The sequence below is a fragment of the Carassius gibelio genome, chromosome A6 (assembly GCF_023724105.1).
Source record: "Carassius gibelio isolate Cgi1373 ecotype wild population from Czech Republic chromosome A6, carGib1.2-hapl.c, whole genome shotgun sequence".
NCBI classification, from domain to species: Eukaryota; Metazoa; Chordata; class Actinopteri; order Cypriniformes; family Cyprinidae; genus Carassius; species Carassius gibelio.
The window spans coordinates 19,223,462-19,367,640 of record NC_068376.1 but is presented as its reverse complement, the minus strand read 5'-3'; the positions used below and the strand labels follow the sequence as shown (position 1 = coordinate 19,367,640).

Below are 144,179 nucleotides of genomic sequence, written 5' to 3'. Positions count from 1 at the left end.
TTTTCCACTTTGCCACAGTCCATTTTAAAAGAGCCTTGGCCCAGAGAAAATGCCTGTACTTCTGGATCATGTTTAGATATGGCTTCTTCTTTTTTTACCTATAGAGTTGTAGCCGGCAACGGCGAATGGCATGGTGGATTGTGTTCACCGACAGTGTTTTCTGGAAGTATTCCTGAGTCCATGTTGTGATTTCCATTACAGTAGCATTCCTGCATGTGATGCAGTGCCGTCCTGAAGGACCCAAAGATCACGGGCATCCAGTATGGTCTTCCGGCCTTGACCCTTACTCACTGATTGTTCCAGATTCTCTGGATCTTTGGATGATATTATGCACTGTAGATGATGATAACTTCAAACTCATTGCAATTTTTCTCTGAGAAACTCCTGATATTGTTTCTCTATTTTTCGCCGCAGCATTGGGGGAATTGGTGATCCTCTGCCCATCTTGACTTCTAAGAGACACTGCCACTCTGAGAGGCTCTTTTTATACCCAGTCATGTTGCCAATTGACCTAATAAGTTGCAAAATGGTCCTGCAGCTGTTCCTTATATGTACATTTAACTTTTCCGGCCTCTTATTGCTACCTGTCCCAACTTTTTTGGAATGTGTAGCTCTCATGAAATCCAAAATGAACCAATATTTGGCATGACATTTCAACATTTGATGTTATCTATATTCTATTATGAATAAAATATATGTTTATGAGATCTGTAAATTATTCCATTCCTTTTTTTACTCACAACTTTTTTGGAATTGGGTTTGTACTTCGTTAGTGCACTTGAACTCACCTAAGTTGATCTCGTCAGTGCAAGTTACAGAAAATGTTTTATGAGCAATAGTGGAGACCTCCCAGAAATCAGCATCACTGTAATAAACACTTTAAAAAAAAAATACTGTTAATGAAAATGTTAAGAAACAACACCACTGTATCACAATATTTGTTATTACTTATTGTACTTAAGTAGATTTCATGTAATAATGTTATTGTTTCTGGAGATCTGTTTTTCACAGAAATGTTTTACAATTTTTCTAAAGTGTGAACATGTTAAATATATTAAATATTTGGTTACATTTAAAACAAATTACATCTAAAATTATAAACCATTTTAGACTGTAAAACTGACTGAAAAGATTAAATATGACATATATTAAATCTAAAGGAATTTTTTTACACAGAGAGGGTCCCCTCATGGAGGCCACCATTTTGAAATGACAGGGCCAGTAGAATACTGCACACTTTATCTTGATCACCCTATTATTAGACACTTTCATTTGCAGAATAAATTAATCTTGGCTGACTACTGCATAATGCATTTCTACTAAGTGCAAACGTGTGATTCTACATCCACATCACTAGGTGTCATTTTGAAATGGCAAGACCTGTTGAATACTAAGAACTTTATCTTGGTCGTCCGTTATTATTGCACTTTCAATAGCGAAGTACAGTTATCCTGGCTGGCTGGCTGGCTGAATACGAATAATGCTTTCCCTTCTAGGGAACTTGCACTGTGTCCTCTACTAGACACTATGGGGACTGCCACCAGCAGGACCAGTGTCTGAAGCACGTGGGAAACAACTCCAAACCCATTGACCCCGTAGCCCAGTATGTCACAGGCACGAAGCCTGGAAGTATAAGAGGGCGCCTTCCGAACATCACCAACTTCTGTTGTCTTCAAGAGTCGTTTGTTTTCCTGACAGCCGTTTTTTTATTTTATTTTATTTATGTTTATTTGTTATGCATGTTATGTATGTTTACTAAAAACAAGTTTGGTAATAACCAATTGTTCCGGTCTGGACCTTTGACACAGATGAAAATTCATATTTGGACCTTTGAATGTAGACTTTGAGAACCCCTGATCTATACGATGTAACAAGTATATTAGGATTGCTACATTGGTCTGAACCCCATGCTGTTTCCAAAAATTACAGAGGGATTAACAGTCAGTTATTTTACACATCTAGGATTCTGTTTGTTTTTAAGACTGTATGTTTTTTTTGTTTTTTTTTTCACAGCATGCTCCCCCTACTGGTGAAGGACAGCCGGCTGTTGCCTTATGTGGTTATGTCATTGGTGTTCCTCTTTCTGAGTTTGTATCTGCTCTCTGCTTTAGAGAGAAGTACAGAAGAAGAGCTCAGACTTGGCCTCTATCGCAAACTCACTCCACACTGGCTGTCTAAACCTCAGCCGGATCATTAAATGGAAAGTAAGTTAACACTGACATCACAGCCTGTTACTCCACACCACTGATGTTAATGACATTGATGCTTAAGAATAAGTCTGTTAAGTACACTGGCCCACCTGAGCGGCCCATAACTTTCACATTAGCTTGACCCCATACTCTTCCTAGTGATTTTGAGTACTGAGTATTTCAACAGCTCCTTGCGTAAATGTTCGTGACCAGGAGGTGTGTTATTTGTGTAGTGCGTGTCATTAGCACAGGTTTGCCTAGATATATTTATTTACACAAGAGACATAAATAAGGGGGCCCTACGATGAAGGTTGTTCCTTTTGGGGGTCTCGTTGCTCACACCAGTATTCCACTGATCCTCCACTCCATCTGTCATAAATAGACAACGTTAATGTTTATACCTCGACTCACCTTCCTGAAACCAGGTGGAAAATAAACTTCAAGGATCTGTGTCTGGCCGAGCACTTGACTAGGACTAATGAACCTTTGTCTTGGTACTCTTTCTCTCTTGTAATAAGTTATGCTACTTTGTCTTTTACAGTTCTGGTTTTCACTGGTGGCCATGGCAGCGTTGAGCTTTACGAGTGTGTGGTTGGAGCCTCTGGCCAAGTTGCCCGATCTGTTTCCAGTGCTGGTCTCAGTTCTCTCCTTTCTCCACTTTCTGGGTTTCATCATATATTTCAACCTGGTCCAGTTGATGGAGCCGCAGAGGAAAAAGAGTCAGAACTGAAACAAACTGAAATGTGACTTCAAAGACTGAAGACTACTGGTTGAAGACTACAGCCAGTATGGTGTATACAACATTAAATGGTTTTGTACCAAATGATAGTGTCTCCAGTGTTTTCAAATGACCCAGTAACGATTTATTGATAGTTTATTGATAGTCAAAAAAAATGGAAAGCTCCAGGTTTGCTGTCTTTGTTGATAGGTCAGATTAATTGTAATTGTTATAATTATTATTTTAAAATAAATTAATAAACAAAATTAAAAAATATTACTATATTAAATAATTAACAGTTTTTGTAGCTTGAAAAATCGCCCACTAAGCCATACCACTTTTTTTTATCATGCAGTTTACACCAAATAAACAAAATAATAATAATAATAATAATAATAATAATTAACGACTAATTTAATTTTTCTTTCAAGTAGTAAATGAAGAAAAATATTCATTAATACAGTGGAATAATCTTGGCAGTGACTGGATACACGAGTCTAGTACTAAAGCTACGCATTAAAAAAAACTTCAACAAGCTGTAAAACAAAAATGATTGAAGGAGACATATCAGAACATAATGCTGTAAAGCTAAAATATCAAGGGGGAAAAGTACAAGCAATCTTTTTCACCTCTCTTTGTGCGATTTAATGACGGCCATTAAAAAAAATCCATTACAACTATAAATGTTATCAGGTCACAAAGGGGCTACTGCACACACAGACACAGAATGAGAGGAGAATGGCCAGGTTTTGGTATACTCTACAACAAACAGCAAGTCACAATACTGGAGTGCATGATACAATTTTAATGGATGGTGCTAATATTAACCATATCTTGCTGTCAGGTCATGACGTATTAGTTACATATCTTGAAACTCTTCTGAAGCTTAAACCATAGCGAACAAACCAAATTGCTGAATTCTGAAATGTTGGTCTTGTTCTGCTCAACTGTAGCAATGCAAAATGTGTGTTTTGTTTGGTCAGCTTAAGCTTTTGTCCTTCAGACAGCTTCTAGAAGTGATAAAGAGAGTTACGTGATCCACTTTGAGCAGGCACCAGCTGCCGCCCATGTCATACATCCAGAAATGATCCCTCAGCGGCTGCCAAAATAAAGACAGATCCACCATGAATACTCTTATGTTCTATATATATGTGACCCTGGACAACAAAACCAGTCATAAAATGCAATTTTTGAAATTGAAATTTACAAAATATCATGATCTTTACTTAATATCCTAATGATTTTTGGCACAAAAGATAAATTGATAATTGCTACAAATATACCCAAATGACTTAACCCTCTGGTTTTGTGGTGCAGGGTCACATGTTTGTGCATGTGTAGTTTTCCAGCATCTATTGTTGCTTTCTCAAATATGTGTGTCTGTGTATGCACACATTTCTCCCCTAAAGGGACTGTGTGCCAGCAGTAAGAACACTATTTTCGCAGCGACGCAGCACACTGTGTATTGTAGAATTAACATTTTGTCAGATTCCCCATGAAAGGTGGGGGGAAACCTTTCAGAGAATTGATTCAATGTAAATGTGTATGGGATGGGATGGCAAGGTGTCAGCAGCACTGTCTCATTTTGACTACGCTGGAAAGACTGACAGCCTCTTCAGACATCTCGCTGCTTTCAGACTGACAGGATGTTCAGTATACATCAAACATGCTGACAGAGAGCTGCGGCTCTGCCAAAATGAGAACCATTCCATTTGCGGCGGTGTTCTGTACAGAATTACAGGGGGTATAGAAATCACATTTTGTTTCTTTACAGCCTGAAATGAAGACATGCACAGTTTTTGTTTTATCCAGCTGTATTTACTCAATGCAACTTATAACATCCAAATGAAAGATATAATATCAATATGTCAGGAAATAAAAATGATAATAAAAATAATAAAACGAATCACTGAGTTGGAAAAAGGATCAGCCCCTGCTAAAGCTAATTGTCTTCTCAATGGCACACAAAGGTATCTGACTTTCAGCTGTGGTCATTTTGATTAGCTCAGCATGAAAAGAGCTTTCCTGGACCATTTCAGTCTTTGGTAGTTCAACTGAAGCAAACAATCAACTATAGGTGGCAAGACACGGTCAAAAGATCTCTGGGATAAATTTGTAGACAGGCAGTCAGGAGATGGATACAAAAAAAATCAGGAGGAAACTGGTCAGAGAGGCTACCAAGAGACCAACAGCAACTCTGAAGAAGCTGCAGGCAATTATGACAAAGAGTGGTCATTGTGTGGATGTGACAATATCACAGAGTCTCCACAAATGTGGCTTGCAAGAAAAAGGCCACTCGTTCGAAAAAATCCACATGCAGTCATGACTGAGCTTTGCCAAAATGCACCTTGAAGATTCAGAGGCAGAAGAGACTAAAATTGAATTTACTTGGCCAAAACACCAAATGATATGTCTGGCAGAAATCCAATATAGCTCACCATCTAGATAGCAGTATTCCTCCAGTAAATCACAGAGGTGGTAATATCTTGTTATGAAGGTATTTCTCTGCAGCAAGGACTGAAGCACTTCTCAGGATAGAAGGAAAATACAGTCAAATTCTTGAGGACAATCTGCTGCCCTCTGCCAGAAAGTTATCAGTGGGAAGATTTACCTTCCAACAAGACAATTTCCCAAAGCACACAGCAAAACTGACCACACAGGTTAAAGGAGAAAGAGGTGAATGTCTTTGCATGTCCTAGTCAGAGCCCAGACTTAAACTCCATTTAAAAACTGTGGAATGACTTGAAAACTGCAGTCCAAAAACACTTACCATCAAATTTAACTGAACTTAATTAGTTATGCAAAGAGTGGGCAAATATTTTAAAGTCTAGATGTGCAAAGTTAGTAGATACAAATCTCAACAGACTAAATGATGTAATTAAAGCAAAAGGTGGTTCATCAAAATACTGAAAGAAAGGGGTGATCCTTTTTCCAACTCAGTGATTGTTGTTGATTGATTTTTTTTTTTTTTTTTTTTCAAAACAAAATGTTGGTGTTATATTTTTCACTTGGATGTTTTAAGTTGCACTGAGTAAACACAACTGGATAAAACAAAAACCATGTACACCTTCATTTTAGGCAAAAGAAACAAAATGTGATTATTTTAAAGGAGGTGATTATTTTCTATACCCACTGTTTATGCAAACAAAAAAAGCATATTTTATGTAATAGTCTGTGCAAATCTCTGGCATGTTACAATATAAAATGTCTAGTCAATTAACATTTATAATAGATTTAATATTATATTATTAATATTATAAGATTTAATAGATTGTTAAAATTATATCACAGTTTAAAAGATCACTTATGGTCACCAAGACTCCGTTTATTAAATAAAAAAATACAGTAAAAACATGCTAATATTTGTAAATATTCTTACAATTTAATTTTCTTTTCTCATATATTTTAAAATGTAATTTATTCCTGTGATGCAAAACTGAAATATTTTGGTCAATAAAAACTTAAATGCATAAAATAAAATTATCCTATTTAGCAGTTCTGTCAAATTATATTAATACTATCAAATTTGTCAAATTAAGTTACTGTTAAATTGATCATAATTCAATTAGAAATAACTTTCGGGTGTCATGATAATGTATTACGAAGAAGATTCAAGAGCTGAAATGTCTGCCGCAGTGGTTGCGTGTATGTTGCTATGTGGTTGTTAAGGCGTCCTAGCATGTTACTAGAGGGTTTTGGGTAGTTGCTAGACTGTTGCTAAGACGTGCAGGGTCAAAACATCCCACCCTGCTGTAAAAAAAACATTACTTATTACTATAGATTTATAGAATTACATGAATCTCTGTGATGTGACAAGCTTTTAAATTGACAAGGAGTACAATATCAACCCAGGTAGAGGGGGAAAAAAAACACACACCTTAAGATTGCCTTCAGAAATTCATAAGAGCTCCCAGTCTGTTTCAACCCTGTGAAAGCAACATAGATAGATTACCACACACTTGATTTATCTTGAGACTAGATTATTTTGTGAATACATGAATGAGACATGTGCTCATGTAACTTATCAGGTAAATCCATGCATCAGTCATGGATTCTGTAGACTGCTGCTAGATGATCTAAATGCAAATGATCTGAAATGCCTCTGAATGCATTGACTAAATGCATTTCATACTCCTGCAGGACATGTGGACATAAAAGGCATTCAGAGACCAGAGACCAAAACACATCCTGAGAGTTGCTCAACTCTACCCTCCCCACCCAAAGCCCTCTAATATACAGCAGCCCTTTAATTGTAATGGTGTATTCCATCTAAAAGACTAAAATGTTCCCCAAACAGACCCCATTTATCCTTCAGCATCCCAGGATTGATGTGGTATTAGCAGGGTCTGTGACCCCATCCCGGCCAAGAACCAAAATCCTATTTGTTTTATTACATTTTAAGGAATTTTTAATACAGTCTATTAAGGCTGTCTTACAAATCTCCCACGGCTCGACCCCATCTGCAGCCTGATCAATTTTTATACTGCTGATCCGTCCCCTTCCTTCTCATTTTGTCATTTCAAAATTCATATTATATAGGATTTTCTTATGGAAACCTGGCCATAAAAATACGTTACTACGTCTGCTGATGTGCGCGGGACGTCGCGGCGTGAAGACGAAGAGGACATTGGTGAAGATAAAATTTGTTTCAGCGGTAAGCAGAACTGTTTAAATGTTATTTATTTTCATGCTCCAACGAAAATATATTGTGAAGTGCAACATTGATTTAGAACAGAACAATGTCTCCGTATGGGTGTAGAAGAGGTGGAGGCAGGGGCCGATTTATGAATCCTTTGCTCAGCTCCTTTAATTGAATTTTCCTAATCTCTCGCCACACAGAAATAATCAATACCCTCGGTTCAGGCGACAAAACTGCCTCAGAATTATTGCACGCTCTCTTTTTCCATTTTGCGCTCATCAGCAACATGTAGTGTGAGACTCAGGACTTGCTAATGCCTAAATGAGCCAGCTAATTTACAGCGGGTCTGATTGTTTAGGAGGGAAGGCCTCTATAGAATGCCATACACATCTTGGTTGTGAGTTGCCCTTTCACCCACGGTTTAGTTTTGGAAAGCTATTGGATAAATACCCAGGATAGAAAAGACTTCCGTTAGGGACATGGATTCAGCGGTATGCCTGTCAAAGTTAAAATATCTTTGTGGATTTTTTGTGAAATTCAGGGTATTAGTGATCTGTGCCAGGACCTAATAGTGTTCCAGGAGCACTTCAACTACATCATCTTCCAACTACTTACATATATTCATTAACTGTGGTTGTAATTTGTCTTTAAGTATCTTTATTCATTTAATAATGCTGCTGCGAAAAGTTGTGGCCTAGTTGTGAATGCAGAAAAATATTCAATTATCTTATGGATACACATTAGGGAGCTTGAGGTAATTTCAAGCTTTGACATTAAGCCCTTCTAAAATATAATGAGAAAAACCTCACTGGAACGAAACGCATCATTTGTGCAGGACATACTCTGATGCTTAGTTTGATAACTGAAGTCTGTTAACTGAAATGGTCCATATTTAGCTGTGTTTCTGTGAAAATGTTTGTTTTTATGGACAATCACAATCTTTTCCTGGAGAAAAGATTTCCTGAAGTAATTTTAATTTGGTCACACCATTCTAATTCTAGATTCCAACCCAGAAAAAGCCAGAAAATGCCTTTCATAACACAAAAGACAGAAAAATAGTTTCTAAATTAAAATGTTATAATAATAATATATCTATTTTAATATATTTTTGCAACATATAAATGCAGTTTATTCTTATGATGGTTACTTAGAATTTTCAGCAGCCATTACTCCAGTCTTCAGCGTCGCATAATCCTTTATAAATCATTTTAATATTAATTAAAATCATTATATTATATTGATTGTTTTTTAACGAATTTATTGTTGAAAATAAATGCACAAAGAACAGTATTTTTAAGATCTTTATACCCCAAACTTTTTGAAAATTATATGTAGCAACATAATATACAGTAACATATAATAAAATATAATATAATAGATAAAGCATCAGTCATAATTTTACATAATAGCATAATTTGTACTTATTTTTTATTATTCTACACAATGGCATAATTTTTCACATAATTTGCTTATTGTCAATGTATGTTATAATGTCTTAAAACATCAAAGGGTTGATTCTCTTTCTAGGGACGTAAATGTGAAAACACTCTTGTACTGTTGTTGTTGTTCATTATATTGATAATTTTCATGCTCCACCATGTGATCAAGATTGTGACATTCCTTTGGTGTCGAGCTACAAGCAACATATACGCAAGGTCCTCGAGTGTGACTAATTAAAACAATTTCAGACGACCTTATCTTAAAAACATGCTGAACTTCATCACAATCCAACCATTGAGTTGCAACAAATCACCATTGTGTGACTGAATCACAAGTGCAGCTTTGCTGGGGGCTGAATGTGTGCTTGAAATAATCTAATTAATTCTGTCCCATGAAGAGGAGTTCTGGCTTGTTTGTGTTAGAAAAATGAAATATTTTTCTTAGAAAAAGAGAACCTTTTATGTGTGCAGACATTGAGAAAAATGTCTATGAACATGCCGCATTGACAAATCAAATCTCATAAATGGCTATTCAAGGGTCCCATGTGACCAAGATCCAGAACTTGTGCTGGTGCTTGAAATCAATCATGACTCACATATAAGTGGAACACAAAATGTTTTCTTTCTCTTGCTCTTCTAAGCAAAGCAATGGGGTCACAATCATCATACTGTAATTGGAATCAATTCAGTGTGGCTTATAACTTATCCTTGTGTCAGAGTCTAACAAAGACTGTTGTTGTGATAGGGAAACTTTCAAGATTTGAAACATAACTAATTGTGTAGTGGTTGCTATCTGATCTAGATTATCTGTCATTGGATATCCACTTAAGATAAGTTTTATTGTTCATGCTTTTAAATAGTAAATCAACTTTTAAATTCAATTCTGAACATTCATTTGATTTCCAAATTCACCCACCTTGGAAATGGCCCTTGTTTGTGTCTTCTCTATGTGCACAAGAGGCAATTTTAGCAGCTGGAAAGCAAAGAATTCCGTTTTATGTTTCACACACAACAAGAATTGATAGCCAATACTCTTAAAGGGATACTCAACCCCAAAATGATTTTGTCATTAATCACTTACCCCCATGTTGTTCCAAACCCGTAAAAGCTTAATTTGTCTTTGGAACACAATTTAAGATATTTTAGATGAAAACCGGGAGTTTAGAGAACGACATGGGGGTAAGTGAGTAATGATTTTTTTTTTTTTAATTTAGGGGGAGTATCCCTTTAATAGCTAATAAATTGTTTAACCAATGTCTATAAATTGACCTTGAGAAAGTGAACCACTTTATTTCCATGCATTATGAAGTTTATGAATTACAGCTGAAAAGAAAAAGGACTCACACAGATTCTCATGTCTCTTGAGTTCAGTTTGTAGATCAGCAGGACTCATCAGCAGAAGACTCCTCAGCTCACCACTGCCCTCTACTGGCTACAAACAAACACAATTTTGCATTTCATATGGCATTTCTGTTTAAAAAAACACATAAATACATAAAAACAACATTGTGTGCAACCTCAATAAGATGCCTTAAATATAGCTTGCATCGATAAGCTTATCCTAGTTTATTTCTGTACCACATATTCAGGATTGAGGCACCAAATATAATAATTTAGATGAAGCGTATTAGTCAACCACTAAATATCTTACTATACTGGTTCCACTTACCACTAATGCTTCCAGCTGTTGCCTGTATTGCATAAGGTCCTTGAATGATTTTTTTACTTTAGAACCTAGGAACAGAATTCTGAAGGGGAAAATGTATTAAAAACAAAATAAAACAAACGGAAGACCAAATCTGAAACCACTTTCATTTGTTTTAATAAGGTTTCACTTGTTAACATTAGTTAACTACATTAACATGTTTAATGACATTTAATTTCAACATTTAACACTTGTATTTTTTTTTCCGTTAACAAAGATTAATAAATACTGTAACAAATGTATTGCTCACTGTTAGTTAATGCATTAATTTACATTAACTAATGGGACCTTACTACAAAGTGTTACCAATAATTAATACAATCTTTCTTAATTTAAAGATTTTTTCTTAAATCACAAATCAGGTTAGTGCCATGACAAAATATATTACACATATCACATTACATTCTTGCGGAAAATTAGCTTGATAAGGATTCTGAATTCATATTCAATATCCTTACTAAGTCTGCGAGAAGACCAGCTGACTAAGAATATAAAGATATTAATTAATTTTTAATACACATTTAAAAATATTGGAAGACATATTAAAAGGTTGCCAAAATCTCACACAAGGACTGTCGTCCAATTACAATCAAGATCTCTTCTACATTTTGCAGGAGAAGTTATCTTGGGTTTGACTCCCCAAATGAATACTTTCTTAAATGAATCATAAGCCCGCTCTCTTTATTGATGTTTTTATATATATTTAACTAGCTTCCTCTTAAATGACTGCAGTATAAAATTCAAAACTAATGCTTGTCTTGATAGATCACACGGAGCTCTGCGTTAGTATGCGTTGGAAAGGAAATTGGTCTTTTCTTAAACTCTCCTTATCCAACTATTTTTAGTGCTATGTAAATCAACGAGGCTTTTGGCTGGTGATAAAACTTCTTCCATGTCCTGTCATTAAATTCTGATCAGTCATAATGGCTATCAGCCAAGTGGGACAAAGGGAATATCCAGTAATGAGGAGAAATTTCTGTCTGTTCCACTGCTCCAGTTATACCAATGTTAGTAGCTTCATTAAAACAGACTTTAATGACACTCAATCAAAAGTTTTATATATATATATATATATATATATATATATATATATATATATATATATATATATACTGAACAATCTCAAATATTATGACTGAAAATAACAGGAATCATCAACATGTTAAAAAGGACATTTCTGCATCCTTACCTCTCAGCATCTGTCATGGGCTCTTTTGTTTGAGGGGTATTCATATTCTTCCCACCTGCTCTGGAATTACCTGCTGATGAAGCACTAGATGTCAGCAATTTATCAAATCAGCACGAGCAAATATATTATTAATGGCTACACAGACAGCTAATCTAAAAATGCAATATCAATGGATTACAAGAGACCCCTACTGTACATGATTTAGGCAATGAGCAGGGGATTGTTTTATGGCGATTACCGAAAGCGAAAAGAATACACACACATCGTAGTCTGCTCACGATGAAAATTAAACATTAAAAACTCCTGGAGGGCAAAATATGAGTTTTATATGACTAAGAGGACACAGTAGCTGGTCTGTGGATTTTATACCTGCAGGTTTTGTCGTGGGACTCATCAACTGGGTTCCAGTCATAGGGGAATAGTCCCTGTTTGGCGCTTGCCTCTTAGCTGGGATCTAAAATAGATTCATTTGAAGCATTAGTATAGATTTCTTTATGTTGTTGTGCTTTTAATAAATAAGGTAAACATCATTCTTTTACTTTCATAACATATGATTAATGACATGGTTCTGATGTCACATTAAAATTATCTTAAATAATAAACATTAAAAGCCATTTCTGATCTATAGAGAGAAAAGAGAAGCCTGGCGAAGTGCTCATGGTTTACTTAACTCACATTTTCTTTGTCTTGCAACTGAAGGGCTCTTTTAACACTGTGTATGGAAATTTACAGTTTATTAGGGCAGTCAAAAGGGTAACATCATTATCAGCAGTTTATTTGACTTCTGTAATTAAGGCTTAAACAGTTTTGGGTTTGCTTATTTATGTGGGTGATATCCATCCCAGAATATACCTCTTTAAGCTAAACAGTACTTTACGTATGTATTTACATTCTCACATTATTACATTGCAACGTTACATTATGCGTTTTATTCCAATTATACCTCTACACATTCAAGTTTAATAGTTTTATTAGAATATAGATGATATTAAGTGTGACAATTCTTGTACTAGGCTAGCTATATTAAGTTTATCCGTGAATTATTAAACTAGATTTGTAAAACCTCAAATCTAAAACTTAAATTCGGTGTGGCATATTTTGTCATCCCACTCATTAAAAAACACTTAAGTATTAAATATCCCACGTGGAAGACTTTGGACAGTTAAAATGATAGTTACATGGTATTCAATGACATATTATTCAGTATTATGCCGTATTTTGCAGAGAAACTTACTTACTCTAATAACATCTTTTTCGTAAGTATAACATGAACACAAACATATATCGTTTAAATTATAGTACGTTGAAACAGTGTTAATAATTCTGAGAAAAAAGTGAAGCACGTGAATCGATAAACTTACGGCATTCTAAATATTTATCTCTCTCTCGTGTTGAGTGGACAGGCGTTTTTATTTGCAGTTTGGCGCGGTGCGGCAGTAATTTAGTCCCCCGGAAACACTTATCTGTGATTCTACATGCTTGTATCTGACAGTATTTAACTCTATTTTACCTGAGAATTTCCACACCGCATGAGTTGAAATATTGTTAGAGTATCAATAGTGCTGGTTGCCAAGATTATATCACACACATATCTAACTGATAAATATTGTGTGAATAGCCTTGAGAGCAGTTGTTTCCCGCTATCGCATTTTAACTGCGCACCGGGTTTGTTTACACATGGCAGCCATGGTAATCCGACTCGTTATTGAACAACACCGCCAACAATAAACTAGTCCAGACTCACCTCTCTAGCTGACTGCTGTGATCACAACATGCTTTGATATTTCGCATGCACATTGAATATATTTTCATAATGCAGCGCTCAGAGGAAGAGAGGTTTTATATGACGTGCAGGGCTGCTTATCTGTCTGTGTTCAGATCCAGTCTGGTTAATATGACTTCAAAAGATCAGCTGTGTTCCGGTGAGCATAATTCAACTCAACATCTCAATACCTGCATTTCGATCATAATATAGAAGGCTAAATATTATTGAATAATAATTCATAAATAAGCAGCATTCATAGTTCAGGAACAACGTGTATATAATGTAAATATAACACGTTATATTAGTGAAAGTGATATTTTGTTTTATATTTCAATAGACCCTCATATTTTAATATTTTCTAATGATTTATATAGCCAGAGCTAAATAATATCAGTAGTTAGTGTATGTGATTGTCCATCTTTGCTGTTTTATCTTTCAGTTCTCCAGCATGCAGGTAGAAATCCATCACAGAAAGCTTTAGACAAATATTGGCCACCTGGAACCAAGAAGCTGAATTTTGATGACTTTTGTGAGATACTTAAGAAGGAAAAAACAGCAGAACCAGACCAGCTTATGAGAATTTTCAAGAAATTCGATGCAAATTGTGATGGATATATCTCACACGATGAGCTCAGCAGAATCCTTACTTCCGTATGTGTTCCATTTGTTCCATTCTCTCTTTATAACCATGTTTGCCTGCTGTTATAATCATTTCAGGTTTGTATATTGATATATTTGTTTTAGTCTGGTGAAAAAATGTCACCTAAGGAAGTGGATGAAATCTTTTCCTTAGCAGATGTCAACAAAGATGGGAAGTTAGACTATGCAGAGGTACAACCTCCAAGAATTTAACAGCAATACACGTTTTGGTTGAAAAATGTAAACAGACAGATTATAATATGAAATAGGTGAGCTGAATTAGGCTTCTGTTTAGTTCTGCAGGCTTCTTGAGTCTACAGTCGAACAGTGTCAGAACACAGCACTGGAAAACCTTGAGGCTGATGCCAAACTGAAGAGGCAGAACTTTGGCAACCAGTTGGACATCTCTCCACAGAGCCTAGGGTCCCAACCTGAGCTTCCAGCTTCAGAGATACAGCCCAGAACAGAGCCGGAAACCACACAGAGGAAAGGTATGAGACAGGGTCTGTACTAGTTTTGCCAACTTAAGAAAATAGAAATACGCGACAATTGTGGTTTATAAGGGACATGCATGCGTAGTACGTATATATATGTATATGAAAATTTATATTTACAATTAAAATCAACTTATAGATTTAATATGGACTACACTTTTTTTTTATTAGTCATTTTGTGTCTTAAGAATAAGGTCAGAGGTTAAGAATACGTTGGAAGTTACTTAAATGTTAAATATTTTTCTCTTTTTAACAATATTACAAGTGAAACACAACTTCCCTTATTGGTCACAGCTCAGGTGTATTGCAGTGCATTGTATTGCATTTTCTTGCGCGGCTGGATGTTGGTTTCATGAAAAATAATGACGTTGTTTGCATTCGCTAAAACTGATGTGAACTGCTTGAGGCAGTGTCTGTGATTGGATGAGGGCAGGTGACGGTGATCAATCTCAGTCTTAAGTGTCGTGCTGCTGTTGCATCAGTCAGTGGTTAGATCAGGATAACAGTCAATAAATGGGACAAGGGAGGTCACATACGGGACACATCAATTAAGCCCATAAACGGAACAATTGGCAACCCTAGGCTGCACAGAAGCAAAAAACATAATGTTAGTAACTTATTGCCTTCACTCTCTTTAGGGGGAAGTCGTGACCTAATGGTTAGAGATTCAAACTCGTAATCCTAAAGTTGCGAGTTTGAGTCTCTGGCCGGCAGGAATTGTAGGTGGGGGGAGTGAATGTACAGCGCTCTCTTGACCCTCAATACCACAACTGAGGTGCCCTTGAGCAAGGCACCGAACCCCCAACTGCTCCAAGAGTGCTGCAGCATAAATGGCTGCCCACTGCTCTGTGTGTGTTCACTGCTGTGGCGTGTGCACTCTGGATGGGTTAAATGCAGAGCACAAAATCTAAGTATGGGTCACCATACTTGGCTCTTTGATGATAAACAACTAAAAATTAGTCACTTTAATTTAGAGTGAGTCAAGTTTGGGTTTTGTCTTAAAGGAGTAGTTCACCCAAAATTGAAAATTTGCTGAAAATTTACTCCAGCCATTCAGGATATAGATGAGTTTGTTCCTTCATCAGAACAAATTTGGAAAAATTTTGCATTACATCACTTTCTCACAAATGGATCATCTGCAGTGAATGGTTGCCACGAGAATAAGAGTCCAAACAGGTGACAAAAGCATCACAATTATCCACATGACTCCAGTCTATGAAGTGAAATTTAGGTGAAAAGCTGCATGTTTGTAATAAACAAATCCCTCAATGAGTCATTTTAACTTTAATCCATAATAAATTGAGCAAGTGATGTAATGCTAAATTTCTACAAATCATTTCCAATAAAGAAATAAACTTATCTATGTCTTGGATGGCCTGAGACTGGGTAAACTATTGGTTTAAAATGTGACAGTATTGGTTGGGTTGGGTTCAGCCAGCTCTGCTTTACAGACCGGATTGCAAATGATGCACACAAAAGCAAACAGACACACAATTACATTTCCATTCCTCACACATCTTTCTTTTATATAGTAACTAATGTTCAAGCTATTGATCTCCACTCGTGTGATGAAAAATCATTTAGAACTCAATAGTGGGTTTGAATAGGGAGGAGCTTTTAAACCGTTTGATTAAGGAAACCGTTTGTCATTGTTATGAGTAAGCACAGGACTAGTGGAGATTTGCTTTTGCTTTGTTCAACAAAGATTGTTTTAAAATGTGCAGGTTTTTCTTTATCTGCATTGTTCATTTTCATTTTTGGATCGCTGAGTGATGCAGCTGTTGTAATGAAGACCCACATTAAAATTGTTTTAGCTTATAGTTTCTATTTTTGCGTATGACAGACAGTCGCTCATCATCCAGACCATCATCAGCTCGCAGTCGTCGCTCATCTTCATCCACGGCCATCACCATGGGCGCTGGCAGCACTAAGAGTGGCAGACTGGCAGAGCCCATATCTCTACAGGTACCAACTGCATTGGGGGAGCACCGGTGTCTTTTGGAAACTATCTCTCTGATTTAGCTCTTAAGAATAGAGATTAAGGTTTGGATAAGATTGCGCAATAAAAATATCATTAAAACGTGTTTAATATTAAACAACTATAAATGAGTCGAAGTTCGCATTATAGGCTAATTTCAATCTGTTCTTCCTGGCCCATTACTAAAAAGTCACACACACACACACACACACACACACACACACACACACACACACACACACACACACACACACACACACACACACATATATATATATATATATATATATATATATATATATATATATATATATATATACACACATACATGCATACATAAATAAAGGCTGAGTAATTATGGAAAGAGCAATTCAGGAATAAATTGTTACAAACAAGTAACAACTCCAAGCTTCTTGTCTTGGAACTTCTATTTTGCCAACATCCTAAACTTTATCTAAACTGAAGTGCATTAAGGGCAGCTATATATTTGCTGTGCTTTTGTAATATCGAAGCCTTTTAGTAGCAAATTTTCACCTGGTCGATATGAGTGCAGCTCTGCTACCGATCTCCTTCCCTTTGTTTGCACTCTTTTTGACTTTAACCTCAGCTTGGTTTGCTTAGGCACAGAAAAATAATGACCAAACTCGTCAAAGCAAAGAGATTGGAAAAAATCTAGACGCTCCTGGGTGAAGAAAGTTCTATCGCCTCAGTTCCAGCATGTTGTATTACCCCAGGAGCCAAGCCAGGAGCTTGATAATTGGGTGTAGGGATTGGAAAGGGTCAGGTCGTGTGTTTTTATGGTGGCTCGTGGTCGGTGTGCGAGACTTTAAATTACGAAAGGTTTCTGGGAGGTGACAGGGCAGTGTATTAGTCCAGCCGAGTGACCCATCTCCTTGGGACACTACATCAGGGCCTTTTAAAGTAGACACTTGCCTCGGGCGCTTTTCTTCATTTTGATTCGGGGTGGACAAACCACCCAAGTGTTATGATTTGATCCTTAACACATTTCACAACCCAGCATAAATTCTGGGAGGAAATTGCTTTTGTTGAAGAAGTGGCATTTCAGGAACATGTTTTTAGCACTCGGAAAAGAAGCATAAACCAATTCCAAACATTAAAAGGCCTCTGTGGCACCTGAGGACAAGGTTTATTTGCCAAAACTACTCTCTGATGGGTCAGAAAGGAGGCTGTTTGACTCAGATTCTTTGATTACTTGATGATTTAGAGTATATTTTCTATAACATTTTAGCTGGACCTAAACAACAGCAGTTAAAAGAGGACAAAGGCTTTGTTTAGACAAGAATTTATGGGTTTCCTCAGGCCTTTTTACGTTTAATTACATTATTAGTGCGTATAATATGAATTTCAACTGTCTGTATTGAGATTTAGGCTTATTGATTTATTATTTACATACTAAAACAAATATTTGACGGTTTTGTTTCATCCAGGCCTTTGATTGCCTTTGTTTTTAGCAAAGATGTTGCAATAGCGCCACCCTGTGGTAGCATCATTCTTGCTGTAATAATGATACTACAGTTGTTTGCTGTTTTCAATATTTTTTATGCAGCATGGTTTGTGATGTTCCTACTGTGTCGTACCTTTAACACTTATTTCCCCAGGATTGGCATCACACTCTTATGAGAGGTTGTTTTTATCTGGAGGAAGATGGAACGATTGTTTCTCTTCAGTATCGTCTGATTATACCAGAGACAACCAGCGTCTACTTGACCATACGTCCCCTCAACCTTAGCCCGATTCCTGGTAAATTTATTGTGGTAATTATGTTGTGGTGTTATAGACCAATGGTGTTAAAGACTGAAAGTTACTAAAGTTACAGATTTTGAGTTATTCAAAGCATCCGGTTAAGCAGATTGGTGAATTGTGTAGTAGTATTTATGACTATATGTGTATGCCACAGATAAGCCTTCTCCGTGGATGTGTGTGGACACAGCTCTCTATGTGGTGACAGGGAATGTGACCAAAGAAGATTCCAATTTGGTTTGCTTTACTGAGTTAAGAGATAAGGAGGTTGGTAAATACATCACTTTCCTATCTAAATATAGTATATATTATTGAATTATAATGTCTTTTTGAATATAAAGTATGTTGATATATTCTCTTCAGCAATGATACGAGTCATAATCTGACACAAGTGCCTTTTCCGTTTTGATATTGAAATATACTAATTTTATCTTTTTTTATATTTTAATTATTCTATCAAACAAATAATTTGTATAAGTGTTAATAAACTATACCATCTTAAGCTAAATTAATACATTTTAATGGATGTGTAGATATAATTATGCCTACATAAAGGTACCAGGGTTTATTTTAATGCTGATGCTAAAGTGATTTAAAAAAAAAAAAATAGAGAAGACTTGTTATTCCTGAATGTGTGGCGACGTCATTATGACAACATTTACTTGGGTACACAACTGATAACTATAACTTTTTAATAATACATCATGTCAGCAAACATCGAAAAGTAAATGTAGAGAGAATAAAGACAAAGGGCTCTCTCTCTCTCTCTCTCTCTCTCTCTCTCTCTCTCTATGACATGTTTATATTAACATATAGTAAATTATTCTGTCAGTTATTCACCGTTGAAGCCTTTTTTTTTTTACATGAATTCAATATGAGGGACACAAATGTCATTTTAGATGGAAGATAGATATAAATAATATAAATAAACACACACACACACACGTGTGTGTGTGTGTGTGTGTGTGTGTGTGTGTGTGTGAAATATAAATATATATGTACCCACTTTATATTATGTGGCCTTAACTAATATGTACTTACATTTTAATTAATAATTTAGTACAATGTACATCTGTATTTAATTTCTGTAATTACATTTATAATTACACTGTTGACCCATACTTTACACCTTAACCCACCCTTAAACTTATCCATACCTTTAACCCTCTCCCTAACCTTACCCCTATCCCACCTCAATAGAAGCAAAAGTGTTTTACAATACAATATGAACACAATAAATACATTGTACTTATTTGTTATGTAAGTACATAGTAGTTAAGGCCACCTAATATAAAGTGGAACCGTTTATATTACTATATGCAATGTATATATACTGAAAAAATCTAAATACTAAACATAACTGCATTTTACAACCGTTAGTGAGCTGTTTGTCCTGTGTGATTGATGAACAGAGGTTTCTGTGGAGAGGAGAGCTCAATGCCGGCTCATATCTGCTCTTGCCCTTTACCACCGGCTGCAGATTGATGAGGAGGACAAGGAAGACCGCCACTAAAACTGCTCAACTAGTCAGCCGCACCCAGTCGGGAGAGCTGGAGCTAACCAAAGAGTTCAAGTAAGTCAATTCTAATCTTAAAAAGCTAACATATTTATACCGAGTTAAGGTAGAGGACTGAATAAATGTTTGATTACTTATTTTAGGTATGTATAAGAACGTAATAATGAATTTGTGCAAAGATGCTGTACTGTTTTGTTCCACAGGGCGGCATTGTCTGACATCTTTGAAATGATTGATTTGGATGGCAGTGGTCTGCTGAGCCTAGAGGAGTACAACTTCTTTGAACAGAGAACCAGTGGAGAGAAATGTGATGAGGATGCCTGGGCCATCTGCAAAGGTCCCTTATACAAAAACACACTGTAAATTGAACAGACACAAAACACCTCCCTCCCTTATGGGGTGCTAATTCCAAAAATAGTCCCTGTTTTGCTAACAAAGTATGATGTGCATTTTCTAGCATTTTGACAGCCTTTTGTAAGGTAAAGAAGTCTTGCATTATCCCTTGATCACCAGAAAAACTGCCATAAAGACATGATAGCTATTTATCCTCTTGCCGGGTTTCAACTATTTGTTCAGTTCTCAAACGCTTTTCCCATGTATGACATTATTTTAAGCTTAATCCTGACCTTAAGGTTAGAATTATGGCTAGTTACAGAAGAAAATACAAACATGACCCAAATGTTTTCTTCTACATCTGTGTAGCTACCTCCAAACAGCTACAGGAAAAAAAGCTGATTTATTTATAACCTTGTGCTTGTGTAAAGTTGTTTGACATTAAATGGTTTATTTGAACATATTTTTTCCACTTCTGCAAAATGTAAGTTAAATGACACATTTGGAAAAATTATTCTCGTCATTAATTCTGAAACTTTTGACATTTGACTATTTTTGTTGTTTTGATTAATGCATTCAAAGTGACAGTTTCCTTTTTCATTCCTATTTTGTGAGAAAAAAAAAAAAAGATATGCATTTCTATAACAGTATTTGGTCTCCTGTAGAGAACTTTGACACAAGGAAAAATGAGTTAACTAGACAAGGCTTCATGGAGCTCAACCTGATGGAAGCGAATGATCGGGAAGGTGACCCCAGAGATTTGTGGCTCACCCTGGAGGCCATGGGCTACAACCGCAGTTTAGAGATGGTGGAGGTACATTTACATTTAATAATTTAGCAGATGCTTTTATCCAAAGCAACTTACAAATGAGAACAATAGAAGCAGTCAGGTCAACAAGAGAACAACAACAGTATACAAGTGCCATGACAAGTCTCAATTAATCTAGTATAGAATGCATAGCCATTTTTTCTTCTTTTTTTTTTTTTTTTTATAAATGAAAAGACAAGAAAAGGAAAAGTGCTAGTATTAGTTGGTTAAGTGCTGTCGAAAAAGATGAGTCTTTATATGTTTCTTGAAAATGAGTAAAGACTCAGCTGTACAAATTGAGATTGGGAGGTCATTCCACCAGCTCGGCACAGTCCAGGAAAAGGTCCTTGAGAGTGATTTTGAACTTCTTTGGGATGGCACCACAAGACGTCGGTCACTTGCAGAGCGCAAACCTCTGGAGGGCACATAAGATTTAACCAGTGAGTTTAGGTATGTTGGTGCCGTGCCAGTGGTCGTCTTGAAAGCAAGCATCAGTACCTTGAATTTGATGCGAGTGGCTACTGGTAGACAGTTTAACCTGATGAGGAGAGGAGTAACGTGAGCTTTTCTGGATCAATTGCAGAGGCTTGATAGTACATGCAGGAAGGCACACCAGGAGAGCATTACAATAGACCAGTCTGGAGAGAACAAGAGCTTGGACAAGAAGTTGGGTGGCTTGCTCTGACAGGAAGGGTCTAATCTTCTTAATGTTGTATAAGGCAAACCTGCAGGACTGGGTCGTTGTAGCAATGTGGTCTGTGAAGCTTAACTGATGATCCATAACAACTCCTAGGTTTCTGGCTGTCCTAGAAGGAGTAATGATTGACAAACCCAGCTTTATAGAGAAGTTGTGATGAAGCAATGGGTTAAGCTGGAATCACCAGGAGTTCTGTCTTCGTAAGGTTAAGCTGAAGGTGATGGTCATTCATCCAGCTAGAAATGTCACTCAGACAGGTTGAAATATGACCAGCTACCGTCGGGTCATCAGGTTGGAATGAGAAGTAGAGTCGTGTGTCATCAGCATAGCAGTGGTAAGAAAAGCCATGCTTCTGAATGACAGATCCTTATGACGTCATGTAGATGGAGAAGAGAAGTGGTCCAAGTACTGAGCCTTGAGGAACCCCAGTAGCAAGGTGTTGTGATATAGAAACATCACCCCTCCAAGACACACTGAAGGATCTGTCAGAGAGGTAGGACTTAACCCACAGAAGTGTGGTTCCAGAGATGCCCATCTTTCTGAGGGTGGACAGGAGAATCTGGTGATTAACGGTGTCAAAAGCAGCAGACAGGTCCAGTAAGATGAGTACTGAGGATTTTGAAGCTGCTCTTGTCAGTCGCAGGGCTTCAGTTACCGAGAGCAGAGCAGTCTCAGCTGAGTGGCCACTTTTGAAGCCAGATAGGTTGCTGTCCAGGAGGTTGTTCTGTACAAGGAACACAGAAAGCTGTTTGAATACAGCTCGCTCAAGTGTCTTTGCAATAAATTGAAAAAGGGATACCGGTCTGTAGTTTTCAAGAAGCGCTGGATTTAGAGATGGTTTCTTGAGCAGTGGGCTAAACCGAGCCTGCTTGAATGCTGAGTGAAATGTTCCAGAGTGAAGAGAGGAGTCGATAATGTGAGTAAGCGAAGTTATGACTGAAGAAGAGATCGCTTGAAGGAGGTGAGTGGGGATCGGATCAAGTAGACAAGTAGTAGGATGATTGGACAGGAGAAGTTTGGAAACGTCCATCTCTGAGAGTGGTGAGAAGGAGGAGAAAAAGTGTGAGTCGGTCATTGTGAAGTTGTCCTCAGTCTGCGGTGTGGAGAATTGGTCACTGATGGTTTTTGTCTTATTTGTGAAGAAAACTGCAAAGTCGTCCGCTGTAAGAGTTGATGGAGGAGGTGGTGGCGGCGGTTTCTTAAGAATAGAAGAGAAAATCTTCAAGAGTGTCTGAGTGTCACAACAGCTGTTAATTTTGTTGTGGTAGTAGGATGTTTTAGCCATGAAGACATTTGTAGAGAAGGAACAAACTTCTTTGAGATTTACTCATTAGAATATCTTGTAGCCAGTGTGATCAGAACATGCCGAGCCAATGTGTATGTTTTCCTTCTTTCTCCCAGGCCTGTCCGTTTGTTATTGCAGTCTACTGTGAAGATGTAAAGGCAACTCTTCAGGCAGTTCATTTGGATTCTGGTATCAAGATGTTGAATTCTGCTGTACAGAGGTCTATCACGTCAAAAGCAGAGGCCAGATCGCTCAAGGGTCACGAAAATGTATTGGTTTATACATACAAAGGAGAGAGCAGGATTTCATCAGTCATTGCCAATAAGGTAGGTTGGTTATTGTTTTATGTCAATCAGCTGGAGTTTTTCCTTCTTTTTTTTCTCTTTTTTTTTTATCCAAATAAGTCTGAAAATCAATACATGACATTCATTTCCAAGCAAAAAAAGCCAGCTCTTTTAAAATGTTCTTGTGTAGGCCTCACTTTTGTTCTTCTAATACTTAACATTCACTCGGAAATAGAACAAAGTAACTGGAATGCTTTATAGAAAGGAACACTAGTCATGAGTAGATGTCTATGCCCTGAATTGCCATCATTTAGGCAAAGTTAGCTGAAAGACCATTTCAACTTACAGAAGACAATTAGATCTTCTAAGAGAGTTTAGGATTTTGCCATAGTTAGTGGAACTAATTATCTGAAATACACGCTAATGTTCAGGGTTGGGAAGATTTTTTTGTTTAATGTTTTTAAAGAAGTCTCTCATGATCACTAAGGCTACATTTATTCGATCAAAAATACAGTAAAAACAGGAATGTTGTGAAATATTGTAAAGATTTTCAATAACTAATCTCAAATTTTATGTATATTTTGATATATATTATGTATTTTTATGTTGTTTATTCATGTGATGGCATAGCTGATTTTTTTAGCAGCCATAACTCCAGTCTTCAGTGTCACATGATCCTTCAAAAATCATTCTAATATTAGGATTTACTGCTCAAGAAACATTTATTATTAATATCAATGTTGAAAATGGGTGTGCTGCTTAATATTTATGTGAAAACCATGATACATTTTTTACAGTATTCTTTGCTGAATAGACCATTCAAAAGAACAGCACGTATTTTAAATATTTTGATAAATTTGATGTATACTTGCTAAATAAAAGTACGTTTTATTTTTTTACTCATCCAAAAAATGTTTATGTTAGTGTTCACATTTCCTTGTGGCACTGTTGTTAATGAATGATTTATAAGAAATTTTATATCTTCTTTTTACTGATTTTCCCTGTTGTTTTCTTGGTAACCATCTCTTTCGATGCTGTAGTCCAATCAGAAGGTGACGGTGCACATCAACAATGAACAAAGCAAGAACTGTGTGAGCAGCAGGGGCATGAGTGTGTTTGCTGTGGAGGTTCCTGCTAGGACTAAAATGGTGAGATACACTATTTTCATTCACAAATAGGGGTTAGTTTCTTTTGTAGATGCTGGATGAGGTGCATTCAGTGCTCTGTTTCCCATTAGAATTATAAAGAACTAGAGTGAAACTAGTTCTACATGACAGACACTCATATTTACACTTACAGTGAATATCTTTAACAGTTGTGCTCTGTTTTGGTCTCTGTTCAGGTATGTCAGCATGTCATGGCTTTAAATGAACAACTGGAGTGGACTTACAACAGTGTTGAGACCATCATACCAAGTTTGTAACTGTCTCAGTAATGTTTAGATAATGTCGTGCTTATAAAATGAATAACACAAATTTGTTTGCTACAATGACAATTGTAAACATGTTTTATAATAGCTTTCAAAAGTTATCATGTTTGTTTGTTTTTACTGTTTCTGTATTATTATAACACTATTAATGTTATTACAGTTATATTCATTTCATTTTTTGTAAATAAAGCAATTGTTTTCGGTTGTTTTTTTGTAATAAATGTCAGTAAATCTTTTTTTTATTTGTTTGTTTATTATTTAAATTGGAACAATGATTTTAAAGTACACACAAATATTTAATAATCTTTTCTGTGAACAGTTTTTTTGAGTGAATTTATTTTATTTTAATAATTTTTTTATCTTTATTTTTCACATTTACCCCAGTCCATGATGGGAGGTAACCAATCACATTACATTTCACACCAGTTTGTGTTTCCTATGAAACTTTGGCAGTTTAACATAAGCAATATAAATACACTAATTTAGTTTTAAGCACTAGTATGGCATTAAGCTAGTGGGCTCTGTTATACACACAGACCTAAATTTTATTCACCCTTGACCTTTAGCACCACATGTAGGTTTAAGTTTCTATTTATAACTTTCAGTCATTTTTTTTGCCCTTTGACTTTCACGACTGTAACTGTAGAACAAGGCACTAAAGGTCACATGACATGTGAGGAGTATTTAAACTGCAATTATTTTGATCTCCATCTCTCTCACCAAAAAAGTAAACCTCTACAAATGTTGTATTCAGTATGTAGCCTCTGTTTTATTTAGTCTTGTTAGAGCTCAGAGATTTTTGTACAACAATCTTTTATCCAAAATGTGACACCCATGTCTGTTTCTCTTGCATTCGAGACACTGTTCCAGCTTGACTTTTAACCTGTATTTTTTTTTTTTTTTAAGAAACTTGCAATATCATGACAACATCTGAACCTAGCATCGTTGTAAACTTTGTTCTGCTTTGAATGAATTATGGGTGAAACTTGATGCAATAGATAAACAAAACTCTGATCGAGAGCTCCAGCTTTCCCAGCATGTTCTTTCAAGGGCCCCTAAATCTTCTCCCACAAGACCATGAGCTGCTTAAGTGTACAACTAAAAGCCTTAAATCTTAATGCTGAGATAAATATTGAGATTCAGTGCAGAGTCAGACATATCTAAAGATGAATTATTTGATCTACAACCACTGAGATGTTCAAATATTGTTTGTTTGTTTAGGTTTTCATATTATACAATATTAATTTAGAGCAAAAAACATAGTTTTATGTTTCACTTGCTTTAGCCTTTTTGTACACTAGTATTTTATTTATTTATTATATTAACAAGAACAGAGTATAATTTACAAACAAGAGTACAAATAACCATACATGGCAGGGGTAATACAAAAGAAATATAATAATACAAAAAAGAGAAAACAGAAAACAACAACAACAACAACAAAACTAACAAAAAAGGGCATTTTACATGAAATTTTATCTATTAAACTTCTTTATAGTTTTTATTGCTTTCAAGTTTTTGCTTTTGGATATCGCCTCTAAATATATTTTAATATCTATTTTACATTCTTCAAAATTTGGCTTTTTTTTTTTTCATTCCATTTGAGTTTATGTATATATTAACGGGCAATTATTATAATTAAATCAAATATAAACAGAACACTTCTATCACCATCAAATGAAGAACCTTTTACTATAACATCAATTTCTTGAAGGTTGTACACAAGTATTGCAGACGTCATAAATGGTTTAACTGTCTCTTTAAATGTGGGCGTGACCGTTTAAGTGGCAAAAGGCCAATGTGTGAATAGAGAAGCTACGTGATGAACGCACATCCCTCTGCCTGGGCACCCGGATACGAGTAGTGACAGACACTGACTGCTGCTGCAACATGGTGAAAATTACGGTTATTAAGACCAAACCATACACCGATCAAAAACCCGGAACAAGCGGTTTGAGAAAGAGGGTGACTGTGTTCCAGCAGAACCAGCATTATGCGGAGAATTTTATCCAGAGTATCATTTCCACCACTGACCCTGCTCAGAGACAGGAGGGCACCCTGGTAGTTGGAGGAGATGGACGCTTCTTCATGAAAGACGCTATTCAGCTGATCGTCCAGATTGCCGCAGCTAATGGGGTTAGTATTGGCCGAATTCGAAGCGTAATTTTATGCAAAAGTGGCATGTAACAAATGTTATTTACTTGAATAGGAAAGGGTGGCTCTGTATAGTCATTAACACTAGTTACAAGTTCATTGTAAAACCGATAACGTTACTTCAATCAATTGCAGTCGTGCTCTGCCATGCATGCTTTCAAAACTCCATGGAAAAAAAAACAGCAAGGTCAAATTTCTTATGCATTTTTTTATCGTAGTGTTCCAAATACATTGCATACATATTTATAAACGTTACATAATAATTCTCGCTGGGGAATAATCTTGTCCACACTGCGATAAATTCGTGAACGACCCGTTCATTTAAGTCGGATCTTTTCAATGAATCAGTTTGCAACATTGACAACTGAACGATTCGTACTCGAGTCGGACTGAATCAGTTATCATTAAACCAGACCTTGTCGGTTCATGTCCGAGTCAAAATGCAGGAATGAGGGATTTGGTTTAATAACACCCGTGTTAATGAAACAACCAACAAAAACTAAATAATAATCACGATCAGTTTATTTGTTTGATACCAGGGATGAATTGATGATGCAACTGCTGCAGCATAACGTAAATGAATCGCAGAATCTTATGTTCTGATTCAATAAATCAAGCTGTTCAAAAGAACCGACTCGCGGAAATGATTCTGACTTGAAGCAAACGAGCTCCGTGATCTTTTAAGCTGAACTGTTTTGGGACACCTTTGACATTTCACGCACTGCCAAAAGCAGGAGCCGCTGCGTGTTGACGTCACAACATCCGTCTCATCATGTTGCAGATCGCAATTAATTTAGAAAGAAAAAACTTGCAGCAGCGTCTTGTAAGGGCGTGAGCATTTCTTTAACAGAAGCAGTCTTGTAGCAGAGACCATGATGTGGAGGAGGCGTGCCTGCTGTCACGTCCCTAGTCTGCACGGCATGAGTGCTGTATTAAAGATATATCGGTACAGAACACCGTTTTTGCATCACTTTTTAAGTAGTACATTTTCATTCTTTATGAATATGCACTAGCCATTGATTGCAATGCAGTTGCAGTGTTGTGTAACAGTCCATAGTATATGTGTGTTCTGTAAATCACAAGGACACATCAATAGGGTCGATGTGGTGTAAACATTGTACTAGATAGCAAAGTCAGTGTTGTTATCTCTTATGGTTCAGGGTTTACGAAACCGTGTGTTTCTGAATATAACCTTCAAGAGATTTTTTATTATTATTATTATTATTATTATTTATCATCTTTTTTTTTCACGAGTTGATCATCACTTGTCTCGTCCATGATCTCTTAGATTGGCAGGCTGGTCATTGGTCAGAATGGGATTATGTCAACACCTGCTGTTTCCTGTGTGATCCGAAAAATCAAAGCCATCGGGGGGATCATCCTGACAGCCAGTCACAACCCTGGCGGCCCCAGCGGAGACTTCGGCATAAAGTTCAACATATCTAGTGGAGGTTAGAGATGCATGCATAAGTTAGCAGATGTTAGTGATGAAGTATTAAAGACGGTATAGAACTGAAATTCAGTTTGTCTTGTTTGTCTTTCCCAGGTCCTGCACCAGAGGGCATCACAGACAAAATCTTTCAGATCAGCAAGAGCCTGCAGGAATATCACATCTGCCCTGAGCTCAAGGTGGACCTCTCAACCATTGGCAAGCAGACCTTTGAAGTTGACACGTTCAAGCCCTTTACTGGTACCATTTTGTTGTTTTACTATTTGCCAGTTATATAAAATCATTTTTAGTTCATATTTGATTAATGAGTCTACAGTGTGGTTCACAGTCTTGTATCTTTTGCAGTTGAAATTGTGGACTCAGTGGAATCCTATGCAGAGATGCTAAGAGATATCTTTGATTTTGCTGCTCTGAAAGAATTGCTTTCAGGGCCCAATCATATCAATGTACGGCTTGATGCAATGCATGGAGGTATGGATTTTATTCCTCCAAAAACATAAATATGACCTCAAACTACTTACATAAACCGTATATATATGAACCAACTGAAGACGACCTCTTTCTGTGTTCTTCACACTAGTGGTGGGTCCTTATATAAAGAAGATTGTATGTGAAGAACTCGGTTCACCTGCTAACTCTGCTGTTAACTGTGTCCCCTCTGAGGACTTTGGGGGACACCATCCTGACCCTAACTTAACATATGCTGCTGAACTGGTCAACGCTATGAAGGGAGGTGAATATGACTTTGGAGCAGCGTTTGATGGTGATGGTGTAAGTTTAAAAGTTTATATCTGAAGTTTACAACCCCATACGCTGCTATTCAAAAGTTTGGGGTTACTCCGATTAGTTTTTTATATTTTTAAAAGAATTCTCTTCTGCTTACCCTGACTTCATTTATTTGATCAATAGAGAAACATGCAATTAAAACTCTGTAGTATTGTGAAATATTATATATCAATTTGAAATAACCATTTTCTATCATAATATCTTTTAAAATGTTATTCTTTCCTGTGATGGCAAAGCTGAATATTCATTAGCCATTACTTCAGTCTTACTTCACATGATCTTTCAGAAATTATTCAGATATGCTGATTTGATAATCAATAAATAGTTAAGACATTTAATACATGAGAATTATCAAAAACAGTTGTTCTGCTTAATAGGTGTATAAAAACTAATATATATATATAATTTTTTTTAATTTTTTTTATTATTATTATTATTATATATATATATATATATATATTTTTTTTTTTTTGTTTCATGATACTTTGATGAATTGCAAATTCAGTATTTATAGCAGTATTCATTTTTAATGTAAATCTAACATTATACCATTAACATTATTTAACATTATAAATGTCTTTAATCTCAGTTTTGATCAATTTAGTTGATCCTTGCTGAATAAAATCATTGAAAAACTGCTCCCAAACATTTTGGTAACAGTTGTGCTTTTAATTATGCAATTAATATCAACCAGAAATTATTCTCAAGTTAAACCTCATCATTTTTCCCTTCTTGCTGTTTTCTTTGCAGGATCGTAACATGGTTCTGGGTAAGCATGGGTTCTTTGTAAACCCCTCAGACTCTGTGGCAGTCATCGGTGCGAACATTACATCCATCCCTTATTTCCAGAAGACCGGCGTGAAGGGTCTGGCTCGCAGTATGCCCACCAGTGGTGCTCTGGACAAGTATGATCATCTAAGCTTACTTATATTTTGTGATTAAGCCCTATATTTAAATACCTAAATAAGTGTAATAAGTGTGTACTACACACACCATAGTATGTCATAAATATTGTTTTTTTTTCGCCACACAGCGTTGCCAAAGCTTTGAAGATGCCGCTTTATGAGACTCCCACAGGCTGGAAATTCTTTGGAAACTTGATGGATGCTGGCAAGTTATCCCTCTGTGGTGAAGAAAGCTTTGGTACTGGTGAGTAGCTATGACTCCCTTTAACTCATTGTTAATCTGCTTAGAAGTTTTATGGTGAAAAGCTTTTATTTTGAAGTATTTAAATTGGTGGGTAAATACTTAAAAAAAAAAAATAATAATAATATATATATATATATATATATATATATATATATACATACACACACACACACACACATGCCTAGTGACTAAGACGTTTGATGAAGATGCTGATTATTTTGAGGAAGTACACTGTAAAAAAAAAAAAAAAGGTTTAGCAGGGATAGTCTTTTGAAAGGGACCCTGCTTTTGCTATTTTTCACCATAAATTGTATGCTAATTCAGAATTTTTGTTGCAAAACCGTACATTTGACAGTACTTTAACGTAAAATGACAAATAATGTGCTGTTAAAGCATTTACATTTTCTCACAATGTATGGTAAGCTTACTCATAGTTATTAATGTTTCACTGTAGCATTTGTACTTTTTATCTGTAAGACAAATGTAATTATATGTTATTTGCTAGAATATGTCCAAAAACAATATCAAATTTTATCATAGCATTCTACTGAGGTCCATTTATATAAAAACAAAATTCACCAAATAAGCAGTTATACATTAAGTTCATAAAGTTATCAAATAGTTTTTTATGACCACTTACATTTCATTTTCAAAGTATCTGAAGCTCTTTCATCGCAAAATATGAAAGGAAGCTTGTTTTCTCTTGATAGAACCTTTTAAAGTCGGGTTTTTTTTTTTTTTTTTTGTAGGTTCTGATCACATCCGGGAGAAAGATGGTCTGTGGGCAGTTCTGGCATGGCTCTCAATCCTGGCCTCTCGCAAGCAGAGCGTAGAGGATATCATGAAAGACCACTGGCAGAAGTTTGGACGGAACTTCTTCACAAGGTAACTGCAATCGAGAGCTTTCTATAGCTTGGCTGCCCTCTGCTGGTAGACTTGTGGAAGACACCAAACTTTGTCCTGAATCTCTATTTCAGGTATGACTATGAAGAGGTGGACTCTGATGCTGCGAATAAGATGATTGATCACTTACAGACAGCTATGTCTGATAAAGCCTTTCTAGGGCAGAAGTTCTCCTCAGGTGATAAAACGTATCAAGTGGAGAAGGCTGATAACTTTGAGTACACAGACCCTGTCGATGGCAGTGTTTCGAAAGGACAGGTGAGTCTGATAATAATATGAAGATGAGATTAATGAGATCAGGAAACATAAATGATTAGTGGTTATATGGTTAGTCCTTTGCATAATTAGTTTTTTATAAGCTCTCCTGTAGATTTCAGGTCACTTTAATGTTCTGATGTGCATTTAGTCATATATTTGATTAGAACTAGAAACAGTTAGTCATGAAGCCCACTTTTATTATATAGAAATCAGCTGATTCTTCACATATAATAAAAGCTTTTTATTCCCGTGATGATTCCACATGATCATTCTAATCATTCTAATATGTGATTCTTATTATAATAAAAAAAAATTAATTCTGAATATTAAGTTTTTTTAATATTCAGTCATAAATTTCACTAGCATTATTTACAAAACCGCTCTTTCTATTCGTATAATGAAATATTTCATATATTATTTACATTTATTTTATCCTTTTTTATGACCACTGATTCTCTGTTCTTTTACACATCAAATACCGAAATGACATTTAAATGTAGATACATATTGCTTAATATGATTTCTCTGATAAAATTACTGATGATCTGCATTGCTGTTGAAAGAATAACTTCATCATGGCCTTTAATGTGTTTGAAATATCTCATGAAAATGCCATCCAAATGAACAGTCTAGGAAACGTTTGGTTGCACTTTATTTTACAGTACGTGTACTAACATGTACTTATAGTGTACTTACAGTATATTTATATAAGAAAGTTCTGATAATACAAGTTAAGTACATGGGGTAGGGTTAGGTTTAGGGGTAGGTTCAGGGTTAGTACCTAGTTATTACATAGTTATTGTAATTACTATAATAGGTACATAGTATGTACATGAGGAATAGGACTGTAAAATAAAGTGCTACCAAACGTTTCATCTAAACACCTTTCTCAATTTCATAGAAATTTGTGCATGCTTTCCAAAACACAGTATGTTGGCCCTCATCCCTGTTTCCTGTCTTCATGCTTTTTTTAGGGTTTGAGGATCATCTTCTCTGATGGCTCACGTATTATCTTCCGTCTCAGCGGGACAGGCAGTGCTGGGGCAACCATCAGGCTTTACATTGACAGCTATGAGAAAGACCCCCAGAAAATTTATCAGGACCCACAGGTAACCTGGTCAAAAGTTTAAATATTTGTTCTTCCACTACATATACTTTTATCAACAAAAAAAAATAAAATAAATAAATAAATAAATATATATATATATATATATATATATATATATATATATATATATATATATATATATATATATATATATATTCGCTCATTCTTTCTTTTAAAATGTATGCATTTATTATAATAATTATTATTATTATTATTATTATTATTATTATATTTTAAAGAAAAAATCTGTTGTAGCTGTCGCAGTAATCAGTTTTGACATGCTCATCCCTGCACATGTGGTAAAAGATCAAATGCACTTAATTTTATCTGCTCAAACTGGATCACAAGAGTCTTAAAGAATCAACCTCAGACACGCTTAGAATTGAGCTGAGATGACTTTTAGTTCCAGCAGTTCTTTTCATCCTGAGTTGTGCGGCTTGAGTTCCTGTAAAAGAAAAAAAAATCTAATTTTTATACAAAACAGTCAGTTTGGACCATCCGTTTTCATTTATTCTAAATCAAAGTCCCTATTGTATTTCTCTCATTATGCGGTTCCCTAATAGTTCATTTGTAGCATTTCTAACCTCTTAAACATTATTAACTTTGTCTCTTGACCACTGTGAACAGGTCATGCTGGCTCCTCTGGTGGACATTGCCTTGAGGATCTCTCAGCTTCAGGAAAAGACAGGTCGCACCGTTCCAACAGTGATCACATAATTACCCAAGAGCCCATATTCACCTGATCCAGCCCAGACTAGCCCTTACTGTACGCAGCAATGCCTTACTGCAGCATTAATGCCATCAGTTTCATACCCCAATTCACTGTGTCTTCAAGAAAGTGTTACATTTTTTGTGTTCCACATGCACAATCAAAGATCTATATCCATTATAAATAGAGAGAGTATGAAATAAAGTCTATAAAATGAATGACTTCCTGTGATTTGTTCTTGAGGAACCTTGAATTTTCTCATTAATGTGCTTTTGTCATGAAGACTATATATCTGTATATAATTTATTATCGATATTATTGTTGACCACAAGTTCTCTAAGGGATTGAGATCCAGGGAGTTGCCTGGCCACGGATCCAAAATTTCTATTTAATGATCTTCGAGCCACTTCTTAATCACTCTTGCTTTGTGACATGGTGCTCCATCATGCCGGAAAATGCAGGAATCATCACCAAATTGCTCATGGGTCGTTGGAAGAATTGCTCTTGCAAGGACGTTCTGATACCATTCTTTATTCACGGATCTTTATTTTGGCAGAATTATGATCGAGCCCGCTCCCTTGGTTGAAAAGCAACCTCACACATGGATGGTCTCGGGATGCTTCACTGTTGACACAACACAGGACTGGAAGCGTTCACCTTTTCTTCTCCAGACAATCGATTTTCCAGATGTCCCAAACAGTCAGGAGGGAACTTCAACAGAGATAATAACTTTGCAGCAGTCTTCTGCTGTCCAATCCTTGTACTTCCAGTAGAATTTCAGTCTGTCCTTGTTGTTTTTCTTGGAGAGAATTGGCTTCTTTACCACCATTCTTGACACCAGGCCGTTGTCCAAAAGTCTTGGCCTCACTGAGCGTGCAGATGCTCTTACACCAACCTGCTGCCATTCTGGAGCAAGCTCTGCTCTGGAGACACGATTCCTTAGCTGACTCCACGAGAGGAGACTGTCCTGGCGCTTGCTGGACACGCTGGGACATCCAGAAGACTTCTCCACTGCAGTCAAACCTCTCTCCTTGAAGTTCTTGATGATCTGCTAAATGGTTCTTTCAGGTGTAATGTTCTTTCTAAAAATTTCTTTGCATGTAAGGGCATTTTGACTCAAAGCAAAGATGGCTACACGTGTGTCTTTGTAGGGAACCATTGCTAACAAGAACCCAATGACTGGAAGCACTTCTTCCCTCCATTTATAACAATCAGTCTGCTCTTATGATTTAATTACTATGATAGTGATTTTACCTGCTAGTTCACATGTGCTGCTGATATGATTAGTCAATTAATGTTTGTGGCAGGATCAAATAAAGTTAAATTCATTTTTTTGGGGGGAAAGTTCTTTTTTTGGCCAATGAAACTTTCAGCAATTATTCAAATGCATCCAATCACTGTAAACAATAATCTAGATACAATGTGAATAAACACCACAACAGCTTAAGCAGCAAAATTTGTCACTATTTCTAATAATAGCATAAATATTTTGTCACATTTGACTGTATATATATTGCCTTCTTGAACTGATGTGTTGTCATCATAAACTCCCAGTCAGTCTATTTGGTTTGAAATTTCCTTCAATTTGGTTAATATGGGATAGGCATATGGAAAATCAGGTGCACATACTTGAGAACAGAAACCTCTTTATTATGAAAAATATATATAGGCCTATTTTTTTTTGTATTTTTTTTTTTTGTAGCAGTCTATTTGAAACCTGCATACACGCATACCCATATGATCAAAACGTTTCTTCAGTCTTTGTCAGAAATGACCTCAACTTTATTACAACCCATTTATTTCTACCTGTCAGGTCACCCATCAAACACCTGCTTTCAAATAGTTTCCCACTTCTGCTCTGGATGAATTAATGGGTGGGACATTTGTTTCAGAACAGGTTTGCACATTGTATAAACCCTCTTTGTTGACATAGCAAGAAACAAAGAATGTCCTGAAAGTAATGGTTTGCAGGTTTTATTTTCATTGGATGTCATTACATGAGGTAATGGCAGCAACAGTGTGTATTTAGCTGTCAGGTTATTACCTATATTTTGAAGTTCTCTTTTAATCTCTTTATATTTCTACCACAGCATCTTTATTTAATCTAGAGGTCCAAAGAGATCTAAAAAGGTCACTCACGCAAATAATTTTAGACATAAAGACTACTAAAGAGATCTTGTAAAAGAAAAAAAATTGCAATCAGTGCAAATACCTTTTATACTCCATGTATGTTATTATTATGTAGAGTTGTTTTAAGTATTCTGGAAATCTTAAAAGTTATTTTACCCCTTTCAACATCTGCTTTGCTTTAATCTTTCCACATTATCTTCACATTATCATTCAGAAATCATAATTTCTTCATACCTATATTTATGCATTATTTATGTGTGCGCGTCTTGTGTACACAGCATTTACCTCATGTAACATTTGAGCTTGCATCAAGTATTGAGTATATTTCCTTATTTTGTTTTCCAACAACTGCAGAGAAAGAATATATTTGTTTTTCTATGTTTACACAGTTCCCCATGCACAGTTTACTCCATGAAAATAAACCTACATCAAGCTTTCATTCCAGTTATTTACTGGACGATGCAAGACAGACTAACCCAAGGAGCCCTTAATATCCCCAAATATTAGCTCACACAGGGTGGCATGTTGGTCTTTTCTGCATTCTTTTCCCCTCTGTTATCCGGAGGGTGCTATGCTATGATACCAATTACCATAGGAATCTAATAACTCAGAAGACCGAGAGAGATTGACCTAACAACAAGAGTGTACTGATCCATTTTGTTTATGTTATTGGGCCCAGCTTAAAGCCTTATGGAATGTGCTGAGATGCAATCATTTTCAGCAGTTCATGTGGGCAAAGATCAGCATGATCAAGTCTGAGCAATAATTCTAAAAGCCAGGCAAAATAAATGCAGCAACAGGATCATGCTGGCACTCTTTGCATCTTTCATTTTCCTTTTTGTACCCTCCACTCCACCTCTTCCTAAAACACACACACACATACACACACGTTTGAATAATATCTACTGTATGTCACTCGTTGTCTAATTCTTGCCGACCCTACTTCCATTTGATCAAACATGACGCCTTGTACCAAATAGAACTGCTATCAGAGGCTGAAAGACTGGAAAACTTTAATGAGAGACCACCCAGCCACCCAACGACTTCAAATAAGTCCTCTCTATGTGGACTCTCTCACTATCATACTTTATGGGTTTTGTAAATATCACCTTTCCATGCTGCTCACTTTGCCTTAGCCTGTTAAAAGCGGAAAAGTAAATGCCACTAGATTTTAGTATGCACGTTGCTTCTTTGTCATTCTTGGACTCTGATCAAGGATTCGTTTCAAATGGCTTTTTTTTATCTAAATATAAATGATCCAACAGACGTCATTTACAGATCTTCAAGATCACAGTCACAGCACATCTTGAACTCCACTCAAAAATGTCTCGCTAGGCACACATCATCAGTTCCCAGAAATGATGTCACCAACAATGCCCTTATTTGGGTAGAACAAATGCATGACAATACATGCATCATCTCTGAAAGTCTAAGTCTTTATTATTAGAGTAAAGATGCCTGATGTTTAAGAGTGTTAGAAATAATCAACAATAATGAAAAAGAAAAGAAGTGCTATTCACGTGCTATTCAATGAATTTGAAAAAAAAAAAAAAAAAAAACTTTGATACCATTTTCAAGAAAGGTTTCAAACAGAGGATTTTACAAAATGTCATTTGGCACAACCAAGTCAATATAGGCCATATTTTTCCTTGTATGTCCTTCATACTATGAATTTAATTTGACGAGTCAAGTTTTTTATAGTATTTTTGCACAAATAATAATAAAATATTATTACCCCAAAATCATAGCAATTGTGTGAAACTACCAATTATTTGTAAGATTTTTTTTTTATGTTTTTTTTTTCTCATCACCCTGATACTGTTGGATTTTAGAATACATAAAATTTATTTTAGTTTAGAAATTAATGTTCATCATCATAGATGGTATATTTAAGCCACCGTATGTATGAATTGATATTTTATTATTATTATTATTTAAATAGATAATAGGACAAAAATATGGGTATCATGTAACCCTATAAGAAAAAAAGAATATTACATAAAAAGGAAGAACACAAGTAATTTCAATTCTGTTTTTGGATAGTAGGAAGTTCAGTATCGCTTCTCATTCATAATTAAAGAGATCTTATTCCTATTACCTACAAACCCTAGTAACTCCAGAGATTACTAAATTTGAGGTTCAGAACACAAGGTCCATTCTGAACAGATCTAGAATAGGTCAAAGTGGACCGCATAACTCTCAATCCCCCAGCTCATTACAATTAGATGAATTTTGTTGTGCATGGTTGCAATTTTAATAATCGTATTTTACTTTGGGAAAATAAAACATAGATATCGGAAAGAAAAACAGCCCCATGTTACAAATATTTCAACCGCTTTGCCGCTCAGCCGATAATGGTTTCCAAATGTTTAATATTAGATGCAATCACACTGAAGAAAAGGTACAGCTTTTCTTTGAAACCTGAGACACTTGACAGAAGAGAGGGGGAAAAAGTTATAAATCTTAGCTTGGACAAAATAATCCTGTTGCTTTATGAATCTTCACAGCTTTTCTACACAACTGTATGCTCACAGTATAATGTGTTTGATTTCTTAAAATTCGTTTCCATTTCTTCACAATTCATTCCATCATAAAGCTCTTATGAAAGCAGCAGGGTCATCCTGACCCGTCAGCATCTCCTCCCAGCATGTGAGCACATATTAGAGGCTGCAGGAGTGCGTCTTTAACTGGGCTTTGATCGCAGCCTGCCTTTTGTGTGTGTCAGAGAGCTGAAGTCACTGGAGGAAATGAGGGATGAACTCTGGGTCTGGAGAGTCAACCCAGCACATCACTTCAAAAGAGGAATGGCATACTCTTCTTGTCCTCCACTGATATAACATAAATGAACAGAAACAGGTCAGGATGCAAAACCCCTGGCTTGTAAAATTGCTACCATTCTCTTGGTCTGGTCTTCATAAACCTGAAACAGCAGCATTTTGGGTCTGGATAGAAAGTAAAGACCCTGACAGTTATGGACATTAAAAAGTAAAAGGTAATTATAATATAATAATAAAAAAAACATTAATTGCACAATTACATGTTTTTGTCTATTTCCAACATTATAAAGAATTGCAGCATGTCGAAATCTGTATTTTTTTAATTACTGTATCCTGTGGCCTTATTTATTTATTATTATTATCATTATTCTTCTTTTTATGGATTGTTTTTAAATACAATAACTGTCTTTAAATGTTGTTGTCTGTTGCGGCACGAAATAGCTAATGCAACAAAATTCCTAAACATTGTGCAGTGGAGGGCAATTAATTTGTGTTGGGACTACAAACATACTTTTCAAGAATTTTGAAATGAATTGCTGAACAAGGCAGTATAGTTATTGTCCAGTGTTATAAAAGACTGTGATTCAGAGGGATTTCTTGCTATAGTTTTGGGGGTTCTGGCTGTGACAAAAGAATAGAGATAGTGTTTAGGCTGAATAGGCATTTTGGGACTAACAATATGATGTGGGAGCTGGGGAACTGAGTTACTCCAAAATAGTTAGCAAATAATGCACTAGTGATTGATTTTCTTACGTGTTTTCTGTAAAATAAATAAATAAAATAAAATAAGGCAATTTCCACACATTTATGTCCTGTCTTGAAACAGCAGGTGGCGCCAAACACACCGTTCAGCGCTAAGCAGCACATGTCCTGAGACTTTGTGGAAACTTCTTCTTGAGAGGACTGAAGAAAGTCGAACTCCAAACAGGAGCAAGAGAAGGAGAGAGCAGAGCAGAGGACCTTCCGCCTACAACATTACACCTCTGCGGACACCCGAGGATTAGTAAAGCCCCAAAAAGCTCTGCATTCTTCAGCTATAACACTGACCTGCGAGAAGAACTTGCGCTGGATGTAAGAGCGCTCAGAGGCAGAAGAAATGCGCAGAGGAACAGTGAAAGAGCCGCACGGGTGCCAGCGCAACTTCACACTGATCATCGTGCTGCTCGTAGTCAACTGCGGTAGGCGATCCAAGTCATGCAATTACAACACTGTGTTCATTATCGACTTACGGAATTATATTTATTTAAATTGAGCCTCATCTGTCTACTGAGCAGTCGAAAATATTTATGTTATTATTAGAAATAATTTGTGGAAACATTGTCTCAAATTACAGTGCAATGCCCACATTACATCCCACTTGTAAATACTATAGTGTTTTTGAACCGTACTATAATAAAGTGTATTAGGCTACTCTGTAGGATACTTTGTTAATGAATCCTGCATACTGTAGTAGTAACTGTAGTGAACTGATAAACTGTAATACATACTGTAGTATACTCAAGGTATTGCTACAGTAAACTGTACTTTATTGTAGTATAATATACTCTATAGTTGTAGAAAGCTTAGTACAGTATAGGGTAAAGGGATTTGTTTATATTACTATAGCTGTTATATTACCACAGCAACTAGGCTATAGAATTACCACAGATCAGTTCAAGCACTTATTTACTATAAATTACTATAGTATTTTTTCATGTGGGATCATAAATGTACAATATTCAGAATAAGTAAATTAAAACTTGTTTTTGTATAGTGGCTGTAATATGTACACTGTTATGTAAAGTGACATTTTGTTGATATTTAAGATACGATATATGTACTTTACTCAAACTTCATGTTGAACAACTAGTTAGAGGTGTCATTTCATTCAGTAGTCCCCAGGATTTTTTTTTTTTAGCTATTGAATTATGTTGCCAAAGGGCTGTCTAAACAGTTTTTGTGTCATTGGAATGACAGTATAGCTCTTTCACTGATTGAGAGAGAAATAGTCTTAAGTTCTCAGCTGGAGTCTCTTTGTATGGTCTGAGCTGCTTCATTTGCCTTAGAATAGCACTTTGACATAAGATAGCATCCAATTATACTGAGCAAAGGCTTTAAAAGGTACATTATCTTCTATGAGCTTTTCATTATTCCTAGTTTACAAGGATGAGACATGAGTGTAAACAAAGACTGTAGAATACCCTATTAAAGGGACATTGGTATAAATACTAAAGACTGACTTATGTATGTATGTAGCTGTACACTTTTGAGCAACATATATTTTTGAGTGTACTGTATATGTTACATGAGTAAATGTTACTATTATGGATTGCTGGTAACAGTTTGTAAGTACAGGCAGCTTTGCAAAATAATTATAGAGGACATGAAATTTATAATTATCAGTGTATCCATACATGAACACTTTAAAATAAACGGGTTTAATTACAGGTCATATTACAATTCTAACAAATATACATCTAAAAAAAAAAAAACTATATATATATATATATATATATATATATATATATATATATATATATATATATATATATATATATTTTTTTTTTTTTTTTTTTTTTTTTACAGATATCCAGATAGATGTACAAAGGCAGTATTTCATATTTAAATTTAAGGCTCAGTGTTGTGCATTATCTGATCAGTTTACTATCATTGCATTGATAATACAGATCTACTGTATTTGAGATATTCTGGTCAGGATTATTCCAAGAAAAAAAAAAATTATATATATATACAGTATATATATATATATATATATATATATATATATATATATATATATATATATATATATATATATAATGTTAATATTACATATTACATTATTTTATTACATTCATATTTATGTCAACTTCATATATTCTTATAACTTTTGAAGACATTTTTTTAAATAAGCAAACTAACCATTTTACTTTAAATATTTCAGTTGAATTGTGAGCTTCAGTTACATTATACTACAGTATTATACTACATCGACATGTTTGACAAATTTTACTGACAAAGCAACAACCTGCTAGCAAATCAAGTAATCTATCTCTGATACTATGACTTTAATGTTATAGAGTGTCTGTAGTCCATGACATGCAAAGTGTTCTGAATTGATTTGTCAGAGGGGAATGTTAACAATTGCTCCTCATTTATAACTGACTAAAACCATTGGAGCTGTGGTTTGGATAGATTTCTTTCCTGATTCCCCACTTTTCCGGCATTGTGCTGGGATGTCTGTACTTTAAGATGGAAGACATGAACACCATTTGTAACATTGGACTACAAAACCAGTCTTAAATCTCTGGGGTATATTTGTAGCAATAGCCAAAAAAAAACAAAAAAACATTGTATGGGTCAAAATTGGAGATTTTTTTATGCCAAATATCATTAGGATATTGAGTAACGATCATGTTCAATGAAGATATTTTGTACATTTTCTGCCGTAAATATATCAAAACTTAATTCTTGATTAGTAATATGCATTGCTAAGAATTCATTTGGACAAATTCAAAGGCAATTTTCTCAGTATTTAGATTTTTTTGCACCCTCAGATTCCAGATTTTCAAATAGTTGTATCTCGGCCAAATATTGTCCGATCCTAATAAACCATACATCAATGGAAAGAGTGTATAGTAAACAGTATGTATAACATTTATACAACATAACAGTATGTTTAAATCTCAATTTGGGGAAAATCGACTCTTAATACTGGTTTTGTGGCCCAGGGTCACATTTTATGTTTTGGTTTAGAGTCAGTTTGCCCTTTTAGCTGATGGATGAGTTTTTTGTCAATATGTGGCTTACTTCACCTTGTCGATATAAATGCAGTAGAGTTTTCCCATCTGTTTTAGATAGTATCCGTGGATATTTTGCACCAAAATTTAAACCTTTTCAGATGGAGTTTTATAGACACTACAACTACACTACACATATCTGGCTGTGTCATATTTTTGAGAGTGGTGGGCAAAATGGAAACAGAAGGCTTTCGCGATCCAGTCTTTGGTTTTAATAATAGTTGGTAGATTATAAATCACTGGGGTGGAACTCTATCAGTGCATTATACTGCCAGACTGGATGTTGCCACTAAAGCAACTTTCTCTTCAACAAGAAGCCTACGAGGGAGGATTTGACTCGTCGTAGTAAAACTCATTGGTTTAATCTGGTCTTCAAGTGTACAGTAGTACTCAAACATCAAGTCTCAAAAACAAAACATTCATCGATGTTCATGGAATGCTCATCCAACCACAAGTTCCAGTTGTGAAACTCACGCAACTCTTGTGAACTGTTCGCGTTTTGTTGGTATGACTTTATAAATCTCAGTTTAATGTGAGATTCTTGTGTGTATTATATCACAAGTTGTAGTTTTTTTCTCTGCTGTTTCTGCAGAGTTATAAATCTTTAAATCGGAGGTGTCAAACACAAGAAGTTGCATTTTATCCTTTATGACTTAATTCGGAATGTTGGCTGGATTAAAAACTTGGCTTGTCTTGTTTATTAAACAGAATGGGGGCAGAAGTATATAGCCTTCCAGCAGTTTTAACACTTTGAGTAATTGTTCTCTCTTACCCTATCTTTTGCTTAGTCTCCTGTCAGAGCTGGATGTTTAGGTCTTAAATATGAGCTCAGAGAATGATCTGTGTATTTTCACTTGTCTTTAGTGATGGTTTGATTCAAGATCTTAGTCTGTGTCTCTCTGTTTTGGTTTGTGATGGAGTAACTGGTTAATAGACTGAGTTTATAGCCATTCAGTTTCATTATTCAGCTTCAGTGACATCAGAACGATTTAACATCGTTGTTCTTGTTTTTGCAACCTGCTTTTTGAAACATTGTTGCATTGTTTTTTTTATGTTATAAACATTTATTTCATGTTACATGCCTTTATTTATTATTTTATTTTCACCCCAAATGGATGGGGAAATCAGGATCTTGTTATCTTGATAAAAAATTATGGAGGGACATAAGAATATTGTAATATTGTGAATAGAATATTGTAATAGACTAGGTGGAAGTTTGCTTAGTTAACTCAGTTATATTTATTCATACAATTGGACAGATCCAATCACCTTTTTTCATATTTATTTATTGTTTTCATTTTTCATCATCCAAATACTGGATACCAGCATCTGGCAACAATATCACATTTGTTTAATTTTGTCATTATTTAGTAATCTCGGTTTGTGGATATATTTGGATAAGTTTTCACCATTCTCAACCTTCGTCTCTCTGGTCTTTGGCCTGAAAAATGCTAATGGAAATATACATCACAGGCCAAAAGGTCTGCAGTGAATAAAATAGGAAATGAGCTGCCATGATTATCTAAGTGATCAGACGTCTGCCATCTCTTATCAAATAATTATTTTCCCTTGCCTGCCCTATGTAATGTGCCAGGATACGCTACATTTCTCTTCTTAGAGGACATGATGAAACATGGCTTTTTAATTTTAGCTGTAAATGTGTCAGAAAGTAAAGCTCTGAAGCCTGTTTACGCTGTATTAACTAACACTCAATGCATAAAGACTGGTCAATTTCTTGCCGCCCACAGTTGGGCCTTTGTACCTGCCACATTCCCAGTGAGCTCATAAATACCTAACCTTTACTGACTGTTCAGTCGGAGATTGATATTTGCTTTAAAAATGAAAATATATGTGCAAAGTATCAGTCCTCTGGGAGATTTCTCTCTTTTCCTCCACACAGTGCTGGTCTTGACAATATCTGGTTTCTATCTCTGAGGAGCGCTTTGTACATTCATGACTTGGTCTCGATGTCAGTCTTGGATTTAGTTTTTTGTTTTTGACTAAATAATGTGGCCTAGTAGTCAAAATCTGTCTCTGAAATTGCAGTAGTACATTGAGTGATGGAAGTGGATGTTACTAAGCTTGGCTTTCTTTGAAAAACATCTTTTGGGTGTTGAAAATACTGCTATACTCATGCACCCACATACAGTACTCATAGCTGATTAAATCATTTGTAAAGGATTCTTTGGCAGTGGTTTCCCTATGAGATTTCAGTCTAATTGAGTCTTTTTAAATGCTGTTTTTTGCTACACTGTACCTAGCACTTCTTTGACTTGAACACTGAGGACTAGTTGACCGTTTTCAGGCTGATTGACAGCTCAGCCCTGGCATGAGTTCTGATGTCTGCAAAAGCTGTTCTAAATGGAACGAGGAATTACAATTTGTCACTTTCTCAAAATTGTTCTTTTAAATGTTTTTATTGGAGCGTTACATTTTAAATCTGACTATGGGTCCCTTTGAATCAGTGGAATAGTATTTGAACTTATTTTTTTCATCGTTGATACTCTTTGGACATTAAAATCAACCATTTGTGTCCTGAAAAATTTAAATCAACTGACACCAGCTAGCTATTGGGTTTTCTTTGAGCCGAGGTGATCTTTTTTTTTTTTTTTTTTAATGAGATGATTGAATGCTCCTTGCACTGTTAGTGGCCCAAGTGGGAGAAGTATCATACTAACTGCATTTTCAGTTCATGCAATGTGTACATGTGTGTTTATGTGTTTATGTACACACCGGGAGTGTTAAAACTGTGCAAGTCAGATCTCAGGAGATAAAATATTATGTTTTTTTTTAGACACTGCACAATGTTAGCATAACATGTCCCTATTGCAGCATTCAGTTCATAACCGGATTATTAATTTTGGATTAATTTGCAATATTCAAACATGCCTAAATCTTTTGCCATTCTTCCTCTGATCTAATTAAATACATTGTTTAGCTCTTTAGGAGATCCAATAAGCTTTTTAAGTATGTTTTAAGTACTTTTGATTCTTTGTTGTTTGGTAATTACTGTAAGTAGCTAGAAATGTAGATCCTGTAGGTTAAAATGCTCAAGACTGTGATGATTAGCTCTGTTAAAAGTGATTTAAGTTTAAAAAGCTGACTCCAGCCACAATAATGCTTCACATGCTAAATAAAATGAATCAGAAAGGTCCTTGCTGTCTTGTTTTAAGAGTTCCACTCTTTTTGTAAGCATCTTTTTTAGTGAAGCTTGTGTTAAAATAATATTATCTGCTGACAGCAGCTCTTAAGCATTGTAAATTGTTGTGTTGTAGTTGGGGATTACAATACCCAGCTCACTACGGTCATTTACCCACAGGCTGCAGTCAAACAAAGAGCTTTTAAATAAATGTTGGTTTGTTTAGGCTCTGTTTTTTGTATGCTTGTCAATGCCAGTGGTTCACAATTAAACACAAGTTACTGTTTGCCCGTTTACTTCAGGACAAAATCCAAAGGACTATTATATGTTGGTAAGCTTTGTTAGAGGCCAGTAGAGAAAATCTGAGTTGTTGAAGTGAAGGAATGTAGCTCCATGATGTTCATTTACTAAAAACAGAATAATATTCAAATTCTTAAGACAAAACAAAAGTTGGTTGCGTTTTGAAATACCTGAAGTCTCAAATTTAATAGAATTTTCTTTATTTATTTAAATAACAAATGGAGTAATTATTTGGATTAAGCATTTACTTAAATATTATATATATATATATATATATATATATATATATCATAATTCTATTTCATAACACACACACACAAAACATAAAATGGCGCTACAGGAAAACTAAACTCCTAGTTGTTTTTAAAATTTCCATCAATATTCAATAAAAATCCTATTTTTTCAGTCGGACACATTAAAAAAATTACCTTTTCTTAAGAGGAGCTGTTAGTTCAGTTGTTGGCTATGTGTATTCCTCCATTAACTCCAGATCTCTTTTTCCTTCGGTTCACTTGTTGTCTCTTCCATTTTAACTCTTTTATGCAGACAGCTCTCTTACTCTGTGGCAAAGCAGAAATGACTTACCCGGCCACACCAACCATGGAATCCTGAAATAAAAAGCTTAATTTCCATACAATGCTTTGTGATTGGACGCCAAACAGGCCACAGAGGCCTATGAGACCTCTGCCCAGCTATGTGTACACAGTGGAAAACTTAGGAAGCCTTTGCTGTCTTAACTGCTCTAAAAGTCTGACCCCATAGGATCTGTGAATCACCCAGAAGCAGATATCTTCAGAAACACAAAAGTCTTATAATAGTAAGGCTGGCACAAGCACTGACCGTAGTCTCTGACAAACTACAGTGTACTGTAGCCTACATGTATCATTCATGTTTATGAAATACATCACCACTCATGTGGCTTCGCTGTGTGTTTGCCTGTGGCAGAGAGGAATCTCATCAAGGCTCACTTAGATGGAAATTGTATTCAACAGGAATGTCTTCTCCAGTCCCAGTGGAATATCCCAGAAGCAGATCAAAATCTTAAATGGCACTGAGGGAAAATTTAGTTAACCTGTTTTAACTAGCTCTTTCATATTTCCACGTTAACAGTTATTTCATTTCCTTTTGGATGTTTTTCAAAACCAGCACTACTTTATATTGTTTTCTGCATTTTGAGGCAAAGCCATGTTTCTCTGTGACATAGACATTATTCAGGTTTAAATTTAATTTAAGTTTATGATTAAAATTTTATTTATTTCAATTCATGCAAATGAAAAATGTATAGCTGAATTATATTATATTATATTATCTTATTTTATGTCATATCATTTTATTTCTTGATGATAATGCGTAGAGTGCAGGGTGGCTTAAAAAACGTAAAAACAAATTGACAAACAAAAATTAAATTAAATGAACATATTATATTTACATATGTGTTTACATATTCTATTTACAGAGTATTTATATATTCGCTTTCTTAATTGTGCATTATACATGGACATTTTTTTTTCACTGTTCATTGTTTACCTCAAAAATGGCCAAATATTTTCTGATTAACTGGCTTGATTGATCAGTCTTTTATTTCTGCAAACTTTGACTTCAACAAGTGGAAAACGCAAAGTCCACTGGCTCAAAGAAATGAAGAGAGAGGAAGCAGGAGTGAGTCTGACTGGTTTTAGATAAACCGCCCACTTCACAACAAAAGAGATTTACTGGACTAGGAAACTGGCAGATGAGTTATTTAACCAAACAGAAGAATGAGGTCAAGTGAATGGGGCAGAAGTAAAGCAGAAGCTAGGAAAGTATAAGCTTTCATTATTCTGCTAATTTTACATCAGTACAGGTCAGTTTGTGTCATTTGAATCAATCAAACATGTTTACTAAACGTTCTTTGTGCCTTTCCTTCCATCTCATTGCTACGTTTATTTTTATTATACTGTATAGATAGTTGGACACAAAATTAAAAGGTAACAAATAAAAGTGTGTGGATTATTCCGAGGTGTGTGATCATTCCACCCAGACTCAACATTTTGAGAAACACCTATTCAAACATTCACAGCTATTTTGCACAATATTTCCATATTAAATGGGCCTGAAGCTATTTATTGAAACTGATACGGACATGCATTTACATGTATGTTGCTCTGTTGTATAATTAAATTAGTAAAACTTCAGCAGGATCTGTGGCCTGGCATGACATTTGGCTCCACTTAATGGGATGAACAAGCCTATTACCGACATTTTGAGTTATTATTTCTGACATGCATCGCTGGACTGCTGATTTCAAATGGGAGGCACATTTTTCTGATTCATTTCTGTTTTATAGCACGTCCAAACACTGAGACTGCTAAGACAAGTCTATTGTTAGTATTTTCCTTCAACAATCCAGTGGGAAAAAATATTAGAAATGAAAGTGCTCGATAGCTATAGATCTTTTAAAGCTGCAGTAGGTAACTTTTGTAAAAATGTATTTTTTACATATTTGTTAAACCTGTCATTATGTCTTGACAGTAGAATATGAGACAGATAATCTGTGAAAAAATCAAGCTCCTCTGGCTCCTCCCAGTGGTCCTATTGCCATTTGCAGAAATACACTGCTCCCAGTAAGAAACAACCAATCAGAGCTGTGGTCCGTAACTTTTTTTGTGTTCAAAATTTACAAAATGTATATAATAAGCGAGTACACCATGAATCCATTTTTAGCCTGTCCTGAATCACTAGGGTACACCTATAATAAGTGTTTATATTCAGACTATTTTAGATTGCTTCAGGGGTAGAGGTAGCCTACCGCGGCGGAGTAACGCAGTAGCTTTGTGATTCTTCATAGACATAAACAGAGAAAAGTAGTTCAGGCTACAATGTTCTTCCGCAAGACGCAAGCAGGTCTGTTTATTTACCGCTATAGCGTCAAAAATTACAGACTGCAGCTTTAATTTCCAGTTTCTTCAACTGCAGTTACTTCTTGTAGTGAAATGTGCTTCATTTGAAATTTTGTAGCTTTCTTATGTGTGGATCTGCTGGATCCTCTCCTCTGCTATCAACGAGAAGAACGTCTGTACTCAACAGACAAGGAAACAGCCATTTTTTGGATGTTAAAAAAGGTTAAGAACAGTTGCGTTCAATCCTTTGCTGGCTGTGCTGATTTAAATCTAGCAGTTCTATTGTGTTTGTATCGCAAGTTCAGTGATGCAGGTAGTGACAGTTCTCTCTAGCCAATCAGAGATCAGCAGAGTTTACACGTCATGTTCTGGTAATGGTATGGTTTGCTTGGAAACTCATACACTCTAAGAGCCGACATCCGGCATAGTAGACTGGGATACTGCTCACCTTCTACTTGGGGAGTGCTAGAAGGGTGAAAACTTGTAATCTAACAAAGTGGAGAGCACTTTTTCAGCACATAGCCGTGTGTCAGTTTGAGGACACCTCTACAGTGGTTAGGCTCAACCTCAAGTCAGGAAGCACTGACTGTCAGTACTTGCAGGTCACCCACTTGCTTGACCGATGCCAGAGCTTAAAAGAGGGTGGTTTTAAGTCAGCCAATTGGAATGGCTCAGAGGAAGGGCCCCATATATATATATATATATTATGTGAGCCATTTTAGGGGGGCGCGGAAGAGTCTTAACTTTGATAAAGAATATCTATTTGGATTAGAGACTTTAGTCTTTGCAACTTTACATATCTTCTTTATGCACCAAGAGCTTGTAACACTCCAAAGAGAAAAGAATATTTTAAATCACATCATATGACCCCTTTAACGACTAAGTCGTTTCTACTGACTGATTGGCCAGCTACATGAGAGTGATTCGCCTCGATGGCGAATACACTTCGAGCATGGAAGGTGTGCACCTCTTGTAGAATGGTTAGCACGTGGGACACATCAACAGAGGATGGGTCCATGCTCCGTGCTGCACACCAGTCAGAGTAGACTGACCATTTAAGACTGGCCAAGCCAGGCCGAGATCCTCCACAGCCTTAGATAGAACGCGGATGAGCTCGCTGTCCATGCTGGTCCGTTTTGACTGCATCAGAGATGGGGTTTCGGGCTCTTCGCTGGAACACACCCACTCTTTAGCATTGGAAACCATGCATGGAGTCATCTACGGCGGGTTCCTTCTCAGATGTGCCAAAGGAAATCAAGCTAGAGGAGAGAGAAAACAAGAGAGCAGAGTGAGGAGGACTGCCTTCATTAAAAACGGTGATCCACGAGTGAAGAAGTGTGAGACTCATGCTCTGGCAGTGAAAGCATGCTTGTCTTAGTGAGCGCAGCCTTTGACAAAAGGTTCTCTTTTTGTATTCCAATAGAAACGGTTAAACTGTTCTTTTAATTTCCTTGAAAACAAATCCTTTAATTTTTTATGGTAATGGAATATGATTGGTTGCTAATGACCTTATGTTTAGGTCACAGACTAAATTGAGTCAAGGCACTACAAGTGTTGGAATAAATAATTTTCTGTTGAAGTTTTTGGATTGCTACTCTATGCTGAGTAAACATACACTTGTAAGACTAAGATCATAAGAAGGGAAGTTAGAAATCTTTTTTCTCTTCTTCCTATTGACTAAAAATATCTAGACAGGAGCTCCCTAAGGTTTGTGAAGAAATGAAAACACTCTGCTCCGGTAGTGTATATTACACTTGAAGCAGGTCACTGAATCTTTCACCAAGATTATGACATTAATCCATCCTCAGAAGGCAATAAAATACCCTCTCAATTTTTACTGCTGTCAACGCTTTGAATCTGAGTCTATTATCCCCCCCCCCCACACACACACACATGCACGCATAAAAAAAAGCACTAACCATGAATATGCTTGTAGTTTCTCGTTCTCTCCTCAAAGTGGAAGTTGCATGCATGACTCACAGTATTTCTCATCTTGAAGGTGGTCTTGGACGGACACCAAGATTGCCTGGATACTTCGTAATATGAAAGCAATTAGCAACAGTTTCATGGTGTGCTGAGATGCATACAATAACAGACTGACTGTGAGTCACTGGTGCCCATGTCAGTGCTTGTAGTCCAGTTTTACCATAATAAGTGTAGGTAAACACCTGTAACCAGGGCCTAAAATTCACATTCACCAAATGCCAAATATAAGTAAAAGTCAAAGTGTTACTCGCCAGTTGGCTGGCAACTTTTTATTAATTCTAACAATGCCTTAGAACATGAAATGGTTTAGTGTGATTATCAAATTCTAATGTGATCTGATGTGCTGTGTTTTTCAAAATAAAGTGCAGTCCATTTGTTTAAAATAATTTCATTGTTTGTAGTAAATGCTGTTGTAGTAAACTCAATCTTTGCAAGCGCTATGAGTTCGAGTCACATATAACGTGCATTTGAAAATGTAACATGCACCAAACATCTTCCCAAGTTTGGAATGAAAAAGCTTTATAATAACTGTTGTCAACAAAAGAGAAGTATTTCAGAAGAAAAGTTTCCCTGTGTATTTCTGCCGAAATAAAGTCCTATTGTTTAACATTTAAAAGCAATTATTCGTATTGTAATTGCACTGTTGTATAATATTAATATTAATAATTTTATTATTATTAGGCACTGCCTGCACCTACCACTGAGGATTACATTTGACGCTTGGGGTCAGTATAATCAGCTAGAATGCATTAAATTAATGAAGAGGGACAGTTAAGTCTTGTGCCTTATATTCTTATATTACAAAATAAGCCCCAATTCTCTCTTAATTGATTGTCCATTTTCCTTATCAGAGACCATGCCAAAGGGGTTCTGTAAGCAAGTAAGAGTGTGTGGCTCTCTGCCAGAGTTTGTCCACTCAGCTTTAACATCTGTGTTTGGAAGTGTGTCCATGGGTTTGAATACTGTTTTCTGTATCAGTCAGCTTGAAGTCATTGAGTGATACAGACATTAAACCTGATGCCGACACTGCTCGGCATTTCTCAGTGTGTGTGATGTTGTTTTTCAGTTTAGATTTACACCTAGGCCTATATTGAAGCATTTTCCAAAACTAACAGGATGCAATAACACAGAAACAGAGACTAAGATAACAAGGGTGAGATTTCTGGCCAGCGCAGCTTGAGATGAGATATTTCTCAGAAGGTAAAGCCATTTTCACCTCTTCTTGAAGAAGCTAGGCCAAAAATAATCTATGCAAAGCATAATTCACAGTTCTTTTGAGCCTTGAGGACAGCATAGAACAAGTTTTGTTCGTTTTAAGCTCTCCGCTATCAGTTTGACTGAACTTGTTGCACACATCTGAAGAAGACAAATGAAGTTGAAGGGGGAAATGCATCATGCATCAAGTCTTTTTAATATTTTAAGCATTTGTTAAGATCAAAACTTTGATGTTTTAAGCAAAACATAACTAATAGAGCATGACAGACGTGCTCTCATCAGCATACTTCATCTACATCATTTTTTTAAAGAGATGAAATACGACAAAATACAGATGAAGACATCAATTGCAAACTTGGAATGGAAACAAAAGGAACTGTTTTAGTCCTGCAATAGCAGTAATCTTGATTCATCAGTGTCTATTACATAAGTGGCTGGAAATTAGTGACTGTACAGTATTTTACAAATTGGTGCTCAGAAAAATGCTGTTATCTTATTGGCTGTTCAGAGTGCTTCTGTTCCTTTCTGTCTGTGTTACTTTTTTATTTTAGTGTTTTTGTATCTCACAGTTTCAGACAGCTTTTCTATGTGTGTCTTTGCCTTCCTCTGAACTGGAAATATGCCCCTTATTTGAGTAGTTTTGGGGCTATTCTTCTATCAAGCAGAGATTTTAGAGACTTTGTGTTTTGCCCCCAGCCTACAGTTGGAAAGATTGTACTTTTTCACACCAGCAGCGGCATTTTACTTCAAGTAATGAAATGGCCAGATGTCAGTACTACTCTGTTTGACTCCTGGTACTTAGATCAAAAGGTTGGAAACTACTTACTTACTTACTTTAACCACTGCAAAAAACATTTTCAATCACTTAAGGGCCATTGACACAGAATGCAGTTGTGCACTTAAACATGCAAGATGTAGGGCAGTGGAACAGGAACCTAATGTTTTTTAAAAGTTGAAAAATGCATGACCCCTTACTCATTTTCATTATGTGCAGTCCCATATTATTTTCTTCTGTGAAACACAAAAAATGAGAAGTTTAGCAGAATGACTGAACTGCTTTTTTTCCATGAAAGGAAAGTAGATGGCAGTTTAAACAGCTTGTGTTATTCAAAGTCTTTCGAAACTGTACAAAAGTTTTGCATGATAAATAGTCCAAATTTATAATTTTTTTACATTTATTTATTTATTTTGTTCTTTTGACACGCTGAAGTATCATCGTCTACTTTAAAGTTATTTAGAGTTTTTGAGTGTTCAGTTTGAGTTTCATGAAAATAATTGTAAGTTATGCTTTTTTTTTTTTTATTGAAATGTATATTTTAGTGGGATTAAAACAACAGTCAATGGTAATAGGTTGAAACAACTACTCATTAACATTAAAATTTCACATTTCATTAAAATGAAAATATAAAAATTGTCCATAAAAAGCTACAGTGAGGCCATGCTTCATTAGAGAAGGTCTGACTGCATGTTTCCTCTCAGTCAGAGGTTAGCTTCACACCTCACTGTTCAAGTATTTGAAAGGAAGCCTTTTAGTACCAGATCGACATATTAAACAGCACGCTGTACTAACTGTGGTGCTCTGAATCCTCTGGCTTCATCCGTGGGATTCAATTATTCCACCGCTGCCGTGTTTTCAAGAAAAGAAAACATGGAGATTCGCAGAACATCGAAGGCAGCTGCAACTCTCGAGGGGAAACAGGCACAAAAAACTAGAGGGGAAAAAACATGGTGACGGGGAACAAAACTACAGGAGAAGGAGGAAGGGGAGGGGGGAAGATGTTTTATTAATGGCCAGGCATTAGAAAGGTAATACAAATTATAAATTGCAACAGTCCGTTGAAACCAAACCCTTTTTCTTTGCACATTGTTAAAACCACTTGGTGCACTGCCACAAAGGAGTATTGTACTTAAAAAAAAAAAAATCTGTGTAGACAGGAAGTTATAAAATGGATAAAGGCAAGACATGAATGTAGATTCTTTATATAAAGCAAGAAAAATCAATAAAGAAGAGGAGTGAGGCTGCTCTTCCCCCTCTCGATCATCCAGTGGCAAGGTATTGAAAAGAGGCACCCTGCTTTTCCTTTGCTAACTTGATAATAACTCTGATCCTTGCCGTGCTGCTTGATTGGCATGACATGAATCTGTAGACCGATGAGGGGAAGGGTTTAATGAGAGGGTGCTGGTGGGACTTGAAGCCCAAGATTCCCAGAGCCAGTAGGGAGTCTGAAACCTCAAGAGAAGAAAGGGAAATACGATAGGCCTTTCTCTGACACCTGTCTATAACTTTGTTTATCAACTGTCATAAACAGCTGATTTACATGTTTTTTAGGCTTATATGTTCTCTGTGGGTAGGCTTCATGCTTTCTGCATTGCGGAAACACCATCTGTGTTTCTTCTTTAGTCCATGTAGAACCTTAAGTGTCATTTTAATCATAGGTGGGATTTTTTTTCTCCTTTTTTCTTTGTCATTTTCCCATCCCTGAAATTAAGAGAAATCACTCGCAAACAGAGCGTCAGTTAATAATTCAGGTAACAAGATGATAGTTAGATACAACTGCTTGCAAGTAAACTGAGTATGAATCAAAGTTTGTCAAGACAATATATGAATGTTGGCTCGACAACTGCTTGTTTGAAAGTTTCTTACTGTCATTACTGTCAAATTCTAGTTCAGCTTCGTGTGGGACATTGCCGATTCATTTCAAATCCACATTTATGAACTGAAAGGGTACCAGTTTTTAAATTATGAACTCTGGGTCATAAAGGTATTTTGCATATACATTTTTGTTTGCATATACATATACATTTCCATATACACTATACTGCTTAAATTTTGGGGACAGTATTATTATTATTATTTTTTTTTATTTATTTTTTTTAAACAAGGACACATTAAATCAATCAATTGTGACATTTAAATAGAATACTTTTATTTTAAATTCTAATAATATTTCACATTATATGACATTATACTTACTGCATTTTAAAGAATTAGAGAAATAGAGACTTCTGTCAAAAATATTTTAAAACATTACTGACCCCAAACTAGCTTGTCTTAATATAAGTAGTGGGTTTTCTGTTAGAATGTAACCTCAAGAAATGTTTCATGGAGGAATGGACATACTGATACGATCTCACGCCAGCCCTTGTCTCGTGTCTCGATTAGTGGAAATAACCTGTCCCTGTAGAGGTGTGAGAGATAGGGGAGACTGCACCTACACTTAGAACACTTGACAAATAGTAGTCCACATCATGCCTTACAAGTGCTCACACAATCCTCAGCTCATCTGGCAGACAAGAGAAGATAGAAACAGCTCTTCCAAAATAGAAGCTAGAGTTATTTTAACTTTCTGGATAAGAAGAGCTATGTAGAGAGAGAGAATTATGACTTTTCTTGCAGTATTTGGAAGTAAGGCAAGAAAAAATAACATTATTTTGTGCACTATTATTATTATTATTATTATTATTATTTTACTAAATAAACATACATTTTATACTAGTTGTCAAAAAGGTATCTTATATCAGCTGACTAAATATTATATTGACTATATATAATGACAAATAATCGATCACTAAAACTGGCTGATAACCAATACTTTCATCATATATTGTGAATCCCGATATGATAGTATGGTTGAACTTGGTGGGTTTTTTGAGGGAATAAGAGAGTGAGTGAGAAATAATCATTACTCATAGTCCTGGCATGTTGACCATGTCATCAGAGCATAGGTAACATTGGACTAAAAAAACAGAATGTGAAGGCTAACCAGATCCTAGCAAACACAACCCAGACTCTAACCTCTACAGCACTATCTCTGTGTGTGTGTGTCAGTGTGTGTGTATGTGTGGTCACGTTTAAGTGTTTGTATGTGCTTGAGTGAGAGACAACAGTGGTTTGCTGTCATTCATCTGTCATTACGACACCAACATGTTTTCACTCGAAAACAGCAGCCGTAAACTTACTTTTACTTTCTTGAAACTGGAGAGATTTTACTGCATGTGTATTTTTGTTAAGGCTTATTTGTTTCCATTAATATGTGCACATATACAACAGCACACTTCTGCTGATAGCCTTGATAGTGTACCAGTAGAAATATATAAAATATAAATAAAATAAAGTTTTTTTATTTTTATAAAATAATTATTTGTTCAGCAATTTTGTGGACTTCCTAAAAATAAATTATATTATACATATGATCATTTTAAAGGGGTTATAAACTGAGAAATTATAGTTTTAAAATCAAAATAGATCTGACATATAAGACGTCATTATACTATAAATACTCAAAACTTCGTTGTTAGTCTAAAAACAGTCTTCCATAACGACAGGTTGTGGAATGTGCCATTTTATGACGTAATAGTGTGGCTAAACCCCGCCTCCACAGAATCAACGCCTGCTTCTACATCGCTGCCTGTTTAGCCCCACCCACCGATTTGCACATTTAGTTTAATTAACGAGAGAGACGAATGCAGGTCTACAAAAAAAATATATATATATATATATATATATATATATACAAAAACATCAAGATGGCTCTTAAGACCACAAGTCACTGTACATAAACACAGACTTTGCAACATTAGGAACACCTTTTCAAACAGAGCGTTCTGATGAGGGGTGAAAAATGGACAAAAAATACAAAATAGCCTGTTACTTCAAAAAAATTTGATGTAAAAATAATTATAACATTATAAGTGGACATCAGAGAACAGTACCAAAAAAAAGGCAGTGCATGACCTGTTAAATGGTACAGTAATCTTTCATTAGCCTCAACATAATGTGGATATGTGGTTGGATTTTTGTCAGCAAATTTATTGTCTATGATTAAATTATATGGTATTTTAAGCAATTGGCAACTAATTATATACATATAAAATGTATTTTATTTTGAATGAATTAACTATTATATATTATTTAGTTATCTATGTAGTTATATGATTATATAAACAATTTATCTGCCTCAAAATGATTGAGTGAAATATATATTTTTTTATTTCATGATTATAAACTCTTCATTATTATTATTTTTTAAACCCCTTTTAAAACTCTAAACTCTAGCAAAAAGTGTGTTTATATCTTGAGCAGACATCAGCACACTCAAATTCTTAAATGTTGGTAAAGTGCCACATGTGTCACGTGGATGGCTTATAAAGGTATTATGTGTGAACCTGGATTAGGAGGATTTAGAGCAACCTATCTCGAGTTGGTTAGGCGTTTGTTCTGTTTAAATGACTTTCCCATTGCTAAGCCAAGAATATCCTCTGTTTATGCTCCTTGGGAGGCTGAGTTTAAAAATTAAGGTGGCTGGCATTTGCCTGATGAAAATGACCTCCCTTTGTAAACTATGAACTCATAAGACTGAACAAAGACTTGTGCTTAAGCCACGTACTCACAGCGTCCAATTTATTAAGCAGCAAACATGGCCAAATGCTACAATACAATCAATCTCCAAAACCCTCATTCTCAGACTCGGTTTAAATGATTTTGTGGTCAAAAAGCCCACTTTTCTCCACCAAGGGCAGTAATATTGATATATTGTTGTTCCTTCTCTGGTAAATTGGAGTTAAAATGTATCTTCTGTCTCGTGTAACACAGGCTTTTCATGCAGTCACAGTCTGTATCCCGCCACACTAAATCACTTCTGACGTGTGGCGTTCGGGTTCTGCTGGCTCACCCCGCCAAAGTCTGTACCCGCACATCCTGCGGGTCAACCTTCAGCTCACATTGTAAATTCAGCTCTCCTCCTTCAAGAATAAAGCTCTGTGAGGCCTGGAGACATTTAGCTTGGCCATGAATACCAGCGTGCTGAGCGCTGGAGAAGAAAGTCTGTGTTGAAACAGGGGCTATATGCAACTGTAGACATGTGCTGAGGCCAAGACACTCGAGACAAGAGGTGAGAAAAAGTGCATGACTCATGACTGAGTAACATATATATATATATATATATATATATATATATATATATATATATATATATATATATTTGTTTTTGTTTGACACAAATATCTCTGTGTCATCTGTACACTGTATTCAGGCATTATTTGATTTTATTGGATCAGGTTCTGCATACAAAGTGCGTGCCTCTCGTGTTTGGACTATCTTGGACTAGTGCTTCAGTTGGAACTCTACGGACCATTTTACTATAATAGGCTTGAGCACAGAGAACAGAAACACTGCTTACAGTTGTTTGTATATGTGTGTGTGTCCTGGGTTGCAGTGGTGTGTTGTATCATTAGTCACCAAAAGCAGTTATTGTGTTTGAGTTGTATAGTTTGTTTAGTTGTAGTTTTATCCTCCATCACTCCATCACAAAGAAATGTCTCATTAGAGATATTTATTTTTTATATCCCAGTCATTTCTTTTAAATACCAATGAGAGATATATCATATGTCGAGCATCTACAAATATATTAACACAGACTTGTCAAAATTATTGAGCTTTGTTACCCATATTAAGTTTTATAGCTCTGTTATATTGTATATATTTACAGTACTCTGTTATATTGTATATATTTACAGTAGTTCTCCAAAGGAGCTTTAGGAGAAAATTCTGAAACAAACTTTATATGTAATATACCTGATTAAGTCTCCAGAGACATAAAAGCGCAACATCTGAGCATGAACATTTTCCGGAGATGTCATACACTGATTCTCCATACAGTTTTCCTCCTCTGCACCTCTATCTGTCACTGTATGTGTGCACTTTTAAACAGGTTTTCAAATTATCAGCTCATTTTCCATAAGTCTTAGGTTCCTCTGAAAAATATTTAGCTTTCCTGTCAACAATTAAGTTTTGAAGGAGTCTGAGAAAAGGCCCTGCTGGAGCGGTAGTTGTTGTCAGCAATGGGGCAGATTTAGGGAGAATTTCTGTTAGCGCTGTGTGGCTTGTCTGCATACCCCTAACCCAGATTCCTCTGAGGACGGCCCAAACGCCATTGTCTCCCGATGCCTTTGGGACCCAATGATTTGAAACAAATGGAGCATATGAATGGAGGTTCTTGTTGTGGGTACGAGTGTGTAATGAGGAAAATAAAACAGACAGAGTTGACAGAGAAAGTTTAGTAGTTGTCAGAATGTTATTTGTATGCTGTACAAATGTGTGAAGCCACAGTCTTTTTAATTTGTGCAAATTCATCTGTACAGTCTCCATGGCTGCATTGTCTTCACTCTGCCTTGCTTCGTGGCACCCTACTTGGGCTTGTCTTGCTACATGAACCCCTTCTCCCCACCCACTCCTGTGGATGTCGATCTTGGAGCCGAAAGAGGGACAAAAGCAATCTTTGGTTGGGTGACTGGTGAGCAGGCTGGAGGCGGTGTCAGCTGTCTGTCTGATGAATGCAGGTGCTGATGATTCATAGATCAGACGTTGGAGGAGGGTTGAAAGAGGACAGGAATAGTGATTCTTATCACTGGCCTTCATCGTCAACTCTCCAACTTGTGTGTGATCTTCTCATGGCTGGTTATGTTTACTGAGAACAATTGCAGAGGGTGAACAAAGCTTAAAATATTTTGTCAAATCTTGCTCCTTGCTTACGCCACTCTTTCTTTTTCTTTGATTTTCTTTGATCTCTTTGATTTTTTTTTTTTTCTTAAAGTACTATTAAAGCAGGAGTTCCCAAACTTTTTTGTTTGCTTGCAGAACCCCAATGGATTGGGATCGAGGCTTTTAACCTTGAAAAAAGGACACAAATACATTGTAAATGTATCATAAAAATAGTCCATAGTGTTTCTTCTGTGTTTTTGAGACAGACAGAAATGTAAGAAATTTGTCATACACCGAAAATCTCTCCTAACTTTCCTTGGCTCAATCATGAAAGCAGTACATTTGTGACTGAATCATTCCTTTGAGTCAAATATTTTCATAATATCAGTCTGAATGATTCGTTCATAAACTGGACTGTTGACTCACTGATTCCAACAAAGAGGAAGACAGTCAGTGATCAATGGCTTTTTTCTCACAAAGCTCTGAGATGACTTCTGAAGAAGTTATATGGACTACTTTTATGATACCTTTTTATGCATTTTGAAGCTTTAGTCCCCATTAATTGTAACTGCTTGGAAAAGATTGACCAGCACAATCATCAGAATTTCATATTTCTTCAACTGAAGAAAGAAAGTTTCACAGGTTTGGAACAATATGACAGTGAGTACATGATTATTGAATTTTCTTTTTTTTGGGGTGAACTATCCCTTTATACTCTTCCTCATCCACTTGCAATGGAATATTATATCACAAGCTCCAACATTTCTTAACAAGTCTTGGCCAGGCTAAACAGAGCCGCTGTGAATGGTTCTTCTCAGTAGGCGATCTCTACAGGTTTGGATTGTTAATATGAGCTTGAATTCACTGTAGTTCACCAGATCCCAGCGTTTTCTGAACATTTCCCCTACTCAGATGTACAAATGAAAAGAGGCCACAAGGTCATTTTAGTTTTTTCAGAATCTCATAAGTTTCTTGTCATTCAAAAGAAAAGCTACAAGGAAATAGCAGTTGAGTAAATTTTCTTCCACTGGGTTCAGTGATACAACCAGTGTTATTCATCACTGACTTCCAATCATACACAAGCGCATGAGCCTGCTGGCAGCTGTTGAGAGGAGATGGATGCGGTATGTTATTGATGGTGACGTTGGAGTTTTCTTACAGACGGAACCCCCTGCTCGTGTCCATGTGTTTACCCACTTCAGAGACACACCTTTGAGACCCAGACATGTGCCTGGATCTTTTAGGGTAACACCCAAAGCTTTGCTTTTACTACACAAGCCACCGTGGCTAATGTTAACCTTCACCATGGCTAATAATATCATGCAGTGTGCCGTAAGGCTTTTAAGAGACCCAGAAGCAGAAAGGGGTGATTTGGATTTCTAGAGAGTGGAGCATTGAGAACTGAATCCAGGTTAACTTTAGCTTTCTAGAAAATTATTATTCATTCATTAGTGAAACCCAGTTATTCATTTGTTTAGTCATGGGGCAAGCTGCGAAACATAGCGCTGAAAAGGAAAGGTTTAAGAATGCCTGTTATCTGAATGCAATCAAAAATATATTGATGTTTCATTTTATAAATATTTATAATTGTAATATTTAAATTGTATTGTTATTATTTTATACAGATCGTATTATCATATTAGTATATGTCATCTCAGAGTTAGATAACCATACAGTCTTAAGAATAAATACGAATTATAATGCACATACTACTTTGAATATTTGTAGCTTGTTGAAGAAAATAATTGTAATATTTGCCATGTGCTTCAAAAGTTGAAAAGCATGATTTATGGTGTAATATTGGATAATATTAGTGTGTATTTCAAAGTGATATTACGAAAGTTTGCATTAAAAAAAATTAAGTAAGGAAGTGCATTTCATGCATGAATTCACACTAAAGTAGTAACATGCACACAACAGCTCAATCTAACACACAACGGCTCATTCTATGCTCTTGAATTAAAAATGTAAGAAAAATTTGCTTTGAAAGTAAATTAAAATAGGTTGTAAACTGTATCATATTAACGTGTATGTTGACGTAAAGAGTTGAATCTGTGCCATAATGTATTTTTATCCCTTTAAATTAGCAGTATGGCAAAGTTTTAACTTCTCTTGAAAGAGTGAAAACAATATCCTACAGTTAAATATCCAAAATGGACTGCTAAATATCCATTATTGAACAGAAAGCATCAAAATATATCCCATTCCTGGTAAAAATGACTTCAGCTTGGGAAATATTCCTTTACGTTTGTAAAGTGTCATTTGGGAAATGTTAATTCCTATTCCCATCGGATGGATTTGGAATGGTATTTATTCTTAAGTGACTAAATAAATGAAAAGATCATGTTAGGAGTATTAGAATAAATTCAAGTCAAGCTAGCACAGCTCGGTTTTCACTCTCTCACAAACACAAAGCTGCTGAGCGATTGTGTGCCATGTGAGAGACATTTCAGATGTTTATGTAAGCACTGAACAGGCCCAGCTGCTCACATCTGGATCTGCATTGATGCTCACTTTGGGAGAAGAGAAGAAACGGCGCTGTTCCTCAGCACGTCTTAAGCAGTATTCCGACAATAAACAAATCAATTGAAGAGAATAGCTCTTACACCTACAGAGAATTCACCCGTGTCCGAAGTTCTTCCTTAAGGACTGTGGTGCTCTGGCACTGCTTGGGCAGGCAAACAAGAGAAATTCCCAAACAAAAAAAAAAAGAACTACACCTATGGACCCAGGCAGTTTCTCTTTTTTATTCTATATTCTAGTGTGTGGCCTTGAAACGGCTGACCCTTCTTACTTTGCAACTTTTTTGCAAATCCATCTTCTGCTTCACTGAAAGTGGATCTATTAATCCAGTGCCCTTCTTCTTCCTACAATGTTGCCACATATTTTCCAGCTAGTAACATTCTGCCAAGACAACCGCAGAAAGCTATGCACAGACTAATGTTTTTCAGGCTTAGTAACATGATGCATAATCTACAACAAAACAAAACAGTCGTTCAGAAACAAAGGGGGTCACCTCCAGCTCTGGCTGTTTTGTTTTGGATGGATGAGAATAGGGCCAAAGGCAAACATTGATCCTTACTGTCCTACTAAGAGCCTTTCTGAGTTTCCCAGACACTTCATGGTGCAAGTTCTAAAAGCCTTCGCAAACTGTATGAATTTAACCCTAGTATGGGTAAAAGTCACATCTTTATTTTCAGCAATCGCTGGGATCCAATCATATTTACACAATGCCAAATAGGACACTCCAGTATCAGACACGTTCTTAATATCAAATGAACATCCATTGCTATGCACCTCATTTCTAAACATACTTTTTAAAATGTTGCTGGTTTTAAAGGGATAGTTCACCTGAAGATGAAAATGACCCCATGATTTACTCACCCTCAAGCCGTCCTAGATGTATATGACTTTCTTCTTTCAGACGAATAGGAAGATTAAATAATTTTAAATGAATGGTGACGTCAGTCAATGGTGGTTCAGATTTTACAGCAAAACTTCAGTGGTGCGAAGTTTGGAACTACTTTGATCAGAATTATCTGACAAAATAGAATAACATTGAACAAATGAATCAGTGAATCTGAGTTGTCATAATATCACCACCACGATGAGAAATCACGCAAAATCCTAACACCGGTAAACAACTGCAGGTAAGCAACTGCAGTTACGTACCCAGAGCGAGCCGAGAAGAGAGCTTATCTGATAACAAAATGATCTTGATACATATGCTTCCTTTGAGTTTCCTCAAGGGAGAGTGGTTTTAGAACAGAAAACACAAAGCGCTGTAAGAAACTTTGCTTAGCACACTGTTATCTCTGTTTCTCTGGAACGTCTGTGTCAGCGCACGTTCTAATTGTTATCAGACTTAAAAGCCAACTTTCAACTGAGCATGTGGATATAATTTTCCTTTTCTCAACATTAACATGTGAAATGATATAAACACTATGGACACAGGCCGACTCGAGTGTATGTACGCTCTGTACTATAAGTGACATGGCCTGCTTTAATTTTTCCATTTGCTCTGCTTGAGCTTGAATGCTTTTGTTCTTTATACATATGCTGTTTTTTTTTCTTCACATTTTCAATTATTAGAGCAAAGCTTGAGATATAACTCAATCATAATCAAATATTTGTTTTTTTATGATCCCAAAGATTCAAATAACATATTTTTTTTAAAATTCCCATCCCTACTTCAAAATCTAAACCCCCATTCACTGCTATTATAAAGCTTGGAAGAGCCAGGACATCTTATACTCTAACTGTATTCTTTTGAAAGAAGAAAATCATATACACCTAGGATGGCTTGAGAGTAAGTAAATCATGGGGTAATTTCCATTTTTGGGTGAACTATATCTTTAAGTCAACCTTGGATCCATTTTTCATAATTTCACAATATGTTCTGGCTCTGCAACTGGCATATAGTATGGTTTGCCAGTGAGGGAATGGCATTTTCCATTTGGTCCTCTTAAATTGTATGTATTTTGAATAAGTATGCTTTCTATTATTGAGGACAGTGTGTTATGTAAGCAATGATTTTAATTCGCATGCCTTCCAGTTACCTCTGGGTCTTCCTTTGTTCTTTTAAATATTGTGGCATGGTTTCAAAAGTCAGAGTGGCACACTTTCAAATAGTCCTTACAGTCTGATTGTCTGGACATGTGAAGAGCCACAGGATACATGTGGGCAGCACATGAGGAAATGATGCGATGGTTCTGTGAATTCAGGTCATATTAAATGACCGGGCTGCTTCGATCTTCTGTGAAACTTTTACGGCTTTATATTAACTGTTCTAGCTGCTTGAGATTGTTTTTCAAAACAAGTATAATTGCCATCACAGCTTAATCGAATGCAGACCAGATCTGAGGCTAAAACTGTAGGAGTGTACTCTGAGTGTGTGTGCGGCACAAAGAGTAAAGCACAACCAGAACACTCTGAAACACTAAGACACTATGAACCATTTCCCTCCAGCATTACAATTAATAGCAGAGCTCATCAATGGAAGCATCATGATGAACTTCTTTGCTGACTGAACAAATGGGTTTTTTGTTTTTTGCATCTGTGCTGGCTGTCAGGGCACAGTGTTTTGCCATGTTTAACATGCTGTTGATTAAATGGTTTGTAAATAAAAATGACCAGTCTTCAAAAATAATATTGCAAATCAATAATTGTTAGATGTTTTACAGTGAAATGTAGGGTGTGAAATGTAGGAAGTGAAAAATACAAAACTTCTGGTATTGCAGTGGATATTTAAAATATTGATTTGCTCATATGTTTTTTCTCTCTTTTTTCTTTCTTTTTTTTCTTTTTCTTTTTCCTTTTGCTTTCTCACTTTCTGATTTATTCATTAATATTGCACAAGGTAAAAAAGTATTTTAGTGTGGATATGATCTGAAAGACTGTCTGCATTATCCATGGGAAAAAAAAAGTTAGTTCAACCTGCTTTTAATGAAGAATAACAATTTTCTGTCAATTTCAAGGCTTTTCCTACATGTTATTTTAGGGAAAAAACGAATGTCTGGACCAGATACGCAGCAAACTGTGCTAAACAGCTTGACACGGGAGTGTTGAGAGGAAACAGATGCCTAACTTCAGCATGAAACAGAAAAGAAAAGGCATATTATTGTCAGTGAATAAGTCCTTCGGTCTCATTTGTAAGTAAGTGGTGTGTGTAAGTTGTGTAATATTTCATTTTGTGGTTGACTGTGGGGAACTAGTCAATTTCCTCAAGTTAAAATTCTCCAGAATCCTAGATAACCTAATGGATTAAGTTATTCATGACTAAACTCAACTCCTCTTAATAGGGTTTGCAGAAATACTCATTTTCACTAGTCAATTAGTCATCCATAAAAATAGTCGATTAGTTGTTAGACGATTAGTATTGACGTAATTCCAAATATGTTTTGCCATTACAGGATACCAAACAGAAATAATCTGTTCAATAATCTGCATATCTTTGGCGAACTGTTCTATTTTTTTCTTTTTTATACCGATGAATTAAGACAAAGGTAATACAATACATTTATTCTTAAAACAAGTCTTAATATGCTATTTTAAATGTATCTTGTTATTGTTTTTAGATGTTTTAACTTTACTTGTTTGCTGACATGACATGTCAGATAGAAACAGTAATTGCTACTTTTTACTATGGCACGTCAATTCTTATTAGACATTGCAAATGTCTTTTAGTAGCTGATGGCAATTTCTTGTCAGATTTTACTCAACGAAAAACAAAAATTACAAGAAAGCCATTCTTTTCTGACCTACTTCTCGAAAGAGGGGGCGGGGCCTCACGCTCTTAAATGACGGCCTGAGCAAACAAATGAGAAACCAGAATGTTTGTGTGGTCATTTGTGGGTTTCGCCCTCTATTTGCATGTCATTACTGTCAACCCACAAAGTGTTCATTCATACTTATGCTGTACGTATGCTTCACATGGGTGAAGAACACACACATGCTGATAAACACATGCGCAAGCTTAGCATTGAGTTTGGAACCCAAACACACATTCAAAAACATAAATAATCACTCACCATGACCTGTCTCAACATAAATAGAAAGACATCTGTCATGGCCGGTTAGAATTACATCTGGAAATGACAGTTGTCAGGACGGGACTCTTGTTAGCAAGTGTCGCAGTGTGCTGAAAGGAAGTTTTGGGTTGATAAGTTGCTCTTGACACATGGATGTTTGAGAGTAGGAAGTGTTGTAGATTGACAGTTTGGCACAGAGGAAAGGTTAATGGACACTAATAATTCTATATTTGGGTTTTATGAATCACTTGCATCTGCCGAGTAGTAATATCAGTGCTTAGCCAAGTATGGATGGTCCCATTGCTAATTGGTTAACGTCAATGTGTTACATGACCGCTAAAGAGGGTGTGCAGTTCTTCCAACAAATGTATTTCTTGTGATAATGAATCCCTCTCCTGCACCCTTTCAACGGTCCATCCATCAAACAAACTCTGAAATGGTATTTTGTTTTGGAGCAGTTAAGCAAGACCGGGCAGAGTGAAGGAACATTATAATGTAGTATTGTGCTTGTGTGTTGAGTGAGTAGAGGAAGCCTTGTAGATGATGAAAGAAAGGAGGATTTTCAGAGTGAGGATTTAAACAATTCAGTGCTACAGAGGATGAACTGCATGCCACTGATAGTGTTGTTTACTTGCACATGTTGTCTGTGGCATTTTAGCACCTGATTGACTAAAGCAGATGTTACCAATTAACAGGGGGTGATCCGGATCCTTACCGCCCGATTGGTTTCTTCTGAACCACAAATCATTTCTCAAAAATTAACGTAAACCATTCACATTATATAGAACAAACTTTTTTTTTTTTTTTTTAAATGGTCGCAGTGTATATTCTTCTTCAAATGTATTTCCTACTTGGACAGTATGCCATTTCTCATTGTTACAGTGCAGATGTTCACACATTGTCATGGCAACAAAGAATGATGATGTGCGATTTTGTTTTCCGTAGTCATCGACTTACAATTTTATACAAATAATGAGTTACTTAAAAAAGAAACACAACATTACCTGAAATGAAATAAAATATAAAAAATCAAAAAAATCATAAAAAATCTAATTTTTCGAAAATCAATATCTAAAACTCATAAAATTTGCAACAATATGAACATAGGTCTCATTCATGAAAGATTCGTAAATATACGAGTAAATATGTGATTGATTTGCGCGTAAAGAGTCCTTCCCGAAAAATCTTCTCCTGATTCACAAATACTTCATAAACGTCAGATGTGATAACGAAATGTGTGTTAATGAATTCCAATCAGTCGTAAAAAGGATGCACGTGCATGCTCATTCTCAATTACTACAAATCCCCCCCCATTATATTCGACTGACAACTATATATGGGCATCATATTATTACACCAAACGAAGGATTTCAACATTTTCAAAAGCGAATGAAAAAAGAAAAATTTCTCAGATGCAGAAATTGAAGTTTTATTATCAGAAGTTCATTCAAAACAACACATTTTATTTTCAAGTGTACATAGTGGCGTATCTGGTTTCATGTGTTAATCGAACAGTCCCAGAAGTGAAAAGAAAATGGTTCGACATAAAGCTTGACTGCAAAAATAGAATTTCCGTAACAATTAAGGGGCTATTAGTTTGCCCAGCCCTATTGAAAGCAATTAATTATTTGATTAAAGTGTTCCGTTTGCAAATTCTATTACTGGCTCTCATAATAAAAGTAAAAAGAAAAACTGTATGTAATTACTATATATATTTTTTTTCAAAATGCTGTGTAAATATGTACCTGATTAAGGTGAATTAAAATGCAGCCTTATTAATGAACAAAACGGATGTTAAGATGTTCAGATGTTAAACGCACTATTTACGCACAGCTGGGAGCAGGTGTAGATTTATTTCGTACCAACTAACATTTGGAAAATACGAACATTTTAATTAATTCAAAAATTTATGCCAGAACCACTTTACACATAATTTACACAAAAATTCATTCTGCTTGTGTTTCATGAATGAGACCCATTGTGTGTAAAATTGCCCTCATAGTAAAACTGATATATTTGGAATCAAGTTAAAACTGCAAATTTTTTGCTTCCAGGGTAGAATATTGAGGATTTATGTTTTTCTAAAAAGACATTTGAAAATGAATGGCGCCACACTATTTCATTGCATTTAGCACCTGGTTAACATGGATTCTGTGGGTAAAACAGAGCTTTCTGTGCTAAAATATATCATACACCAGTTACAAAACTGTTTAGTGGATTTACCCCTTTAAAGTTCTTTCTGACCTTGTCTTGCTTACAAGATGCAGATCCTTATGGAAGGATGAGCTAATGGGACACAAGGAGGAAATGAGCAACAGATTATTTTTGGTTTTTGCTGTTTCATGTGAGAATCCGAAAGGCAGTTAAACCCAAATTACTTAAGGCAGGCTCTCAAGTTACCATGAAGTAATTCAAAAAACATAGAGAGTGTTCAGTTTCACCAGCATCTCTGAGTTGCATTATACAAAAGACAAAAAGAGATGAGGCAGAGATTAGGGAGAAATGTGAAAGGAAGACAGAGAAAGCAGATGGTTCGTCTGATCCAAATCATTATGTGTGTGTGAGTGCTGGCAGTGCTGGGATGTTTGACAGTGGCTTTTTGTGGTCAATCTGAAGCTCTCTGTGACCCGCTGGTGACCTGTGCTCCCCCTCTGTGCCACAGGCCACTTGAGGTGCAGGTTAATGAGTTGCTTCACAGTTCCCACAGTCTGACACCAGCATACCTTCTTCATTTCTTTGAACTGCTCCTATCTCAGAAAGAGACATTAACATCCATCTCTGGTGATCCGATCACAATTGGTCAGCTGAGATAGATTGCTATTTACACCTGGTCGTAGTAAGCATCTCAATTCTATCTTCTTTGACAACTAGAGATCAAATTTTGATAAATGGAAGGGCCTTATTTCAGGTCTCAAATTTTATCTTTCAAAAGTTTAGGGTTCTTAACAATAGTTTTTTTATATATATAAATTACTATTGCGTTCAAAAAGGAAGCATTACATTGATCAAAAGTGACAGTAAAGACTTTTCTACGAAAAAAATCTAGATTACTTTTGCCATATCTATTCATCAAAGAATCCTGAAAAAATGGTTTCCTCCAAATGTTGCATTTCATGAAGCCCGTAAAAAATAAAGAAAAAAATAGGAATGTTTCCACACTGTTTGTCCCCAAAGCAGTAGAATTTTATTTCTTCACAAATGGGATGTTTCAAAAACCTGAACTCAGCATATGATGTGAACATTTTGGTCCCTGTTTACAGCTGCATTCACTTAGTATCTTAATGATTGAAAATGGATGTAAACTTGGTGTAAACAGAGCCTTGGATTGGCAGCAACAACCACACTCTCCTTAAATGTATTTTGCTTGCAAGACCAGGAGTGTAAACTTGTATTTATTTGTAAAATGTTCTTTTCATTTAATCTGTCAGTCACTCTGCTAAATTTTGTGGTAGCAAAATCATTAGGAGAGAAATGCATTTGCACGATGTGTTGGTAAACTAATGCTCTGAGCTCTGCTTGTTTTTGCTGCGCTCACTCTGGCATTCATGTCAGGGACTAAAACTGCCCCTTATTGCCCCTCCAGTTTAGTGTCATTTGCTTGATAATGTCACTTCTACAGACTCTACTTATACTGTACATGCACGATTCAAATTTTATTTTTAGATGCAACATTTTTGTGCTTTTTGAACATACAGAAATATAATAACTGATCTACAGTACATAGTCATGAAATCAGAGACCTTTTCCTTGATGAAATCCAATCACAAGTGGCCACAGGAGACCCATCTGTTTTGGCTGACCACTTCAGCATCTCTTCAGCCAAGAACCCATTACAACTGAATTGTCTGTCCAGATGCTAAACCATCACCAAAGAGAGTTGAGTTTTATTTTACAGCATATTTAAAGTGTTAACAGTGTATAGTCTTCAGATTTTAATGATGCTGTACTGCTGCATGCATCCTGTGCAGTACACTCACATACTGTAGCATTGATTAGTTCTTCAGCCAAGCTAGAGTTAAGATATGAGATGAAGCGCAAATAAAACTGTCTTGTGTGAACAAGGAGAAGATGAATCTCACTTGTCTTGATCAAACAGTTCAGATCTTCCTCTTCTGTTAATGGTCTGTGGATGAGTTATTTTTATATGCTTTCATGGAAGCCGGAGATATCTCTGAGAAGTCCTTCGTTTTTGTACTTCTCCATAACAAATCTCTGTCTCTCTCACACGCTCTTTCTTAACGCCATCCCAGACTTATGAACACACTCGTCTTCAACTCCCACACTCTCGCTCTCCCTTGCTTCACTAGAATCTTAAGCTTCTTTACCTTCTGTCTTTAAAATGAGGGGGTTTATTATTTCATTTAGGGTGTAATGAAGTATACTATGGTATCTGGTAGGGGCATAAAACTGTACCAGGGTTTGGATGCACTGTAAGGGAATATAAAGGAGGGAAGAAAGGAGGGAGTGAGGGAAGGTGAGAAGTTGTGTAATGGAAGACCAGCATTTATCAGTCACTGAATCCCTGTTTAGGAGGGCATGGTGGTTGATGGTTGGATAAACAGAGCAAGGCGAAGACCAAAGTTCACCAAGTCAATACAACACTGGAATAAAATAGAAAAGAGTGGGATGCTGTGGTAATTAATTTCCTTCTTTTCACCCCTCTGTCATTGTTTTCTCGGTCTGTCACTCCTCACTGTTCCTCCCAATTTCAGTGACTTCGACCTTGGACTCCTCGTTCCGCCATCAGTCCAGTTTACCTTTGGGACGCACCCCATGCTCTATATTTTACTGCTCTTTTCTTCTTTCTTAGTCTTTTTTAGTCTCAATGTATGGCCCTACCATACACCCGGGACAAGGTGCGGCGCAAGTGTTTTTGCTAGTTCTCATTTTCCAATCCTGTGCCGTGCTAGTAAAATAACAAATGCATTTTCGCCCATTTGTTGGTGCATCACTTTGCTTATTACACAGGGATGCACAGCAGCACACAAACATTTTTAAATACGAAACAATAAAAGATTAAAATGTAAATTATTATTATTGTGTAGGCTACGTGAATATAAAAATGGCTACATGTCATAATGGATAGCCATTGCAGGTAACAGAATTAAACCTGAATTTGATTGCACATGAGCAGCTATGTTTCATCGCTGGAGGCGCTTTCAAATTCTGCTGTGTAAATGGCAAATCCACAATGGGATGAGCGCTATTGCCTCTTAAAGGGAATGGGAGATGGCACTCTGATTTGTTTATTGCATGTTACACCCAGAAAAACACACATTACTCATTAAGAAAATAGGAACAACCCTTTTAGACCACGCACCAGGGCACCAACCGTTTTCCTGTGGAAAAAGTAAATTCGGACATGCCCCGAGTACACCTGCACAGTGCACTTTAGACCATGCTGTTAGATTGTTAAAACAAGCCCCCAAGACTATAAGAGAGTATTTAAATCTGTAGGTTACCCATAAATAAAGATTATCTGATTATTTATTTACCCTCATCTCAGTTTAAACCTAAGTTGTTTCTATGGAGGCCTTTTGACGAATTGTGCTGGTTGCTCTTTGCCATCAAACATACTTCAGTTTTTGAGGCTTAGTATCATGGAAAATAGCCACCTATTTTCGAAATCCTCCTTTTGTGTCCCTCAAGTCATAAAGGTTTGGAATGACAAGTGGATGAGTAAATATTGAAAAATTTTATTTTTACCTGAAATATTTTTTAAATGGTTGTTTTAAATGTCTCCCAATGCCAAAACGTTATTTATTTAAAGATAATTTTCTTGTCCCAGTTGTGCATCGCATAATAAAGGCTAAAAACTGACAATCCAAATCCACTTTAAATCATGTAGGAGTGAAGTAATCAGGCCATGCTCAGAGTATTGCGCTTTGGTCTTTTTCTGGTTCAGTTGGCCTTATTTAATACAGCTTGTCTGTCCGCCCAAAGTAACATTGGAAAGTCGTCCTCGAGTCACAGCAAAGCATGTGATTCTGTCATTTCTGGGATAATTGAGAAAGCTAAATGTTTGATAACTATGCCAAATGGTAACAAAAACCTCTACAGAGAACTTTCATCATAAAGGAGGCTGTATCAAGCACAATTGCTCAAATGCTGTACTTTTAGATAGTCATCAGCTTTTTAAAAAAGTCAATTATTTTTGTGACACAGTCCATTTTAAGGTAATACAGTCCAGACTGAGTCAAGGCCACATGGCTGTGTCTTTGTGTGTTTGGAGAGAACTGCTCATTTATCACGACCATTTATCAGAGTGTGCTGAGAATTTTCCCTCGGAACCTTTTTACGCCGTGGCCCCAATTTAAAGCCGCTTGGCTCTGTCTATCAGAGTATGTGTTTGTGCATGTGTACGTGTGTAAAAGTATTCAGGAGTGAAAGGTCTCCATGCTCTTTAGAGTTCATCACATTAGCCAGATTTCACTCACACTTGATTTTGTGGCAGGGGACTTGCACAATAATGTCAGTATATATGTGCTGGTTATGTACACAAATTACTTATTTGTTAAAATTAACTGGAAATTCCAAACAGTGTCTTCAGCATTTACGTGGTGGTGGATTTATTTATGCTTCCAGAGTTGAATGTTTCGAGATGTGAGCTTTACGTATAACAGAATGGGAGATTTTGTGAGAAAAATTAGTTTTTCAGACTTTTAGAGGTAGGCTAGTTTGTGTTGACCTGGTTGACCAGTCCAGAAGGGCACATCTGGATAATCTTATCATATTCTATATGTTTTGTACTTGTATTATAGTTAATAATGTTTAACTCATTCAGTATGAGTAAAGCCCAAAGCAAACCCGGTCCTTTGAGAAAATGTTGATGGGAAAATGGTACAATCTAAGACATCATGTACCTAACCATGATTGTAAAAAAGTTAAGTCCTTTTTTGTATAATGCAAGTTGCGCTGTGTTATACTACGATTTCTCCATTTTGTAGGAATTATCCAACAACCAACTATCTTCATAGCGAGTTTGTAGTTCTTTAGTTCTTTATATATATATATATATAAAGAACTAAAGAACTGGCAACTTCATTAGGTACACCTTGCTAGTACTGTGTTGGACCCCCTTTTGCCTTCAGAACTGCCTAAATTCTTCGTGGCATAGATTCAACAAAGTGGTGGAAACATTCCTCAGAGATTTTGTGAATATGATGTGAATCTCCCATTCCACCACATCCCAAAGGTGCTCTATCGGACTGAAATCTGGTGACTGTGGAGGCCATTTAAGTACAGTGAACTCATTGTCACGTTCAAGAAACCATTTTGATATTGTTTGAGCTTTGTGACATGATGCATTATCCTGCTGGAAGTAGCCATCAGAATATGGGTACACTGTAGTCATAAAGGGATGTACATGGTCGGGAACAATACTCAGGTCGGTTGTGGTGTTTAAACAATGCTCAGTTGGTACTGAGGGGCCCAAAGTGTGCCAAGAAAATATCCCCCACACCATTACACCACCGTCGCCAGCCTGAACTGTTAAGACCAGGCAGGATGGATCCACAGAGCACAGAGTGAGATCTCTTTTAAAGAGAACCATTGTGAGATTGTTCCAAAAAAATCTCCATTTGATCTTAAAGTAACCTCATTTCTGTCTAAGATTAATATTTGAGATGTTAAAGAGATCTCACTTTTGATTGTTCTTTCCTATGGGAGCAAAACCTTCCCATAGGGTTTAAATATTCTTTCGACTGATTACATCCTTTACCAGTATTCACAATGTAGACTCTCAAAGCCAATTTTTTAGAGTGCATCATTTTCAATGAAATGAGAGTGAAAGTGAAGAGAACTTGCAGATCTGTCCTTTACACTTTCTCAAGCTCACTTCCGGCAGAATGTCTCAAGAAAGGATTTGGTTTTATGTGGAACCTTCCCTTCGCTATTTGTCCCACCTGGGTCATGGTATGGGGTGGATTGGGGCAGGATTTTGGGTAAAGCCCCATTTGACAGCACTTGAGCAGCACAGCCTCCCTCTGTGGAAACTGCATCTTGGAGTTTCTTCTTCCAGTCACTCGCTTTTTGCACTGATCCATGAACTGCTCCTGACCTCCTTGTGCTTGTGATTAATGTTCTCGGCACAACGTTTCATCCCCCCGCTTCGAAAGAAAACATGCAAGTAAGTTAGAGAGCCAAGTGATGTTGGGACTTTTTGCGAGTTATAATGAGGAGAGAAAGTAATATAGAAAGAGAAAAATTAAGCAATAGAGGAAAGTCTTCTTTTTAATCACTCTGTGGGGCCTCAGACATTCACTGGTGGCCATATTAATGTGGCAAAACATGATAATGATGATGGGTCAGTGTCTCTCATCCGTGCATGTCCTCCAACCATTGCTCAGACTACGTGGTCTTTGGTTGAGAAGAGCGAGACGGTTGCTCCAGTCACTATTGTGGTTCACCTCAGTAGCTTCCTATGAATCAAAGAAAGTCCTGTGACAAAGCGCTTGTCAATCCGCAGTTTTACTCTGAAAATTAGCATGGATGTCAAGTAGCTTTGTTTACCCTCCTGAGTTAGGGTAAGGTTGAAGTTTCTTGTAAACCTCGCTGTTCATAGTGTTCGTAGTGTGTCACAATCATTTTTTATTTTTTTTATTTTTTTGAAGCAATAAATCATACAATTCTGTTATGGCATTTGCCGTAAAATGTTACAGCAATTTAACTTGCATGCACAGAAGTACATATGGAGACTCATGGAAACATGTTAAACAGCTTTTCTTACCTTTTTTTATGCTCTTCTTACTACAGCCAAGTTTCTTAACAGTTGAATGCCTGTTTGATGCAATTTATTTCAAAGAAGGAATTATGTGGAATTATGCAGAGTGGATATGCACAAAGGTTTTCAAACTAGGGTTAAAGAGGGGTGCTTGGGGCTCTGAGAAAAATTTGAGAGATAAAAAAAGAGTTTTTTTTCTTGGTGACCAGCAACTTAAAAAAAATATATATATATTTTCCAGTTTATACGTTATAATTCAATTTACGTCAATTTATTTTAGAAAACAAGCATTTAATTTAGTCACACTTTTACATTCTGTAGAATAAATGTATTTTTTTATACATTAACGTATATAGCTGCCTTTATATTATAGGAAGAGTGTCCCTTGAGGGTTCATATCATATTTTGGGGACATCAAAAACCCATTGATTTAAGTGTGGTGACATGTATTTAATATAGCAGATAGCTAGTATTAACCTTTTATTGGTAGTTATTTATTGGAGTATTTAATAAACAAATATTACCGGACTTTCTAATTAGGTTAATCTTCACATTATTTGTTGCTGCAGAGTCCATGTACACCTGCTCTATAGTATAGTAGTAGAGTATAGTATAGTATAGAATCATGGCTTGTGGCATATGTTTTCACATATGCTGTTTCATAATGGAAGCTATATGTTGTGTGTCATCAACAATAAAACCATTGGTGAGACAGACTAGACATTGTTTGATGAGGCTTGTGGGTGACCCGCTTCTTGACCTCTTCTGACCTCTTGACCTGCATGACCACAGTGTCGGACTTCATAGGGACAGAACTTAGCAACCTGCTGAGGTGCCATAGTAACTGGCTATGAGCCTTTGCTTTCCCGCCACTGTTTGCCATTTGATCTTTGTGATTTGCAGGGATAATGATGAGAGATTGTCTTACACGAGCATATGGGTGCACGTGCGCACACACACACACACAAACACACACACACATACACACACACAGAACCACATGAGAAATCTAAAGAAGGATCCACAGTGACACAGAATGAAAGTTACAGACTTCAAAGTCTGACCGTTCACACACATTACAGGGTTCCCACGGCCCTGAAAGACCTGGAAATAACAGGGAATGTTAAAATTGTGATGTCCAGGCCTGGAAAAGTCATGGAATTGAATGTAATCTTTAAAGTCTTGGGAAAGTCTAGGATATTAATGCAATGTCAAAAGTTTTGGAAAACCCATGAATCTTTCTATTGTAAATGTACTTTTATTATCGCTTTAATTTATTTTATCGGTGAACATGAGCAATTACTGAGCATCATTCATAATTCCAGGACTTTTCTTCTAGACTAAAAAGCATAGTTTTTTTTTTTTTAATTCATTAACTTTAAAAGATTAAGTTCCACTGACTATAGCTGAGAAAGTCCATCTGTGTGTCTTGTCCAAGTCTTGTTACTGCATGAACTAAATGCACATTGCCCTGTGACTTTGTTTAACAGTACAACAATATGCACCTCTGCATCATTCATTTATTTATAGACAAAGTTCACCTTAAAAGGCATTTTTCATCATTTATTCCAGTCCTATATTATTATTATTATTATTAATTCATAAAACACAACAGGTGATGTTAAGAAGAATGTCAAACCTGTTTTTTTTTTTCTTAAACTTGTCATAAAAATATTTTATAGGACTCATTTTCTGTGTTCCAAGTCCATATTATAACTATATTATATTATAACTGCCACCATTACACTACTATTCAAAAGTTTGTCATCTATAATATTTTGTTTATGTTATATAATAAACATTTTATGCTCATCAAGAAAGCATTTGTTTGATCAAAAATTTAGCAAAACAGTAATTTTATTATAATTTATAGTAACTGGTGTCTTTTTTATCATATTTAAATTGCAATTTATATGGCAAAGATTTAATTACAATAATTAAAAAAAATTAATTAATAATATTTGTCTAGCTTACAATTCCCCATACAAAATAAATACAGTGTTTCAATAAAAATTTTAGGTAACACTTTGGAATAGGTAACACGTATTAGTTGCTTATTAGCATGCATATTACTAGAATATTAACCATGTATAAGTGCTAATTAAGAACATATTAATGCCTAATTCTACTTGACCTTATTTTACATCTCTAATCTTACCAACAACTACCTTACTAACTATTAATAAGCAGCAAATTAAGATTTTTTTTAAGTGTTACCTATTCTAAAGTGTTACCACATTTTATTAATCAAAATTAATAATTATTATTTGAAGGAAAATAATCCATAATATTTTTTCCTGTACTAAGTGTGTGTTTTGTTGTGCACCTTTCTAATGTCTCCTGCAAAGACAAAAACACACACTCAGCATTCACCTGTCCCCATTGGCAGGAGGTGTTGCTGGGTGTTTATGATGTCTGCTTGATTAGAGGATAGGTTTACATTACCCGCACTGACATCTTGCTCAGGCCTGATAATGGAGCCAGTGTGCTGGAATCCCTGGCATGTTTTCAGTGCTGCGCAGAGAAAGAGCATCCTTTTATATACAACCCCCCTCTCTGATCCTTTCTTCTCTGTCCTGATGAGGTGATAAGAGCCAGAAGGCATATAATGAACCTCCTTCAGAGCAGACAAGGGAGTGAGGAGGGTCTCTGTTGAGCTAGACAAGCTTACATGACAGCAACTGTCCTGGGGCAAGGCTACGCACACATGTAGACGGATACACACGTGCATTCCTGTCTGACACGCTGTACTTATTGTTAGACCTTTTGACCTGCTTGTCAGGCAAAATGGTGTCTTCCTCTGGAAAGCCAGTCATAATTTATGCAATTAATCTCCTCTAAGGGCCGCAGTCTGACTCGCCGTAGCTCTCCGAAATCATGGAGTCCTCTGGAGAAGCTCCTCTGGTTCTTATCTGTGGCAGGAAAGTGGAGCCTTTTTTCCTGCAATGATCTCAACTGTCCCTGATCTGCCCTCAATTTCACATTTTCGCTTCCTAAAGAGGAGCTCAATGGTAAACAAAGCAAATGTTTTGAGTAAATTAGATAAAGCCTGCTTTCCAGGCTTTGGATGTGATCTATCGAGGGGCCAAAGTTGTTGTTTTTTGTTAACTGAATTTACAGCTGACTCGTAACAGCTTTCCTCAAACCACCGTAACTCCAGTCACTGTTTTCTCTTTTAATGAATCTGTATAGAACATTCCCAGGCTGTTAAAGTTAGTTAGCGTGAAATTTGCAATTAACTTCCCTACTGATACAGACAGGTCTAGTCATTGTTTGCTTATTTTAATGCTTGACGTGTGCTGAAGGTATGTCTATCCTGTATCTGAACCTCACGTATTGGTTTGCAAGCCTCCATCTGCGCTACTGGGTCATGTCCGACCTTCAGCACAATCATGCTGCTCTTAGATTTTGTCTACGTTTACGTTTACGTTAAAAGAGCATTATATGTATTCACACTTGCATTTTTAAATGCGTCAACTCTTAGTTATTATTTCACACAGCTGTGCAGTTTGACTGGGCGTTCACACTGAAGTCATTTGTTTTTAATTAGAGTTGGTGAGTTTTGGCAACCTTAAAAAAAGCTTTGTGAGCTTTTGCAGCAGTGCATTTACTTTATCCAAATGAACTATGCATCAGCAATGTGTTTAACTTTATGTAAATGCAGTGTGCGGATGTTGTTTATTATATAATGCATTATGCCCTGATAATATAATTAATCAATTTCTCTTTTTTTTTGCTTTTTTTTTTTGCTTTTTTTATTATTCTGTTCATTCAGTAGATTTGTGTAAAGAACAGGCAAAAATGTAAGTTTTTATTTTACATATTTTTAATGACTGGCTTAAATCATTTTAGCTGTACAAAATGTTGCATTGTACATGATATTTCTGTGGATTTCCTTGTATGGTTGTATGAGTGACAGTGTGATATTCGATGAACCACATCCGTCCAGTGATGTTAAATGCACAATGATTTGGACTGCTGCAGTGTTGGTCTTTTTAGGCAGTCTTAGTGTAAATAGAAGTGAGTGGTAACACTCTGTTTGGGTAAATGAAGTGCCTCCTAGAAACAACCAAATCATGTCAGTAAATAAAATCCAATGGCCTAAAGCTACGGCTGCCTTAAAACAACAGGAGTTGTAATTGCAGCATGCTGCAAGCTCCACTGGTGCTTTCTGGTCTGACTCTGAGAGGAAGGCGGGCTTTCATACGGAAATTATAGGGCTTAGCTGTGGCTGTTTGGTTTGTTTGAGTAAACCATTGCTTTTATTTCCAATGTGCAGTGGAGAGTGATTTTTATGTGGCCTACATGTAGAGCATCAAAAGAAGCAGCAGTCAAACTTATGCCCTCTGTGGGAGGAAACAGGACTACGCAAGGTATGGTTTGGGATGCATTTCAGAAGAACAGGAGAGAAGCAACTAGCCTACATGTTTCTGAAAGCACTGCTGAAATTTCTTGCAAAAATAGTGCTTTGTCTGAGCTTGTCTTTATTCGGGAAGATTGGTTCAGATAACACACAAACCACACATAAACACTTGATATACTGAATTTACTGTATTAACACAATTTACTGTAAAAACCTGACAGTAAATAAAAAAATAAAAATATTTTGGTATGGCATTTTAGTGCAAATTTATCAGGCTCCTAAATGTAGAGTCAAACCAAAAATTATTCATACACCAAATATAATTTTTTTAATTATTTTTACTAGTGGGTGCAGGACAGTATAGTTAATTTATGTAAGTGTAAGAATAGCAAAATAAAGTAAACTGTGACATATTTAACCCCAAAATTATTCCTATAGTAGACAAAAAGTAAAAGTGATTAAAAAAAACTTTGATCTGACCATGTTTTGCATAATTGTTATCTGATATTATCAAGATGAATTTGTTCTGACACAGTTTAACTCTAAGGTCTTGTCATATTTTATTACCATTTTCTTAACTATAGCGAATAAACAGCGATAATGTGTAAAATGTTAAAGGTGTCTGAATACATTTCATGGTTTGACTGTATATTAATTAATGTTTAAATAAAAATATAAAACTTGGGGGCCGATTCTCAATATTAACTATTAAATTTTGCCCCAATAAACTCCTAATTTCCTACTTTTTATTATTAGTAAGGTAGTTACTAAGTTTATGTATGGACCAGTTTGATAAAAATATGCATGCTAATTAGCAAGAGAGAGAACTGGTCCCTAAACAATTTTTTTATATATTGTTTTCTCTTTAGTATTTTAAAATAAAATAGTTTGTCCTGTTAAATCTACTGTAATTTACTAAATATTATTTTCACTCTATACAGTAATGTATACATTTTATTTTTAGCATTGTAAATTTAACAGAGATATTAATAGCAAGATTTAGCATTGCAAATAACTTTTTCTATATTTTGAAAGGTACTTTTTAAGCCAGCAGAAACTCAGCGATTGGTCGGCTGCTCTCTGTAGCTCATCTCTGAGTCTGACAGCATAGTATCTGTCCTCTGTCCCTGGCTGGTGAACTCATAGGTCTCTTTTCTATTAAATTAAATGAAGCGCTTTAGTTGTTTTTCTTTCGTCAAGACTTGGCGAGTGCAGAGGCAGCAGAACAAAGCCTCCGCTTTCCTATAGCGAACGTGGAGCAGGATTTTCGCCATCCGAACTTGGCATAGAAACTTGGAGTCAATCTGTAAGCAATTTAGTGTAGCTCTGTGGAAGCAGTTTGCGAGAGACAGCACACGAGAGCGGGAGATTTCTTATAAATAGTAATAGTGTGCGGCAGTCAGTAAGCACCGAATGGGTGTGCTTCAAATTAAAATGTGCTGAAAAAATCCTTAAAGGCAATCAAAAGCGAATACCCACAAAAGATTGAAGTCGATATTACAGTAATCATTTCCGCCAAGGTCTTTCTTTTCCAAAAAAAGGGGACTTCATAAGAGCATTTGAATTGCCTGCAAGCATGCACAAGTCTATGTGCGGCTGAATGTGTTTTGTTAGTGTGGGTAAAAGATTGCTCGCGTGACTGTTATGATTATGTCACCCGTATGCGCTCCAAATCTGTCAGTTCACCGCTGAGTCAAAAGTATTGACCTGCATGGACCAGTCGGTGGGATCATATAACTGATATTATGTGACTGATTTTACAAGGCAGGTGGTGCAGGGTCATGCTCTCTGCCTTTATTAGAGCAAAGCAAACTCAAAGACCCTTTTGTGCTGTGCCATCTCCTGACTGCACTGGACCATAAGAAAAATTAGAGATTCTTCTTATGGATCTGTAATATTTTTTGAAAAGCACGAGTGATATTTCAGTCAAGGTGTGGTTGATATGTAATGGTGCTGATATTTTTTAGAGTATATCTGTCTTTATATTTGTATATGTTAATTAATAAATACTATGATATGCGTTACCCACTATTATGATATGCTACTACACATAAGGATTTCTTTTTTTTTTTTTTTTTTTTGTAAGTTCTGTAATTTTGTGTAAGCTGTAATTGGATTGCAAGAGGTACCCAAGAATATCATTTTATTTTTTTTACATTTGGCGATAAATGCTTTACCTTGATGATTTATAGGTTTGCTAGAGCAGGGAATTTTTTTTTTTTTTTTTATGAAATTGAGTTAATTTTATTCAGTTAGTTCGTGAACTTCTAGCATGTGTAACAATTTAACACCTTCAAAACAAGTGAAACAGGAGACCCGATAAAACAGAAAATATATATATATATATATATATATATAAAAACAGAAATATTGGAAAAAAAAAACTAAACAAAAAAAAATTGTGGACAGGTAAGTTCTTCTAATAATAACAATAATAAATACCTATATACCTGTAGTTGAGTGTATATCTGCATTGCCTTCACAGTTATTATATACCAGATGTGTCTTCTGGTCATTGCACAAGTTACCTATTTTATAGACACTTAATTATAAGCATTTTGTAATAAGAATATTTCTTATGAAAACAGCATTTGGGATGCACCCCACCTCTTTAAACCTTTGAACTGTTGTACTGGGACTGAAGTACACATACATCAAACATAATAGTCTATCAGTACCAAGTGTGCTATTTTTAAATCAGATCATTATTCATAGACTGTAATATTTTTGTATTGATGTACAATGGAAGTTACATTGCGGCTACATTGTGTTCCCAGTGGCATGCTGAGAGCTTTAGACCATTGAGATTGCAAGATATGCTTGGCTCTTTCTCATGTATTATACAAAATCAGTCCTGAACTGACTTTAATAAGTTTGTGTTTCCTTGTTTGGGACATGAATAAGTAGTAAGTAATGTTGTTTCCCCCACCCTAACTGTGAAAAGTGTCAATATTAATGGTGGAACTGTAGGATGAGACTGGACAGAGAATGCTTCAGACTTGCAGAGAAAACCACTGATTTGCTTAAGTCTACTGTTCAGGAAGCTGGGCTAATTTCCAAAGGATGTGGTTATATGGATGCCCTGATTTTAAGCTCAACTAAGCATGCCAGATATTTCTCTGATGATGACTTTTGATGAAGAAGTGGGTGCGCTGAGGTCCAGAGTGAAAATGTCTCGGCTGAGTAACATTGGAGTATAAAACAGACATTAACTTTTATATTTTCTCAAGACACTAATTGATCATAAAAATACAGATTATTGCACTAAATATCACTGTATAAGCAGAGTTCCGCATGAAATTGGTCTGAAGATCCCAACATGACATGACATGGCTCTTTTAAATCTTCTGCTGAGAGTTCACCACTGGCTCACGGCTCAGTGCAGAACCACTTCACCTCTGATGTGAGATACAGTGTGCCACATTTTCCATAAAGACATCCCCAAAGGGCAAAATCAAAAGCTTCTATTGCTTAGAGATCCCTGCTGTTCACATTTAAGGCCAACTCTGAAACTTGAGAGGAGAAACGACTGTCTGAATTTGCTTTGTGTTGGAAATCTGCGCATTAAGAGCAGATAGTTTTCTTAAGGTTATTCATCCCTCATGTTTGAATCGTCCTCCTTATTTTTAATCACTTCTTCAGATGTAATCAAAGATTTTCCATCTGCTTTGCCTCTAGGAAGTGATTCCGTCCTCATTAGCAAAGGCACTCAAATGATAATGTTTCTTACTGGGAGCCTTACTGAGTGTGTGAATGCCTTTAGGTTTGATTTATGTAAATGTTTGACGTTGTGCAGTGTTGTGGTTATAGTTTTGGGGCTAGCAAGCATCTCTTTGTTCAAAGATGAAATTGCACATGAACAGGGAATGTGAGGAACTGGCAGGAGGCATCTCTCTCTCTCTTTCTCATACCGTGTCACTATAGCCCTATTCGGACGGGACTAGTTTTACAGGGGGTCGTTAGAGAAATCTGCGTTTCACAGACGTACTTGGTGATTTTAATCCCGTCCGAATCTGCCACCTCTGTGTTTTTCTCACACAACCTCTGTGATAATTCCAGAGCAAATTACCTACCGTTTTTCATCAAACTCAGTGATCCTCTGAGAAAACTAATCCCGTCCGAATGCGAATGTCTGTGATTGCCGGTGATATTTTATTTCACAACGCGTTTCCATGTGTGTTTTGGCCAACGTGAATTACCGTAGATAGTCTTACCGCGCAGATGTTTGATATATTTGCTTAGCGGCAAATAAATAATAATAATAAAAAATACAAATAATAAAATCAAGAGCAAGATCGCGTAAACTGTTAATACCGACTATTGTAATATCAGCATCAGGTAAGATTACTCACGTTCATTTATGTACTCAGTTACATAATGTTTTAATTAGCCTACATTTAATAAAAAAAAAGAAAAAAAAAAGAAAACAAGTTCAACTAAAGGAACCACACATTAACATGGTTTTGCTATGCTAGCCATTTAGTATTTATTGTGTAATAATACTAATGGCAATCATTTTTAATGAATGCAATGCACGCATACACAGCGCGTGATCTCTGTGACGCCCAGATGCACAAATCAGACCCTCCCACCTCTGTAATAAACACGGAGATGTTAGTCCCGTCCAAATTGGTACATGAAAATCACAGACATCAGGTGGTAAGAATCGAAATTCAAACGTAGTTTAGAAAACTAGTCCCGTCCGAATAGTGCTTAAGACTCTCTCATTTTTCTCACTTTCAAAACTAATACATTGAAGCTGTGTGTTTAGCTCAATCCTCTGTCATGTCACCTCATGTTTGACTAATTGCGCTGCTACTTACATTACAAGACTCCATATCATCTCATCTTAGCTGATACTGTTATTACGTCCCCCTTATTTGGGATTTGAACAAATCCTAAAATTGATATAGTTTACCAAAAAAAAATGTAATCATTTACTAATCATATATCAAACTTCTTTGACTTACTTTCTTCTGTATAACAAAAAATAATATATTTTGGAGAACTTTAACCCCCCCCCCCCCCCTCCAATTTTTAAAATAAAAAAAACAGGCATTACAATTTTTTTTAGTTTTTGTTTCAACATTCCACACTTAGTCTTTTTCCCTGTTAATTAAGTGCATTATCTGCATATTTTAATTTTTTTTTTTTTTTTTTTTTTTTTTTTTTGGAATTTTAAGTGTGAACACACTAATAGCGCTATTTATACTGTAGAACAGCATGGAATGGTGCATAAGTACGCAAATTGTGCAGAACATAAATGATGACAGAATTTCATTTTGTTTTAGTCAAAATTACATTTTAGTGTACTATCTTTTAATAATGAACTTGAACTACTTCTGCATTGTTTGTACTAGAAATATGAATGATAGCATAAATCAGGCAGTTTGTTGTAGAGGGGTATGCTGTTAAATTTTTAAGAATTTTTTATTGTAATTTATTGTTATTTTCTTTTTTCTTCAAAAAATGTAAAGTTCTGTTTTTTAGGTGTAATTGTGTCATAGTGCCATGGGACGTGCTGTCAGACTCGATGATTACTTGTGTACAGATGGATGTGAGGTAATATTGTTATCGTGCTGGGCTCAAGGATCCGATCCAGTCACAATGATTGGAGAGTTTTGTCTTCCGGGAACAAACTTATTGTGTTCGTCCATAATAAATAGTCTTTCCCTCCACATATGCTTGAAAAACTGCAGCCGCCTGTTGATTTCAAGGGCCATCATTTATGCCATTGACGTTTTTAATGTGTGCAAGCTGCAAACAACATCTATGAGCAATTCATACTTGTAACATTTTCAAGAAAAGTTTGACAGGGCTGTAATGATGTTTTGCATTGTATTTTGAGATTAAGTGGTACAGGTTTATTTTTGTTGCAGCATAGCCATGTAATTACACGTTAGGGGAATCAGTTGTAAAACAAGTAAAAATTTGTTGAGTCTTGTGAAGTCGACTTGTGAGGGATCAAGGTAATGTGAGAGAAAAAGAGCTGCCCCCGGGACCCAGGACAAGGAGGTGTGTGTGTGTGCAGAAGAGAAAAAGAAGCATAAGTAATAGGAAGAAAACGTTGGATGATAACACTCATACACTAGGGACTGAAGAAAGATAAAATAGCTGAACCATCCAGTTGAGAGGAAAAACAAATGAAAGATAGAGAAGATAAAACAGGAATTCCACAAATCCCCAGTGATGAGTCAGGGAATGATACGTCTCAGCGGACGCCCTAATAAATTCCTCCCTTGATTGGGAGCACGATGTGAGGCCTAGGTTGCTATGGCCGCCTGCAGGAATCTTGTCTTGTCTCACCCAGCTTTCTCAGGACATTACAGTTGATTAGGGAGTCTGGCTAATTCAGTCGTCACTCAGTCAGGTCTCTACAGCAATCACTGTAGAGTTTGATTGAAATAATTGGGCTGAATGGGCCTTGATTGGAAACGTCTTGGGTGTCCTCAATTGAACAGGCAAGTGTCCTTTTTTGAAATCATGATTCATTTTTGGGTCAGAAACCCACACCTGAGGTGAAGCTTATAGCATTAAATGATGAAACAAATGACATATTCAGTGTCATAATACATGTTGTTTTGTTTTTTGTTTAGGCAGAAATAAGTCTTGTAGAATTTTAGCTGTACAAGATTTCTATTTCAAATGCTGCTCTTTTAAACTTTCTATTCATCACAGAATCCTGAAAAAAAAAACTAAGTGTCACAACTGCTTTCAACGTTGATAATAATAATAACAATAATCAAATCAGTATATTAGAATGATTTCTGAAGGATAATGTGACACTGAAGACTAGAGCAATGGCTGTTGAAAATTCAGCTTTGTCATCACAGCAATACAATTATGTTTAAATATACTGAAATAGTTTTATTGGAATTTTAAATAGTAATATTTGACATGTTCTTTTGAGTTAATCGTTCTAAATGATTCATTAGCAAATCAGTCTGAGCAAGTCCTTTTCCAGTAATCACAGTCGACTGGAAAGATCACGGAAAAGTCAAAAGGTATAGAAACCCCTGGTGAACAAACTTAATTACGATTGGTCATGTCTTCCTTTTATATATTACCACAGCATTAAAACTAAGCTTATTTAAAAATATAATGCTATTTTTTTGCAGCCTTGCAAGCACTGGTTTTTCTATTAAAGCACTTGGTTATTTTAGCAAGATGTTTGAAATTTGGTGTAGGTCTCACCTACGTAACTTCTAGTAAGGAAGAGCTGTCAAAATAGACTCTGCATGTACTGGAGGCAAATACATATATGTGCACAAAACAAATTAGTCAGATGCCAATCAGTGCAACTGGCCCCAAGGGTGGCACTATCTACAGATGCTAACATATCATGTTTGACATTCAGCCACTACTCCCCGCCTCTGGCCACCACACCCTCATGAGCAGGCTGAGATTTATGGGAGCTTTGGGGCCCATGGGCCGCAGTTCAGCTCTGATTCTGCACTCGTCATGCAGGAGGTTGTGATTACTGGCCAAGCTGGAACCGGTAGGCCTGAGTCAGCGCCATCTCACGAGGAATCTATGCAAACCCACATGAACGTACATCTACAGATGCATACTCTGATGTGAAAACCATCTTTCCAAGCACTACACATAGATAAAGAAAGCCACTGTGACCTTAACCCTCTCTGTAAACATCCTTTACATTGTCAGATATACATGTGAAGCCATATGGTGAGGATCGTAACCACATACTCATAATTCATTCCTCAAAATTACACACAGAAACACACACTCACTCACACCTATATCCTCACAGCCTGCTGCTGGCATGATCACTCTTTCCTTTCATGGATGCCAGCTAATCACAAAAGCGTGCCTTAGATGTGATCAAAGTGTGTGTGTGTGAAGGAAAAGTAAAAGTGTTTGCTTCACTATAAAAAGAAATTTACTACTTTTGCAAACAAAGTTGCATAAGACAAGACTTGTTTTCAGAGAATCGTAATTGAATTATGTTTATTTTTCTTATGTTACTAGCAAATTGTTTATGTAGTTATTGTGTGAGGGAGAAATTTTTTCGCTATAAAAAATTAAAGTTTAATTTTCTACTTATTTTTATTTTCAGAGAATCCTAAATTATGTTTATTATTCTTACACAACTGGCATATTAATTTTATTTAGTTAGTTTGTTTTGCTTGTTTTAAGCATAAATCTCATGAAATTTAGTTTCGCTTATGTTTAAAACGAGAAAAAAGTAAAATAATTAATAATTCAAGATATATCAGAATAGTAAGTTTAGTTCTTTTAAGAATTGCCTTTTGCCCCTTTATATAATTTCACAGATTTAACACTGATAAATTTAGTTTTTATCAAATCATAAAATTAATATTCATTTTTTTATATTGTATATTATAACATTTTAGGATTTTACAGTGTTCCTATTATTTTCGGGAGAACAGATAAGAAATGCAACACCTAGTCCACCTCAAGTGTCTGATTCTGTGTAATATGTCAATTTAAGACAAAGAAGTTCTCATCTACATAATCTGATCCTAGAATTAGAGCCTAGATCCTTTGATAATAGATGCATCTCAAAGGCATGTTTTTTTCAGGTGGTGCAGCTCTTTGTGTGTGGCCTTGTGTTGCATGTTCAAGACCCACATAGCTTGTGTTTGGTTGACTTCCTGTTTCATCAAGCCGTTTACTGAGAAAAGCCAGGCCTGGTTAGAATCAAAACGTACATGCGCACACCCTTGCCTCCTAACTGGCCCTCGAGCTCTCGCGTTACACTGAGGCTAATGTCAGTTTTCTTTATCCAACACCTTTCTCAGCATCCACATGATTAATGAAGCCTCAACCTGCATTCATCACTCAAACACTTTGGGTTTGTCTGTGAGTAACAGCAGTGGACCTGAGGCAACACAGAGCCATGATGTTTTTGTTGTTTTGAGAAAATTACAATTATTTACACACACCGAGTTGAAAGATTTCAAGGTCCATGCTAATTTCTTACATAATAAAGCTAATTTCTTACCACATAAAATCAAACATATGTTAGAGTCGAGATGTTGATATTGTTAAATATATATAGATGTTGTGTACAAAATGATGCACTATACACTATGCACGCACTCACTATGTATTCTGTCACAGTGTGTGAATTTTGAAATGTAGTCTTGTCTAAAATGAAACAGTTAAGGGATTAATTCAACCAGATTTTTAATCTGATGGCAGATGGACTATTCTAATTAAAATGTCATAAAAAATACCTGAACTCAAATCAAACAATTTTTATTTTGTACAAAACACAACATAAGTTCCTGAGATTGTTGCAGAAATAGAAACCGTCGCTTGTTTGTATCGCCAAAGTGCAGAAGTTTTTGAAATGTGGACACACCTTCAGTCTTTCTCTTCTTGGTAAACAGACCTAAAATATTGATAAAAAGAAGGCAGGTATATAAAAAAGAAATAATCAGCCTTTGTAAAATCAGCCGTTGTTTTTGCAGTTTACTTTGGTTTAGTTGGCATTATATATAGATATTAGCACTGTAATTTAAAGAGGAAGTTGCATGCTGGGTGAAAGGGTTTAAGTAGCTTCTGTCTCATGCCAGTCTGCTCGTACATACACACACAAACCCCACACACGGTGTGTCACCACAGGCTTTGCTTGTAAAGTCAGAGCAAGTGTGAAACTAAAGAGGTGGTTTAAGGTTTTATGAGGCACTATTGTATTATGGCACTGGTGGATTGTGGCACTTGGCTGTTCGCACCATTTACTGGAAGCCAAAAAAAGTCTCAATCAGTTGTGCTACATTTGCAGAGCACAGAGCATTTTGCCTCAGTGTTGTGATGTCATTCTGAATGTGAGGGCCTGGAGGGTGGATGGATTAAATAATGTATGGTGGAAAAAAGGATTGGTGGATTAGAATAAAAGAGTTTATACTTCATTGAGTTTGAAGGGAAGTGCGGGTGATTTGGGATCCATGATTCTCTAACACACATCAAGCATCACTGCAATGGCATCAGCTTAACATAAATCACAGCAGACAGACTAGACATAAAACACAGGTGCCTTGTGATGTATTTTAGGTTGAAATGTAAAGAGTTACATTTATTATAATAAATAATTTCTGTTTACATTTTTTGAAAGCAGTGCACACATGTCTTGTCTGTATGATATTTTTCTTTGAAACTGTCTTTAACTGAGGCCATCCTTAAAAATATTCTTGTTTGCCGAAACCCGACCTACCCTGTCAATTTAGCACCGACTCAATTTTTTTTTTTTTTTTTTGCTTTTAGTCCGACCAACTTGCCGATTGTAAATTTGCGTTAAGACCGACCATATTTTTTTACTCTTCAAACAACTAATACAAACGCAATAAAATATTATTAATTATATTTAAGTAAGTATTCTAAATATATAAATTGCCTTGGCCTACATACAAATGAAGGCTATCTTCTTTAATTAAAAAAAAACCCTTGACGTCACAATGTGGTCTGTGTATTCTGCGTTCGCTTTGTCTACTCTCATTCACTGTCAGAGTCAATGGTTCACGCTTGGTAATGATGGCTGTGGCTGTAGTAAACTAAATGTTCGCGGTCACTGTTCAAAGTCATACGGGTTCGGGCACCATAGTACATGTAAAAAAATTCATTAAAACAGCTCGACACCGCTTTAACTTGGGATGAAGTTCTGGAGAAACTGTGCCCAGGTCTTTTCCCATCCCTTCTCCTCTCTAGTCTAAAACCGTGACCGTGTCGACTGTCACTTTATGTTCGAAATTCTATTGCACGAATCAACCAACACAAGTTTCGAAAACGAAAATAAGAAAATGATTTTAACGACCTTCTCTCGGAGCACGTAAAGGTTTTTTTTTTTTTGAACAGGCGTCACACAGCAACTGCAGCTTCGGACAAACACGCATAACAGCAAATAATACTTCTGCACAATGTTTCTCTTTTTACAACAGAAATGTGAATTCAGCCGGTATTCAGTCTAATATGTTTCGGGCTTGAATCGCCTAGGGCTGTCAAAATAGCTGAAAAACTAAATTCTAATTTTTTACTTAAATATGATCAAAATTCGAATTGTATTCAAATTTTAAATGCATAACTTCAGTTAGGGTGAAGAAAAGCTTTTTGCTTCTCTTCTGAGGCCTCAAAATAGCACATCGAGCAAAATATTACTGCATGATAATTCAAAGCATTAGAATACATGACTGTGAAAAAAACATAATATTTAAAATAATGTTTATGAACCAATTATTATTAAGTTGCTTAAAGAACTATAAACAAAACAGCATCATGTAAGCATGCATTTTTAAATAAATAAAAAGGGGGGAAACACAGGATACACACAGGATACATTTTTTCATTTAAAAACATGAGATGCAGTGGGATGGGGAACAAAAACCCAACATAAAGTCTTGAGATATTTTTTAGAAAATTAAATTAATACATTAATTTCACACACTGATGTTCTTTTATTTTCAAGTGGCTTCAACTGGATAGGCTAACATACCCTTATAATGCAATGCCACATACAGCGTCATCGCATCTCGTGCGCATGCACGAGGTGAAAGAGGAGAAAGCAGATACTGCGTGTCGAGCTCGTCCTCCTTTGAAAGTTGTGTAGACACAGCTGTGCGCGCGAGATGGAATTGAACACGTACCGGGGCTCATAAGGCAGCTTCCTTAATGCACACCTAAAATTCGAATGCGCATTCAAATGTGGATTTCTATTTTAAATTCGACGAATATTCGAAAAAATATTTTTTTTTTTGACAGCCTTAGAAAATCGCCTATGCAATTTTTTTGTTGTTGTTGAAATTTAATCGTAAACACAGCCATGTTGAAGCCTGCAGTAAATGTTTTGCATTATGGCAGTCCACTCTGCTTATTGTTTTTCGAAAATGTTGCATTCCTGTTTGTCATTGTGCACGTAACTTCACACCAATAAATCGTCAGAAATATTGGTCTTTACCAATATACTGAATCTTTACATTCCTCCTCCCTGTTGTCCGTGGATTTACCTAGCCTATATTTGGTGTTATTTGCCGTATAAAACTTTCCCAGCTAGAATTTTTTTTTTTGTTCTAACAATGTTCTAAGAACATTACCATTGTTCTAACAATGTTTTTAGCGGGTAGTTTTATTTTTGTTCCCAGAATGTTCTCTCAAAAGATAGGATAACGTTCTCTAAAAACATTCTAAAAATATTTATTAATAACATTATTAGAACATTATCCCCTAACGGTCTAATTAAGATTTAAGCAGAGGTTTAGATGTTGATGTCTGTTTCAAAGTAATAGTTTGATTTGATGTCACCATAATGGTGGTAAGTGTTGGCTTTAGTTTTGCAATTTGACACTTGACTTGTCAGTGTTGTTCTTTAGCTGCTTTAATCTTTATTATGGCAAAAACAGCAAGAGGACATGTGCGTGATGCTGGTTGCTTGCTGATGAATAAAACATCACCGCATATGTAGACTGATTAGGTGGTTTCACCAAACCTAATGTACGGTGTTCATTGCATATTATTTATTAAAGTGACTCAATGGGTCAACAGCCTGAGACCCAGCTGAATATAAATCATATAATTTCAAGAATTCAGAAAAAAATGACTTTTCTTTGTTACACAAAGATCAAAGATCAAGATTCAGTATATGACTCTAAACAATGGTGACATGCTTCATGCAGCAATGTATTTTTGGTACGTAATACAAAGCTTATCCATGGCACCCAGAATGCATTGTGGCATGGAACATGTCACCATTGTTGAGATTCATTAATCCTTGATCTCTTTGTGTAGCTAAGCATTCTGGGGTACAAAGAGGTTCATGAAAAAAGTAATTTAAAAAGAATAGACAAAAATAGTTTCACAATTTTAGTTGAATTACTGAAATATATGAACTTTTCCTCGACATTCTAATTTATTGAGAAGCAACTGTAGAAGCTGGTTTTGATCTTCTTCTGCGAAGGAGGTGCTTAGCCACACTATTACGTCATAAAGTGGTGCATTCCAAAACAAGTCATTTTCTGAACTTGGTTTCAAGAAAAGCTGTTTTTAAACTAAAAAGAAAGTTTTGAGTTTTGAAACTTACAGGATGTTTTTGTACATTTACCTGTTTCATGTCAAAAGATCAATGGAAATTTGATTTTTCAGTTCATGACCCCTTTCAATTTGGTGGTTAAAATGCACATTGATGGTATCAGTAATAACATCATAATTTATTTATACCATGGCACTAAATGATTACCATAATCATATATCATGGTATTAAGATAGCACCTAAGACATGACAGTGTTGATACCATAGTACTTTTACTGAGACATATTAATATGTGACAAAATCCAATGAAGTAAAATGCTTAGAAGCTTATATTTCTATATACATTGTTACTTCACACACACACACACACACACACACATCCTTTCTTTCTTTGTCTCTTGCATCTTTTCTTTTTGCATGTCTAGTGGTTTGGCACTAAAAAGTATCATTGAAGACGGAATATATAGTGCACCTAACATAGTTCCACAGAAATGCTAAATTAAATAAAAATTTGTCTTTTGTTTGTGTGCTTTAGTAGTTGGATGGGCTTTCTGCGCTCCAGTTCTCTCCACCAATTTACTGTAAATCTTCCATTCATTAATCCATCTGTTCTGTGTAATTGTACCATAGGTTATGCAGGAATGTTGGCACCCATTTTGACTTATTTTGTCATATTGCTGCTCTTGCTAAATGCATAGCCTTACTTCTGATAGTCCGGGAAACACAATAAACTTTCTCACTCAGCCATACTAAATTGAATTAGGGTTTTAGCAATTCATTTGGCCAACATTTCTAAGGCAGGTCAACCGTCCTGTGGAAACATGGTGCTCGGATGTTGTTGGCAGGACTTCAGGAAGGTTCATTGCTCTGTGGACTTGTAATTGCACTCTGTGAAGGCAATCTCTTGATGAGCTCTAATGGACCCAGTGCTGCTCTGCGGTGCTGTTCAGTGTCCTACAGGAAGACATTGAGCTTTCGGAGTGCACAAACACACACACTCACACACTCTCAAAGACTTTGTTCTCTAGGGTATTTGCTCAACACAGGGCACAGAGGTGGTACTTCCCGAAACATTTACCCCCAGATTCCACCAGCAGACTTCTTTTGGCCACAACTGAACTTTCCCTAAACAAAAACTTTTTGTGTTCATTCACAAACAGTTTATACCAACGGTGGGTAGATAAATAAGCCTATTAGTTAAGAACTTCAATTATTCAAGGCTATTTTCTGTCTGGATACGCGGGCTTCGATTCTGCCACATGATTACATGAAAGACGCTATGGCCTCTGTTTTACACAATAATAAACAAAACCTTAATTAAGCTTGTGGAGGGAAACCTCAGGTCATACGCAGCTGAGGACAGACATATTTTGATGAAAAATGAGACCGTATGCTGTGGAAAACAGGAAACTCACTAGCCACGCTCATTCGATATGGCTGATTGTTGTGTTTAGATGCAGATCCAGAAATAGAAAATTTAGTACTGCATCATAGCGAAAATTCAGATGTACAACAGGTGGGCCGTATGCCTTTGTTTCATTTTTAGCTAATTAATTCGGTCTTTTTCAGGCCCAAACTGATTTTGAACATCTTAAAACAGTTATTCCTAAACAGAAGTATGTGTTATTTGAAATTTGAGCAGGTTCAAAGGGGCTACTACATGGGGAATCTATAAAACAAAACAAAAACTTGAATAATATTTATACCGGTAAGATTTTTAAGATTTTTTTCTCACTGAAGCTGCATTTATTTAATCGAAAATACAGTAGAAATATTGATTTACTGCTCAAAAAACATCTCATTTTATTATCAGTGTTGATCTTACTGGACCAAAACCTTTGCGTGGTAGTGTGTATTACTGTAAGTAATATTTTAAAAAAATATATATTTTTTTTTTAAATTAAAGAACGTTTTATACAGTGAATTTGCATAGACTATGCTCAGAGTACAATTATACAGTGTTTTTTTTCCCTGTGTTTGTTTTTGTTTTTTACAAAAGGTTTTGTTCAATTTAAACCAGACTACTTTATTAATATTAATGATACTGGAATATAATATGCAGTAAATGAGAAACACATTTTGGTTTGGTGTTGATGAAAGTATACTTGAGCCTTACTGATGGGACTCTGGGGGTACAAAGTTGGGAAACATTGTCCTACGAAATCATTCAGTCTTGTGCTCATGTGAAATCTTGAGCAAGTAGTTTTAATAACAACTGCACATTTAGACAAAAGCCCCCGCTGAGGTGATGAATCCATTGACTGAGTGAATGGGGGGAAGAGAAAGGACATAAAGGTAAAATATGTGTAGCACAAGGTCTGCTGTAAGATGTTTCTCAGAGTACAATTTATGACTGACCAGGTTGAAAGCGAAATGAGGGATTTTTATTGGGTTAAATGTACTGCTCAGTTCCCAAGAGCTGGGTCACTCTAGAACCATCAGCTTTAGGTATGATGAAGCTTCTTCCCTCCGTCCTGCAGCTGTTAGGAATGCAATGGATGGTTTAATTCATGCAAAACTCTGTCTAGAGAATGACTGCAGTGTGTTAGGTTGGATTTATGCCTTTAACAACTTTAAATAGGTGTAAGATTTCATCAAGGGTGCATTAATGTGGTGTACCGTGGTACGATGTTGGTAAAAATGGTACTTGTTACTGAATGATTACCCATTTACTGTGTTAGCTTTCTGAAGATTTGTTGTTGTTGTTGTTGTTCAAAGTTAGTGCTAAGCTATGTGAAACTGAAGACTGGAGTAAGGGCTACTGAAAATGCAGCTTTGCCAATTATATTTTGAAATATTTTAAAATAGAAAACAGTTCCTTTAAATTATAATTATATTTCAGTATTGTTCAACACTGATGTAGCGTTTTATAGCATAAAGGGGGCAGTTGTAATGCTACTGAAAAATGTGTAGGGTTGAATTATGTAAAAATGTACATAAAAAGGAGAAACGAGTGTGAACTGTGTTCTTCGTCTCTCTTTCTCTTTCTCTGGTCATATGTGACTGATTAGAGGATGGGACAGGGAGAGAAGCGCAGGCTTTGTTTTCCCTCTCTTGGCCTTCTTGGAATTCCAGCAGATTTTAAGGGGGCACTCACCCCTCTGTTCCTACTGATCAATGAGACCCTGGAGATGGACAGATGGGGACCCGCCTCCCCTCCCTCCTTAACTCTTCTCTTTCACCACGATTCTCTTTCTCTTGTTCCCTCCCTGTGTCTCTTTTCTCTGACTTGTGTCTGTTTCTCTCTGTGGAGGGAAGACACAAGAGCCCCAGCTGTGGAGTGACTGGACATTTGCTGATTTTGGCAGGGACTTTGTCTGTTTTTGTGCCTTTGATCCATTAGAACTGATTGGGAAAGGGATAGGATCCACAATGGAATGGCCTCTACGACAGCACGTGTGCATATGCGTCCTTGTGTTTGTGTGCTGGAGAAACAGACACAGATTTGCATCTCCCTGGCATGTGATTTGACCTCATGATGTTTTGGTGTTTAAATAAAACCATTACTATGGAAATTGCCCACCAAACCCCCATCTGTTGCACTATATGACCTCACTGAATGTTTGTATCCCAAACCTGTCACATTATTCAATGTGTTATAGTGTGGCAATAGTCATCAAAACATGTTTGTAGGCCTTTTGGCTTGCTTATTTGTTTAGATACAGTATAATATATGATGTATCAACATATGATACAACATGTTTACATATAATAATATAAAGAAAAAATTATATTGTATTATATTATATTCAAATGTAAAAAAAAAATATATATATTCTCTACCATAGCTTTACACTGCCACTGATGCCCATAAATGTGACAATTTGGAGGAGAAGATAACGTGATTGAAATAGATTAATGAAATTCAAATAGAATGTTGAATAAAATGAGGATCTCTCTCACTCTCTTCACTCTCTTTCTCTCTTGAATTACAGCTAAATTCAGTGCTTTTGGATGATTAGGTGCTTTAAGGCTTTTCTCATAGCACATGTGGAAGTAATATGCACTGTTTTATTTCAAATAACATAATCTTTATACTTCAACAGAGCTGTAATATTTCCATAAAACTAATGAGTCACAACTGAGAGAATAGGTCCTGGTGTATTTGACAGTACAGACCATTTCATGAAGATAAAATGAAATCACTTCAGTTTTAATAAACAAAGGCATTTTCAGGTTCATGACCTCTTAACTTAGTCTCTTGCTTTAATATAAAGTTTGAAAGCATTTTACTGTATCAATTCATAACACATAATTGGTTAGCATAGAAGTTGTGTGTGTTAATACACTTGTTTCAAATGGGCCTATCATCATATCAAAGCCTGGGCACGGGAGTTTGTTTATGTTGAAATCATGCAGAATGAATGCAATGAGATTCAGAGCACTGACAGTTCATTGGCACAGCTGTGCTCTGTATCCTCTCAGCACATTAGTACTAGACCAGAGAGTCGTCATCTAGTAAAAGATTGATGCGCATGCACTTCCCCTTATCATATTCTGCAAAAATATTTACTAAATATTGTTATATTGTTCATATAATTTAGTTCATTTAGTTATTCGGGCACAACACATCCTGTACGGCAGCTGTGCATTTTCTCTTGTTATCTATTGTGAATTAATTTTATTATAACTCACACTACCATTTAAAAATGTTACTTATTCTTTTTTTTTATGTAAAAATTTTTTTGTGGTTACAAATGCTACATTTATTTGACCAAATTTGTGGTATCTGTTAAAACCCTAATATTGTGAAATATTATTGCAAGTTTAAAAAAGATATATATTTTAATATATTTTCAAATGTAATTTATTTCTGTGGCAAGCTGACTTCTCTTATTATCATCAATGTTGAAAACAGTTGCTGATGCTTTTCTCAGTATTCTTTGATGAATAAAAATTTCAAAGTAATATATACAGTATTGTTCAAAATAATAGCAGTACAATGTGACTATCCAGAATAATCAAGGTTTTTCGTATATTTTTTTATTGCTACGTGGCAAACAAGTTACCAGTAGGTTCAGTAGATTCTCAGAAAACAAATGAGACCCAGCATTCATGATATGCACGCTCTTAAGGCTGTGCAATTGGGCAATTAGTTGAATTAGTTGAAAGGGGTGTGTTCAAAAAAATAGCAGTGTGGCATTCAATCACTGAGGTCATCAATTTTGTGAAGAAACAGGTGTGAATCAGGTGGCCCCTATTTAAGGATGAAGCCAACACTTGTTGAACATGCATTTGAAAGCTGAGGAAAATGGGTCGTTCAAGACATTGTTCAGAAGAACAGCGTACTTTGATTAAAAAGTTGATTAGAGAGGGGAAAACCTATAAAGAGGTGCAAAAAATGATAGGCTGTTCAGCTAAAATGATCTCCAATGCCTTAAAATGGAGAGCAAAACCAGAGAGACATGGAAGAAAACGGAAGACAACCATCAAAATGGATAGAAGAATAACCAGAATGGCAAAGGCTCAGCCAATGATCACCTCCAGGATGATCAAAGACAGTCTGGAGTTACCTGTAAGTACTGTGACAGTTAGAAGACGTCTGTGTGAAGCTAATCTATTTTCAAGAATCCCCCGCAAAGTCCCTCTGTTAAAAAAAAGGCATGTGCAGAAGAGGTTACAATTTGCCAAAGAACACATCAACTGGCCTAAAGAGAAATGGAGGAACATTTTGTGGACTGATGAGAGTAAAATTGTTCTTTTTGGGTCCAAGGGCCACAGGCAGTTTGTGAGACGACCCCCAAACTCTGAATTCAAGCCACAGTACACAGTGAAGACAGTGAAGCATGGAGGTGCAAGCATCATGATATGGGCATGTTTCTCCTACTATGGTGTTGGGCCTATTTATCGCATACCAGGGATCATGGATCAGTTTGCATATGTTAAAATACTTGAAGAGGTCATGTTGCCCTATGCTGAAGAGGACATGCCCTTGAAATGGTTGTTTCAACAAGACAATGACCCAAAACACACTAGTAAACGGGCAAAGTCTTGGTTCCAAACCAACAAAATTAATGTTATGGAGTGGCCAGCCCAATCTCCAGACCTTAATCCAATTGAGAACTTGTGGGGTGATATCAAAAATGCTGTTTCTGAAGCAAAACCAAGAAATGTGAATGAATTGTGGAATGTTGTTAAAGAATGGAATAACAGCTGAGAGGTGCCACAAGTTGGTTGACTCCATGCCACACAGATGTCAAGCAGTTTTAAAAAACTGTGGTCATACAACTAAATATTAGTTTAGTGATTCACAGGATTGCTAAATCCCAGAAAAAAAAAATGTTTGTACAAAATAGTTTTGAGTTTGTACAGTCAAAGGTAGACACTGCTATTTTTTTGAACACACGCCTTTCAACTAATTGCCCAATTGCACAGCCTTAAGAGCGTGCATATCATGAATGCTGGGTCTTGTTTGTTTTCTGACAATCTACTGAACCTACTGGTAACTTGTTTGCCACGTAGCAATAAAAAATATACTAAAAACCTTGATTATTCTGGTTAGTCACATTGTACTGCTATTATTTTGAACAAAACTGTATATATATATATATATATATATATATATATATATATATATATATATATATATACTTTTTTGCCTACAGTCTTTATTCAATTTAATGCATCTTTTGGGGGCTTTGTTCCCTCTTTCACACAAATGAGCAAAGCTTCTCTAAAAAGCTGAGCAGACTTGCTGTAAAACTCATTAGCGTGTCTGCACCTCCTCAGATCCCCACACCACCGAGCAGGAGTCATGAGGGGGGTCACCAGACATCCTATGCCTGCTTTGACCTGGCTGTCTCTCAGGAGAAGAGAGGTCAAGGCAACCATTTTAGGGTTCAAGGAGTGATGAATGACTAGCGTTCCTGTTCTTTCATAAAGTGGTGTTCAGTTCGACCTTATTCACAATGGCTTTATTTATTTTTATCTGAGGTGGGGCTATGCTATGTTAGATTAGTTTTAAGCAAAATAACTGTAATCCCTTATTTTGTTATGCACCTGGAATACTAACTCAACTCCACCACATTGTTAGTCTTTAAGCTGACAGCTCTAGTTCGCTTTTGGAGCAGAATGTATCCTCCTTATGCGGCTCATTAGTTAGCATCAATGAGCGTATGATATAAGTCCATTAGAAATGCCATCAGGTTCTAATATTTTGCAGTTCTGTCGAGCAGACCTCTATCGAAACCGCAGTGTATTTCATTCTGCTTTTGTCTTCCTGGAACTATTTGGCGATTTCATAATGACAAGGAAAGAGACCAAAACATGTTGAAGAGAAAGGAAAACCGGTGGATGAATCAAAGAAGATGAGAGACCACAGGCCGGTGATGGCTTGAGCAGGGCCAAGCTTCTTGAGGCAAGAGGCTGGCAGATGAACACATTCCACCAGGTTAATTTATGAGCTCCTGTGAGCTGACTAATCCACGCTGATGCATCATGGAGGGGAACCGACTGATTGCATAACAGACCACCATTCACCATTTATCTTCATCACCTTTGTGCTTTCCTCTTGATTTCCTTGTCACTCATCTTAATCCCATGTCTGGTGTCAGTCCATCTGTTTTCATTTGTTAGTTAGTGGCGCTTGCTAGAGCTGCTAGTATTACCTATACTTAAGGAGCTTTAAAACTTTTTGAACTTTAGCACAGATATGGTTGATACCTTGTTTTGAAGTCATGGTTCGGTATGTTTTATGAACTGGCAGGAGGAAAGCAAAACATAAAATTGCTATTTGTTGACTAGACAATGGATTACTGAATAAACTATGGCCCTGACTGCATCACACTCTTTAGTTGATGTTGTTTTAAATTTGGGGAAAATAGTGTTTCCACTTTCGGATGCAAAATATATTAGAATTTTTATATATATATATTAGTCACAGTTATTGCTCTGTTGTTCTATTGCATTTGATCTGTTAGATGTGCATTCTTCTTTTAAGGAAGTCTGTGAAGTTTAACAGAGACTTACTTTACTGTCAGGATGAGCCTTTATGCAAAATGGAAATGCTGGTGTGGCTTATTAATATAATAAATATAAATATGAAAGAAACAACCTATTCTATCAACTAACCAGAACAAGGGTTTTCCACAGAAAAGTACTATTGTTTTTTTTTTTAGGGCTGTCAAAGTTAACTTAATGGAGTTGTTTTTCTTTTTATTAATACTTCAATCTGCTTTCTGGAGACTAAATTTATTATACTGACAGCATTAATAACAGTAAGGAAAAAATATAAATAGCTTTGTGTGAAATAATGATCTCAGATGTGCTGTCAGCCTAAATTAAATATTTAGTATTTACAGATAACTTATGTAGAGTTTATTTACAGTTTGCTAATGTAAAATAAATTTGGAAGCAGTTGATTTTTTTATTTATTTTTGTCTTTACTATATAACGCACTTCATAACATACTTTAACATAATCATAACATAACATAATCAGACTTAATATTCTTCTTGCATTAAATTAAATGTATTAGAGAATGGGTCTGTATGCATGAAAATTTGTTATATCTGCCTTAATGTTTTAGGAAGAGTGTCCCCTGCAAGATTATCATATTTGTGGGTCCTTGGAAAGAAAATCCAGTCTTTCTTTCTCATTCACCCAATACATGCACAACCCCCCTCTACCGCTTACATGAGACTTGATAAAACAGTCTTCCAGAAGTAAAGGGGGCGGTGGGAGTTGCTGTCATGGGAGCAGTGGCCTCTGTAGACTATCAGCGGTGGCTGCGCATTTCAAAGACTGTATGTGGACAGCATTAAACCTCTGAGCAGCTTTTCCAGATGTGCAGAATCAAAGGCATTGCTGCACATCAGCCCCCCCCCCCAACCCCCAGAGAGCCTGAGAAACTCTAAATGTAATGCGAAGGACCCAGAATGGGTTAAAGTATTGCTCATCATATCACTGAAAGGGCACTTTGGTTCAATTTACTTAAAATACTAACTGCTGTGTGCATGTTCCACATGAGGCTGCAAAAATGTATCAGTCCACTCTACGGTTAAAGACAAGCCAATTTAAGGCATATAGACTTTGTGCCCTTGCTAAAATGTGAGCTATTTGGCTTTATTATGGAGTGATAAGACTGTCTCAACACAGATTTCGTCCATATGAGCCATTCAAGTTATCTTAACGTGAATCTCAATGGTAATCGTTTATGTGATCATTCTGATAGTTTTCAGGCATTTAAATGGCCGTGAGAACTGTAAGAATAAGGTCATCAGAATGTCGTTGGTGGTGGCTGATTCATTATTTCAAAATACATAAGATAAAAGTCAAGTCACCTTTGTTTATATCATGCTTTATACAATACAGACTGTTTTAAAACAGCTTCATAGTAATAAACAGGAAAATAACAGAATCAGTTATGAACTTACTGTGAACAATACTGTCATACTCTAGCTCAATTCAGTGCAAGTTTTGTTCTCATCTCAAATTGATAAATTTACTGAAATTCATTATGTCGTTTCAAAGGGATGGCGGTTTGCAACAGCATCTCTAAACGATTCTGTCCCTTGCCCTTCCATTAGCTGTGTTTTGTTATTCTGTCTGGTTATGATCCCGTAGATATGCTTTTGTTCAAAATCCATTGGATGCGCTAGGACTATGTAACTGTAATTGAAGTCATACTTTAAAAGCAGTCTTAAAAAATGCTTTGTTGTATCTCCAAAAACTGCTTGTGCTAATTCCACAAGACTTATTTTGCTACAAAGACAGAACGCTCCAGTAGACAATATGTGTCCATGCATAAGTTGCCCCCCCCCCCCCATCTAATCTATTTCCTTGAAAATCTGTCCCTGGTTCTAGAGCCTCTCACTGAAGAACATATGATCCATGAAGGCATGTGATAACATCAGAACAGCAATATTAGTGTAAACATCTTCCATATGCTATCAGATGCTGGCTTCATCTACAGCCAAGGATGCGTATTCCATCCTGTGTTGTTGCTCTATTGAGGGACAGACTCATTAGAACTGGAAGAGTTAGCATTTGATCATATCAAGGCTTTGTCAAGACACCCTGAAGGGGGTAGAGCTGTCAGGTTGGGATAGATTTAGTACATGTGAACCTGCATGTGTCCCCAATTACACAGATGTAAATGGATGGTTCCAGACCATGAGCTGAGGTGGAGGTGCTGAGGGGGAATAAAATGGCTAATAAAGGCCAGACCCGCTGGCTCTCCGGACCAGTCTGCACTGGACCAAGCCTCCCCTAGTTGCCTGCACATTATTAACAATTTAAAACAGTGACATATAGAATTATTCCAGTCTGGTATATTGATGGAGCAGCAGAAATAGGAGCAATATGTTGTGGGTTTTTTGCAGAATGTCAGCAAGATAGGACGTCTCACAGCTACTGTAGTTGTGACAGGAAATGAGGTGATACAAAATGGATCTTTTTTTGTGGTCTCTTTTTCTCTCTGTGACTTTGATTCTGACCTATACTGCAATTCAGAAGTTTGTGGTCAGTAAGATTTTATAATGTTTTGAAAGAAGTCTCTTATGCCCACCAAGGCTGCATTATTTGATCCAAAATAGAGTTAAAACAGTTAAAACAGTATTACAAATTGTCAGTGTTACATTATAATTAAGAAATCATTTCTAATATGGTGATTCACTGCTCAAGAAACATTTCTTAATGTTACCAGAGTTGTAAAAAGTTCTGTTTTGTTGAAATCGTGATCTGCATTTTTGCAGGATTCTCTGATCAGTAGAAGGTTCAAGGGTTTGCCAGGCACCATTTTTGGGGTGCCCTTAAAAAACAAAGACTGGACCATTTTGTTTCTGTCTACTGCCTATAACATCACAAAAGAGTTGAGAAGGGTTTTGGCTTTGTGCTCTCTGGTGGTACCAAAAGCCACTCATCATTTGCATTTATGGCTCATTTGATTCGCTCAAGAGCTTCCATGACCAGACCTTTCAGACTTAAGTGCCCATGAGCAAAGATGGGAGCAGGCAGGTCTTCTGGGACTCCTGTCCTATTGGATTTCCTTCCATCTGGACTTTGTTCCTGCTGTTTACTCTCTGTACCCATCTTGTGCTCATTTCCTCTTGAAGTCAAGTTCTCTGGAGAGTCCACTTAGTTAATGCATCATTAAGATCTACTCTTAACTTGCTTGTAGGTCCCAGAGTTGAGTACTGTAGTCTGTTCTCTCGACTGCTAGATCATATTCATTAATATATATATATATATTTTTTTTTTTTTTTTCCTATTTGGTCTGAGTTTTGTATTGAGATTTAATATGATCTTGTTTTCTTTCGTCATTGTTTTCCTATTCATGTTAAAGTGCATAAGATTTTCCTCATGGCACTCTTTTTATGTAAAGATATAGTCATGTATTGAAAATCCATTGAAATCTTATAACATTTTAAAAAAATTAAATGACAGAATTGATTGTGTTAGTTTAAATGGATGGAAAAAGAGTTTATTTAACAAAATGATGAAAACATTTTTTAACATGTACATAAGCTTATACACACACCCATGACTCATCCCTCATCGTTCTGGTTGTTTACAGCCCAATGTTTAACCAGAACCAGGCTTCCCCCACATCATCGCTCACTGTTCCTCTTTCAGTGCTGCCATGTTCACCCCATGAATACACAGGCATATGAAATGATTTCCTATAACCGGAATTCATTTATCTGCTGTATATGACAAACAGCTACATACATCCCGAGTCGTAATCAATTGGTGATCACACTGATATAATTTAAAAAGAATGATAAATGGAGAATGACATCTTCTGAAATAGTCATGAAAGAAAAATGACCTTTTATTAATTGTATTTTATTTAAAAAATGTAAAACATTGAGTTTTTTTTTTTAAAGACAATCTAATTAGTTCTGTATAATACTCATCCTATGATTATTCTCTGTTGAAAACCACTGAAGTGCATACTAGACTAGATACTAGACTTTTTTTTAAACAAGTCTCCATCTGGCAATCTACTTGTCTTCAAGCAGCCAGAGACGCAAGTTTCATTAAGACTGGAATCCCACTGACAAATCCTCAGTATTAGGAGCCAATTGCTGAGGAAGAGTCTGCTCCTCAAATACTAGTCTCTTTCTGTCTCTGATTTCTGATGAAATATGTGTTTGGGTGTGGAATACCAACTTTGCTCTCTTTTAGATGCAAATAATTTCAAAGCAGCAATATGCTTTCATTTAGTGACCCTTCTTATTAATGTATGTTAATAAACTTATTCTGTCTCTTGTGCATATACTGTCTTCCTCATTATGTCAGCTGAAGGTTCTCTGGAATTCTGCAGCTTATTTCTGTAACCCTTGTGGGCTGTTCTATCAAGAGACCGTCCGTATAATTGACAGAAGAGAAAGCTGGAGGCAGCCAAAGCTGTAGACATCCCACTGGCATTTTCTCCGAAGCTGGCTAAGCAACAAGAGGAAGACTGGGCTGGAAGAAAAGATAAATAATAAATGGATGTATGTTTTACTGGAAACATAGCTGGTTCTGGCTCGTAATCTGGCTATTTTGCCGTGACTGTCACACCATTGGTCAGGTGACAAAGACATAGTATCTAGGCTCTTAAACCCACAGATGTTTTCCATTCTGTCTGGGCAGACTTGTGAATAGTGCCGTGCGGCCATCAGTGGATCATGTTTAAAGACAAATGCCTTGTATTGATCAGTGTCCGAATGTTTTATGTGATTAGTTTCCCAGTAGTGTTTTTATGGATATGTATCAATGAAGCAGTTCTGGGAACTAACAACTTCAGCAAACACATTCCTAAGTTTCCACGCAAAATAGTGCCTGGTGCTTATAGCGTTACACATCGCCCATGACTTATCTGTCATACTTGTCTCCCATTTCCCAGCTGCAAGATTTACCATAAGTCAGGGAGATTAACTTTTGCATAAAGGCGAGGAAGTAATCCTTTGGAAAAGGAGTTACAAGTATATGGAGACACCTTTATGCTAAATAAATCGACCCAAGTGATTTATTTTTATTCGATTGTGGGTTTTCTTGGCCAAGTAAATGGATTATCTCAAATATTATTCTCCTATTTAGGGTATTAAACCTCTTTTGAGTCGGAACTGTGGTCTTGATGATTGGCTTTAAGAATGGTGGGCCCTGAAAATTGCAATGCTGTGGCATGTAGTCCATATCTGCTAGCTTTGAAGCCATCTGTGTGCTTTTTTGTTGAAAATGTTTTTTTAAGCACATATGCACATTTAAAATGCAAATATCCCACCACATAAAAGTATAAAAGTACATTCAATATTTTGAATGTGAATTCTTACAGATAATATCTTAATATAACCTCTCATCAGTACAGTTTAAGGATCTAGAGTCCACTTGAGTAGCAACAGGTGCAGCATGGGGGCTTGAGTCCTTGATATGAAGAGACAACTCTGCAGCATCACTGGTAGTCCTCAAACACTTTGTCTTGTCAGTGTCGTTTTCTGCAATCATCCCTTAGGCAGAAGACAATCATTGCTTTTAAACGGTTTAAGATGTTCCACAACTTAAATCCAACTGGCTTGATTTGTTCATTACACTCTCCCTGTTTCTATCTTACGGAAAGACTGAGGAAAGCGTTTAGAAATTCTGATCATGAGGATTTGGATCAAACCCCGAGCCTCCCGTGATGTTTAATCCGTAACGACATTGTAAATTGTCCCACATTATCCGGGGCATCTCCTGTTCTTATCCGTCCTAAACTCAAGGTTGCTGAGTTGCTTTAGTGAAAATCTATGTGAGTTTCATACGGGACCTTTGGAATACTGACTAGCTCTCACAGTGCTGTTGCCAATCACACGGTACGTGTCTTTCTCTCTTTACCTGAGATCATGCTTGTGTCCAGATTCTGATAATGCAAGTGGAGCCTGTTTCATGCCGGTGGAGGATTTCAGCATGTTGTCAGTCACTGGGGGATTGCTTTCTCCTGGCTGTCAGCTGAAAACAAATGACTTCTACAGTAGGTGGTAACCAGAAAAGCACATTCCCAAATGCTCCTGTGAGATCTCAGAGTGACCTTATATTCCCAGAGATTGCGTTTTGTGATTACACAAGTCATTAAATGGTAAAGTAATATCACGTTCGTGACGTGTTGCATGTCTGACCAAATATCACTCCAGGCCCCTGAAATTAGACCGTAGGTAAATGATGCACCGGCTTTGAAGTGGTTCGTTTCCTTTCAGGAATATGCTAATCTCTCCCTGATGATCTTGATTGCAGGAGATGTCCTGATATAATACCCATCAGCCTGTTTGCTGGACTGCTGTTTCAGCAACACATTAGCCTGCGCTGGGGTTGCAGCTTTGAAACTGTTGCTTGCCAAGCTACTCATAATTTAGAGTAGTTCAACTACAGACAACCGGCTTCTGAAAAAGTAGTTGGCTACACTACAAGCTACTAATGAAAAATGTTATAAGCTGCTGATCATTTAAAGTAGTTAACCTGCTGCCAAGCAACTCATTGGAAAATGAAGCTACTCACAAAAAAGCGATGTAAATGGAAAATAGTTAAAGGGTCAGTACATACATACACACATTGCTGTTCAGAAATTTGGGGTCTGTAAGTTTTGTTTACTTTTCCAAGAAATGTGTACTTTTATTTAGGAAAGACGCATTAATACATTTCTGAAATACAGTGGGTATAGAAAATAATCAGATGTAACACCAGCATTTCAGAAATAAATTAATTAATAAGGATCACCCCGCTCATAAAAATTACTTGTTAAAAAAAGATTATGTAAAATGCTTTTCCTTATATAATTCACTAGTACTAATCTGACATTCCAGTGTTACATATTTACAAAAAGTTTGAACTCTTTCAAGATGGCTTAATGAAGCTGTTACTAACGCAATACTAATGTGCTGTATTGTTTGCTATACTGTTTTTCACATGTAATATATGTTATATTATATACTTCACTGTACTAATTTTGGCAGAAACGTAAACAAAATTTTGCTCTAACCAATAATCTCTTACGAGGACTATTAAAAAAAAGAAGCTTTTTAGAGCTGATGTCCATTGTTTCCAAGCTAAGTACTTTCACCCTGGAGCTAATGTTAGCTCATTCCCTTTAGCTCCCAGGAGGGCCGCCCAGCGGTGGGCCTGGCTGTTGTCTTGCTAAGGAGGGCTAACCAGAGGAGAGACTACCTTTCAGCTGCATCAGAGGCTGTGTTCTGCTCTGGTGTTTGTTGTGCTAATGGGAAAGTTCCTTGTATTACAGTGTCCATGGCCAGCGCTCACCCTGGTTCATTGCCCAGTCTCCAGCCTGTCTACACCTGGTCTATACCGGGCCATCTGGGTCCCTGGAGACTGAACAGAATTATCACGTTACAGCTCGGCTTCCTGAGACAGGACGGTGGGGTAGATGGTGGAGGATTTGGGGGTAGCTTGGTTCCTGTTCCCCTTAGTGCACTCGGGTGTAGTTATTCAGGTGGAGTCTTGTTGATCCTTTAATTTATGGATCAGGTGACACCTGAGAAGGTGAAACAGCCATGGTCCTCTACCATGGATCTTCTCCATCTCTCTTTCATTCAGACAGGAGGTTTACTCTCATGTCTGAGGTGGGTATTTGCTCAAGGGTTGTGACAGTAAAGGAAACACCAAGCAAAGCATTTGGGCCGGGATCAGCACCCACCTCCAAACACACAATAGTTTATAGTCAGAATCATTAGCATGAGCTGTTCCCTCACATTATCCCTGTCATTAAAAAGCTTTATTTTGTCCCTGGCCCAGCTACAATAGCTTCACATTTTCCATTCACATCCAAGTGCCGATGTAATTATGCTAATAACACATTAGGGTCGACAGGCAATTGTTGGATCCAAGGAAGATCCAGCTACTCTCTTTAAAGACTCAGCCAGCTGTTTTTATTTAATTGCTTGAAGGAGACCTTATAATTAGATAGTGACAGAGCAATTATGACCTCATTATTTATTACACTTAAAGACTTTGTTCATTTCCAAACTTCCATTTACTTAGCGTCAGTATTGCCTTTTTGTTGCTTTGTTTAGAAAATATCTGCCAAGAACATATAGGTCTGTCTGTCTGTCTGTCTTTCTATGTATCTATGTATGTATGTATGTATGTATCTATCTATCTATCTATCTATCTATCTATCTATATATATATATATATATATAGATAGATAGATAGATAGATAGATAGATAGATAGATAGATAGATAGATATGTGAAAGAGTGAAGAATAGTGAAAATCAAGATCTTCATCTGTGTTTATATTATATACAGATATACACTATACATTATACACTTATTATACAATAAATGAGGAGAAAGAGCATAACGCAGATACCAGATGGAAACCTACAACCATTATGTACTTTCAGATGCATAATTATTGCGAATGCTGTACCAGAGGCTTTCCTGTGCCTTCTAACTTGATTTTTCAGGTGTACTGCTTTTTAAGGTCATAATTAACAAATGTTCCCAATTAAAGCTTTCTTTGTTGTTTGGCAACATTAGAAAGTTAATCTCCAAATTACACTGCAATTTGCCTAATATTTCATGATTAGCTAATGATGGGTAGCTTGCAGATGTGGACTAACTGCAAAAAACTGCATTTCATCTGTTTTGATATATTCAGCTCACCAACAGTTTAAATTTATCATAAATCGGGCTATCATTTGAGAAAAAAAAAAAAACCTTAATGCTTAACACATATATTTTTAGATGATCCTAATTTGGGGCCACACTTGACTCAGATGTAAGTGACAGGTCATGCCATAATGAGTAATTGTCATAATGTAATGAGAGCAGATGAAGTGAGCTTTCATAGAAACATCACTAATGAGTGTAATTCGCATTTGGAGTCAATGTCTTCGTGGAAGGGGCATTGAACCACCTGCCCCTGCAGCTGCTGGTCTTTACCCCAGCAACGGTAGCATGTGGTGGTTTGGGTGTGTGTGCGCACACACTATCACACAAGACTGTTCATTGGCTCTAACAGGTGTGTGTGTATATCACCAGCTCATTAAAGTGGCATGTTTTTTAACACCAGGCATATTTAACATTAAATTAACACCCAGTTAATGTAATAACATCTCTGTGTTCACACTTTGACACCTCTCTTTCTCCATGCTTTCACTCTCTAGCTGTGATATTTGTGTATTTATTGCACACCGCCACTAGAGCTCTGTAAAAATAAAACCTAGGGGGCTTCTTCGTTGTCTATATGTGCAGCTGACTTCTAAGACACCATCGTATCTTTCATGGAACATCATAAGTGAATGATTAGGAACGCTCTACACAGACAGTAACTTTAGCAGAAATAAGTTTCACATTAGCATTTTCTTCATCTAACTGGATTATGCACTAATAATAACATGCAAATATTAGGTAAAGTAATATGTTATTATTTTTTATATTCTTTAAAGTATGCTAAACTATTTTTTTTAAATTATACTGGACTGGTTAATGCTAATTTTTTTCTTTTAAATCTAAGTTTATTTCTATACATTTAAATTCAATTTAATTTAAAATTAATTAAGTAAAAGTGTTTTTGTTGTTGTTGTTGAATAAACAAATCATGTCACTATACATTCTGGGATTTCCTTCCACAAGTAATCCTACTTTTTAAGAGACCAGTGAGGCTGTAAAAGAGCAGTATATATTGTTATTTGTGTAATATTTCTGAATGATCATCCCGGAATGGAAGCACACCTGTCTGATTTTGGCATTCATGGAACTAGGTAGAGCGAGATGTCCACAAAAAGTGACCCCGCCCCCACGCTGTAGTTCCAGCAGAGCTCTGAGCCTGTCAGCACACTGGAGATTTATCCTCCAATGTGAGCCCAGTCAGCAGGGAGTCTGTGTGATCCATTACCAGAACTCTACTTTACATATGGATGCACTCATGCACACACTGTGTGAGCATGTGTTTGCTTTGGTAGTCATGTTGACTGAAGTCTTTGTTTTCAAGGTTATAAGAGTGTTTGTGCATTGTTTGAGTGTTTACTTGAGATTACCAAATGGCTTTTTAAAGCAAGTTGGTCACTTTACACAGCAGCCATTGGTTACACTTTATTTTAATATGTCCTTTTTACAGTCTTTGTAATTATACATTTATTTAATTAACTGCATGTACTTACTATATGGTTAGTGTTAGGATGAGGGTTTGGCGGAGGGTTACTTGAATATAATTATGCATAAGTAATTGTTATAATGGTGAGTGCATGTAACGTGTAACAAAGACACATTTAGATAAAGTGTGTTACCCAGCCATCTTGAAAAACTACGGTAATCACATTGTTTATTACAGCAAGTTGTTTCACTTTACTGCTGTCTTGGTAATTGACAGATATTTTGTAGCCTTTAGAAATAATAATGTTTTGTTTTAAAAATACTTACAAGAGCTTTTTTAAAACCTGCAGATGATTTTATATTAATGAAATAAAAGGCCATTTAAAGAGAGTGAACTTTGAGTGGCTCTTAGCTCAATTTAAAGTACATTTTATATCTGTATTTTAAAGAAATACACTTATTTTGTTGACTGTATGTTACAGTAAATACAGCAAAAGTTAATAAAACATAATGTTGAAAAGCAAAGGTATTTGCTAAACTTTTACTATAATGTGTCATTATCATTATAAAATAAATAGACAAAATTGCTATCAAATACTTAGATTGGGGCTGTGTGGACATGTTCCTGCAGGTTTAGGTCCAGCCCTAATTATGCAGACCTGAACCAGCTGATCAAGTTCTTCAGATTCTTTAGCTAAAATCATATAAATCTGCATAGACTAGAAAAGCTTATACGCTCTAGACTAAATCAGGTCATGTCTTTAGCAATATGGTGATTGTAAATGTTTACATGTATGTATAGTTAGTAGTTACAGTGTTGGAATTTTTCCAATCATTCATTTGAATTTTTCTCCTTTTTTGTACCATCTCTGGCTAAGCATGTAAAAAAGGGAGAGAAATGAACTATTTCCGTACATTCATTGAGCACCTTGCACCTTTTTTCGGACTCCTGTACTGCCCCAGTCCATTGTTTATTGTGTTCTGTAGTAAAATGATGAAAATATCCCTGATCTGACTCAAAGGGGGCCATTGTAAGACGAGCATCACTGACTCTAAACCTGTCAACACTTGCCCATATTGTTCTGCTACACTGTAATAAACTGTCCTTTATACAGTAACAAGCCTGTAATCTTCTTATATTATAGGCAGTTTTACCTGCACGCTCCTGAACACACAGAGTGCTAATAGCAACATGACTCTCTCTTTAATTTCACATTCTTGCTATATGTTTTATAAATTTCATACAATTGAATTGAAACCAAGATGAACTGAAAATGACAGAACTGTAAAAAAAAAGTTAGAATCAGCTTATATATATATTATATATTATATATCCATAATGTGAAACGTTTTGTCAGTTAATCTTAAAAACTGTATTTCTTGTCTTAAAATCTAAATTCAATTGGGACACTTTGACAAAGTAGAGAGAACAGGGCCCCTATGTAAGGTAGACTAGTCTTACATCATCCTGAAGAGGTTTATTTTGCAATAATGACTGGCTCACTGTATATTATCTCACTTATTACATGGCTATCTGTTCAATAAACTGCTCCGCTACAGAAAAAAAAGCCTCCATGTGAGGCTTTACGGGGATAATTTAGAAATTAGTTTTCATGACTTGTATTTTGTTAAATGTCAGAATATCTTAGCAACTGCAGAACAATACATTAAATACCACTCAGCGCACTTTAGCAAACGCATAGGTTATATGTGTTTGTTTTAAAATTATTCTTACATATGTAGCTATGGTATTACCATAGTAACCTATTTATTTTAAATATGCTGTATTGGTTTAAATATGGCACTATTAACATGTATTTATTAATGCATATGTTTTAAAGTACCTTTGTATAGACAACTATTACATTGTCTGTACCATGATAACACATGGTCTGAAATGTGCCTTTCTTTGACTTTCTGTTCTGGCTTTGTATCTACAGGGGCAGAGATTCCTTCAGACCCAAACGTGGTGGCCGCTTCCAGTTGGAACATGTCCAGTGGTGGTGAAAGAGGTGAGTCTTAGCCCAGCTCTGCTAGGCCACTCAGGGATGCCATTAGGACTACAGTAATGTGACAGATCGGCAGCGATTGCTGGATGTTTTGTCTGGAGATGAATGTTAGTTTTGATTGCCAAAGCAGACAGCATTTCTAGCTGGAACATGTGAGCTCTAGGATGGCAGCATTTTGAAAGAGGCTTGTTATGTGTCTTAAGTCATCCTAATTCCTCAGTCTGGGACAGTGCGTGTTCATTTGGGGTTTTCCATGGTCATGGTAAACCTAGACCTGTTGTGTCTGTGCTATCATTTTAGATGCAAGTTGGAACAAAAGTCTGGAGAATTCAAGTAACAATGTATTTTCCGTAAGATTTCAAAGTGCCATCGTAAAGTAACTCCACTTTAGTTGTCTCTGTCATGAATGCACATGCACAAATACCTACAAATACATAATATAATACATACAAATACCCAATATAAGCACTCTGCCCCATTTCTATCATTGTTTTTTCTTTCTTTCTTTCTTTCTTTTTTGTATATGGGAAAGCTAGAAAATAAATGCTTTGAATACTTACTTCACACTCTTAATTTTAAAACCAAGGTCCTAGAGTCTGGAGGAAGGGTGGAAAAGCTCATAGATCAAGTTGCTTGAAGTCCAGTGTTAAGTTTCCACAGTCTGTGATGATTTGGGGTGCAATGTCATCTGCTGGTGTTGGTCCATTGTGTTTTTTTAAGTCACTGCACCCGTTTAACTAGAAATTTTGGAGCACATCATGCTTCCTTCTGCTGACCAGCTTTTTGAAGATGCTGGTTTCATTTTCCAGGAGGATTTGGCACCTGCCTACACTGCCAAAAGCACCAAAAGTTGGTTAAATGACCCTGGTGTTGGTGTGCTTTACTGGCCAGCAAACTCACAAGACCTGAACCCCATAGAGAATCTATGGGGTATTGCCAAGAGGAAAATAAGAAACAAGAGACCAAAAAATGCAGATGAGCTGAAGGCCACTGTCAAAGAAACCCGGGCTTCCATACCACCTCAGCTGTGCCACAAACTGATCACCTCCATGCAATGCTGAATTGAGGCAGTAATTAAAGCAAAAGGAGTCCCTACCAAGTACTGAGTACATGTACAGTAAATTAACTTACTTTCCAGAAAGCCAACAATTCACTAAAACATTTTTTCTTTATTGGTCTCATGAAGTAATCTAACTTGTTGAGATAGTGAATTGGTGGGTTTTTGTTAAATGTGAGCCAAAATCATCACAATTAAAAGATCAAAATACTTCAGTCCGTGTGCATTGAATTTATTCAATACATGAGTTTCACAATTTCAATTGAATTACTGAAATAAATGAACTTTTCCACAACATTCTAATTTATTGAGATGCACTTGTATATCTATATCTATATCTATATCTATATATATATATATAGAGAGAGAGAGAGAGAGAGAGAGAGAGAGAGAGAGAGAGAGAGAGAGAGAGCCTTTGTCCAATGGTGCTATGTATAACCATAAGAGGAACATTTTAAAATTTAAAATAACTTTTATTTAGTCATTATTATTTCAAAACACATGAAAATATTTTTTTAGAGTTTCATTTATATATTATCTAAAGGTCAAACAAACTGCTCCATTTAAAAAAAAAAGTGATTCTTCAGACTAATATTTATGTTTTGCACTGTAAGACAGCTGATGTTTGAATGGAGAAAATTAAGAGGGTGAGATAAAGAAAGATCCACCAGTGGAAGGAAGGTATCTTTTCCTCCAGCCATCCTCAGACCAGACATGTCTGGGACGAGAGCAAGAGAGGCGGTAGAAATAGAGGAGGGAAAAGAAAAGGGAGGAGGTGTGAATGGACAAGAGGACAGATGAAAGGAAGGGAAAAAGGAGCGGAGTTATAGTTGGATGGTGTGTATAGTAGTCATTTGTCACTCAGACCTCAGGTATCTCTCTGTGGTTTCGTGTGTTGCGAGTGAGACATTCAGAAATGACTGTGGTCCCAAAAATCTGCATGATTAATATATTTTGTGCTTCGAATTTGCAGTGACTTGCTTTCAATACTCTTTAATGCAGGTGTTTTTAAAGGCACTGTGTGTGAAATATATTTATATTAAACAGAAAAAATGTTGGTTGCAAAATTGTCTCTAATAATATTTTTGTTGTACATAATAATGCAAAATTAAATCATTATTAAATTAAAAAGGAATAATTGTGCTAAGTTATTGTAAAAAGAAATTGTTGAAAAAATCAAGGTCAGTTAATTAACAATATTAACAATTAACAGTTAAAAAATGAACTAGTTTTTTTTAGAAAGCGGAATTGTGTGTGTGTATGTATGTGTGTGTGTGTAACAGAATATATTTAACAGAATATAATTTTTAATAACAACATTTTGGGCCGGTTTTGTTATTTTTGTCTTTTACACTTAGACTACTGTTTGAAAACCCCTGGACTAGTGTATTTCAGATTGAACATAGAGTCAATATAATATATATTTTTTCTTTCTTTCTTTTTTTTTAAGACATCTTTTTTTTTTTTTTTTTTTTTTTTTTTTTTAGATCCAATCCTCATATTCCTGATATTATGGTCAACAAAATTTTGCTCAAAACTACTAAGAGGTTCCTGGTAATCCTAGATGCAGTTTTCTGAACTCTGCTGTCTGGTGTAGTTCAGACTGCACTGGTGTTTCAGAAAGGTGAATGGTAGTCAGGGGAATTGAACCCCCTCCCCAGCAGGACTGTTATTGTGGATGTACCTGCACAGCTGTGGGCCCTGCGGCTGCTTACCCTGCCTGTAACCCTGGGGGACCGCACTCATGGCTCCCTCTCAATATACTTTTATTAATTTTCTCGTCAAAGTCACATTCCTTGCACTGCACCAGAGTCTGACCTCCTGTGAGAAGTTGCCACTGAATTTGAAGAGAAGGAAGAAGAAAGCTTCCAACCACTATAAATTCAGACTTCAGTGAAGTATTGTGACACAACATGTCAACCAGAAGAATGTATTTCATAGTTTTACCATTATGATTTATCATATCATGTACCTCATGGATTCACAGACAGTTTTCACTGTTTCAGAGAGTTGTATAATGCACAACAGAACAGAATTTTAAGATGGGCGTGGCTTGAAAATGATTATGTTATGTCTTTAATGGAGGAATGAACTGCTCATCTCATGAAAAGTAGTAAATGGCACATTGGACCAGAAGCAGCAGTACAATTTAAAAACGATTCACTATAATTATTAATTGACTAAGTATAAAATTATTATATATTATTATATTATTATTATTATTTTAAGTAATTCTTTCTATAGAAACCTTTTTAGTATTTTTACGTTTGGAACCCCATTTTTGCACTGGTATTTATTTTATATATTTTTAGTAATTCATTTATTTTGTTGTAGTAATTATAGTCACTGAACAATGGCCTACCCTATTAGACTCTTTTTTTATCATGAGTAAGTATTGACAGAATGTTGGACTGTATGTATGATATGCTCATAGTAAATCCGCGCTGAGTGAGAGGAAAAGTTTACTTTCACTCTTTGCTTCTTGGCTGCACCAGTAGGGCTTGTCAGGATGCCATCAAGAGCCTGTCAGAGCATGTCTGCCAAACCGATCATATGGCTCCACAGGAAGTACCAGTAAACTCTACAGAGGTTAAAATTATTTGTATGTACCAACTTTGACTGTCTGGTTTTTGCCAAGATGATCTAATTAGTATTCATAGGAATTTCTAGTGTACACTTTTTATTTAAATTTCTTTCACAAGTTTTCAGTCCTGTCTTTGGTTTGGATGTTGGTCTTTTGGACTGCACGTTTCAGTGTCTATTCAAGCGTACAAATAATGGATTTGTGCTAAAACCACACTACTTACTAATACTGATAATATTGCATTGTTTTTACAAGCACAAACACATACCATTGTATGGTATATCCACTCTAACCCCAATTCTGGTTGAGGTCCTTCACCACAAAGTGTTTCTGCATACCATCTGTGTAACTTTCCCATGGATTTGAAGTGCTACCTCATGCGTTCCCCTCTATGGCCTTAGTCAGACCAGAATGGGTCAGATCTGCTGAGCTCACTGCAAGCGCTTTTATTTCCCTCCCACCACTCATGAAATATTGGGGGTTGTCATGTTTTTGCTGGCCTCTTATCAAAGTTAGCTGTAGCCCTGGCAAGACAGATTTTGTAGAGACAGAAGTTTCCAAAAGCTTCAAGAGGTTTTTCCGTCCTCTCTGGTGATATCCACCCCGATGAGACAAACTAATGATTTACCACCTAGTGGCAACCGCTAAATATCATGTAAAGAATTCCTAACTGGCAGCTTAGAGGTATTTTGCACATCGTATGCTCATATATAGTTGAAAATACACTCTAACACTAAGAAAACCCTCTAAGAAAAAACTGCATGTCATATAATAGTGGTTTAAAGGATTAGTTCTGTCTTTATTGCTCCCCCTCCTACTGTTGACTTTTTTCACCACTAGTCCCTTTGGGTAATTTGAGTGAGCTAGTTACAATCTACGTTTTCAATAACTTTTCTGTCTTGTCCTTTCAGATCACTTTCTCAGGCTGGATGCTCCAATGAATAACATCACTACCTCCCTCGGACAGACAGCTGAGTTACATTGCCACGTTTCAGGGAATCCACCACCTACAGTCCGCTGGCTTAAAAACGACGCCCCTGTTGTCCAGGAACCGCGGCGTGTCTCTTACAGACCCGCTTCGTATGGCTCCCGCCTAAGAATCCGAAACCTGGACACCACAGACACCGGCTACTTCCAGTGTGTGGCTACCAACACCTATGGCACAGTATCTACCACAGGAATCCTGTTTGTCAAGTTCGGTGAGTTTTTTTGGGAATTTAACAATATCTTGATGATTTCATAATTAGGTGACTAACTGACGCATTGCAGAAATACTTTAGGTCTGTGTGTTTAAACACATCCCATCTCAGAGGGTCATCTTTGCTAGCTGAGGAAACATTAGGGGGTTCTCGGTTATGTTTTTTTGTTAAGTATCCACTTTGTCTCAGATGTTTCTCCTAAAAATTTTTTTGGAAAAACAATTGCAACAAATCTCAGCAAACCAAATTCCAACATTTGTTGTGTTAACCCTGTTGCTGATGCTATTAACCAGCCTTAAAGGGAGAGATAGTTCACCCAGGAATGCAGATTATCACCATTTACTCACTCTCATTTCATTACCAACCGGTATGACTTTCTTTCCTCTGTGGGACATATTTTGGAAAATATCTTTGTTCCGTTTTGCCGGTTCTTTTGTTCATTCCTCGCATCTCTCCCGTCTGCTGATTTGATTTTCGTCACAGTCTATTTTCGTCTCGTCCTTTATTCGTTGACGATAATGTCAATCAATTTAGTCATAGTTTTAGTCTCCATCAGTGCCTTCTATTTTAGTTTTCGTTTCGTTTTCGTCCGCAAAAATATATTCCTGACGAAAATAATGACGAAAATATTTAGTCAACGAAATTAACACTGCATTAAATATGATAAATAGTTTGAGAAATTAGTAGCATTTCCAAAATTTGTAGTATTCATAATATAAACAGTAGGTACAGATTCCGAAGTGTGCATCCAATGGACACTTTACTATCTCATGAGGCTACAAATTTAATTCATGCTACATACATTTATGCTATATAAAACATACTGTTTTATGGTTGTGACGTTAATTTTGACGTTAAAAGCATGTTGTTAAAAATGTATACTGCCTCTTTCTCCCAGATCCAGCTCCCACCCCTCTGTCTGGAAGGCCTTCACCGTAAGTCCATTTTCCTTTCCTCTCTGCTGTACCCCATCTAAAAACCTCTATTATGTCATTAAATATAGCATGGCAAAAGGGGAAAAAACTTTGCATAGGCAAATAATGATTTCCTCCTTCAAGAGTTGATTGCCTAAAGCGTTTCCATTTTATGTGTGAGTGGATGATGTAGACCTGCACGAAAAGGAATGCATGTTCTTGTCTGTAGATTATGTATTCTATGTTAGACTGGGACTTCTCTTACTGTGACTTAAGTTTAAAATTTCCAACCTATATTTGCAACCTATATTACATTTTGTGTATTTTAATGAGTGTATTTGGATAAGGATGTAAATAATGTGATTTGATTATAGTTTGTTACTAAATCGGTTTACAGTAAGTAACTTAGGGATCTGGGTTTAAAACGTATAATTTTATTCAACAAGGATGAATTAATTAAAAGTGGCTTTTTATATTTCAAGTGCTATTTTCTATTTCAAATAAATCCTGAAAAGCTTGTGTCACAGCATCCACAAAAATATTAAGCAGCACACTAATGATAAGAAATGTTTCTTGAGCAACAAATTAGCATATTAGATTAATTTCTGAAGGATAATGCGATAAGTAATGGCTACTGGGAATTCAGCTTTGCTATCAAAGAAATCAGTTACATTTTAAAAATATATTAAAATAGAAAACATTTATATTAAATTATAATAATATTCTACAAATTTACAGTTTTACGGTTTTGTATAATTTATAATTTTAGAGTTGAATCATTCAATTAAATGTTGTATTATTTAAATATAAAAGTTATAAATCATTCAATTATGTAATCAATGCATTGCATTTTTCATTATGATTTATTTTACTGTCACTGCTATCTCAAATGAATTTTTAAGTTTTATACTGGAATTCAGGTTTAAAATGAAAAAAAAATGCAATGAAATCTACATTGCAATTCTAGTAGTTAATTTCAGATGTTTATCAGTAAGTACATTATATGTGGTAAGTAAAGACTATTTTGAACATTTCTGATTTATAAATGTTGCATTCCAGAAACTTTAGCAGGCCAGTTCTAGGTTACCAAAGAAAAGTGAAGATATTGTCCATAATGCTTGCCTGTGTCTTGTTTAAGGCTGTATAGGAACTGTAGTATTTGTATTTCTAACTTCATTAAAATCAGCCTGTTTGTGCTAATATTTATAATCATGTTCTCCACAAGTTTACAGACAGTACATTAATACACTGCCTTCATTTTTCTCTTTTAATCTTACCATATTTTCATGCTGCATGCTTCAACACCTATTGTAGTCAGTTAGCATGGTAGCGTAGATTTATAATAGCATATGTTTTTGTTGTTGTTTTTGTTAGATCCTAGTTATTCTCTCAATGTACTGCTGTGGAAATTTAGTAAGTCGTTTTTGCCCTCACTGGCATCTTCTCATATTATGTAGCAAGTTGACCCACTGCTAGAAGTAAACGATCACGTGGTTTTTATTTACAGTACTGATGCAAATCTGAAAGTGCTGCAGATTTCATTTCTAAGCTTTGTGGATAGTCCCCATCCAAATCAAAGTCTGAACCCATGACCGTTTGACGTGACTGGCCATGCTCCAAATCACATTAATATTGATTAAAGTCCACAAACCCGTCTGTGTGCGTCTAAGCCTCGTACACAGATGAAAACCCGGCTCATTTTGGACCAGCTGCCGTCATTGCGCTGAGGTGCACAGAGATCCCTTTGAGCCATATGTTTTTTTCAATGGTAATCATTACTGTCATCATCAAATCAAGTCGTCATGTCAGCTTCCATCAAGACCAACAGGGTCAGTATGCTGTTTGTTTTTCTTTACGCTCTTTTCCTTTTTTTTTTGCTTCCTTTCTTTCCAGAGAACTATCAAAGTGTCAATCTCGTCTTGGTACGAGGTACCTGGTAAAGAGTGTGAGGAGAGTGTTCCTGGTGATGTGTTGTGGCTGGGACTCTAATGAAACTCTTCCCTTTAATGAACTCCAGAGCAGAGGTGTGTTTGCAGACCTGGTGTCAATTTATAGACTGAGACCTGAACTGGACACAGCTAGTCTTAAGCTAGCCTTGTAGTGTGGAAAAGAGGAAATTTGAGAGAAGGTGGGGAGGGGTATTGATGTCTGAAGAGCAAAAGGTCAATGAATAGGCAGAGTAAAAGGGATGAGGCACGAAAAGGACAGAATGAGGTGACACATTCATAGATTAACAGTGTAACAGTACAAGGCAGCTTGTTTTTATACATTCTGAAATTTTACATTCTGATTTTTGAAAACTGTAGTGGTTTAGTGCTTGGAATTTTTTTTGTGTAAAATTCTAAATATTCTGATTAATGGCTTGGTTCTAGGAATGTGACATCTGTAGCTGAAGATGTTTTGAGTGTGGGGACTCTTTAAGCACTGACTCCAGCTTCAGTCCACTCCTTGTGACACTCTTCCAAGTTCTTGAATCGGCTTTTCGAGACAATCTTTCAAAGGCTGTGTTCATCCCTGTTGCTTGTGCACCTTTTCCTAACACACTTTTAGTCAACTTTCTCTGAATATATTTTGATAAAGCACTCTGTGAAGAGCCAGCCCTTTCAGCAATGACCTTCTGTGGCTCACCCTCCTTGTGGAGGGTGTTGATGATCATCTTCTGGACAACTGTCAAGTCAGTAGTATTAATATTTAGATTTTAGTAATATTTAGATTTTTTTGAACCCTCAGATTCCAGATTTTCAAATAGTTGCATCTCGGCCACATTTTGTGCTAACAAACCATGCATCAATAGAGAGCATATTATTCACCTTTAGATGATGTATAAATTAAAAAAAATGTATCATTATGGTTTTGTGGTCCAGTGTCACATATTTCAAAATTGCTACTTAGATTTGCTAACAGTGCCACAGTGACTTACATTCAATTAATTAAAACAGTTAAAACATATTTCTTTAATGTCCCACAGAAGAAAGAAAGTCGCACAGGTCTTGAATAGCATGATTATGTGTGAATGATGACAGACTTTTCAATTTTGAGTGAACTATCCCTTTAGGAGTTTAACCATAATGGAGTCCCATGAGCCCTTTATGACACAGGAGTTTGTTTGTTTGATGAGGGCGGATTTGGCTTTGATTCAGTGATGTGAGGTTAACTCTGCTTTATCTTTTGCAAACGGAAGGACTTGAAAAGGTGAGCTGGTCTCAAAACAGCGGGTAGGGGCAACGTCTACAAACAGTCCCCTGTTGTGTCTAGCGCGTCTCAGATGATCACCACAGCTGCACATCATGATTACTCACACTGAAGACCTTATTCATAGACTTTTTAATAAATGCAATATGTTTTCTTCCCACTTTTCACTGCCCCTCACTTTTAACATTGCCTTTTTATGGGGACCACCTGGAAAGGAGGTAATCGAACACCATAGATGAGGAATGGGCATGAACCTTGAGAGAAGAAACAATGGTCAGTGTTGTTCTGGCCCAAATGTCAGCCATCCTGGAGGGGAGAGAGTTCTCAGCATCACACCTCTTTCACTCACTGTCTCACTTGCTGATGCTTTTGCTGTGTTTTTGAGAAGCATAGTAGGAAAAATTGAATAGAGAATAAATAACTTTTAAGGAAGACAAATGACTCATCACCAAGTACTTTCTGTGCTTTATTGAAGCCTTCAGTGTGTTGAAATTGTTACCTTGCCTTGTCATGCCCTCTCACGCCGTTGCAATACACGCTGGGAGTTTTTCAGTTGCAGGCCTTGAAAATGAATACCCCTTTACAGTTAACATTTTTGATTCTCATTTTTAGCTCTACAGTATGTCTGTCTGCCATCACTTGCCTCTTTCAGAATGAGTTGCCTTCAGTTGAAAGTTATGGACATTAATCATAGTGGCCGAGCTGCTAATGTTATCCTTATCAAAATATCATTCATTTACTGTAAATAAACATGATTTCTTTACTGTGATTTTTGGACGAAGAGACATAGCCACAATGCAGTTGTGCTGCTGGCCTCCGATAAAACGTCAGCAGAATTTTAAATAGTAGGTGCTTGAACCATATACGGCCCCACATTTCTTTAAGGTTGTTTATAACATCCCCCTTTTCCTGTTTGAAAAGATGAATACTACTGTCACTGGCTTGTCAAGTCTGTTAAAGTTTTCCTGGCTGTTTGAAAGGGAACAATTGCTGTTTTAACTGGCCTGCTGAATGGTGGACCTAACTGTTCTTAACAAAGTCCAGACCATTGTTCGCTCAATGCTGGGCGATCAGGGTACGGGAGCTCAAGATATCCCAGAAGCCTCAGCATTGTGTGAATGGGGACCTGGTTTTGAGTAACGGCTACAATAATATTTCTGAAAGCTATTCAAGTGCTTCGGTTTTAAAAAGCCCTCCATTTCAAAAAGGATTTCACAAAGGGCTCTCATAACTTCTGTTCTGTATTTTTGGTGTTTAGGTTCTGCCATTCAGTCTTGATGCAATATATTTGATTCTTAAAGCTTTTGAAGAGATATTAGGTTATTCAGAACCAGGTCACGGTGGTGGGTTGTTATGGACGATAATTTAACTGTAAAGTTATGAAAATAAGTAGCAGCTGTTTGTATATGGTTTTGAATTGGCACATTGAGTTACAGGACTTGTACAAGCAACTCAGATTTATTGCAAGGTCGTAGTCCTTCGTGTTTTTTTCTTTTTTTCTCAAAGAGATTTTTAATCTAATGGGAGACATTACCCTTGGAACTGGTCACTATATATCTACTGATGCCAGTTTTCCACCTTAGAGTTAAAAAGTGGCAATGTGTGTGTGTGTGTGGGGGTGGGGGGGTTACATTATGTCTTTATGTTTTATAATTGCGTCTATATTAGACAATTGTGATTTTTTTTTTTTTTTTACATTTAACCATTTTGACTTTATATCACACAATGTGACTTTTTATGATTTTATTTTTACATATTTTTTTATGGCTCATATAAACAACACTTACAGTCCAAAAATATGACTAGCATGTCATTATAGCCACTGTATAGTTAGTGGTTTTCCACAACATTTTTGCTCAACATTTATATTGTTTACAATTTATCTGCTGACTTGACCGAAGATGCACTTGTTTGTTGTAGCTTTAAAATAGGTTCTAATAACTGCATAAAACTAGCTCATCATGCGAGCAGACGCAAGCTCGGTCAAGATTTAAATCTCTACCTTGTTATGGAGTTCTTTTAACTAAGTGTTGATTGACTGAAAATTGGAGCTTTAATATGAGTCTCTTGGTATGTGACCTTTGACCTGGTATGCTCTGTGGTGGAGGTGCATTCTGAAACTTGAGACTGACCTTTCGTCAAAACATCTTTTCCAGTCTCTGGGCAAGCAGTGCGGGTCAGCATACCTCCCCAGCACCCCATACGACGCCATATTAACCTCTACCACTCAATAACATCAGCAGACCACACCGCCCTGCCCCTGCCTTAGACAGCCTGTTTATCTTTATTTTATTAGTCCATTAATATATGCCGGCTGGTTTTAGGTCATCACAGACAAAAATATTTTCATTTCAGTTGGATACATGAAGGTTGGTTCTAAACAATTCTATACATTCTCACAACTTACAAAAGTATAATGGGTGTGTACATTTTTATTTATGAAATATAAATATAACTTTGTGGGTGTGTCATAATCATAATAATTTTAAGACCTCTCAAAAAAAAAACTGCTTATAATCAAAAAATACAAATATAGGTTTTTCATGTCTTCTCCTTCTATTTATGATGTCATTTTCTAAATATTATTCATCCTATCATGTAATGTACATTTTGAACTACAGTAGTACTTTATGGTATTTTATACTTTATATTATGTATTCAGAAAATACCCAGTCTCTCTCTCTCTCTCTCTCTCATTCTCACACAGTCTTCTGACTTTCCTTTTTCTATTAACTCTCTGCCCCGCACTCTCTCCTCAAGTTTTTCTACTAACAAAGTCTGGCAGCCAAAGGCTTCTGATTTTTATCCGTTTGAGCTATAGCGGACACACGTTTGGACACACAACTGTAAATATGAATGAAAGCTCAGAAACACTTTATTTTTCTCTCTTCTTTCCACTAAGGAAATTAATTATGCCTTATTCCCATTACTTTTAGAGGGACATGGGGCCAGTTAATTTGCTTTTATTGGGAGAGCATGAATTTTATTCCCAGGGCCCCTCTCAAATGGATAACCCCTTACCTGTAGCGCAAGTTCCTTTCTTTTTTAATATGCTTTGGATATGGATAAGCTTTGGATATGCTAAGGTTATAAAATAATGTCTTAGTGAAGATAGTTTAATTATATATATAATGTATAATGATGTGTTCTGTTGATATGGACAGAGATAAATAGGTCATGCTTAAGGAAAGCAGAGACAGTTGTGTACAGTGAGACTATATATTAATATATATCCTGGTTTACATGGAGTCCTTTTGTTTTCCTACACCTGGATGTAAGCCTTGAGGAATGCATAATTACTCAAGGTTCCCCACTCTCTATAATTACACACTGGCTGTGTTAAGCATGCATGTTTTTGTTATTTAAACATCCGTGTTTGATTTTGATCTTTACACTTTGGCTTTGTAAATCATAAGGTGTGACAAATAGCAAGCACACATCAAAACATGGTGTAGAAGCTTTCTCGTATAAAGGTTGTTTTTTGCTTTGCTTAGTGATTATGAGTCATGTTGTCAGTTTAGTTGTGCTGTGCCAATTCTTTCAGCCAACACTGATCACAGCATGAACTTCAGGTGCTTTTTTTGGCAGACTAACTTAGATTCACAGTCATCAGGATTCAGGTTTATAACTTTCACACTAGCGGATACATACAGACCCAACATCTATTCAAACACACACATGCACACAATGAGTATGAAATCAGAGTTGTGCCACCTAGTATTCAGCAAAAAACCCTGTCTTATTCACTGAGCATCACAGATTAACCATTTTGTGTTCAATAGTAACACAATTTAATGTAATTTAAGAGAATAGTTCACCCAAAAATGTAAATAGCTGAAGATGTACTCATCCTCAGGCCATCAAAGATGTAGTTGTGTTTGCTTTTTACTGGAACAGATCTGGAGAAATGTAGGATTACAACACTTGCTCACCAATGGATCCACTTCAGTGAATGGGTGCCGTCAGAACGAGTCAAAACAGCTGATAAAAGCATGAGTCTAGTCTATCAGCTGATTTCTCGTGATGCAAAAATCAGCAGTTTTGCATGATAAACAAACCATAATCTGAATTTTTGAACGTCAAACCATTGCTTCCATCCAAAATGTTAGTCTCCTTTATCCTATTGCTTTCTCCAATGAAAAAGATGTCTCGTCTGAATCAGGAGAGAAATATGCACAGATCAAGCAATGTTTACAAGCAAAAACAGTCCAAAACAATTGTGGGCAAGTATGTTGGAGGGTTTTGATGTGAGAGGACAACAGGGGAAAGAGTTTTTCACTGGTTATTATGGATTATGGACTGATATTTTGGCCAGAAGTGACGTTGAATGTTAAAATCCCGTAATTATGGATTTATTGCAAACAGCAGCTTTTCAGATAAAAAGTCGTTCATTGATAAACAAGAGTCTTGTGGATTATTGTGAGGTTTTTATCAGCTGTTTGAGCTCTCATTCTGATGGCACCCATTCACTGCAGATGATACACTGATGAGCAAGTAATGTAATTCCACATTTCTGCAAATCAGTTCTGATGAAGAAATAAGCTCATCTACATCTGGGATGGCTTATGGGTAAGTACATTTTCAGTTAAGTTTTATTTTGGGGTGAACTATTCCTTCAATTAAAGTCTTTGTGTAAAATTATATGTATATGTATGTATGTATGTATGTGTATATATATATATATATATATATATACATATATACATATATACATACATATATATGTATATATAGCTTCTGAGAACTTTGCTTTGATGAAAATAGCAGGATACCACTGTATTGATCAAAATTAATGTTGTTCTCATTCCTGTAATGAATTAATTCTGTCATGATCAATATAAAAATGGCAAAGAAGTATCTCTCATAATTTGTATATATATATATATATATATATATACACATACATACATACATACATACATATATACATATATATATATATATATATATATATATATATATATATATATATATATATATATATACATAATTAATACAAATTATGAGAGATGCTTCTTTGCCATTTTTATATTGATCATGACAGAATTAATTCATTACAGGAATGAGAACAACATTAATTTTGATCAATACTGTGGTATCCTGCTATTTTCATCAAAGCAAAGTTCTCAGAAGCTTTACAAGATGGAGGACTATGGCATGCAAACTGTTTACGGTATTAATTTTGTGGGTGTGTTTGCACCGTTATCTAGTTAGCATGATTACTTTAGTTTTTCAGATGCAATGCAGACCAGCATGTGCAAGTAAACAGCTCTGTCAGTTGGCACAATTCACTTTTTGTTTACTACTACTAATCACTTGTTTTGTGACACCTCAGCTGGTCAGTTCTGTTTGTTATTGAATGATCAGTGCACATTGTGGTTAAGTGAATAGAAAAACAAACATGGACTATTTTTTTCCATGTATGTTGTCACCTCTCGTCCTAATGGGCTCCTAACAGCTTGACCTTTCTGCCCTCTTTTGTTTAGCAAATCACTCAAATGCACATTGTATAAGCAAATCGTCTATGGGGGTTATAATACACCCATACAGCCAATCTCCAGATTATTTGCTCTCAGGGGATGTTTCTAAATATATATTATATATATAATTGCAGATTTAATCAGGCTTTTGTCAGATGTTGATGGATGTGGAGCTGTCAGGATAACAAGAAAATACCAGTGACATTTCATGGTTCCTGATGCTAATTTTGATACATTTTTATTTATTTGTACACATACTATTTAACAAGTTTTATATATATACATATATATATATATATATATATATATATATATATATATATATATATATGTGTGTGTGTGTGTGTGTGTGTGTGTGTTTGTGTGTGTAAACAATTAAATAAAAGATGAAATGGCATGGACCTTCAGATATTTTTCAATTAAATAATTTCCTCAATGTCAGTTTTAAGTTATTCCTTTTTTTTTTGTTTTTTTTGTCAGTAATCATATATTTTGTATAAGGATAATAAATTGTTGTATTAATATTATTGTGAACTAACTTGTTTTTAAGTCGTTGTTTTGAGCAGTTTTCTCTTTTTTTCTTATTGTTAATTAATAATCATTAAATAATACAATAATTTAATAATATTTTTTACATAAACAGGAATGTCAATAATATTATTATAAAGGATCAAGTTCAAGTACAAATATTAACATTAGTGTTATTATACAGGCGTTTCTGTCAACTAACATGAATTACATATTACTGATTTCTTTACAATAATACATTGTCAAGACAAGCATTATGATTTTGTTCAACGTCTGCTCAGATCACATGTCTATTCTTTGACTGTAATATGCATGCCCCATTTCTCTTTTTCTGGGAGATCTCAGGAGTCACAGGGCTGTGTCCTTTGCTTCTGTAATAGAGGCTGCTACTGTGGTAGTGTAACCTAAGGACTCTTTCCTCTTTTTCTACACAACTCCTAATGAGAGTCCCTCAGTGGCTGTCTTTCCCTTCCTCTTGAGGTGCAGTCACGGACCACAGGCCTCCCTGTATCAGGGACAATCCTGTCCACTGTTACCCATGTACCCCCACCCCTCCGATTGTTACATATACTGCCACTGACCCGGGTCAAATTTTAACTGAGGAGTAAACCTGACTGAATTAGATCTTCTCTTTTTCAAAAATCTAAATTCAAAAATGTGTTTTACATCTGGCATAAAGAACAGTCTCAAAAGCCTCAAAGATTTTGTGTGTATCCAATGAAAAAGGTCTATTTTACAGATTCAGGCAATTTGCCCATCTTCAGAAACTCTATTCTGGAATGCCCTCATACTTGTAGTAACAAAAAAAGTTAAGATGTTTGGGAATGTGTTTCATCAAAACAGCACCGATAATATGGACATTAACATTCATGTTCATATTCATGCTCACAGTCACTGAGAACTGAGATTCAAACACCATCATTGCTATCATGGTACGCAGAATATTTGAGATGAAAATATTGAGTGTTATAAACATGAGCACATAAAATATGACATGAATTTGGATGTGAACAGAAAATAAGAACATGTATCACTGTTGAGCTCATAAAATGTTAAAGAGAGGTGATCTAAGACCAGAGTTTAGGAAGAATCCTTTAGTCATGGAAAACAAGCATTTTATGTTAAGGGATAAATCTTTCAAAAAATATAGTGTGCTTCTAATATACAAGTAGATACAGGGCAGTAGGTTATTACAACTAAACAAGAATTTTCAGCATTACTAATATACGAGACTTCTGTAGATTTTCACTTAAAGGAATAGAATCTCAATAAAGTAGAATGTCATAGAAAAATTCATTTATTTCAGTAATTCAACTAAAATTGTAGAACTTGTGTATTAAATAAATTCAGTGCACACAGACTGACGTAGTCTAAGTCTTTGGATCTTTTAATTGTGATGAGTTTAGCTTACATTTAACAAAAACCCACCAATTCACTCTCAACAAATTAGAATACTTCATAAAAACAATAATACAAATATATATATTTTTTGTGAATTGTTGGCCTTTTGGAAAGTATGTTCATTTAATGTACATGTACCACAGTCTTAAACTACTTCAGTCTGTGTGCAATGAATTTATTTAATACACGAGTTTCACAATTTGAATTGAATTATTGAAATAAATGAACTTTTCCACGATATTCTAATTTATTGAGATGCACTTGTACTCACCCCCTCAGAGCATTCTAGATGGAGAAGAGTTTGTTTCTTCATCAGAACAGATTTAGCATTGCATGTCTACAGTGAATGGGTGCCGTCAGAATGAGTCCAAACAGCTGTTACAAACATCCCTGTAAACCACAAGCAATCCACACAACTTCAGTCCATCAATTTATGACTTGTGAAGCAAAAACCTATGTGTTTGTAAGAAACAAATCCATGATTAAGGTGTTCTCCAAATCTGTTCTGATTAAGAAACTCATCTGCATCTTATATGGTGAATAACTATAATTTGTATGTCAGTACAAAAAGAAAGATAACCAATTGGTATGTCATTTGTATATCAGTCCAAAAATATACAAATAAATAAATAACCAATCATTGTTGTGTCAGTGGACAGAATGATGATATCAAGCTGATTGTGGACCAGTTTTACTATACTTTAATATCTTAATAATTTCCATGATGTTTCCAGAAATGTAAATCACATGTTTTCCATGATCGTGGGAGCCCTTCAAGTGAGTCTATCTACAATTAGTTTTTTTAATGTAGGCCAGTGAGTCTCTTGATCTTTTAATGTACTAACAGGAGTCAGATCTGCTTATTTCAAAATCACATTTCTGCATTCCAAAACTGAGTATCTCACAGTCAATAGTGATCAACCTTTCTGCTAAATTTTAAGCGGAGCAGCATATGGAAAAAAAAATATTTTATTTAAAAAGTGTTGGAAACATCTTTGGGAGGAGTTTTTGACTCCTTAGTGGATACAGAAGGAGGGAGAGTGGCTAAAAATATGGAGTAGGCTTTAGGCCAGGCAGATTGGAGATTGTTTCCGGATGGGAATATCTTGAGACTCCAGGGCATGTTCAGTAACACTGATGACACAAAGTTTTCTGAAGAATCCCATTTTTCTTAGATGGTCGAAATTGGGTTTATATTAATATAGTCAATAAAACAAAAGGGACAATTCCAAATAATAAGAAACTTTCAAATTAGTTTAATTCTTTCTTTATTAAAATATTTTTTTGAATAAATACAATTTAGTAAGTTATGTTTAATAAATTAATTAAGAACTAATAAAGAATACAAAATAAGAGTAATCTGTGGTCTCAAAATGTTGAGCCCCTTTGTATAATTGGATGGTTTTGACTACACACTCTGAAGAATAGGCCACTCTGAAACGATGAAACATCAATCTTGGTAATATTTAATGTGCATCTCTCTCAGGTTGATTTCTGTGCTACTCAGCGCACAGGGGAGCATTTTAGACTCCTCACTCCTTCCTGTCTCGACTCAATAGGTTTAACAGGAGATTTTAAGCGTCCTGCAGGAATTCCAAAATGTGCTTGATCTGAAGAGCATGGTGAAAAGCATGTCATGTTTTGTGTGTGCAGAACTTTATCTTGTTACATCACTGTCACAGTTCAGTTAACACAGTTTGCTCATACTTTTCCTTTAGTTATCACTCATTTTCAGTTGGCTCTGATGAGTAAAGAAATGCCCTGGACTTCCTTCTGTTTATACAAACCACAGGCTTCTTAAGAAACACATACAGACTGATGAACTGGAGTGTGTTCATGTATATGTGCGTGTCTAAGACAGCATGAGAGAATGCAAGGGGTAGAGAAAGTTGAAAAAATATATATATTATGCTAAAATAGGTTGTAATTCTCCACAACAACTGTTCCTCCTTGTCATTAAGCTTTCTGTGGGTGGCCACAGTTACCAATGCATTCTTATGTGACGCACATGCTGGCGAGCTGTGAAACTTTTCCAGTGTCTGTCACTGTGCTGGATTCTTGAGCTGGCCTGAATGAGCACACTAAAGTTTAGATTGAACTGTTTTTACATAATACATGACAGGACACATTTTGAACAAAACTGTTTCACCAAAACAGAACTGTAGTGTTAGCATGGGGATGGTGTCAAATTGTAATGCCATGGTACTTTGATATATTCCATTGCAAAATATAAATGAGTAAGTTTGGAGTTTGGACAAGTTTGGAGTCAGTATGAAAAAAAATACTCTTATTCAGCAAGGATGCATTAAATTGATCAAAAGTGACAGTAAAGACTTTTACATTGTTATATTTTTTTTTTTTATTCAAGAATCCTAAAACAGGCATCAAGGTTTCTGCAAAAAAAAAAATATATATATATATATATATATATATATATATATTAAGCAGCACAACCATTTTCCGTCATACTGCTGATATTAAAAATCTTCTTTTAAAAAACAAAATCTTACAGACCCCAAACTTTTAAACGCTGTTGTATATATATTTAAACAAAACTGGCACGAATAAACTGACAATAATTGAAAATGGCAAAATAACTTTTATTTCCAAGTTGATAGACAATCACTACTGCAGCATGAAGTTATTTGGCAAAAATGTAATGTAATATTGTTTAAAACATCTGTATAACAATATAAAAGACCAAAGAATAATATTTATTCTTCTAGTTTGAGTATTTTTAAAGAATAGTATGCAGTATATACAGTATATAATGTAGACTCCTCTGTAAATAATTTAGTTTTCCATTCCAAACATGTCCAGATTGAGTGCTAATATCTGGATTAAAGTTTGACAGTTCTTTGACTTTTGACCTGTGACCTTCCAAACACCTGCTTTTCATTAACACCCCCAACTTTTGGTTTTGTTTTTGATTTGTTTTTTTCAAATTTTGTCTGTTTATTTGAACTGTTTATAACCTGATCATTGTTTTTCTCTCATTTCTTGTCTTACACATTATAAAGTCAAATTGTTTCGGTTTACCGCACTGCAAATCACTGGAGTCCAGCAGTGACTCAGTCTTTGCTTTCTTCTCATAGTGTATATATGGATGCTATACGCTTTTTTTCGAGAACCACCCGTTCATATGGTTTAAATTACAGGGTATGACATGCAGACACAGAACATAACGTCTTTTTTATTATTTACGATATGTTGAATGCTTTAAATGATATATCCAGGTCTGTATTATATTCCATTTGAATGTATTTTTCAGATGTTGGATTTGTAATGTATAGATTGATTAAATATGCTGTGCTGTGGGGTTGCAGCTGTATGTATTTGTGTGATACAGTGGTGCTTACTACCCTCTAGTGTTAAAGTCAAAACTACAACAGTAGATTAATTCTCTCTGCCATAAAAGAGACTACAATGATGTGAAAAAAGCCAGAGTAGGGGGAATCTGGGCTGAATATTGTTTTTAAGGCCTGCTAACCGAGTTTACCATAATTAACATGCACATTTCATGTTTGTTTTGTTTTTAGAGAGGATTTTGAAGAGGAAGGTTTCTGCCAGCCGTATAGAGGGATTGCGTGCGCTCGCTTCATAGGAAACAGGAGCATCTTCGTGGACTCGCTGCAGATGCAGGGCGAGATTGAGACCCAAATCACAGGTAAGCCCTTTAAAAAAAAAATTCACTCCTCAGTCCTTACAAAAGACATTTCAAAACAACTCTACTGTACAGACTTCAGTCCAAGTTTGAAAACAGCTTTTGCCAGCTAGACTGTGTTTCTGGACATTTATGATGGTCATACATGGACATTTATCATGGTATTCTTTGAGCTATGTGAATATAGTAATTATTCAGGACCATCTTATATATCTGCCATGGTATTTCAATCTGATATCATATCTTTACTATAGTACCGCCCGCCTTCCTTTTTTCAAGGGAAAAGTTATGTATTCCGAGAGAGTTTTTTTTTTAAGGCTAAATCTTGATATCACATACATACATATGGATTGGACTAAGCCTGGCTTCAGTTTTAAATTTGAATAGTTTTTTGTTTTCTGTGACGAATTTTACAATTGTAGCCACACAGGCATTCACTGTGGTTTATTCTCTCAAGAGTGAGCAGTCAGTTTGTTTTTAAATCACACAGCTCCTTGCAAAACCACAACAATTCACCAGAACTTTGTCTCGTTGTTGTTTGTGTGTAAGGTATAATTTCCCTCGAATACAACTAGATTGTTACGTAGCTTAATGGAATCCATAATGGCTTATTCTTGCTTTCAAATCTGCAGGAAACCCCTGTGTAAAGGCTTGATTCTGTTTTTTTTTAGCGGCTTTCACCATGATTGGCACCTCCAATCACCTGTCAGATCGCTGCTCCCAGTTCGCTATCCCATCCTTGTGCCACTTTGCCTTCCCCACATGTGACCGCAGCTCTGGCATGGACAAACCCCGGGACTTGTGCAAAGACGAGTGTGAGATTCTGGAGAACGACCTGTGTAAGACGGAGTACATCATCGCTCGTTCTAACCCCCTCATCCTCAAGCGCCTCAAATTGCCCAACTGTGAAGAACTGGCCGCTTTGGACAGTCCAGAGGCTGCTAACTGCATGAGAATAGGGATCCCAATAGCAGAGACAATAAATAAAAGTAAGTATTTTGTGTAATTATAAAAAAATGACTTGTCAAAATGCTATTTTATTGAAAAACTAAGTCAATTATCCTCTTCTTTTCCATTTTAGGCCACAAATGTTATAACAACAGTGGTTCAGACTACCGCGGGACAGTCAGCGTGACTAAATCTGGTCGTCAGTGTCAGCCGTGGAACTCGCAGTATCCCCACAGCCACACCTTCCTGGCTATGCGCTTCCCAGAGCTCAACGGGGGACATTCCTACTGTCGCAACCCCGGCAACAAGCACGATGCTCCCTGGTGCTTCACCTTAGATGAGAGTGTGCACATGGAGCTCTGCGACATTCCTCCTTGTGGTGAGATGCACTACTCGTATTGGCATATGACTATGTTCAGAATAGCATACTACACTCATACTATTTTCAAAATATACAGTATGCATGTGACTTTTCTTTATGCACGGAATACCAGTAAGAACTACTGAATTTGCTAAATGCTGTATCCCACAATGAAATGTGCTATAGTATTATTTATAAGCCTAGACTATTATAGTATTTATTAAAAATATAATTTGATAACATTTTTATACTGCATTTAATATAACTTTTATTAACTTTTATTAGTTAGTTGCAAAGCCAGCATTTCAAAAAAAAAAAAAAATTCTAATAACACATTTTATTTCAGCTTAATTTTAACTGCTAAATTTAAACTTTTTTTAACAGTAACAATAACAGCAAAGGGAAAGTGTGATGAGAACAATAAATATGATTTCCTTTTTTTGTTTAATTATTTAACTGGACTGCAAAGAGTTTAAATATTTGTACACTAAATCTGGTCAAAAAAATGTAAGTATTTTTTAAATCATAACAAGGTCAACTGCATTATTAAATAAACTATTGTACATGTTCTTTTTTTAAAAAATGTATGCAGTCTATAGTACTTTTTTCAGTATGCAGTATGCTAGTATTTGATTCTGGACACAGCCAAACTTGGGTAATCTGTGAAAGATTTTACTCCAAAACATATTTTCAATGAGCACTGCTTTAGTTTGACTGCAAATTGTTGTTATAACAGAATTATCATAAGCTTTTAGTTCATATATTTGTCTATTGATTGTCCCCAGATTTGCCCAAGCATGGCAGCAGCAGTATGGGGATCCTCTACATCCTGGTACCAAGCGTTGCTATACCGCTAGCCATCGCCCTGCTGTTCTTCTTCATCTGTGTGTGTCGAAACAACCAGAAAGCCTCACGTCCACCAGCCCCACGCCAGCCCAAACCAGTACGTGGTCAGAACGTGGAGATGTCCATGCTCACAGCATACAAACCAAAGGTGAGATGTTACTACTAACAGATCATAACCAACTATGAAAGTGCATCTACACCACAGTGTACTGTATCAGTGGATTTCAACACAAAAACCTGCATTTTATTCTCTTAAGTCATTTTTGATAGTGAACTGGGTGCTAAAACAACAGATCATGTGTTTTCATCCACTGGAGTTGTGGGGTATTCTCATAACATTTGAATTAGTGTATAGTCCTGGGTTAAGGGGCACTGCACAAATAGGAGGAATTTAAATATAATCATATTGTTATCATTCCATTTGGATCATTCAAAGCAGATTCTAATAAGATTTTTGCTTGAAAACGGTTTTTCTTTGCTTTTTCTTCTTGGTTGCTGTTTATAGAGACATTTTACAAACAAATATTTCGATGAGGCGATGGTAGTTCCATTTAGCTCCAGTATTAATCAGACCTTCTGACTCCCTGAAGTGCTGTTTGTATCTGTAACACTTTGAGACCTCTCATCTGCAGTCTCAGCCGCAGGCTAAAGTTCAGACTTAGGTCATTCAAAGGTCGCCATTCACTTAAAAAAGGGATGAGACATCTTTAGCCTCGGGATGAGTTGATGCTTACACAAAACATCTGCTTCTTTCAAAGAAAGAGACCCTTATCATTTATTTTAACGCTGTTAATTTCTCTGCTGAATGTAGCTGTGACCTTTTTTATTTCCTGTTTCATGAGCCAGAGTCTTGTCCATACCAGTCACACAACATTATGCATATTACATACATCTTTATCACTCTTATAGAGGATAAAACAACATTGAATCACAGTGACTGTTACGTAAGTGGTAAGACAGCTTCTGCGAAATACATAAATGTATAAGACAGTGAGAATATTTTAAGAGTAAACAGAGGTTTTATGCATTTCTGTGGTCAGTGGTTGAGGTTGGAGCATGTCTTATTCTTCAGCAACAGAGCAAGATTAAAAACAAAGCTACAACAGCTTCTTCATAAATTTAAACTGTCAAAAAATTTATTAAAGCATGACTATTATACCACACCTTTTCAGTCAAATTAGGTAATTTAATTATTAATTTAATTTAACATTTAATAATTCAAGCATATTTCATCCACTGATGAAGTACATTTGGCATTATCTAATTATCTCTTAATGTTATGCTTTAACAACAAAAATAATGTTATTATTAACATTCCTCTAGTAATGTGACATTTCGCAAATCTCAGAACTACTTTTGAGAACTTATTGTACATCCATATGTGTGTGTGTGTGTGTGTGTGTGTGTGTGTGTGTGTGTGTGTGTGTGTGTGTATATATATATATATATATATATATATATATATATATACTAGTGCTGTCAAATCGATTCCAAAATAATAGATTTTGTTTAAATTATATGTGTGAGTACTATACATATTTATATTTATATGTATATAAATCCACTCCATACATGTATATATTTAAGAAATATTTGCATGTTTATATACATTCATATTAATATAAATATACATATATATTACAAATATTATGCAAATATTTCTTAAATATATACATCTATTTGTGTGTATTTGTATATACACAGTACACACATATATTATGTAAACACAAACTTTTATTTCGGATGTGATTATTCACAATTAATCGTGATTAATTATATATATAATATTTGTTTTGGTCATTGCTGTAGAACAATGAGATTACATTAGAGCATCAATTGACAGTGATATCATAAATATGACAGTGATTTCATAAGTGCAAATGCGTAGGAATGTAAACGGGTTACATAATAAGGTCCAACATTATAAGGCATAGCACAGTATGTCATTTGTTTTACATAATGTTACTTGACCACAAATCTTTTACTACATTGTTGGCTCATATATGCAATAATAAATTTGCCACCCCAGTCTTACCTTTCTATTTCCTTCTCTTTTGTAGAGTAAAGCCAAAGAGCTTCCTCTGTCTGCAGTGCACTTCATGGAGGAGTTGGGAGAGAGCAACTTTGGTCAAATCTATAAAGGCCACCTGTACCTGCCAGGCATGGAGCAAGCTCAGCTAGTGGCCATAAAAACACTGAAGGACATCTCAAGTGCACAACAGTGGGGCGATTTCCAGCAGGAAGCATCTGTCCTGGCTGAACTTCATCATCCCAATGTGGTTTGTCTCCTGGGTGTCGTGACCCAGGAGCAGCCCGTCTGCATGCTCTTCGAGTTTCTAGCTCAAGGGGACCTCCACGAGTTCCTCATCATGCGCTCTCCACACTCAGACGTGGGCTGCAGTAGCGACGAAGACGGTACCATCAAATCCAGCCTCGACCATGGAGACTTTCTTCACCTGGCCATTCAAGTCGCAGCCGGGATGGAGTACCTAGCAAGCCATCTTTACGTCCACAAAGACCTCGCGGCAAGAAACATTCTGGTTGGTGAGCAACTTCACATCAAGATTTCCGATCTTGGCTTGTCAAGAGAAATCTACACCTCCGATTATTACAGAGTCCAGCCCAAAACGCTCCTTCCGATTCGCTGGATGCCACCAGAAGCCATCTTTTACGGGAAGTACACAACAGACTCTGACATTTGGGCGTTCGGTGTGGTTCTGTGGGAGATCTTCAGCTTCGGCCTGCAGCCTTATTATGGTTTCAGCAACCAGGAAGTGATGGAGATGCTGCGGAAGAGGCAGCTGCTGCCCTGCCCGGAGGATTGCCCCCCTCATATGTACGTGCTGATGACCGAGTGCTGGCAGGAGGGTCCCGCTCGAAGACCGAGATTCAAAGACATCCACGCCCGACTACGTGCTTGGGAGGGTCTGTCCTCCCACGCCAGCTCCAGCACACCATCAGGAGGCAACGCCACCACCCAGACTACCTCTCTGAGCGCCAGCCCCGTCAGCAACCTCAGCAGCCCGCGCTATGCTGGATACATCTACGGACCTCCGCAGAGCCTCCCACCAGGACAAATCGCAGGTTTCATGGCAGCACAGATTCCTCAAAACCAGCGTTTTATACCTGTAAATGGATACCCTATCCCAACAGGCTATGCTGCCTTCCCTGCTGCCCATTTCGCGCCATCTCAGGGCCCTCCACAGGTGGTGCAGCACTGCCCTCCGCCGAAGAGCCGGTCGCCCAGCAGCGCCAGCGGCTCAACCAGCACGGGTCATGTGACCAGCATCCCCTCAACAGGCTCCAATCATGACGCCAATACACCTTTGCTTTCTCATTGTGTCACTCTGACACCCATGACAGCAGTGCCAGGTGGCACAATGGCAGTTTTTGGACATATGACACAGAAGACTATGCAAATAGACCCAAGTCAGGCAGCGCTGCTGGCTGACACTAACAGACTGATGTACAGTGAATCCTTCATCACTGCCGATTTGTGAATAGATGTGTTGTCCTGTATATTGGTTTATTGAATTATTGATATTTTAATGTTTTTTTTTTCTCCTTGTAAATATGAGATAGCCTGAACAAAATGCGAAAGTTTATATTTTAATGTTGTTTTATAAATGTGTTTTTAAGGAAACTTGTATATTCACAAATGCTCTGTGAAGTTCATGCCAATTTTTCAACTTAGTATGACTAAACGTGGCCTTCATATGTCCTTTTTTTTCAACCAGAACTTTAAAATCATGCTCTTTCACTGTTATTTTTGACCGAGCTTTGGGTTTATCACCAGACTTTTTCACTCATCTATGACTTCCTGGAAGGCTTCAGAATGTCTTGGTCTCTATCCCGTCATTGCATTTTGGAATTATTGAATCAGTCAAATTGCTTTAATATTGCGATGAAATCCAACCCTATAGCAGATGTTCCCAAATTAAGGGAATAGTTTTGCAAAAATATATCACTGATGCCTTAAAATGAAAATAAAATTTGTGGTAACACTTTCTAAGAAGCCTGTATTTATAATAAAGTATAAAGGTATTCTTAAGACATTATAATTAATACATAATGCATTAAAAAAAAGGATAATATGTTGCATCATCTCATAAATAATCATAAAAACAATTACTTTACTACATATTTACTATATCTTACTACATCTTGTGAGTGGTTGAGGTTTTTTCCTGAGGTTAATTTTAAGTTTACTGTGAGCTAGTTTAAGCTCAGTTGCAAAGTAACTTATCAACAGTTGTCTAAAGGGTACCATCAAAATAACCATACTGATATTACAATAGAAGTAGTTCAAAACAAATTTGTACACATTCATCTGATCGGATACCTTATTATTAAAAAATAGTAGTAGACCAAGACCACTTTTAAATAATAAGACCACATATAAAGCCTTCTGGATGTTTTCATGAAGACTTTGTATTTGTCATTTTGCAGTAAAAACACTAAAAAGATGTACTGTGTTATTGTGCAGATCTTAAACAGTGGCAGGATATGAGACTTATAATACATTATAACTGTGGGAAATATTATTCACTCTAACTTAAGTGAATACAACATGTTCATTGTGTGTTATAAATCATCATACTCTTAACAGCTATAACCACAATAAGTAGGTATTATAATACATTAAAACTGTTCTTATGATTATTTATGAATTGAAATAACATATTACTATGCATTATTCATTAATTATGAAGAATAGCCTTATAATGAATTATAAATACCGGCTTCATAGAAAAATGTTGCTTTAATTATGGCCACCATATGAGCTTACATCTCATTATAAATGTGGGAGAGAATGTGTTCTGTGACATTCTTCTGTTACTGTGAAGGCATTCAAGTCATTTCAACACATGAGACACACCAGGGCTGTGTTCGCTGTAAGCAAATGAGCCAGTGACTTCTCAGGCAACATTTTTGTTTCTAAGGTACATCCTGAAACTGATTTCGGCAGGCTTCTGAAACGGGCTAATGATCTACAACAAAATAGCGAGAACTTTGGTGTTAACCAAGAAGATATTGACTTTATACAATAGTATTCATTTCTTGCTAGGAATTAAAGAAAGTGTGTCAGGTGTCATTTTTTCCCTTTTAGTTCAACTATCATGGAATCGCACACGTACAATAGTGGGATATCGTCAGCAGATGAAGAAATCTTAGTTGATAGATGTGACACAATCTTTGGATTCAGAAGTGTCTTTTTGCCCTCCTACCTCCGTATGCAGCATATTTAATCTTTCAGATTATTTACAAATGTTTTTTTTATTTATTATTTTTTTTTTTTGCCATTGAGCAATATAGCTGAAATCCAGGCAACCAGAAAACATTCACATGATTTCTATGTATATTCTATATAACCCAGAGCATATTAATATTTTTAACTGGATAGCAATTTATTTGTCTAAACGAGTCGTCAAATGTTCACATCACTGTTGGCAAAGCGTATGTGAATCTGTAATAACTGATGCAGAACAGTTTTTTTTTGTTGTTGTTTGTTTGTTTTTACAATAAACTCCTCACTACCTATAGAATGTAATGTCTAAAAATTCCTCTAGAGGTCAGTGTCAGACCGCGACTCTGAATGAATGAAGTTCTTTACACTTGTCTCATGTTAATACTGTATGTGCCTGCAATTTACAGCTTTGATTTGATATTTGTTAACTTTATTCTCTATCTCTCTGAGTTTGTAGCTTGTTTAATCTCTTAAACTTTCACAGAAACAGAGATGAAACAAATCACTTTAGTAAGCAGCTGTGTGTAATGTTCATTCACATTGTGGTTTGTTGCTATGCAACTATTTAATTCAGCAACACCCTTTTCCTGTGTTGAAGACAATCAAGAATTTATCTTTTATGCTGGGTACAGTGTTTGTGGAGACATGATTGCTTGTGACCTATGAAATGCGTTTTGGACAGTCTCATGATGCGTCATGATATTTCATGAACAGCAGTTATGCATAAAAAACTGATGTGTAGATCAATAGTTTATTTTTATATGATTGTGACACAATTTTACATCAATATTGCAGTCTTATTATTGTACATCTGAACATTCAGTGTGTTGACATTATAAAAGCCACTTAAAGAAACAGCTTGGTTCAATGTCATTTCTCTTTCATGTGTTCTGTAATGATCTCATGTCAGTGTACATCATTAACATATCTTTCAAAGGTTATCTTCATGTTTCATATATAATATATTAAGCTAACTGCTCTCATATTATATCACATGCCACAAACAGACCTCAAATTAACATTAAATCAATAACGTGATTTCACCAGAAGAGGGCAATGTAGTGTTAGTTTGATTTCAAACATTAAGCTATTCTGCTGATGTGCTCTCTTGACTGTTGGTTTCTTGCCTATTAAATTGTACTTGTTTTGACTATACTTCTGAGGACCAAACGTCCTCACTTATATTGGGAAATACTTTAACAACCCACTAATGAAGAGATTTTACTGGTCCTCACCAGGGGCGATTCTAGGATTTTTTCAACTGGGGGGCACAAGAGGGGCCACGATTAATACAGAGGGGCCAATCTTGTGTTGTTTGAACTGTATATCCAAATCATTTCAAGAGTTCAGTAACCTTTAAAATCAGTAATAAACAGTGATACCCTATTATATTTTAATAGCAGTTATTCACTGCTCTTAAAAAAAAAAAATCAAATACAATTTGTATTAACTTTTCACTTTACAAAAGTGAAAGAAAAACTGTAATAAATAAAAGAATCCAATGTATGAATAGTGTACAACTCACAAATAATAATAATCAGAATAACATTAATAATTCATAGAAATAAATACACAATTAATTAATTAATATAACTACTATAAATTTAATATAATTTCATAATATGTTTTTGTTTATTATCCATGTCCCATTCAATTTGCATAGCAGCAGTTGCAGTAAATTTGCATTGACGAATAAACAAAATCTACTTATGTCAAGGCTAATTAATCTTGAGCATATTGATTTAAAAATATCATATATCCATACTTTGTTAGAAAGCTACTTGTTCAAAAAGGTAGCTTTAGTTTAACATGTAAAATATGTGGATCCTATAAAACAGCAATCGCGGAGCACCATGGTGATTTAGAACGCCAACTGAATTTATTAGGAATCTACAGACGCAAATAGACTAAAGGTGTAGAAAAATAAAGACCTATATGTGTATTTTGGACTTTTTTTTCACCACAAGTCTGAAAGAAGATATGTTACTGAAGACAAACAGGCCCAAATCTCAAAATTGACCAGTAAAAAAAACGATGTTTTTGCATGTGTCCAGAGGTGGGTAGAGTACCCAAAAACTTTACTCAAGTAAAAGTAAAAGTAATTCTAGAAATATTTACTCAAGTAAAAGTAAAAGTACTAGTCTTGAATAGTTACTTGAGTAAGAGTAAAAGAGTATCGGATAAAAAATCTACTCAAGTAGTTAGTTACTTTGGGTCATATATACGGAGCCTATTTTTATTTAGATATATAGATAAATGTATGTAATGTGTGTGTGCGTGTGTAAATGTATATATTTCATCAGCCTTTACTGCAATTTATTATAAAACCCTGTCTGTTTACTTAAGTAACAGATATAGGTTTCATGCCATAACATATTTTTAATACGACTGACTTTATATTAAATGTGAATTTAACATTGAAAGTTAATGTGATATAAATATTGCTACTAATCTTTCATTGTTCAGAAAGAGAGCAAATAACATTAACATTATTAAAGATCATTTTCACTGACAGTCTAGATTTCAATCACTCTCAGAAACTCCCATTAAAATCACTGAAACTGTTAACACTGTGAAATCAATATCTTAATTATAGATTCGTACACACATCTGCACTTTGTTGTTTCTGACGAGAGAATTCGCCAGAAAGAGGTATTCAGTCAGCGAGCGAGTGAAGGAAGCACCGGCATTTCAGCGATGACTCATCGGAACACCTCTGATTGGCCAATGCATTCAAACGAATCGTGTGTGATTGGTTATAATGCGCAACGCTGTAAAACGCATCTATCTCTGGCTCAGCGCCAGCAAGCGATCACAGATCTGAATTTAACAGCTGATGATATGACTTGCTGAACGTACTCGCACCGGTGTGATTGAATTAAAATTAATACAATCTTAATCGGCTATTTTTTGTCTTTTGGAAGCTGCATTCAACTTGACTCCCCTCTGTTATAAGCCACACACGTACAACAAACTACTGTCATAGTGGTATCGTGTACTGTAATCGAATGTAGCCCAAGTTATTACCTGTTAAACAGTAGACAGCACACGCGGTGTTCATCTAATAAGGATCTCCACCGCAAGCAAATAATAGCCTTTGCAGATTTGCTTTCAATTCAGTGCAGTTCCATAGCCACGTTTTCAACGCTGCTGATGATAAACGTTACAACTCTGAGTGAACCGCTTCAGACGCTCAGTGCGTGCAGCAGGGAACTGAACGACTCAATCAAACTGATTCATGAACCAATTCACTCGTTTGCCAATTGGTTTGATCAAGCCTTTGAACAGAATTGACTCAAAAGAATGAATCATTGGCGAATGGGCATCGCTCATTGCCCAGAGAAAAATAGACGGCGCGTTTGGAATAAACTGAAGCATTTATAACATTTATTGCATTAAGATAAAGTAACGAGAGGGGCGTCGCTCACAGTAACGAAGTAAAAGTACAGATGAGTTATTTACTAAACTGAAAGATTATAATTTGAATTTGTGAGTGACAGACAAGTAGAAATGTGGGGGCACACTGGGGGGCCAATCAGTTTTCAGGAGGGGCCAGTGCCCCCATGGCCCCTCCCCTGGCTACGCCACTGGTCCTCACTAGTTAAAAAGGCTTATAAATCAGCCAGAAGATGTTTTTATTGAAATCTATTGTTCTGCACTAGACTCAGTTAGGTTTAGAGTGTGGGTGTTGCTTAGATTATACTATATAATATTTAACTTGTTGTATATAAAAAAGAAATGCAGAAAAAACATGTTGAAGTTGATGCAATGTGCCCATTTAGCTAGGAAAACATGCGTGTGTTCATGTGCATGTTTTGCATTATAGTACTGCACGCATTTCAAAGGTAGGTCAAACAATTTTCCTTGGCACTGGATAAACAAATCTTTTAAAAAGACTAACAAGTCCAGCATGTTTGCCAAAGGAAAACTAAAAGAAATGATGTGCGCATGACTCTGTGATTAGTCCCATAAAGACTCAATCTCAACCAGGAGAAAAAACTCCTGACCTTGAACACAGAACGTTCAGCATTCAGAGGAGAGGGGTTTAATGTTTGGAATGTTTCTGATCAGTTCTGCTCTCCGGTTTCTTATCTGGAATAGGCCCAGAAATGGCCATACAGTCTCTGGCTCTGGAATGCAATCTGAAGGTATAAATCCACACCAATTGTGGATTTATGAAAGAAAAATATAACAATAGGCTCCAAATTATACCAAAGGCTTTTGATTAAGAGGATACATAGAAACATGGGGGGGGGGGCATTCACCTTCTTTAAATGGCACATATTTAAACATATTAAATAATACACATAGTTAACATTATATGATTACAGTGACTTATACAATATGGATTTGCAAATAATAGGGATGTGTATATGACAGACAATGGTTGTGATTGTGGCTGGCTTTGAATGAAATAATGGCAGATGGGTTCCATGTGCAGTTGATGATGGACGGGGGTGGATCTGGGCATGACAAGAGCCAGTGGACCTCAGAATGGGCGTTCCAAGATGTGGATGGAGAAAAGGACTGACAAAAGTGGTTCCAATAAAGAAATTATGTATAAATGGCATCTAAGGTAATATTGTTTCATTCTTATTCCGAGGTCACCACAGCTGATCCAGATCCAGACCAGATGGTGGATCAGCACCTAGAGGCAACCTCAACAGCCCTGAATGAGCAACTATGAGCCCTAGAGACAGATCCCCTGCGAAGATCTTGTCAACTCCAAAAATGCTGGGTTGTTTCAACCCAACTTTTGGCCGAATATGGACTTACCCAACTTTTGGATCAAATTTTGAAATTAACATTTTATTTTATATTATTTTAACCCAGAAGTTGGGTTAGTCCATATTTTAAACAATCCAGTATTTTTTAGAGTGACGGCAATCACCACAAAACCAGCAGTTTGGAATTAAACCACACCTTGCCACTGTCGCCTTTGGCTTGCTTAGTTGGAGACACTTAATTCTGTATATATTGTCAGTTTGATTGCTCAGACATTGTTTGAAAAGAAATGAACTGAGCTGGATAATGACATCACCGAAT

At 36.1% G+C, this 144,179-nt stretch overlaps 4 protein-coding genes across 10 annotated transcripts; 3 read left to right on the top strand and 1 right to left on the bottom strand.

Annotated features, from left to right (window-relative positions):
• Positions 1-3,692: 3,692 nt before the first annotated feature.
• On the bottom strand, positions 3,693-13,763 carry LOC128015628 (centromere protein R). 6 transcript variants are annotated; one of them, XM_052599641.1, is made up of 9 exons: positions 13,624-13,763; positions 12,555-12,591; positions 12,249-12,333; positions 11,880-11,949; positions 10,655-10,733; positions 10,330-10,417; positions 9,902-9,958; positions 6,785-6,833; positions 3,693-4,006 (listed from the first exon to the last, which is right to left on the bottom strand). In XM_052599641.1, exons 1-9 carry the CDS (start codon positions 13,689-13,691, stop codon positions 4,000-4,002), a joined length of 540 nt encoding a protein of 179 aa, XP_052455601.1. In that variant the 5' UTR covers positions 13,692-13,763; the 3' UTR covers positions 3,693-3,999. The 6 variants fall into 6 exon arrangements, with proteins under 6 accessions (XP_052455601.1, XP_052455600.1, XP_052455604.1 ...); XM_052599640.1 differs by having other exon boundaries at positions 11,880-11,952; positions 13,624-13,753; XM_052599644.1 differs by lacking the exon at positions 13,624-13,763 and adding an exon at positions 13,241-13,336 and having other exon boundaries at positions 11,880-11,952.
• LOC128015627 (EF-hand calcium-binding domain-containing protein 7) lies at positions 13,661-25,888 on the top strand. 2 transcript variants are annotated; one of them, XM_052599639.1, is made up of 13 exons: positions 13,661-13,801; positions 14,084-14,295; positions 14,389-14,475; positions 14,579-14,774; positions 16,621-16,742; positions 18,375-18,516; positions 18,674-18,783; positions 19,929-20,089; positions 20,236-20,369; positions 21,031-21,179; positions 23,272-23,481; positions 24,480-24,587; positions 24,782-25,888. In XM_052599639.1, exons 1-13 carry the CDS (start codon positions 13,669-13,671, stop codon positions 24,860-24,862), a joined length of 1,845 nt encoding a protein of 614 aa, XP_052455599.1. In that variant the 5' UTR covers positions 13,661-13,668; the 3' UTR covers positions 24,863-25,888. The 2 variants fall into 2 exon arrangements, with proteins under 2 accessions (XP_052455599.1, XP_052455598.1); XM_052599638.1 differs by having other exon boundaries at positions 14,579-14,786.
• Positions 25,889-26,693: 805 nt separating this feature from the next.
• On the top strand, positions 26,694-33,603 carry LOC128015626 (phosphoglucomutase-1-like). The gene is made up of 11 exons (XM_052599637.1): positions 26,694-27,004; positions 28,311-28,473; positions 28,569-28,712; positions 28,818-28,943; positions 29,053-29,243; positions 30,009-30,163; positions 30,292-30,407; positions 31,157-31,292; positions 31,385-31,568; positions 32,543-32,677; positions 33,304-33,603. The coding sequence occupies exons 1-11, from the start codon at positions 26,759-26,761 to the stop codon at positions 33,391-33,393; spliced, it is 1,686 nt and encodes a 561-aa protein (XP_052455597.1). The 5' UTR covers positions 26,694-26,758; the 3' UTR covers positions 33,394-33,603.
• Positions 33,604-39,137: 5,534 nt separating this feature from the next.
• Positions 39,138-139,988, top strand: LOC128015624 (inactive tyrosine-protein kinase transmembrane receptor ROR1-like). Its single transcript, XM_052599636.1, has 9 exons — positions 39,138-39,470; positions 111,643-111,714; positions 116,264-116,551; positions 117,450-117,486; positions 131,606-131,733; positions 132,402-132,719; positions 132,812-133,057; positions 133,825-134,033; positions 135,946-139,988. The coding sequence occupies exons 1-9, from the start codon at positions 39,389-39,391 to the stop codon at positions 137,383-137,385; spliced, it is 2,820 nt and encodes a 939-aa protein (XP_052455596.1). The 5' UTR covers positions 39,138-39,388; the 3' UTR covers positions 137,386-139,988.
• The last annotated feature ends 4,191 nt before the right edge of the window (positions 139,989-144,179 follow it).

What these genes read in the sequence shown, in the direction of transcription:
- LOC128015627 (XM_052599638.1), top strand. Translation starts at nt 13,669, where the DNA reads ATGCACATTGAATATATTTTCATAATGCAGCGCTCAGAGGAAGAGAGG. An exon ending in CAGAGCCCATATCTCTACAG is followed by an intron (nt 16,743 to 18,374) that starts GTACCAACTGCA and finishes TTATTTCCCCAG; the next exon opens with GATTGGCATCACACTCTTAT. An exon ending in GAGCTAACCAAAGAGTTCAA is followed by an intron (nt 20,090 to 20,235) that starts GTAAGTCAATTC and finishes TTTGTTCCACAG; the next exon opens with GGCGGCATTGTCTGACATCT.
- LOC128015628 (XM_052599640.1), bottom strand. Translation starts at nt 13,691, where the DNA reads ATGAAAATATATTCAATGTGCATGCGAAATATCAAAGCATGTTGTGAT. An exon ending in CACAGCAGTCAGCTAGAGAG is followed by an intron (nt 12,592 to 13,623) that starts GTGAGTCTGGAC and finishes TTCCATACACAG; the next exon opens with TGTTAAAAGAGCCCTTCAGT. An exon ending in TCCCACGACAAAACCTGCAG is followed by an intron (nt 11,953 to 12,248) that starts GTATAAAATCCA and finishes GTGCTTCATCAG; the next exon opens with CAGGTAATTCCAGAGCAGGT.
- LOC128015626 (XM_052599637.1), top strand. Translation starts at nt 26,759, where the DNA reads ATGGTGAAAATTACGGTTATTAAGACCAAACCATACACCGATCAAAAA. An exon ending in CACGTTCAAGCCCTTTACTG is followed by an intron (nt 28,713 to 28,817) that starts GTACCATTTTGT and finishes TATCTTTTGCAG; the next exon opens with TTGAAATTGTGGACTCAGTG. An exon ending in CAGCGTTTGATGGTGATGGT is followed by an intron (nt 29,244 to 30,008) that starts GTAAGTTTAAAA and finishes TTTTCTTTGCAG; the next exon opens with GATCGTAACATGGTTCTGGG.
- LOC128015624 (XM_052599636.1), top strand. Translation starts at nt 39,389, where the DNA reads ATGCGCAGAGGAACAGTGAAAGAGCCGCACGGGTGCCAGCGCAACTTC. An exon ending in AGCAGAGACAATAAATAAAA is followed by an intron (nt 132,720 to 132,811) that starts GTAAGTATTTTG and finishes TTTCCATTTTAG; the next exon opens with GCCACAAATGTTATAACAAC. An exon ending in CTGCGACATTCCTCCTTGTG is followed by an intron (nt 133,058 to 133,824) that starts GTGAGATGCACT and finishes GATTGTCCCCAG; the next exon opens with ATTTGCCCAAGCATGGCAGC.